This window comes from Bacillus rossius, chromosome 12 (genome assembly GCF_032445375.1).
Source record: "Bacillus rossius redtenbacheri isolate Brsri chromosome 12, Brsri_v3, whole genome shotgun sequence".
Taxonomy (NCBI): domain Eukaryota; kingdom Metazoa; phylum Arthropoda; class Insecta; order Phasmatodea; family Bacillidae; genus Bacillus; species Bacillus rossius.
Window position 1 is genome coordinate 46,729,524 of NC_086339.1, and position 144,179 is coordinate 46,873,702.

The window sequence follows — 144,179 nt, forward strand, 5'->3', positions numbered from 1 at the left end:
TAACGGCAAAGTTCATTTAATAAATTCTAAATCATCCAGATTTATGGAATAAATCAATGGAATAACATAGAAGGCAGGATATACAGCACAATGCATGGAATATATTTTAAGGGCATGCTATCAAACTGATTTGTATTTATTCTGAATTAATCCATAATTTTGGCTTCGTATCACACACAACTGCTTCACCAATTGATGAAATTTTTCAAATTATTTTTTTAAATAAATTTCATGAATTATATTTTTTAAACGTTTAGATACTGTTAGAGCCAGCAGAATATCATATTCTCGGAATCATAACCCAAATCCCAAGGCTTGCTCCTCTCCAACATCGCGAACTGGACTGATATGTCTGGCCACCTGGCGCAGCGAACATGGACCAGCTACCTGTGGCCTCAGCGCGGCAAGAGGTGTGTCAGAAGGACAGCTTGTGAAGCAGAGTGTCTGTCAAGCAACTGGCTAGGGTGCGCAGTTGCGAGCCGTCCAGACACATACACAGAGTGTGTTCTTTCTCTATCGTCACAGGATCACTAATTTTAACTTGAAGAGATGGAGCACGCAAAGCAACAGAGGCTCGTCTTCCTTCATCCTGTGACGTCAGGCTCGGAGGTAGCGCGGGTGTTCTTACACATTTAGTAGCACCGTCTGAACCCCCAACTCACTCCAGGACAGCGATAACTGAAGCCAGCGACTAGCATCACTCCCTACCCGGGCACACACACGGTGCACACAGCTCCAGGAAAAACAACGTGATTTCAAAATTACTCAAGATATCCGATGGGGTCTGCTTACGAAAAACATTTAAGAGTTCTCTGAGGGCCGAAAAGTACTTTTGATTTCGGATTAAGTTTTTTAAACTGTATTTTTTAGAAGAGTTAAAATGGCTAAAACGCATGTTTTCAGAGTAATTTATAGTTTGTAAAACAACCAGTACAGACTCTTGAAAGCTTTTGAGGGACTTGCATTACACCTTTTTCTTTATTTCCCCGCCATATAATGTTACGGTCACCGCTCAAATTTCACAGTTATCCTGCGACGACGAGAAGACTACGCGCCAGCGGTGAAAGTAAGCAACATTGGACTAGCCAATGATTGACATGCCCAGGCTGGCAGCACAATGTGTCGGACATACATGGTCGCAGCGGCTGGGGCAACCTGGGTGCTGCGGTCATATAATTATGTTCTTCCCATTAACTTGGCTGGCAGACAGCCTGGTGGGAAATGACGATAGTCGCCCCATAACAACCAGTTATGCCCAAAACCCCAATGCGGACAAAAATGTCCAAGGGCCCGCCCTTGCTTAGTAGATATTTTCTACTTTTCCAACTCTTCTTCCTGAGCCATCCTTCTATTCCCGTAGCCAACCCAAGTGTAATTAATGCATAAAATTTTGCATCCCGCATGTAAGTGCCTAGGGTTATCCCTGTGTCTATGCAGGTTTTACCTGGGCCCAAGGTATCTAGTTTTAGTCTAGAATAGTCATTGTGGGGAGTTGGTCATGGCGCCAATCGCTGCCATGGCTGGCCAATCCCCCTCCTAGCACATGATGCATGCACCCTCTCCCGCATGGCTAAACCCTGCATGATAAGAGCGTATAGGCTTCGGCCTGAGACGCACTTAGAGTCTTTTCCTAACCCAGATACCTCCCAAATACACTTAGTTTTAATTTAGGTTAGGAAAAAAAATTACTGCGCGCCAGTCCAGAGGCGACACCGCGCTAGAAGCACCAGCGAGCGTCGCGCATATCATTCCGCCTCACCAGCACACGTACATTCCTGACGAGGCGGCCAGCGAAGAAAATAACAAGGTTAGTGCAGCCACCACCGCGCGGTGTCCTGAGCGCGATTCGAGCCGCGGTGTCATCCTAGTGCGCTCTGCGCATGCGCGGTGCGCAGACCTCTGCGAGCGACAGCCTGTGTCGCCGGCACCACGTCTCTCTGCAGAACTGATACACGCACTCTGCTCTTCTTGAAGTTATACTTCTTCAGGCGCGCTATGGATACAAGAGATGAGAGTGAATATTAACGATGCACGCGCACCATGCAACGACATTTTAACTAGATAAAAAAATGGCTACTTACAAAAATGTCTACATAAAAATGAAAATTATATATGTGATTTTAAATCTTATTTTTGAATGATTGATATTGAATACTAGTCCATGTAATAAAAAAAATAATTATTGTTAATATTAATTATATAAAATGTGTTTGTAAACTTTTTAAAAGGTTATTTCTATTATATTTATATCAGTGAGTTTATGTTCCCGTATGTATAATTTATTTGCATTATAAGCTATTACATTATTATTTAATAAATAAAAATTCAAATTGCGATTAACATATTTATTGATTTTTATTATTAATTAAAATTTACCTCGATTTTTATACTAAAATAAATAATTAACTTTATCCACGTGTTTTATATAATAATTAAATACTGAGTATTCATTTGAATTTTTAATTTGATTGACTTTAAACTTTACCGACTGCATTTATAATATTACTCCAGTCCTTTTATTATTTTACTTGTTATACATTATTATTTGAATGCAAAATTAAAGTTGTTTTTTTACTACGCCAAATAAGTCTAACTTCTAACGTACTTACATAAGTACACGCTCCCATTTGTTGTAAATAGAACAGAACTATTAATATAAAGTTATAGATATTTGTAAATTTGTTCATTTACACGAAAACCACTGTATCACTAAACATAGTGTTTGACGTAACATGCTTTTGTGCTTTGTGTTGTCCCAGTACCTCCAATAGTTAAAGTTATTTGTAAATCGTTCCCTGAATAGCTTTCCAGTAATAACTGCGCACATTAAAAAAAATAATATAACACAATAAAGTGCGATTATTGATTATTCTTTTATGTTTTGCATGGTGTCAAAAATATATTTAAATTAAATCAAAATATAAAATTTTGCGCCAATTTCGGATAAGAAATATCTCCAACAACGTATTTAATGTATGCAGAGTTACAATATATTTCTTGTAGTACCTACTTATTACAAAATATTTCTTGGCAATTTTTCCAAAGTAATCTTTTGTAAAAGTACTATTTTTTTCTGTGTACATACTACGATGGCCACTGCTGTTCTGTCAACAGTGTTTGTGGATGAATCCGCAGAAAACTGTTATTTTTTATAAATTAATGTTCAGGCATTGTATTAAAGTTATTATATGTTACAAGTAATTACTTTGTAGTAAGCAATGGAAGTAAAACTAAATATTCCCGCCTACATATGTGAAATACCGAATGTACGAAATATTTCACTGGATGAACAGTGTTACAAAGTGACACTAAATAATAATCTACACTCCTTCAACGTTCTTATTTTGGTTCTCTTCTACACCTCATTAAATAGCAAATATTCTTAAGGTGATAATATTATAAGTTTCAAAAATGACGAACATTTTTTCTAGACTTATTTCCCTTAAGTTGTATGTATGAAATTTTTTGACGTGACAACGTCTAATAAATCTATGAACGCCGGCTGCACGCACGAAAAAGGATGACTCATTATCCTGTTACGCTCATTGTACGCTTGCGCCGCATCTATCTCTCTTCCACTCGATTGGAACAACCATCGATTTGACTTTTTTGAGAAACATTAAACTTGAAACACTCCCACTAGTTTCCTACTTTTCCTATCATCGTCCTATCCTTAAAAGAATAACACAGATTGGAAGAAGTTAAATAGCAAACATGTATAAAAGTTATAGTTGAATTAATCTCTTCGTTAAAGTAATAAACATATTTGAATTAATGAGTGTAAATAAAAGTAAATTTATCAATTAAATTGTAGATTTCATTTCACTCCTCCTTTTTATCCATACAAAATAGTGATAATTCAATAAAAATGATTCAATTTTATTCATAAAAGTATGTTTTGTTATGACGTTGTCACGTTAAACTATCGTCCGTAAACCGACTTTACAGACAACCAATTTGAGATGGTTTTTTTTAAAAAAATTTTGTGAAATCATGTACAACGCGTGAAAGCTGTTTTATTTACCTTTGCTATGGGAATTAAATATATACGTGTATATTATAGGTAAAATAAATAAAGAACAGATATGTAAATTCGAGCATTCACTTTGGCTCACAGCTAATGAAGAGGACTCTGGACCAATGGCAAACCGCCAACCAAAGAGCTCTCAAACCGCGAGTTACCCAGCCGAGACGTCTCACAAGTCAGCAGCCAATGAGCAGATTGCATTTGCCCGAGTATGCAGAGGATTGTAGAGTCCATCTTAGAGGTCACTGAACCCGCGAATGTTTCCGCACCCTAAAAATAAATTATGTTAAACATCATTACATGGAATTAATTTATTTGTTAATTATTCCCATTGATATTTAATGTTCGATATAAAAAAAATCTGAGAAATTAGTCAAATTGGCTCAGACGTAACGGTAGGATCACTCTTGTAAACAACTTCATAAGGATGTCAGTGTCGTAACCAAACTTCTCGGGTTGCTCTTCAAAAGACAGTTGGGCCATGGTACCGTTGGTACTAAGGTTGAGGAATGCTGAGCTAGATGAGACGAATCGCGCGAAGCAGACTATACGCAAGGCTCGCGAGTAGCCATTGGCAGACGCGGAAACTGGTTTTTACGACCAGCATAACCGGAATTATAAATTCGCTCCTGTAGTAAATGCGTGTACGCAAAGAGTTCGTTATTCGCTTTTTTCTTTCTCGTGTGACATTATGTTACTACGTATCCAATATGTATTTAATTTTAACTAAGCCAAACACTAAATATTAACTTCTTTAAATATTACAATACACTAAAGTAATTTAATTTTTTTAACTTTTAACAAACGTTTTTGAGACAACTACTGAAACAATGCTGTAAATTGTTTGTTTACATTCAGTTGCGTGGTTACACATATTTTGAACAGGCTATGGCTATATATGGGAATGAAGTATTTTACACGCATTATCTTAGCTCTTTGTACCTATTCGGCATTTGGTGGGAGGAATTTCGTGAATGGAATGGAAATCGCATGGAACGGAAATGTGTAACCACGGTGCTGCCATCTGTGGTGGATGGCGTGAAGCAAAACTCACAAAGGCAAAGGAAAACTTTATAGTATGATGAATATTAACAAGATGGGCAGTATTTTAATAAAATTCCTTGTCGCAAATTTGGTCCAAATCTGGGTTTAGTATTTTTTCTTTCTTTTATCAGAGACGTTTCATTATATAGTTTAATCTTTCGCTATGCAAACTGAAAAATTCAATAGTTGACGTAGTTGCTACGCAGTGAATTCTACTGGTAGGTGCGGAAGTTATGTGTGCAATTGTAAACAGCCATTCCACAAAAAGTGAAACCAAAGCATGAAATGTAAAATAATTTTGCTTATTATAATTTTATACCTGCTGTATATGGTAAAAGTGCAAAGTTGATGAAAGTAATAAAAAGTTTTTAAAACTTATTCCTCAAGGTTTTGTTATGTTGGCATGTTGTGCAACATACGAACTGGAAGAAACCTCTTTTATAATAACATATTTGAATAGCTTTAATGTCTATGGAGTGGTTAGCTGTGAAAGTTGAGGTTATGTTCCAGGTAGCTTGAATCGAGTAGTTTTCTGTGATACTAAATTCAAGCAGGAAAAGGTAAGTTTAATTAATTATTTTGACAGTCATTCGTAAACAACTTTATGTCACATCTGTTACCATAAAACTGTAAAAGTTTATTTTCTGGTTACTTCATTAAGTTTGCATTCATATAATTTGGAAATATAAATAATCATCTCAAAAACTTATAGGTTAAATTTATTAAAAATTTTAAAAGCGGTTTTTAATGTAAAAATGTTGGTAACGGACGTGACACATTTAATTTGGTAACAAATATGAAAAGTATTTATAAGCCAAAACTTGCCCAGAAAAAAAAATAAAACTTTCTCAAAAACCATTTTTAGGATTGGCACCTTGTTCTAGGTGGCTATGAGTTAATACAAACTCATTTGTTTTTGTTCAAAAGCTTTTCTTAGAAAAACATGAATGCTAATGTTGAAAATTACAATTTGTATTTCTGACAAGAGCTTGAATAAGGACCTTAAGTTTTTAGGAAGTTGAGTGTGTCATTGTTTTGCTTTCATCTTGAATTGTGGTATTACATTTGGTCAAAATATTTAGTTGCATGAATGATATACTTTTCAGTTTCATGTTAATCACTTTCTAGTGTTATAGCCAGGACAAAACCTTTGTCAGTAGAATTTTTCAAAAGTCACTAACTCGATTCTTATATTTAGCCAGCCAGCATCCTCTAATAATTTATTCCCTTTCTTATTTCAGGCAATGGGAAAACCAAAAGGCTTACTGATGGCAGAGTCTAGGAAGAGGAAAAAAGAAGATCCATAAAAGTGGGCCATGTACCTTCAGAAAGATCGTGAAAGGAAAAAGAAAGCCAGAAAAAAATGGTTGTCTGTAAAGTCGGTTTACTGACGATAGTTAACGAGACAACGTCATAACAAAACATTGATGAAATTATTGATCCAGAAGAAAAGGAAATATATTCGGCCTGAGACTGAGCCGTAATAGATTTTTGCAACCAAACCATTTAGGCATTAAAAATATTATATTCGTTGAGGAAGAAATGTTTTTTAAAATTTTTCTAACTTTTGTATGATAAAATCTACCTCTGCATACTTTTATGAATAAAATTGACTCATTTTTATTGAATTATCACTATTTTGTATGGATACTAAGAAGGAGTGAAATGAAATCTACAATTTAATTAATAAATTTACTTTTATTTGCATTCATTAATTCAAATATATTTATTACTTTTGAAGTGTCGTGGCGCCGTATTTATTTTTACAAGTACAAAAAACAAATTTCAGCAGCCGGAATTTGATCTGTCAACATATCGATTGGTAGTCAGCAATGCTAACCTCACAGCCACGAGGCCATATTGGAAACAATTGTTTCAGATGTTATAAATTAATAATATTCCACGCACGATATTTGTTTGAATTTCTTTTAACTAGCATATTCTCTGTTGGACTCGAAATATTTACACGCTCGTGGGCTCATAACTATAATACGGTGTGTGATTTAGTTGATCAAATAATAACTCATGACAAATAATTACCAATGTGAAACTAAAGAATGAAAAGTATCGTACCAGCAATACATATTTAGTTCAACAGCTAAAAAAATACTCATACAACACTGATCAAATATACTGATTTACACTAGTAATTAAAATAATACGTACTTCGTCTAGAGTTAAGATAGGGGAGTCAGCCATGGCGCCAATTGCAGCCATGGCTGGCCAATCCCCGAGCAAAGCACACGATGCATTCTCCCTTGTCTGCATGGCTTAAACCCAGCATGATTAGGCGTAAAGGCTTCGGCCTGGGACGCACCTAGAGTCTTCCCTAACCCAGACCCCTCCCAAACAAAATACACTTAGTTTTTGTTAGGTTAGGGAAAAAAATAATAAAATAACACATCCGTAGTGGGACATCCGTAGTGGGACATTCGTAGTGGGACAATTTTTCGTGCGTGCAGCCAGCGTTCATCAATTTATTAGACGTTGTCACGTCAAAAAGAAAACTTGTCAGGTCATACTTTTGACAAAAAATGAAATAGAAAAGAAGAGGGAAAAGGCTAGAGCTTGACAACAAAAGTGTAGATTACGAAAAAGATTAGCAGCCACTGAACGTGATTCCCCAATTTCCAATGTTTGTACATTGGAAGCGAGACGATTCAACCATGCGCTCATTAAGACGACAGACCAACGCAGATTCACTCCTCGGAACAGAATCTCGAGTGCCTTGATGTTTGTACCACCTTGACGTTCTCTGGAGTCATCACACTCGACATTTGGCAAAGTTTCATAATCAGGGTCGTCGTGTGTTACATCTTATATCCCGGTTCGCGGCATTTGGCAGGAGTGATTTAATGAATGGAATGGAAGTCACGTGAAACGGGAATGTGCAACCACGGTGCTGCCATCTGTAGCGGATGGGGTGAGATCAATGTTCATAAAGCCAAAGGTAAACTTTATTGTTTTAACAATTTTATGAATTTGAAGATGTGAGGTTGTGATGTCCTAAAGCAGGTCCAAAGTCGGGGTTTAATATATATATATATATATATATATATATATTTCAAATCTCTTTTGCTTTTATTGGAGCCATTTCATTATATTATATTTTATATATAATTTCGCTCGGATAATTGAATGAGTCGATAGTCGTAGTAGCTGCTCCGGCAGCGAATTCAAGCGTCGGGTGTACAAACATTGTGTGATTGCTTCAAGAAATGTAGTTGAAATCATAATTTGCGTATATTTATCACGCTTGTAATTATTTTTTAAAAATATACTTTCAATTTCCTGTCCATGTGTCGTATTAAAAGCGCATTTGCAACATACAAACACGTGAATTTAAGTTCGGCTAAGTCTAGTTCTATAGGTCAGGGGCTGTAATATTCAGTAATGAGCTACAAGTCGGTACTCAAAGCGACGGCTATAATAAGAGGGATTCCATTATCTGGTGACCTTGAGACGTCGTACTTTCACCCCGCGCCGGCGTTTAGGTCAGGGGCGCTCAGGGGAAAAAAAGACCATTCATTTCGCGATCATACCTTCTGCGCATTCTTGCTCTCCCAACACAAGTTGCTGGCAAGTCTGCACGAGAAACATCCTGTTCATTTGCCCCGAGTCAGACGCCAGAATTATACACGTTTTTGCGTTGCAGATTTTTGAAGTGAAACAATTATTGTGGGCGCGATGGGAGTAAAATTTATTTCAGGCCAAATTTTAATGCAACGGTTTAGTGATACATTGTTTTTTTTTTCAAACCTTACTAAAGCTAAGTGTATTTTGGAGGTCCAGGTTAGGAAGGGACCTAAGTGCGTCTCAGGCCGAAGCCTCTACACATGCAATATATTAGCCGTGCAGGAGGGGTATCATGCATCATGTTCTATCAGGGCATAGCTGGCCATGGCAGCGATTGTTGCCATGACTAACTCGCTTCACTGACTATTCTACTAAAACTAGATAAGTTGGGCCCAGGTAAAACCCTGGGCACAGTCATGTGGGGAGCTAATTTGCATGCATAGGATGGTCTAGATGAAGAGTTGCACAGAGTAGAAAAGAGTCTACCATGCGGGGGTTGGGAGCTTGGACTCGTGGTCCACTTTGGTTTATATACAGGACTGGACCCGATTAAATAGTGTTAGTCGTGGCCTATTTTATAGTGGTGGAAGGTGTTTCCGCATAAATACTATGGCTTAGGATTTGGTAGGATTCACTTTAATTCACCATTTTGTATACCACTTCTCTAGTGAATTCAACGCAGTTTGTAGTCTTCCTGTTGCAAGATTACTGAACAGCAGTAGCGGATCCAGAGGGGGGGCTAAGGGGCTCAAGCCCCCTCCAAAAGCATCTGGGTCCACTATTGTTTTAGTGTTTACCTTGATAAAGCCTAGCCTCAGCTGGGTCAAGCCCCTCCCAAACCAAAATCCTGGATCCGCCACTGCTGAAGTGTCGTATCATCTGCACACTATCCCAACTGTACTAAGCGATGAGCAGGTTTAGGCACGTCGTGGCTACATGCTTCCTTGCAGGACTCCTGCTTTATTATTACATCGGACTGTGCCCTTCTATCGTGACTCGAAATGAACGATTATCTAAAAACGAGCCTAACAATTATTTTATATAGCGATCAAGGAAGCTTGCTTGATATAAAGTAGCTTGGCTTCTGCGTTGTAGCCATGTCCTTGGCAAATAATTCACCAACGTTTCGGTAGACATTAGTAGTATGTTTTGGCCGGTCCGGGGACTGGGTCCTGGGTGTGGTGCCTGTGGTGCCGACCGCCATCTTGGATTGTAACGTCACGGCGGCCATCTTGGATGGATGTGACCTTGACCTTTGACCTTGACCTTGAACCCGACGGCCATTTTGGATATGCCATCTTGGATCCGCCATTTTGGATGATGTCATTTTGTTTTCTCGAACATTCCGGCATTTTGTTTTCCGCCATTTTGAATTATGATGTCACCGTTGCAAATTTAGCTATGGTCGCCATCTTTAAAATCTTTATTTATCATCTGATTTTAATGAAAAAAATTTAAAAATTTATAAAAAAATTCATTTAATAAAATTTTAATGAAAAATAATAAAAAAAATACTTTTACGACACAGAGCTCGGAGTCCTTGGTTCGAACCTGGTGAGGGCAAAAAAATAAAAATGGCGACCGATCCTTCCCCCGTGGTGGGTGCTGGCAGACTGACTCCCACCACTTTTTTTCAAAGTATATATATCGCCAGTTAGATGATGTCATGTCCGACATCTTGAAAATCCAGACTTTTTATGTTAGAAAATCGGGAAAAATCTTAAAAATCATTAAAAAATTAACTAATGAATTTAATAATAACAATTAAATAAAATATTACTTAAAAAACACTGTTGCACATATCGTTACGGTCACCATCGTTCCGTTTCCTGTGTGTAAGTTCTGTTTGCTGTGTGTACGTTCCGTTTTCTGTGTGTACTGTGTGTTCATTACGTTTATTGCGTGTAAATTGCGTGTATTGCGCGTACATTGCGTACATTGCGTGTTGGAGCTTTGGATCTGATGGCGCGAATTGTAGCTATGGGCGCATTTGGATCTGATGGCGCGAATTGTAGCTCTTGGAGCCTAGCGTATATTGGAGCCTAGCATATAATGGTTAGATCAAATTCATGAGACGAGAATGTATAACACCTCATAGAATTTTTTTCAATCATATGATCCTCTTTTTTAATTGTTGTTTTGACTCTAGTATTATAGTAAATGTTTCTTGATTTGACTAGCGTATTATTCCATCCGATGCATGTATATATAAGGGAGTCCTAGACAGCGGGTCGCTCAAATTGTTACTGACGACAACGGTGTAAGGATCACCTAGTTTGTTTCTTCTGGTGCATAAGTCGCGTAATTTCCTGTTCTTGAGACCTCGATGGCATCTTTACCGTCTTTAACATCGAACTCGATGGATGTTGAACCATCTACAACTGGAACCCTGACGTCATCGGTGATGGTTATGGAGCAGATCCCATTGGCAATGTCAACATTGGAGGAGACTTTAACAGACGTGGTACCGCCAGCAGAAGAGATTTTAATTCCTGTAGTGCTGGCTGCACAGGAAAACTCGTCGAACGCTGGTCCACCATCGATGGAGACTTCAATTTGTGATGATTCGTCAACAAACAACGAACATCGGTGCTGTTACTGCAACAAGATTTTCTCAAACAGCAATGCTCGACGACACGAGAATAGAGAATGTGCTAAGAACCTTTATCGCAAAATGATTGGTTGTGAGAAATGTTACAAGCAATTTGCAAGACAAGATAATATGAAAACGCACATGAAGATATGCAAAGGTCCTGCTGTTCGGCAGAAAGTAAAGGTTTCTATACAACAACGCTGCATTAATGTTCATAAGAGTATGCCTGGAGATGGTAAACTGCGGCAACGTCAGTATCTGGATCGGGTCTGAAAGGCTCGTCTTCATCACCCCGGTATCCTTGCAACTACTGTGATATGACATTCGCATTTGCTCATGATGTACGGAGACATGAGAGGAGTAACTGCAAGAAGAATCCTTCTCGCATGAAGTTTCGCTGTTATGAGTGTTATGAATGGTTTACTCGAATTGATAATTTGCATCGACATGCGAAAAACTATAAAGGTGAAGTCCGTGCGCCTACTGCTGAACTACTTGCAGAAATTTCGACTCCTCGCTTTAGATTGGAGACTCGTAAGCGTACAAGCAAGAAAACAGATGCGCAGCAACCGATTGGTATGGCGTCTGGACATGGAACTAAACCTAAGACTGTGTTCGGAGCATTACAAGTGAACGATAATGGCTTCTACTTGGCGCAGACTGCATTTCGTGGAACGTTGAAAGACTACTATTATCTAAATAAGTTTGGTGAGTCGAAATACATTTGTACTTTTCTTGATGATATCAGACATAACATAATCAATCAGCTTACTGATGACGTAGCAACAAACGGACCATTAAAATATAACTTGTGGTTGGACTGTATATATGGAAAGCCATATCCGTTAGATGACAAAGTGAATAAGTGTGCATTAAAGACTTCGGTTGCAGTAATTTACAGTTCTGACGATGTGAAGCAAACTGTTAAATATGGAATCAAGAAACTCTGCCAAGAAGAGGAGGACTATGTTAGCAAAGGTTCTGGTTGGTCTCTATCTAGTATAAACCGATTGGAGCTAAAAATTAGTCATTTCACACCGATGCGTAACTAAATGATTATAAGATTGTTGGCTTTCGTAAGTGATCCTGTAGTAGAATAGAAATTATGTAATAAATATTATGTTTGTAAAAGAACTTGTGGTGTTTAATTCCTCGAACCTGACACTTTTCTGGTATTTAAATTAAATTTATTTTTAGCTTCGTCCAGGATCGAACCAAGTAACTATTCAATAGGTAAATTAATGATTTATATTATATGAATTTAATACTATTATAAATTTATGGGTCAATAAATACAAATTTCCACGATGGTGGACACAATGGCTTACTGGAGGCTGGTAGTAGTTGATTTTAAGCCTCTTTTAGGACTATGGTCATGATTTAATTGAAGATATTATTTATTACTTAAAATTAAACATTCATGCATTGTTCGGGTATCGAACCAAGGACAGGAATCGATGGAATCAAAATGTAAATTAATGAGTGATTTATTTAATGAATTTTGGAATTTTTCCTGAATTTCTGATATTTAAATTACAGATTTTCAAGATGGCGGGCGTAACGGAACATGCAACATTAATATAATCCAAGATGGTGACCGTAACGATATGTACAACAGTGGTTTTTAAGTAATATTTTATTAAATTTTTATTATTAAATTCTATTAGTTAATTTTTTTTAATGATTTTTAAGATTTTTCCCGATTTTCTAACATAAAAAGTCTGGATTTTCAAGATGTCGGACATGACATCATCTAACTGGCGATATATATACTTTGAAAAAAAGTGGTGGGAGTCAGTCTGCCAGCACCCACCACGGGGGAAGGATCGGTCGCCATTTTTATTTTTTTGCCCTCACCGGGTTCGAACCGAGGACTCCGAGCTCTGTGTCGTAAAAGTATTTTTTTTATTATTTTTCATTAAAATTTTATTAAATGATTTTTTTTATAAATTTTTTAAAATTTTTTTCATTAAAATCGGATGATAAATAAAGATTTAAAGATGGCGACCATAACTAAATTTGCAACGGTGACGTCATAATTCAAAATGGCGGAAAACAAAATGCCGGAATGTTCGAGAAAACAAAATGACATCATCCAAAATGGCGGATCCAAGATGGCATATCCAAAATGGCCGTCGGGTTCAAGGTCAAGGTCAAAGGGCAAGGTCACATCCATCCAAGATGGCCGCCGTGACGTCACAATCCAAGATGGCGGTCGGCACCACAGGCACCACACCCAGGACCCAGTCCCCGGACTGGCCAAAACATACTACTGACATTGCAGTCGCCATCATCAAGGAGAAGTTAACTACCTGATGATGGCGACTGCAATGTCGACCGAAACGTTTGTGAAATATTTTTCAAGGACACGTCTACAACCCAGAAGCCAAGCTATTTCAGACAATGGCCGTGAAAGCCTGCGAACATTACCTGATTGATATCGTTCATAAATTATTCCTAGTGGAAAACTCTGTTGAATGATTTTTCTACATCAAGGAATGTTGCCTCATTATAACTGTTCCATATAAACGCAGTTACTATTTGCTCAGTCATTCGTACAAACTGAAACTGATTTGCAGTTGAATAATGCGCCCTGCGTAAACCGAACTGTCCATTTGGCAGGATGTTGTTTTCTTTAATGTTGGTACTGAGTCTTCGTAATATTACATACTCAGCTACTTGTGTTACTGTACTAAGCAAGCAGATCGGCCTTTAATTCTGCGGTATTGATTTGTCCTTACCAGGTTTTTGATATACAATTACGTTTGCCTCTTTCCATTGAGAAGGAAAATATTGTATTTTAAGCATAGCATTTATTAATTCAGCTAAATAGTGTAAGATCTCATCAGGCAGTTTCTTAAGGACAACTGCCTGTATTCCATCGTTTCCTGATTCCTTACGAGGCTGCAGGCTTTTAATAGCATGTTTAACTTCCTATGACTGAGTTAAGTAAGGCTCTGAGGTTAATGGTTGATTAAGTTTTCTTCTAAGTTCCCTCTAAATCATTGCATCAAATCGCGGGTCATAGGGCTCAATATTTGGTTTAAAGGAAGATTCTAATGTGCTCGCAAATGCCTGTGATTTATCTATCAGCGCAAAAGCGACATCAGTGGGGGTTTGCAGTGGAGGTATTTTATCTACCTTGTGGAGAAATCGCTTCGTCAATACTCCAGGTGCTGCCATCTTGCACCTGAAGCTGAGAGTTTCGCCTCCATTGGCTACTCCTCCATAGAGCTATCTCATCGGTAATAATTCTTTGTAATTCATTAATACGCGCTTTAATATCGCGCTGCCTACGTCTAGTGATTTCGCGCCTCAATCTATTTTTCTGAGTAATTAAATCTCCTATATACACCGGCAGTTCGTCCTGCTTAATATTAACCTCCTTTTCTAGAATGCAAGAGTTTATTGCAGTTTGTACATTAACTGTGAGATCGGTAACTGATGATTCTGCCAGTCAGCCTTTTTTTTATAGTATTTGACTTTCCTCAGTGGATTAGTGACGGTGTCCGCGTCATCAAATGTCAGGTGAACTGAGAAGTGATCAGGCGACACTTCATGAGCGACTCTGATTTCGAATCTCATGTGAACTATCTTATTTAAAACGATATAATATGTCAGGATTAGACCTTAGTGCGCCACTGTCATGTGTTGGCTCTGAGGGAGTATATGCATGGTAATTTTCGTTAGACTCATTTCTTTGCAGCAAGAAGCCATTGTCAGTGTTGCTCCGACAGTTCCAGTCTTCGTGTTTAGAATTTATATCGCCAACTGCTAAAAACACGGGAGCTGAACCATATAAAATGTCCAGCTCATTCTCAGTCAGTGGCGGTGCCATAGGAATGAGGAGTATTTGTTGACTATTGACTTTAATACTAATTGCCACCGCTTCCAATTTATCAAATTATGGTAGATAAAATTCTCCAAGTTTAATAATTTTGTGGACCACTATGACAACCCCTCCGCTTCTATTTTCGCGATCGCGCTTATAAATGTTGTAATTTAAGATCATTAGGAGCTCTGTTTGAATCAAATGGGTTTTCTTTTATGGCCGCGATTTTAATATTACATTTAAGTCAATTATCTGTGAATTCAATTATTTTATTTCTAATTCCTCGTGCATTCCAATAAAGGACAGTGCTTAATCTACAGTCAGCGGGGTTTATGTCGTTGACAGGACTTGAGATAAGGGTGCTGGCCATTGAAGCTGGCCGCTAAGGGGCGTGGCCGGACTGCACCAGAGGGCCTTCAGGCTCCAGGACTTGGGCCAGGCTCGGTCCTGTCCAGTTACCTTCATGGGCTCGTCGGGGCCGGAGTTGCTGTGCTGCTGGCACACCAGTGTCCGCGCGCATTGGCTGCTTGCGTGGCGGGTTAGCCGGGGCTCTCTTGCCCTGTCCATCTCTGTGCCCCGAGTGAAGCTTGTCCGGGGTCGCTGGGGCTGATAAACCACTGACCTTTCTTACCCGAACACTTTCCAGGGCTTCAATTAATTTTTTTAAGCATGACAAGAGGTAGTTTATTTAGGGAACAAATATATATTGACTATTGATTCTATATATGTTGTATCTATTGTGTATTAATTTAGCTATCCGGGCCAGGAAATCTCCATTCGGGTCCCTCGGGGGTGAGCCACCCAATAGGGAGGCGGTAACTAGCCACGGCATGGCGCGGGGCACAGCTCGGAGCTCCCTCCTACAGGCCTTGCAGCAGTGCGCGCACCTCGCCTTCCCCTCGTCGCCTCCCTGAGACCCGGGCCACACCAGCCTCACGCTGCTGCGGCCTCCGGAGCTCTCCAGCTCACGCATCCTCTCGGGATTCAACTACCAGCTTGTTGATGGGATGATGGTTAGCTACCAGAAGTTTTGCACCGGGAGTATGTGGAAACTCCTCCTGGATGAAGTCCCCGCGGGTGCTGCTGTGTGTCCGACAGAACACGCTGCGGTGGGACGGAGAGCCGAGCTCCCTGTGCTGCTCGTCGTGCTGCGTCCTGCGCTGCTTTGATGACCGGGCAGCTGCGGCCCGCGTCAACCAACACGCACATGGCAGGGGCACGTTCGCACTCCTGCGGCATCTGGTGCTCTTGTCCAGTCATGTTGAAACAGCCTACCACTGACCTACACCAGGTTTGCGGCTGGGCTGAAGGGGCAGCTACGCCTAGGGCACTTGATAACCTCTGCACCTGGTACCGCCTGGGCCTCACAGGCTGTCCTTCGCTGCGGAGCTCCTCTTCGCGATGCTACCGCGGCCACGGCTCAAGGCAGAATCGTGAAGCATTGTTGTGCAACGATTTCTGACGCTAGAAGGTTGCGGACGGTGCAGAGAACTCGTTCCCTCGAGCGGGCTCCACGTGGCGGCGTGCGGCTCAGGTTGAACCCCGCCATGCTGCAGGGATAGGCGGGTCGCCTGCGCCTGACGCCACCCGACTTGCTGGCATCTAGTAAGGGAGTCTTTGGGCAGAGGGCAACACAACCGGGTTTGAGCTTAATTTTGTGCACCGCGCCACTGGCCATATTCACAAGAAAATTGTGCTCTTTCAAGTACGTATTATTTTAATTACTTGCGTAAATCAGTATTGTTAAACAGTGTTATATAGTATGGTTTTATCTGTGTAACTAAATATTTTTTGCTGGTATAATGGTTTTCACGCTTTAGTTTGACAGGGTAATTATTAGTCACGCATTATTATTTGATTAAATAAATCACACACATTATTACAATTATGAGAACACAAGCGTGTAAATATGTTGAGTCCAACTAAGAATAAGCTAGTTAATAAATAAATAAAAAAATCCCGTGCGTAGAAATTTTTTTTTATATATTTTCACCTTTTGGCAATATGGTTATAATGTAAAGAATTACCGTGATGAAGGTTTGTGCCGTTTAGTTTTCGCTTCGCGGAGCGGCGGACATGTTACTCAGTTTTCATTCATTCGACGGCTGATTATTATCAATGCCTATGAATGCATTGCGGTATGTTTATGTAGCCTATTGGCATAATCTGTTGCACTATAACTCAATAATAAGGTGATATTTGCAGAACAAGAAAATTAGTCTATGAAAATGCTTGATCACATATTATCTATACATAATATAAAATTAAATTTAAAAAAAAAATATAATCAATCTTAGCTTTGATATTTACTGAAGAAATTTCTTTGTGGTTTAAGTATTTCAACAGTAAATAATATTTATGGTGTATTAATAATTTTTGATTGAACAATAATTATTGATATCCTAACCTATTGTTTTGAAGTGAGTAATAATTTGTTAATTCACGTTTATTTATTATTTCTATTTGAACCAAATTAATAATACTTAATTACAAAGAAGTTATGACTCTTAAATACTTGAAAAATAATTGAAAGCCAAAATTCCCGCGCTGTGTTATCTTGTTATTAAATTGTATAAACGGTTTTGCTGAGTAATAATAAGTAAAATTAAAAATGTGATTGAGAATAAAATTTAATGAGGTTGAGTTTTTATTTAAATGTGTAAATATTGTAGTTCGAATTTTTTTCGTGCTATAGTTGAAGTCCTAAAGATCTTAATAGTATAACATTTTATGACGTGATTATTTCAACAGTGATTAATATTTATTATTATTTAAACATTATGGTTTGATCAATAACTATTGATATCCTGAGCAGTTATTTTGAAATGAGTAATAGTTTTGTTAAAACATTCTTATTTAAAGAAGCTAACGTCGGCGACATTGTGCGGATCTCCAATAGAAAGGTGTCTTTGCGAATTAGTATCCAGAACTTTTCCGTGTGACCCATGTTCGTGAATCGGAGCCTAGAAATTACTACTTCGAAGATTTTGAACATAAGCGTATGTGTGGCGGTTTATATGCCGAAGAGATTCAGCCTACGATGTATGCCTACACAAACTTGGTGGAGAAGATTCTCAAACGTGAAAACTGACGATCCTATGTCAAGTGGTGGAGCAGCCCAACTCGCTTTAATTAGTGGGTAGCAGATTCAGAAATAGAGAAAAGCCAGTAATTTTTTTGTACTTTTGTTCTTGCAGTAGAGTATATATTAAGTAATATATATATTTTTAACTAAAATTAACTTTTTGTATTATTTTATGTATCAAAAAAAAGCACTGTAAACTATCGACTCAATCATTATTTTAACAAGTGAGTTTTTTGATAATTTTGGAATTTTTCCTGAATTTATAGCTGAATTATTACCTACATAATTTCAAGATGGCTGCTCAGACGGCCAATAAGATGGCTCTTGTCAATGTAATAAATAATTACTGCACTCTAGCAGGAATAAATTAAACTAATATGGTGACAGCATCCTCTAGCAAACGAAAACAACATGTCAAAACCAATATGGCGGCCTCCAGTAGACGACAACAATATGGCCGCCATGACATCATACTGGCTGATGTAATATATTTCTTGGATTTAGTAGTGGGATTTCAGTCTGCCGGATATTACACAATTACGGTTTTTACACAATTATGGATTTTATACAATTATAATATATATATAATTTTATGAAATAGTAAACAATTTTATATTTCAGTTTTATTTTATTTTTGATGAATACATTTTTAAGAGAATTATATTTCGTTTCGTTTCATCACATGCCTTGTATAAATTATCATGTGCTGGCCCTAGGATTAGTTTTATAAAACTTTTATCTGTCTCCGAAAATAAGTCGTCACTGGTGTGTACGATACAGATTCACTCGATGCCTCACCCGGAGGCCTGCTTGCACCTAACTGCGCTGCGCTGGTCGACCAGCCCACACCGCCGTCCCCTGAGCTCGCGGCTGCTGTCGCAACCTAGAAACACCTGACTTAGAAACACTTTTATAAAGCATTGCCGTTATACGTTTAGTTTGTCTAAGTTGCGTAGTTCAGCGTTTTGTGTTTTATATAGGGTTTTTAATTCATGACAATTCTGAGTTTGTGTTTTTAAGTTATGTTTCAAGGTTATGCGGGTTCATCGTTGTATGTTTCTAAGTTCTAATTTATGCACTTTCAAGTTACGTCGATTCTAGGTTGTATGTTTTTGGCATTTTGTGTTTCTAAGTTAACTGTTTTTTTTTTTTTTTTTTCATTATGATCGTTCTAACTGAAGTCAACTCTAAGCTACGTGTATGTCTTGGAGGATTGTAAGCTACGACTGTGATTGCTGAGGTCGTCGCTCTGGTCGGCCGAGGCCGGCGGGTTGCGCTACCCCCTCCAGCCGGACCTCGCTCGTCCGCCACGGAGACCCTCGCGTCCGCCTGATTGCAGCGCACAGATCCCCACTCACTGCCCTCTTCAGCGCGCGCGGACTCCAGCAGATCACGAGGCAGCAGCAGTCGCCCGCCACGCAGCGCCGCATGCGGCAGCAGGTGAGCAGCGAGCCGCAGGGGGTCGCTGAAGACATCCTGCACCTGAGCGCCTGGCTGGCCAGGCAGCCGCACCTGCCGCCCGTGGGTGAGTGTTGCCGTCCGCTCTCTCTCTCACTCTCACTCTCTCTCACTCTCACTCTCACTCTCTCACACTCTCTCACTCTCTCACTCACACACACTCTCTCCCCCTCTCTCACACACACTCTCTCCCCCTCTCTCACACACTCTCTCACACTCTATCACACTCTCACACTCTCTCTCACTATCTCTCACTCTCACACACACTCTCAATCTCACACACTCTCACACACACTCTCTCTCACTATCTCTCACTCTCACACACACTCTCTCAATCTTACACACTATCTCTCACTCTCACACTCTCACTCTCACACTCTCCCTCTCACACACTCTCTCACACTCTCTATAACTCTCACACTCTCACACTCTGTCACTCACACACTCTCTCCCCCTCTCTCACACACTCTCTCTCACTCTCTCACACACTCTATCACACTCTCACACTCTCTCTCACTATATCTCACTCTCACACACACACTCTCAATCTCACACACTCTCAATCTCACACAATCTCTCTCACTTTCACACTCTCACTCTCACACTCTCCCTCTCACACACTCTCACACACTCTCTCACACTCTCTCACCCTCTTTCACACTCACTCTCTCACACACTCTATCTCAATCTCTCACACTCTCTCTCACTCTCACACACACTCTCTCTCACTCTTACACTCTTTCACTCTCTATTTCTCACTATGTCTCACTCTCTCTCTCAGAAACCTCTTGGACACCTCATCGCGTCCTGGCAACGGCATCTGCCGCACACTGCACATTTTTTATTTTTTTATTCAGCAAATTGAACAGAATTATCCATGTAAAATTACAGATATTTGTTAATTTGTACAATTACTTGAGAACAACTGCATTGCTACAAAATAGTTTCCGCAATAAAACTGGGTTCGGAATCTTTCCCGAGCATTTATGCTTTGTGTTGTCCCAGTACCTACAATAGTTAAAGATATTTGCAAGCCGTTCTCTTAATATATTTCCAGTACTTACTGAGCACACAATAAGCATGGTACAACTTAATAAAGTCAAATAGTTGAATATTTGATTATCATGGTTCAAAAAAATCGTGTATTAATGAAACATCAATCAAAATATAAACTAATTCTGCAATTCTGGTTATAAATAATTACAGCTCGAAAAACGTATTCCATGCATGCAATAAACACCATAGTCATGTTTTGTACAAGATTTACAATATATTTCTAGTAGTAGTACTACAAACAATTTTCTTGGCAACTGGTCTCCAAACGATTTTTTTTTTGTAAAAGTACAGAAACATTTTTGTTTTCTGTGGCAGAGACACAAGCGTCTGACGAAATACCACATAATTATGAGAGACCTTGAAGCTCGCGGTGCCATTGGCCCACAGATATGTCGCCACGCCCCCAAGGACAAGAATCACGTGACATGCTGACCCGCCAGGAGGTAAGCTGTGGCTGCAGTTGAAGGATAATAGACATCGACTCTTCTGCACACAGAAAATAATTTCTTTTCTTTTACAAATGATTTCTATGTAAACTAGTTGCCAATAAGTAATTTGCGGTACTACAGAAAAAATATTACAACTTTGTACACCATATGACTATGGTTATTTGTTCATATGTGAAATAGTTTTATCGAGATAATACTGAGAATTTCTTACGAAAGTTGGAGCACTGTTTTATATTTTAACTGATATTTTATCAAACATTTTTTGAACCATGGGAAAGATAGCCGAATATTCAATAATTGTACTTTATTTTGCTGTATTAGGCTTATTACGTGCGCAGTTAATATTGGACAGGTATTCAGGGAACGGTTCACATATCACTTTAACTGTTGGAGATATTGGGACACCACAAAGCATAAATGCGTGGTTAAGAATCCCATCCCAGTATTATTGCAAACACTGTTTTGTTGTGATACAGTTACCTACAAGTAAATGCATAAACTGAACATGAATGTTTCTGTTACATTTACAAAAAAAAAAATAATATACAGTCTATATAAATGTTTGGTGTTTGCAACTTTCTAGTAATTAACTTATTTACATAACACAGAAAAACATTGCGTGCTTTCAATGATTATTGGAATGGGGAAGATTGATGCTTAACACTTTTATGGACATACTTCATTACTGGTTGTCACTGTATGACACATAGAGAACAGTCATCATCTGATTTTGTCTTTTTTTTCTGTTTTTTTTTTATAAATATTTATTCATCTTTCTTGTCCATTCTTGTGGTTTCTCTGTGACACACAGTGAAAACCAGCAATGACGTACAGTATGTCCATTATAATGTTCTTCAGAACAGAAAAAACAAGTCCTAATATTGTTTTTTATAATAATAAACTATTTTGATATTCAGCTCATTGTTAGCAAGAACATAATAAAATATCATATAAATTGGTTCATAAACTCACTCCGAATATTTCGGAGATGAAATTTTATGGGAAAATGCGTCCATGGAATGAGAAATAATCCCCTAAAATGTAGTTTGATTTTAAAAATCGTCCGATATTATTTGTCACTATCACATACATAAAACTGATTTTCAAAGATATAACCCACTTTCGGTAGTTCGTTTGAGCATGATGATGGAAGCAGATAGCAATTCCCAAACCGTCGCCACTGATTGGTCACAGACAGTCTACTGTGTTTATACGTGTTGCCGTCATGTCGCCCTGTCACGGTGTTCGTCTGTGCATCGCTGTGATGTGCGGAGTTGCTTTTCATTTACTGTTCTGGTTGCAACTGTCTCACCCTTGTGGTATTCATCTGTGCAGTCATTGTTGTAACTAAATTTATTCGACGTCTTTCTCTGTATTTTCCAAGCAGGTAATATTTGAAATAAGCTAATGTTTTTTTCCGTATTTTTATATATTCATATTGGTTGTCCATTCCTGAGGATTTTCTATGACAGCAATGACGAAAGTTTAAAGATATATGTCAAATATTGTGAAATTGATGTTATCCCGAAATATTTTTATTATTTTTATTCCATAAGAAATGACCATCCCGATGATCACTAGTATAGGATGTCTAGTGATGCGACAAATATTCTCATTCGCATTCGCAAACAGTCGAATATTTCTTGACATTCGCATTCGCAGAATTCATGCAAATAGTTTGCAAAAATAAATATAAGAATTTTTTATTGTGGAAATAATAGGTACTAAATTAGACAAAAAAATTCAAATTCTTACCATTTTATTAGAAACTTTTTTATGTTACTCCTTTATAAAAAAAACTTAAGTTTTTTATTAAGGTAACATTGAAATTATATATTTTATAAGCCTTTACTTACACGTTAGGTAATAGGTAAAAAAATAATTTGTAGTATAAATAACTTTCATTACAAACCAAAAAATATTAAATTCAAACAAACAAAACCTTATTCTTCTCTTAAACGTTTATCAGTCTTTACTTGCACTTTTTTTTTAATTTTAGTGTTTTAAATAATCAACTTCTCTAATAAAAATTAAAAACATTTATATTATAAACATTTTATATGGCTACCTATATGTTAAAATTATTAATTGATTATCTATTACAGTTATTATTAATAGAAATTTTAAGACAAATTATATCAAGCACCCTACGTTTTTAGTTATACGCAGTTGTGGTGCATTACTTGGCTGGTAGACAAAAAAAAACTTAAATTAAAATTTAACTATAAAATCGTTTTTTTTTTAGTTTTTTTTTAAACTGTAAATTTTTTAAATATGTTTGACCAATTTGCTGTTCTACGAATAGTTATGCATTTCCCGTCCTCTTGTGATTGGATCATCTGATGAGCGTGGGGAGGCCGTGAGCAAATGGCAATGACCACTAGCCATCGCTCGCTCTTTCCGCACGTGCGTGGTTGTAAGACGGAGGGGCTGTCTGCCACGAGAGGCAGTTTGTCATCCCTCGTGCAAGAGTGCACAGCAAATCATTTCCTGTAGCCTACTTATAGCCTACTTACAAAAGATTCCTATGGTAACCAGAAGCCACGAAAAATGTTATTTTTCCATACATGAAATATGTGTTTCGGTATATTACCAAGTATTTCTTACGAAAATTGGTGCAATTTTTTTTATTTTATTATTTCGTTCCGGCATAATTGTTTTAAACCATAGAAAATATATTCGAATATTTAATAATTGGTCTTTATTTGGTTTTATTATGCTTATTGATGTGCGCAGGTAATACAAGAAAGCTATTCAGGGAACGGTTTACAAATAACTTTAACAACTGGAGGTTCTGGAACAGCACAAAGCATAAATGCCCGGGTAAGAATTTGAACACTGTATAACTGCGAGCACATTATTTGTAGTGATACAGTTGTTTCCGTGAGAATGTACAAATTCAAGTTTATCTGTAATTTTACGTAAATATTTTTTTTCCATTTACAAAAAATATATATAGCGTGGGAGCGTGGAGTATAGCATGGTGATAAAAAAAATTACGGCAAATTAATGGAGTCTCCGTGAAGTATATGATGCAACTATCGTGGCAGCGCTGATCCTGTCTCACCAATGTTCTCGTACACTACTTTAACGTTATTTTGTAGAGAAAAGTCTGTTCCGAGAGTAAAGGCCAGCTAATGTATTGCTTTGCTACCGTTGCTACTCTTTAATATAACTGCAGCGTTGTAATCATCGTTCAACTCAACGCAATGTATTGGTTTTTCCGTCACAAGCTATCGTCTAATAGCTTATTCAAACCGAAATGAGTTTTTCTGCTGTGAACTCGGGGGCTGTCAGATTAAAAAAAGAATTTTTTAATGTCACTAAAAAAAGCAATTTAGTTATTGTGGAAAATCAGAATATAAACTTTTAGCAGGTAACCTTGAATGAATTGTTCAGGGAATATATAATTTACTGAAATTTTGTAAAAAAAAAAAAAAAAGCATGTAAGAAGTGGCATATGCCTGGCGATGAAATTTGCAACGGAGCACATAACTAACTGTTTATACCTTGTAGCATACATAGGAATAGCCCTGGACGAAAAGCAATGCCATGATAATGCAACTACCCATAATATTATATGCCTTTGAATTTGAAAGTGAAAAAACTTAGTGAAAATGATAAAGTATTTGACATCGAACACTGTGCGTCAGCAAAATGTTTTACTTAACAATATAGTTAAATATCTTGCAGTAGTAAAATGAGCACTGCTACTCATTTGGCGTAACGTGTTAACATTATGTTCACCAGGAGCTTCGCCTCATTGGCATGCCTCTTCCCGAGCAGAAGGTTTGCTGGTTTGTGTTTCCTGTAATCATACAATTCCAAACTCTGGGTGGTTATTGACTTCCTGTCTGAAGCAAGGCAGTGACAACGTGCAACACAGTGCTTTAGGAAAAACAGATTGTATATGGTCCGGGAACCACATGCGATAATGTTATGTTATTAAGTGTAAATGATGAAACAATGATTAAGGGCTTGTTAAAAGTTTTCTTGTGATTCGATTTAATAATTAAAGATAACTGTTAGCTAATTTTCTTGGTGTTCGAGGTTTAGCCGCACTCAGCAATATTTTTGTGCGAATGAAACTTAAATGTTCATGTAAAATTACAAATATTTGCATCACTACAAAAAGTGTTCGCAGTAAACCAGGGTTCATATTCTTCCACGAACAGTTATGCTTTGTTTTGTCCCAGTACCTTAAATAGTTAAAGTTATTTGTAAACCATTCCCTGAATAGCTGTTCAGTGTTAACTGCACAGGTTAATAAGCATAATAAAACAAAATAAAGAGCAATTATAGAATAATAGATTATATTTTTTCATTTATTTTTAAATTTGGCTTGAATTAAACAAAAGTTGAAATATAAAATCATGCGTCAATTTTCATAATAATTACTGAGTAATATCTCGAAACAATGCAAAAATAACCATAGCTCTGTGTTGCACAAAGTTACAACATCTGTCTTGTAGTATTAGTAACTATTTTGTGGCAACTGGTTTCTAAATTAATATCTTGTAAATGTACAAAAAAAATTATGTGTAGATTTTATAATGTAAGTACAATGTGTAAAGTAAACCCCCCTTTTGAACAACTCAGCTTCGAAAGTCTAAATAGTTTATTATATAACTATCTACCATACCCGGCTTCGTACGGGAAAAATAATGATTTATATATAGAGTACTGATAAAATACAATAGTGACAAAACGTAAAACTGCAACGTCCAGCGATTACAGAGTTTAAGTTTTGTTACCATCCCATGGGAAATATACATTTTTTCCGGGGTGATAAGTACCTTTTGTCTTATTCCACGACCTTAAGTAACTACTATATACCAGATTTCATGACAGTCCGTTCAGTCTTTAAGGAGCTGAATGGTAAATAATCATACACACACAAACTTTAGCATGTGTAATACCAGTAGGATGACTACGAAAAACCACCGCCTAATTTAAATAAATTGTTAAAGTATAAAAAAAATACTCATCAGTGATTCTGAAATGAAAATCCAGTTATGCTAAGCTTTCTTAACCAACATTGAGGATGTTTTTATCCATTCAATACTTATAAAGATACGTTTCTCAACCATTTAGCAGCAGGCGGTTGGCGGGTTTGGGGGGGGGGGGGGAATCCTGCAGCTCGCAATGTGCTCATGCATGATTATTTATCGCGTTGTGAAAGTTGACCACTAGATACTAGACTGAAGGGACCGCGCTAGCAGAAATGTGCTTCGTACATCGGACCTGGCACGCAAGACTAGAGTAAACTGACACCTTCCTGTACTTTACCAAAGATTCCTATGGAAACCAGTTGCCCAGAAACAGTTCGTAATGCCACAAGAAAGATATTGTAACTTTGTACAACACATAGCTATGGTTATTTTTGCATATATGAAATACTTTTTTCTATAATCTAGATAATACTGATTATTTCTTACTAAAATTGGCATATGATTTTATATTTTAATCAATGTTTCATTCAAGCATATTTTATTAATATTACGGAAAAGATAATCAAACTTTCAATTACAAAACTTTATTTTGTGCAATAATGCTTATTAATGTATGAAAAATATTCAGAGAACGGTTTACAAGTAACTTTAACTATTGTAGGTACTGCGAAAACTCAAAGCACAAATGCCTGGAAAATTTCCGAAACCAATATTACTGCGAACCCTATTTTGAATTATACAATTATTTTCATGCAATGTACATCTTTCCAATATCAATATCTCAAAATTTTACATGAATAGTTATGTTGCATTCAAAAAAAAAATACAGTGTAGGGTCTTGCGCACCCGTGTGTATGCCTTCATGTGAAACAAATGCCTTTTCTCAAACAGAACAAAATACTGCACGGGCCAAAAATGTGTAATAATTTATTTGACATTTTATTTGAGTGACAGGAATAAACGTTTGTAAATTTTCTTTAAAATTATTAAATATATTTAAACCTAAAAAAAAAAAATGCTATCAGATTTCCTAACACCTTCATGTGGGCGTCCTATTGTTGGAATCTCTGAGGCTCCATGCTCGTATCACCAGTGTCATCCGTCTGATTTCAGACTCCAGGATGGTGCAGTGCACACTATGGACACCCCGTTGTCTTAAGGGGAAGGGAAATTATTAAAAATAAGTAATTTTAAAATCAATGTATTTAAGCTAATAGCAGTTTTTTCACATTATTTTCAAAATTTTGCCTACGTCTAAGACTGAAGTAAGTAGTGGCTGGCTGTTACATTTAGTTTCTCCTGTGAAGTCAATGTAGTCTGGTATTGAAATAATTTTTGGGTCTGACTTTGTGACGTGTGTGTCACGTCACATTTGGTGGCGTTTGTTTTTGTGTACCGGTGCGGTGTTATTTACTGTTAGCCGTGTGGCGGCGCGAGCCGTAACCTCAGATTTGGTGTTTTGGCCGGTGTGGATCTAGGAGCGCGGGCACGTTTCCGATTGTCAGGATCTAGAGCCACTCGTGCGCTTGTCAGGCTCTGATCGGCAATTTTCGGTACGCAGTGTCTGCGTTTGTCTTTGTTTTCCTTTTTGGTGGGTTGAGGTTGGTACATGTGGCGCGCTGGGCTGTTGACGAGGTTCTCTGGGGAGTGTCTGTCTGCTACGAGCCATGGTCTGAGTGGCTTACAATTTTACGTGCCGATGGAGTGCCTGCGTAATAAAATCCATGGCTGTAACTTTGTGTGGAAGTTTGGTAAACCTTGGTGGAATATAATAACTTAAGTTACGGGAGGTTTTGCACCGTCGCTTACACAATGTTCGAGTGCAGCAGTGTTCTACGCAGTTATTACCAATGAGGATAAACATTTTCTTTTTAGTAAATTGAGAATTTTAATTTTTTGTCGTGTGAGCCTAGTCGCTAATGTCGTGGGTGTCAAATGGTGCCGTGCGTGCTGCTGATCTTCCTTCTTCAGCCCGGTTGAGGGTTGTCTGCGAGGAAGTGTAAATGCTTGGTTTTGAGGCTTCTTTATTTGATATCTCCCGAAACAGATGGCAACAGACAAACTGTAAGTGTTGAACTTTATTTTTTCGTCTAGATTACGTCAGACGGACCTTCTGTGATGCTGTACCTTATGGGGTACGCCACGCCTGTATTTTCACCTTCGAGATCTCATTTGGATATAACTGTAATATTTTTGAAGGAAGTTTTTTTTTGTTTTGGTTTAGACACAGCAGCAAGTAACTACGTCGTCAAGTCTCGTTATGAGTCGTTACCTATTTGGATAATTATAATTTGGTTTTTCCCAGCTTATTAATTATTGAGTGGTTTACTTTTGGACTCGAAAAGGAAAATATTTTGTTTTTTTCCGTTAAGTGTATGGAAAGCCGTGCCAACTTTAAGTAATTTTGAGAAACATTTTATAATAACTTTGAGGGAAATTGTTAATATTTTGTACCCTTCATGCGAGTTATGCGCACTGGGTATTTTTCTAATAAGATTTTATTGTAATGTTTTTTTGCATTTTTTATAATGTTATAAATTTTTATATAGGTATGTATATCAAGTCAATTTAGAAAGGTTTCTAGTCAGGTGCTCGATAGGGTATTTTGTGAGGCAGAAAATTGGTTGTGAACTTTTATAATAATTTATTGTAATTATATTTTCTCTTTACTGCCAGATGATCATGAACTTTCGAACTGAACTGGAAGAGTTTGAGGCAACAAGTAATTAATTTGCCAAAAACAATGAATGAGTAGATTAACTGAACCGAGCACCTAATTTATTGTGTGAAAGGTGGTAATATTATATATATATATATATATATATATATATATTAAGTGCAGTTTTAAGTGATATTGTCATTTAATTTTTTTTGTATTTAATATTTATAGTGGATGTTTTGATGTTAACCAAGTCAGTAAGGGAACAGTATCTAGTTCATGTGCGACACCCATGGTGCACCGGGGTGGTATAGGTATACTTATTATTTTATTGCGTTATGTACTTCTAGTCAAGAGGGGCGAAGCCTGCTATACCCAGTTGTTAATTGTTTAATTTAATATATAAACATATATATATTGTTTGGCATGTTCTGCTTATGATTTTTCTATGTTTATATAAAGGACCAAAGAATACATAACTAACTCACTATTTTGCTGTCAATTCTTTGTATCCTGCCTTCTGCAAGTTTTTGGTCAAAGCGGGTCCAACTTCAACAGAAATAATGCTATTAACTGACATTTGGTTATGGTCTCTCAAAATCTCTAAAACTTTAATGAATTTCCATGCCATGTAAAATGTTGTAATCAATATGTTGTTTATCAGTTTCATCGCTCCATCTTTAGCAATATCATGGCTAACCTTTCTAATTCTTGCATGTATTTATGCATTTTATTTTAAAGTATAAGTATCATGATGATAATATATTTGAAAGATTTTTGCAATGGGAGTGCATGACTTGATGTAAGCTTTTGGATATACGCCATTGCTAAGCACTTTTTCTGTAGAAAAGTTAGTTTTCTTCTACAGAAAAAGTGCTTAGCAATGGCGTATGTCCAAAAGCTTACATCAAGTAATGATGATAATATAGGCTACTTGATGTTTTATGCAATAATACACACAACTTATTTGTTTGCCTTGACACAGACGACTTGCTGCTGGACAGGTTCCTGTACAACTGCAAGTACAGCTTGTCCCGATGCAAGTCTGTGCTGGACATGTACTACACCGTGAGGACGGCCGTGCCGGAGTTCTTCAAGCACAGGGACGCCACGGAGGACTCCATCCGCCGCAGTTGCGAAGTGACGTGAGTTCGAGCATCAGCCCAGCTCCGAGCTGTTGAGGTTCACTTACAACACATCGGTCAACAAGTTCTCGCCTGTTTTGTTGTGACTGAGATCTTGCCTGTGTGCACAAAGTCAGGCAAACAAAAAGCACCGTAGCACCTGAATAATGTGTAAACAGGGAAGTTTTCTTCTATTTTGTCCATTTCTCGCCAAATATAAGAAGACATTTCATTACCGTTTAAATTTTTCTGTTTGTGTTATGTTTGGGGGTTATTTAACTTTCCCAACTAAATACACAAATATAAATCAGTAGAATAACGATCCTATTTACATTTTTCAACACAAAAGCTATAGATCAGAGGTTCCCAATCTTTTTGAGTTCACGGCGCACTTAAAAGATTTATTATTTTGACGCGGTGCCCTTCCTAGTCGAAATATATGAACAAAACTAGATTTTGGATCCAAGATGGCGTACTCGCATGTGATGTACTCGCGTTACCCTCCCACATATGCGCCCAATTAGGGTAGGGTGGGAGTATCTTCCCGTTCTCTTTGATTAAACATTCCAGATCATAATTTAAACAGAACTGTGAGGAATCGCTCCCTGTTGTTTATCGGGAGGGTGTTAGAGCTTCGGCAAAGACCAGCGGCTGGGGCCACCAACCCAGCATAGTCACCGCCTCAGCCCCTGTACCTCACTCAGCTGACCAGACGGTTGGCTGTGTCCTGAGCCCTACGACTTTATCAGCACTGCTGGTGCCTACCCCGATCTCCCACATCACCAAACTGTTTTCCGGCCCGAAAGCTGGCTCACCCGCCACCTCCCCTCCTGTGTCTGCGCCCTTTCAGGGTAGAATATGATTTGTCTTACAGATCTTACTAATCCAGAGCCCAACATCTGAACCAGACTTGTAAAACAGGTCCCCTCCGCTCTGTCCGACCAGCGGACCGCAAACTGCCTATGCAAGTCAGTGGACAGAGTTTCACAGGAAGTTAGCTATAGGTTTCCGCCGCCCAGCAGGCCAACGCCTAATATCAAAATTGACCACAACGCCGACAGCTAGAAAACTGCTGTGTATCACAATGCCGAAATAACAACTGAATGAATATGTGTGTGTTTCTTAAATGTACCTTAACGCCGAAATACCACAATCAAACCTAACCTTACCTAACCTAACCTAGTGTAATATAACCTAACCTAACTTAACCTAGCCTATCCTAGCCTAGCCTAACCTAGTCTAACCTAACGTAATATTTGTGGCAGTCCTGAAATGCCATTTTTCGGCGTTCGTGTACTTCGGTGTTGTGGTACACAGCAGTTTTCTAGCTATCGGTTTTGTGGTCAATTTGGCATTTCGGCGTTGTGGTGCGTCCCCGTCTGCCACCAGACAGGCTTGAGGCCGGGCCCCATCAGAGTCCCAACTCCCACTGCAAGCACAAAATCCCTGTTACTTCCCACAAGGTAAATACTTGCCCAGATGGGGCCTAACCTGCATATTAAAATTCAAAATCAAAGTGAGCATCAAAACCTATGCTGAAAAATGTAAGGTGGCAAAAACATTGACCGAACACATCAAATATATTTTCAAGGTTTATTGTTAATCTTAATATCTCACAAAATGTACAAAAATAGTTAGATCTCATAAATATATCACAAATGTTTTATAATTGACTAGAGATATCTCATAAATAATACAAGTATAGTTAGATCTCATAAATAACAAATATTTTATAATTTATACACAATAAATATTCCTGACTTTAATACTTTCTTTGGTTTCAAAACTCTAGGCTAGAAGAGTACATTTAAATGCTTAATGACTTTAAACCAAAAATAAACAAACCATTAATCAACTCGCAAGGAAAAGGTCTTTGGAGAGCTAAAAATCAATTAACTATTGAAAGCAATATGGCCGCCAACAACAGCAAAATGCACAGGAGGTGCAACAAAATTTACCAAGTGCCAATCCACATTATGAACACCTAAAGAAACACTAAGCTTAAACAGGTGCATCATTTTCGCACAAAACACAAGTCCAATGGTTACTACTCAAAGTTATTTTCATCATTATCAAAACTTTAAACTCTACTGGCCATATCATAACAAATAATTACAACACCCATACTTAGCTCTCCAAAACACCTTGCCTTCTGTCAATCTCTCTCTCTCTCTAATGCCTCATGATGATGTTGGTGATGGTCCTGCTGCTCCATGCCTAACTGATCAAAATCCCGGGCTTATATACCCATTTCTCACCCCCCCTTCCCTCCTATTGCCCCTCTTATTTCTCGGGATTAATAGAGATAATTTTCGAATGTTCTAGAAAGATCTTCATACCAGTTCACATAATCGATAAACAACCAATTTCCGGGATTTATTCTTCTTCTTGCTAAATTCGGAGTTGGTAACACTGAATTCGATGTTGTGTAGGAATGAAGTCTCCACTTTGTCTATGGTATTTTGTTGAAAGTGCACTGTCTTCTGCCGCACACAGCCGTAGCTTATCTATGAGTCGTGACGTCACAAGAGGTCAATTTATTCCCACATGTCAACATAGAAGGTAAGCTTCTTCATGTCCTTAAATGTTTGGTGGTGAAAATTTAATTTTAACGTCTTGTGACCAGACACGGTCACAGGCTTCAACCAACTAACTTGTCAATGCCGGGTAGGAAAACCAGAACCGTGCCCCAGAGATGAATGACACTACACGCCCCACCACAGTGACCATCACGCTTTGTCGGCAGGCTGGCGGCGGCGCTGCCGCGGCTGACCCCCGCCGGCCACCGGGTGTTCGTGCACCGCCTGCTCGACGCGGACTCGCGCCGCTTCGACCTGCTGGCGCACAGCCGCCGCGTCTTCATGCTGGTGGACGTGCTGCTGCACACTGAGCCCGTGCTGGGCGCCGTTGTGGTGCTGGACCTGCACGCGAGCACGTGGGCGCACGTGCTGCGCGCGCCGCCGCCGCTGCTCAGGCGGCTGGCCGTCTGCTTCCAGGTCAGTGCGCTACACTCTGCACCTCCTCTCGGGCATCGACAACACTGCCACTGGGCCTTCTCAGACAGCTGCTCGGTGCTACAACAGGCAGAAAACTGATTTCAATAAAATAACTGTAGGCCATTTTGGAATTATTACGTCTCATCCGCCATCTTGAAAATCCGTAGTTATTTACCTAGAAATTCAGGAAAAATAAATTAATAATGTTAACACAATTAAAATGAAATTTTAATTTAAAAAATTGCAATAAAATCATGCAGTCCGTCCTTAGTAGATGTATATAGTTCATATGAGGACAGGGGCTGAGGGCTGGGGATCGGGGATCCGATCCTGCCACCTTAAGGCTTCGCTTCATCACCCATGTTGGATTATGTCACTTCCTTCGACCATGCACACACGAAAAAGTGTCCCGTTACGTTCATCAGCCATGTACGCATAAAAAAATTTCCCGTTACAGTAGTAGGATATAGCCGTTTCTGGGACAGGCGCGGGATCCAGGATCCAACCTTGACCTTGAACCCTGAACTTTGACCTTGAACTTGAACCGAGTCCTTGACCTTTGACCTTGACCTTTAACCTTGAACCTTGACCTTTAACTTTGACCTTGACCATAAAATTTGACCCTGACCTTTAAATTTGACCCTGACATTGAAATTCCACCCTGACCTTTAGCCTTGCGACCATCGATGTTGCCAACCTGATGACGTCATCTAATTCGTATGCTAATCCATATGCTAACCTAACCTAACGTAACCTAACCTAACCTAATCCATATGCTAATCTATGCAAACATAACCTAACCAAACCTAACCTAATCCATATGCTAAACTATGCTAACCTAACCTAACCTAACCTAATCCATATGCTAATCTATGCTAACCTAACCTAACCTAACCTAACCTAACCTAATCCATATGCTAATCTATGCTAACCTAACCTAACCTAACCTAACCTAACCTAACCTAATCCATATGCTAATCTATGCTAACCTAACCTAACCTAATCCATATGCTAACCTATGCTAACCTAACCTAACCTAACCTAACCCACGATATATATATATATCTTCTTTAAATTTATTATCCGATTTTAATAAAAAAAATTTAAAATTCAATTAATAAAATTTTAATAAAAAATATTTAAAAAAAACATACATTTACGACACGGAGCTCGGAGTCCTCGGTTCGAACCCGGTGAGGGCCAAAAAAAAAATTGGTGACCGATCCTTCCTCCACGGAAGTCACCTACAGACTAACCTACCACCACCAATAACAAGGTCAACTAGTATGATGTCATGTCCGCCATCTTGTCTTCGTCTGCTGGAAGCCATCATCTTGTTATCATCTGCTAGAGTGCGCTGACGCCATGTTAGTTGAATTCTCACCCGCTAGAGTGCAGTAATCATTTATTATTTATGTGTCACCCGCCATCTTGGAATTGTGTAATTATTTAGCTAGAAATTCGGGAAAAATTCCAAAATTCATTAAATAAACCACTCATCAATTTACATATTGATTCGGTCAGTTGCTGTCCCTGGTTCGATACTTGATCGATTCAATATAGTTTAATTTTATGTAAAAAAATAATAATTTCAATAAACCATGTTCAAAATTCTTAAAGAGACTTTAAATCCTATAAACCATCATGTCCGCCGTCTTGGAAATTCGTAATTATTTAGCTATAACTCGTGAAAAAGTTCAAAATTAAGTAAATAAAATACAATCAATATACTGATTAATTAGATCGACTAAGGTCATTGGTACGATTTAGGATAATGCAAAAAAAATTAAATATAACAACAATTCAACATAATAGTGGCAGGTTCGAGGAATTAAACACCGCAAGTTCTTTTACAAACATAATATTTATTACATAATTTCTATTATACTACAGGATCGATCACTTACGAAAGCTAGCAAATTTATAATCAATCATTTAGTTCCGCATCGGTGTGAAATGACTAATTCTCAGCTCCAATCGGTTTGTACTAGATAGGGTCCAACCAGAACCTTTACAGACATAGTCCTCCTCTTCTTTACAGAGTTTCTGGATACCGTTTTTAACAGTTTGCTTCACATCGTCAGAATTGTAAATTACTGCAGCCGATGTCTTGAATGCACACTTCCTCACTTCGTCTTCGAATGGATACGGCTTTCCATATATACAGTCCAACCACAAGTTATATTTTGATGGACCGTTTGTTGCTACATCATCAGTAAGCTGATTGATTATGTCCTCTCTGATATCATCAAGAAAAGTACAATTATCCTTCAACTCACCGAACGTATTTAGATAATAGTAGTCTTTCAACGTTCCACGAAATGCAGACTGCGCCAAGTAGAACCCATTATCATTCACTTGTAATGCACCGAGCACAGTATTAGGTTTATTTTCATGTCCAGACGTCATAACAATCGGTTGCTGCACATAGGTTTTCTTGCTTGTACGCTTACGAGTCTCCAATCTAAAGCGAGGAGTCGAAATTTCTACAGGTAGTTCTTCAGTAGACACACGGACTTTACCGTTGCATTTTTTCACATGCCGTCGCAAACTGTCAATACGTGTAAACCATTCATGACACTCATCACAGCGGAACTTTATGCGAGATGGATTCTTCTTGCATTTACTCCTCTCATGTCTTCGTGCTACATGAGAAAAAGTGAACGACATATCGCAGTAGCTGCAAGGATACCTTGCTGATGAAGACAAGCCTTTCAGACCCGATCCAGATACTGACGTTGCCGCAGTTGCGCCATCTCCAGGCATACTCTTATGAACATCAATGCATCGTTGTTGAATAGAAACCTTTACTTTCTGCCGAACAGCAGGACCTTTGCATGTCTTCATGTACGTTTTCATATTATCTTTTCTGGCAAACTGCTTATGGCATTTCTCACAAACAATCATTTTACGATAAAGGTTCTTGACACATTCTCTCTTTTCGTGTCGTCGAGCATTGCTGTTGTTTGTGAAAATCTTGTCACAGTAACAACACCGATGTCCGTTAGTTGTTGAATCACCAGCCATTGAAGTCTCCATCGAGGCTGAAACGAAGTTCGTCGTGTTTTCCTGTGAAGCCAGCACCACCGGCATTAAATTCTCTTCTGCTGGTGGTACCACGACTGTTGAAGTCTCCTCCAGTGTTGTCAGAGGCGTTGCCGTCGGGATCTGCTCCAACATCGTCGGCGCTGACGTTAGCGTTCCTATAGACGATGGTACATCCTCCATCAAGTTCGACGTTAAAGTCGGTAAAGATGCCATCGAGTTCACAAGAACAGGTAATTACGCGACTTATGCACCAGAAGAAACAAACTAGGTGATCCTTACACCGTAAACGTCAGTAACAAACTGAGCATCCTGCTGTCAAGGACTCGCTTATATACATGCACAGGATGGAATAATACGCTAGTCAAATCAAGAACCATCAACAATAATACTCGAGTCAAAACTACTTTAAAAATAGAAGCCCACTCAACGAAAAAGGCAGCATATTTGGAAGCAAATTCGACATATGAAATGGACACGCAATGCACGCACCTGCAGATTTCATCACAAAGTTAACATTTAAATTTCATTCAAGCGAAATAGCAAGCCAATGTCACATCATCATATTAACATCCTATTGGTCATACTATCCTAAAAATTTCACAGTATTATAAATCACACCAGTTATAGACGGACTTATGGTTTCTAACACACAACAAATCAGTCATTTTTCTTTAATAAATTAATATTTTAAAATGCAAAATATACATGGTAAACGAAGAACCAGGTACGTAAATATTTTATATACTTTATGCACACTGTAGACGCCAAGAGCTTGAAAGTACATATGTAAGAAAGATATTTAATAAAACTCATATTAAATTGTATATTTATTCCCATTAATACACATCAGATCAAAAAAAGTAGGTTTTATTATATAAACCTCGCATTTCTTAGTTCATGTTTCATTGAGGACGTATAAATTTTCAGCATTTCGCGAACCAAGTAGAAGTTTTAACCTATTCTTCAATCATTTGGATTGTCTCTCGATGAACAATTGGTCTCATGTGCTACGGCTTCCATCTTCTTTACATATTTGTTATTATTAGTCTTAAAATCCACGCATCCGTGTCACTATCACAGACGCAAAGTTATCATCATCATCATCGTAGCTGTCATCAATATTATCATGAGCTGCATAAATATCACTCATTTTATGATGTCGTTTCCGCATTTCAGTTGTCAGAGATTTACCACAATCTATGATCTTGTGAGCTTTACATTATTCTCTATTGTTTTGTTGACATGGTTAGTTACATTCTCGTTTTCTTTAAAAGCCTGTGTGTCCAGTTTTATTATTTAATCCTTCATCCCATCATCCCAAACACAATTAAATCATCGTAGTATACAGAAAAAAAAATCAACAAAGTTCTTTTCATTTAATCTTTGGAACCACATCATCCTTTCCACCTATAGTATAGTTTCTTGAGCCCAAGAGTCTTTCAATAAATACCATGCAGTGTTATTCAAGAGATGTGGTATACTTCTAGTTCTACATACAAATCCATCCTATCATTGATTTGTTGACACATTAGAAAAAAACCTTAAAGTTAATTTTAACGTGTTTTATTAAATTATCACTTCGGCTAAAAATAATTACCACACATAGTGTGTTATTACATTTCCTTCTTCATCTGCAATGCTAAGTTCCTTGATAATAAATCCATACTGACTAGAGAAGCCTTGGAGGTTTACACATTTCGTCATGGTGGTCGAGACGAGACTAAGCCGGTAATGTACTGTCAGGTCTTAGATAATAGACGACACAATCTACCTTTTTGCAGGATGTCTCGATTATGTCAGGAGCCTCCTCGTCACAATCACTGGTCCAGTGATGACCGAAGTTGCAGACCTCTAGTTGGAAGTAACCATCCTCGGTGACGTAGTGCACACGGCGGAATCCGGGCGTTACTTCCGCGTACTTTGCAGACGGATCGAACGGCATTTGCTTGAATTTGTAGCAGCAGCACTATACCCACACGACTATGTGTTGACTGCTGTGTCTAGGATGTTGACCTCAATTTATTCCGCTAGGACCACCTTCCAGTCCAGTCACATGTACCGTTGCTTCCGTTGTTGTCCCCCGCCTTGCTGGCGACCTCCAACATTCCAACACGGTGATCAACCATCCAAGCCCTAAGCATGCTAGCATTGTGTCTTGAGATCGGACCTGGACATCCAAGTTACATAGAGTACAATATACTCTGAAATACATAATAAAGAGAAAATTGATATAAATAACATTATACTTTGCTTAATAGTTCCAGAAGTAATGAACGCACTGCTTGACCAGTGACCGGTGTAACTAAATATTAAATATATTTTATTTTCCATTACCTTTCGTGGAATTTATTACTAATTCACTCTACGAAAAACAACTCAAGACAATATACCTGACCAACGAATTAAATACAGTACCGCTATGCCTTACATGAAAGTCTAATTATTCGATAATCTAAATAACCTATAAATCGTTCATGTACAAAGCCACACATACAGATCAATTTTTTCTATGGACCATGAGACCGAGTCATGACAATATCAGAAATATAGGCTAGTCATTTCAGGACCGCAGGACCTTCTTCGTCTTTAGATAATTACAGTCATTTAGACCATCATGAAATTTTTATACATACTAAAGGACCAAGCGACCTTGAAAAATATTTTAGTAACACCAAGAGGTTTTGAACTAGTAAATATTTAGTCACTACATATTTTACTACGCGCAATCAACAAAACGGAAGCACCATCAACGAAAAGGCAGCACAATCAAAAAAGTCAGCACATTTGTAAACACCATCAACAAAAAGGAAGCACATTTTGGAAGCACCATCAACGTAAAGGCAGCACATTTTGGAAGCACAATCAATAAAGGCAGCACATTTGGAAGCACCATCAACAAAAAGGCAGCACATTTGGAAGCACCATCAACAAAAAGGAAGCACAATTTGGAAGCACCATCAATGTAAAGGCAGCACATTTGGAAGCACCATCAAAAAAGGAAGCACATTTTGGAAGCACCATCAAAAAGGCAGCACATTTGGAAGCACCATCAACAAAAAGGAAGCACATTTTGGAAGCACCATCAAAAAGGCAGCACATTTGGGAAGCACAATCAATAAAGGCAGCACATTTGGAAGCACCATCAACAAAAAGGAAGCACATTTTGGAAGCACCATCAAAAAGGCAGCACATTTGGTAACACAAGTTACGAGAACTAAGTCTTAGTTAGAAATCAGAATGCAAGAAATAAAAACATTTAATTTTTACTTTTAATATTTAATTTATTTCTTAAGAATATACAAATAGAAGGAAAATAAGCCATTATTGTATGTAGCCAGCTTTCCTCAGTTATTCGATTATGAAGGATATTTCTTTTATGCACGAATAGTTTCCTGCACAAAGCGAACCATGTAGAAGTCTTAGCCGGTCAACCAATAAGTTTGGATCTTTCCACGATGTGTAATCAATCTCTTCTACCACCATCTCGCTTGCTTGTTTATTATAATTACTTTTAATATCACAATCGTCCCAGTGATCATAATAAGCGTTATCAGATTTATTTATTATAACACGTCGTTTCCATCGTTTCGGTCTCAGGACACCATTACATTCTTCGATCTTGTCAGCTTTAGGTGCTTCATCACAGTTTATGCTTTTGTCAACAGCCTCAGAGTCACTGTTACAATCACTGTAGAAGACATCTTCTTCACCCAGATTACCATATGAATTCGATATCGATGATGTCGAAGTGCCATTATCGTCTTCATGCTTCCTTTTTAGGAGTCCATCATTTTTACAAAGTAAGAAAGATCTAATTGAATTCGGCTGGAATGTATTCTCACTTTTCACGTTAAGGATTCTTCCATTGTCTTCATTCTTCCATAAATCATCATCGTCCTTCAATTTAAGTTCTTCGTCGAGATCGGAAGAGCCACGAACATAATCTCTCTCATGACAAGGAAAATTATTGTCGTAATGCAGATCACTATTCCTTAGTCTAGTAGATCCATCGTTGTACTCTGGCTTGTACGCAGGCTTAACATTACAAGTTCTGTCATTTCTTTTTAAGCTCTCTCTCCGCGTAAACGACTTGTTACATCGAACGCAACTTATCATATTGCGTAGTGGATTTTAAACACAGTCATTCTTCTGGTGTTGTCTTCCATTCTTTCTGAAGATAAATTCTTTGCTGCAAAACTTACACCTGTGTCCTTTCGATACAGCGACAGACACCGAATCAGGATTCATATTAGTTACTGTGACTAATGTTAGATACAAACAGACAGTTTTCCAATTGGAACCATTACTTAAATATAATTTTTTTAAATATTTCTTAAGCGAGAGTTAAGTTATCTCATGCAAAGGTACTTGTTGTAAGTAGTTCTGCTTTTCAACAACAGATGACACCACGTATTGCTTGCAGGTAAATAATATTTCTTTCTTTCATGCGGGATGCAGGATTCTCACTAATGATCGCAATAGAGGGATGGCATCGCTAGACTCCAAGGAGAAGGTAGTTTGTTCTTCCAGTTAGTGTTTCTCAGATTTCTCAGGGTATATATTATTATTTGACTGAATAATGATTTTTTTCTTTTAAATTCCACCTAATAAAAATAAAATAGAAGCACTCAGAGAAAACCATCAGGGATGATGTCGTTTATAAACATCATAAATTTCCAATTTTTTTTTTCAAAAAGATCTCGACGAAGAACTTAAATTGAAGGACGATGATGATTTATGGAAGAATGAAGACAATGGAAGAATCCTTAACGTGAAAAGTGAGAATACATTCCAGCCGAATTCAATTAGATCTTTCTTACTTTGTAAAAATGATGGACTCCTAAAAAGGAAGCATGAAGACGATAATGGCACTTCGACATCATCGATATCGAATTCATATGGTAATCTGGGTGAAGAAGATGTCTTCTACAGTGATTGTAACAGTGACTCTGAGGCTGTTGACAAAAGCATAGACTGTGATGAAGCACCTAAAGCTGACAAGATCGAAGAATGTAATGGTGTCCTGAGACCGAAACGATGGAAACGACGTGTTATAATAAATAAATCTGATAACGCTTATTATGATCACTGGGACGATTGTGATATTAAAAGTATTTATAATAAACAAGCAAGCGAGATGGTGGTAGAAGAGATTGATTACACATCGTGGAAAGATCCAAACTTATTGGTTGACCGGCTAAGACTTCTACATGGTTCGCTTTGTGCAGGAAACTATTCGTGCATAAAAGAAATATCCTTCATAATCGAATAACTGAGGAAAGCTGGCTACATACAATAATGGCTTATTTTCCTTCTATTTGTATATTCTTAAGAAATAAATTAAATATTAAAAGTAAAAATTAAATGTTTTTATTTCTTGCATTCTGATTTCTAACTAAGACTTAGTTCTCGTAACTTGTGTTACCAAATGTGCTGCCTTTTTGATGGTGCTTCCAAAATGTGCTTCCTTTTTGTTGATGGTGCTTCCAAATGTGCTGCCTTTATTGATTGTGCTTCCCAAATGTGCTGCCTTTTTGATGGTGCTTCCAAAATGTGCTTCCTTTTTGTTGATGGTGCTTCCAAATGTGCTGCCTTTTTGATGGTGCTTCCAAAATGTGCTTCCTTTTTTGATGGTGCTTCCAAATGTGCTGCCTTTACGTTGATGGTGCTTCCAAATTGTGCTTCCTTTTCGTTGATGGTGCTTCCAAATGTGCTGCCTTTTTGTTGATGGTGCTTCCAAATGTGCTGCCTTTATTGATTGTGCTTCCAAAATGTGCTGCCTTTACGTTGATGGTGCTTCCAAAATGTGCTTCCTTTTTGTTGATGGTGTTTACAAATGTGCTGACTTTATTGATTGTGCTGCCTTTTCGTTGATGGTGCTTCCGTTTTGTTGATTGCGCGTAGTAAAATATGTAGTGACTGAATATTTACTAGTTCAAAACCTCTTGGTGTTACTAAAATATTTTTCAAGGTCGCTTGGTCCTTTAGTATGTATAAAAATTTCATGATGGTCTAAATGACTGTAATTATCTAAAGACGAAGAAGGTCCTGCGGTCCTGAAATGACTAGCCTATACTTCTGATATTGTCATGACTCGGTCTCATGGTCCATAGAAAAAATTGATCTGTATGTGTGGCTTTGTACATGAACGATTTATAGGTTATTTAGATTATCGAATAATTAGACTTTCATGTAAGGCATAGCGGTACTGTATTTAATTCGTTGGTCAGGTATATTGTCTTGAGTTGTTTTTCGTAGAGTGAATTATTAATAAATTCCACGAAAGGTAATGGAAAATAAAATATATTTAATATTTAGTTACACCGGTCACTGGTCAAGCAGTGCGTTCATTACTTCTGGAACTATTAAGCAAAGTATAATGTTATTTATATCAATTTTCTCTTTATTATGTATTTCAGAGTATATTGTACTCTATGTAACTTGGATGTCCAGGTCCGATCTCAAGACACAATGCTAGCATGCTTAGGGCTTGGATGGTTGATCACCGTGTTGGAATGTTGGAGGTCGCCAGCAAGGCGGGGGACAACAACGGAAGCAACGGTACATGTGACTGGACTGGAAGGTTGTCCTAGCGGAATAAATTGAGGTTAACACCCTAGACACAGCAGTCAACACATAGTCGTGTGGGTATAGTGCTGCTGCTACAAATTCAAGCAAATGCCGTTCGATCCGTCTGCAAAGTACGCGGAAGTAACGCCCGGATTCCGCCGTGTGCACTACGTCACCGAGGATGGTTACTTCCAACTAGAGGTCTGCAACTTCGGTCATCACTGGACCAGTGATTGTGACGAGGAGGCTCCTGACATAATAGAGACATCCTGCAAAAAGGTAGATTGTGTCGTCTATTATCTAAGACCTGACAGTACATTACCGGCTTAGTCTCGTCTCGACCACCATGACGAAATGTGTAAACCTCCAAGGCTTCTCTAGTCAGTATGGATTTATTATCAAGGAACTTAGCATTGCAGATGAAGAAGGAAATGTAATAACACACTATGTGTGGTAATTATTTTTAGCCGAAGTGATAATTTAATAAAACACGTTAAAATTAACTTTAAGGTTTTTTTCTAATGTGTCAACAAATCAATGATATGATGGATTTGTATGTAGAACTAGAAGTATACCACATCTCTTGAAGAACACTGCATGGTATTTATTGAAAGACTCTTGGGCTCAAGAAACTATACTATAGGTGGAAAGGATGATGTGGTTCCTAAGATTAAATGAAAAGAACTTTGTTGATTTTTTTTTCTGTATACTACGATGATTTAATTGTGTTTGGGATGATGGGATGAAGGATTAAATAATAAAACTGGACACACAGGCTTTTAAAGAAAACGAGAATGTAACTAACCATGTCTACAAAACAAAGAGAATAATGTGAAGCTCACAAGATCATAGATTGTGGTAAATCTCTGACAACTGAAATGCGGAAACGATATCATAAAATGAGTGATATTGATGCAGCTCATGATAATATTGATGACAGCTACGATGATGATGATGATAACTTTGCGTCTGTGATAGTGACACGGATGCGTGGATTTTAAGACTAATAATAACAAATATGTAAAGAAGATGGAAGCCGTAGCACATGAGACCAATTGTTCATCGAGAGACAATCCAAATGATTGAAGAATAGGTTAAAACTTCTACTTGGTTCGCGAAATGCTGAAAATTTATACGTCCTCAATGAAACATGAACTAAGAAATGCGAGGTTTCTATAATAAAACATACTTTTTTTGATCTGATGTGTATTAATGGGAATAAATATACAATTTAATATGAGTTTTATTAAATATCTTTCTTACATATGTACTTTCAAGCTCTTGGCGTCTACAGTGTGCATAAAGTATATAAAATATTTACGTACCTGGTTCTTCGTTTACCATGTATATTTTGCATTTTAAAATATTAATTTATTAAAGAAAAATGACTGATTTGTTGTGTGTTAGAAACCATAAGTCCGTCTATAACTGGTGTGATTTATAATACTGTGAAATTTTTAGGATAGTATGACCAATAGGATGTTAATATGATGATGTGACATTGGCTTGCTATTTCGCTTGAATGAAATTTAAATGTTAACTTTGTGATGAAATCTGCAGGTGCGTGCATTGCGTGTCCATTTCATATGTCGAATTTGCTTCCAAATATGCTGCCTTTTTCGTTGAGTGGGCTTCTATTTTTAAAGTAGTTTTGACTCGAGTATTATTGTTGATGGTTCTTGGTTTGACTAGCGTATTATTCCATCCTGTGCATGTATATAAGCGAGTCCTTGACAGCAGCATGCTCAGTTTGTTACTGACGTTATCGGTGTAAGGATCACCTAGTTTGTTTCTTCTGGTGCATAAGTCGCGTAATTACCTGTTCTTGTGAACTCGATGGCATCTTTACCGACTTTAACGTCGAACTTGATGGAGGATGTACCATCGTCTATAGGAACGCTAACGTCAGCGCCGACGATGTTGGAGCAGATCCCGACGGCAACGCCACTGACAACACTGGAGGAGACTTCAACAGTCGTGGTACCACCAGCAGAAGAGAATTTAATGCCGGTGGTGCTGGCTTCACAGGAAAACACGACGAACTTCGTTTCAGCCTCGATGGAGACTTCAATGGCTGGTGATTCAACAACTAACGGACATCGGTGTTGTTACTGTGACAAGATTTTCACAAACAACAGCAATGCTCGACGACACGAAAAGAGAGAATGTGTCAAGAACCTTTATCGTAAAATGATTGTTTGTGAGAAATGCCATAAGCAGTTTGCCAGAAAAGATAATATGAAAACGTACATGAAGACATGCAAAGGTCCTGCTGTTCGGCAGAAAGTAAAGGTTTCTATTCAACAACGATGCATTGATGTTCATAAGAGTATGCCTGGAGATGGCGCAACTGCGGCAACGTCAGTATCTGGATCGGGTCTGAAAGGCTTGTCTTCATCAGCAAGGTATCCTTGCAGCTACTGCGATATGTCGTTCACTTTTTCTCATGTAGCACGAAGACATGAGAGGAGTAAATGCAAGAAGAATCCATCTCGCATAAAGTTCCGCTGTGATGAGTGTCATGAATGGTTTACACGTATTGACAGTTTGCGACGGCATGTGAAAAAATGCAACGGTAAAGTCCGTGTGTCTACTGAAGAACTACCTGTAGAAATTTCGACTCCTCGCTTTAGATTGGAGACTCGTAAGCGTACAAGCAAGAAAACAGATGCCCAGCAACCGATTGTTATGACGTCTGAACATGGAACTAAACCTAAGACTGTGTTCGGAGCATTACAAGTGAATGATAATGGGTTCTACTTGGCGCAGTCTGCATTTCGTGGAACTTTGAAAGACTACTATTATCTAATACGTTCGGTGAGTCGAAGGATATTTGTAATTTTCTTGACGATATCAGACAGAAGATAATCAATCAGCTTACTGATGATGTAGCAACAAACGGACCTTTGAAATATAACTTGTGGTTGGACTGTATATATGGAAAGCCATATCCGTTCGATGACAAAGTGAAGAAGTGTGTATTCAAGACATCGGCTGCAGTAATTTACAGTTCTAACGATAAGCAAACTGTTAAAAACGGTATCCAGAAACTCTGTAAAGAAGAGGTGGACTATGTCTGTAAAGGTTCTGGCTGTTCTCTGTCTAGTATAAACCGATTGGAGCTAAGAATTAGTCATTTCACACCGCTGCGGAACTAAATGATTATAAGATTGCTGGCTTTCGTAAGTGATCCTGTAGTAGAATAGAAATTATGTAATAAATATTATGTTTGTAAAAGAACTTGCGGTGTTTAATTCCTCGAACCTTTTACTATTATGTTAAATTGATGTTATATTTAATTTTTTTTCATCATCCTAGATCGTACCAATGACCTTAGTCGATCTAATTAATCAGTATATTGATTGTATTTTATTTACTTAATTTTGAACTTTTTCACGAGTTATAGCTAAATAATTACGAATTTCCAAGACGGCGGACATGATGGTTTATAGGATTTAAAGTCTCTTTAAGAATTTTGAACATGGTTTATTGAAATTATTATTTTTTTACATAAAATTAAACTATATTGAATCGATCAAGTATCGAACCAGGGACAGCAACTGACCGAATCAATATGTAAATTGATGAGTGGTTTATTTAATGAATTTTGGAATTTTTCCCGAATTTCTAGCTAAATAATTACACAATTCCAAGATGGCGGGTGACACATAAATAATAAATGATTACTGCACTCTAGCGGGTGAGAATTCAACTAACATGGCGTCAGCGCACTCTAGCAGATGATAACAAGATGATGGCTTCCAGCAGACGAAGACAAGATGGCGGACATGACATCATACTAGTTGACCTTGTTATTGGTGGTGGTAGGTTAGTCTGTAGGTGACTTCCGTGGAGGAAGGATCGGTCACCAATTTTTTTTTTGGCCCTCACCGGGTTCGAACCGAGGACTCCGAGCTCCGTGTCGTAAATGTATGTTTTTTTTTAATATTTTTTATTAAAATTTTATTAATTGAATTTTAAATTTTTTTTATTAAAATCGGATAATAAATTTAAAGAAGATATATATATATCGTGGGTTAGGTTAGGTTAGGTTAGGTTAGCATAGGTTAGCATATGGATTAGGTTAGGTTAGGTTAGCATAGATTAGCATATGGATTAGGTTAGGTTAGGTTAGGTTAGGTTAGGTTAGGTTAGCATAGATTAGCATATGGATTAGGTTAGGTTAGGTTAGGTTAGCATAGATTAGCATATGGATTAGGTTAGGTTAGGTTAGGTTAGGTTAGGTTAGGTTAGGTTAGGTTAGCATAGTTTAGCATATGGATTAGGTTAGGTTAGGTTAGGTTAGGTTAGCATATGGATTAGCATACGAATTAGATGACGTCATCAGGTTGGCAACATCGATGGTCGCAAGGCTAAAGGTCAGGGTGGAATTTCAATGTCAGGGTCAAATTTCAAGGTCAAGGTCAAATTTTAAGGTCAAGGTTCAAGGTCAAAGGTCAAGGACTCGGTTCAAGGTCAAGGTCAAAGTTCAGGGTTCAAGGTCAAGGTTGGATCCTGTATCCTGCGCCTGTCCCAGAAACGGCTATATCCTACTACTGTAACGGGACATTTTTTCGTGCGTACATGGCTGATGAACGTAACGGGACACTTTTTCGTGTGTGCATGGTCGAAGGAAGTGACATAATCCAACATGGGTGATGAAGCGAAGCCTTAAGGTGGCTGGATCGGATCCCCGATCCCCAGCCCTCAGCCCCTGTCCTCATATGAACTATATACATCTACTGTCCTCCACAGAAGCCAATGACAGACTGACCTCACGTCACCAATACCAAGGTATGTAAATATATATCTCCAGCTAGTATGACGTCACGGTCGCCATCTTGTTTTCATCTGCTAGATGCCACCGTTTGGGATCTGACATGTGGTTTTCGTGTGCTAGAGGGCGCCACCATTATGTTAGTTTAATTTTTCACCCGCATAGAGAAGAGTATATATTAAGTGCCAACGTGCCCGCCATTATTGTCGGCTATCTTAGTTGCCATCTTGGAAAACTGTAGTTATAAAGTTACAAATTCAGGGGGGGAAAATCCAAAATTCCGCGATAAAATCAGCATATAATTAATTGATTGATTCGATATATTACAGTGCTTGGTTATATTCTTTCTTGATCCAAAAAGTTTAGTTATAAATAAACTATTATTTAAAAAATATGGTGAAAATTCCTTAAAGCATATTAAATTTATATTCTATCAGCCTCCAGTAAGCAGATTATGACATATTGGCCCTCATTTTGAAAATCCACAATAATTTACCTAGCAATTCAGAAAATATTCCAAAAAATTATCACGGAAATCTCTTATTAATTTACTCATTTATGCTATGTTATCCTTCCTCGGTTCAATACTTGGTCAATGCAAAAAATTAAACTAATAAAAATCGTATTAAAAATCACTTCAATTTGCAATAAAACGAACCTTTTCAAGAAACAAAACAAAAAATTACAAACATAAAATTAATTACATAAATCCTACACTACTACAGGAACACTAGCTAAAGTTAGCAAACAAAAAAAATAAAAAAACACTTGGTTCTGCATTGGCTTCAAGTGACTAATTCTTAGTTCCAATCGGTTTACTGAAGACAGAGACCAGCCAGATCCTTTACCTACATTGTTTTTTTTTTGGGACAGAGTTTCTCGATACTGATTTTACCAGACTGCTTCACCTCGTGGGAATATTAAATGGGAGTATTAACTGCCTTCAACGCACAATTTTTCACTTTTTCCTCGAACGGTCTTGGTTTTCCATATACACAGTCCAACCACAAATTTTATTTTTAAGATCCGTACATAGATACTTCATCTGTTTAGCTCTTTGATTATGTTCTGCTTGATATCATCAAGAAAAGTACAAATGTCTTTTGACTCAGTAAATGTATTTAGATAATAGTATCTAATAATATTTCAACCCATGCAGTCTCTTAAACAAAAAGCGGCTAAGTCTAAGACAACTGGAGCCAAAGACTGTTGGAGCCTAAGACTGTTGGAGTCAATGAATGTTGGTGCTAAAGAACATTTGGAGCCAAATACTTTTGAAGCCATTGAATTTCGTAGCGGAAGACTATTGGAGCAAAATACTTTTTGTTGCCAAAGACTTTTGGAGGCATTGATGCTATTGTAAATTGACTATGGCATCCTAGTGAGTTGAATGTTGGTGAAAATGTACATCCTTTTCGTTAAATGTACGTACTCAAGCCTGTATTATCGTTTCCTACTGATGAGATTGTATCCCTGCGACGAGTTTGTATCCTTGCAACGAGATGGAATCTCTCTGATGAAATCGTATTACACCAAGTTGGATTTGCGTCCAAATGTGCTTCCATTTAGTCAAATGCGTGTCCGGTGTGTGTATATTGTGTGTCCATTGCGTGTTTACTTGTGTCAATTGCTAGTCATGTGTGTGTGCTATGTGTATTGCGTTACTATTGCACGTCCTTTTCTTTTGTTTAATGTGTGCCGTTTTGTTTATTGTGCTTCTTTTTAATTTTATTTTGAATCGTGTATTAATTCAAATGGTTCGTGTTTTGACTTCCATTATTACGGCGGCAACGAGTATACAAGCTAGTCTCAGACGATGTGACTCTCAGAATTTAACTGGCTACGGCGGTGTAAGGATCACATAGTTTGTCTCTTGTGGTGCACAAATCGCATAATTACCTATTTTTTAAGATGTTGATGGAATCTTTACCATATTTTAAGTCGAACTCGATGAAAGGTGTATCATAGTCTATGGGAACCCTGACGACAGCGACGAAGACGGTGAAGCAGATCCCGTTGGCAATCTCGACGACAATCACGAAGATCTTGATGGAAGCTGTAGCATCTACTGAAAATATTTCGTCAGTGACGACGCAGAACCCGATGGAATGCGTATCATCATCACCAACAACACCAGAGAAGACTTCAACAGGCGTGGTACCACCAGCAGAAGAGAATTTAATTACTGCATCGCTGGCTGCAGATGAAACCTCGGTGATTGACGTTTTGTCATCGATGGTGACTTCAATGGTTGGTGATTCGTCAGCAAATAGTGAGCATCGATGCCCTTGCTGTAAAAAGATTTTCTCAAACAATATTAATGCTTGACGACACAAGAAGAGAGAATGTGCTAAGAAACAACCTCGCAAAATTTTGCTGTAAAAAAGGTCGCAAGCAATTTACAATAAGTGATAAGTTGAAAAGACACTTGAAGACACGCAAAGTTCCTGCTGCCCAGCAGAAAATATAGGTTTCGCTTAAGAGAACACCAGGAATTGGTACTCCATCAGTTATATCATCATCTGGTTTGATCCTGTAAAGTTCGTATTTATCAACTTGGCATCCTTGCAGCTATTATTATATGTCGTTCGCATTTTCCCATGATGCAGGAAGACATGAAAGGAACAAATGTGTGAAGAGTCCTTCTAGTATGAATTTTCGCTGCGATGAGTGCCATGTTTGGTTCACACGTATTGACAGTTTGACAGTTTGCGTCGAAATGCGAAAAAAAAATGTAAAGGTAAACTACCAGCAAACATTTTGACTCCTCGCTTTACATTGAAGACTCCTCTGGGTTCAAGCACAAAAACAGATATTCAGCAAACATTGCGTAAATGCCTGCAGATGAATCTAAACCTAACCCTGTGCTTAGTGCATTAAAGATAAATGCTATTTAATTCTAATTGCAAAAATCTACATTTCATGGAACGTTGTAAAATTATTATATACTATTATCTTAATACATTTTTTGAGTCCAAAGACATTTGTACTTTTCTTGATGAAATCAAGCAGAACATAATCAAACAGCTACCAGATGAAGTATCAACGTACGGATCTTAAAAATATAATTTGTGGTTGGACTGTGTATGTGTCAAACAATGACCATTCTAGGAAAAAGTGAAGAAGTGTGCGTTAAAGACAGTTAATACTCCAATTTAATATTCATACGATGTGAAGCACTCTGTTAAACTCAGTATCGAGAGACTCTGTCGCCAAAAAAAAAAAAATAGGTAGGTAAAGGATCTGGCTGGTCTCTGTCTTAGGTAAACCAATTGGAGCTAAGAATTAGTCACTCCAAGCTAATGCAGAACTAAATATTTTTTATTTTGCTAATTTTAGCTAGTGTTCCTGTAGTAGTGCAGGATTTATGTAATAAATTTTATGTTTGTAATTTGTTGTTTTCTTTCTTTAACATGTAACTTTGATTGTAAATTAAAGTGATATTTAATTCCATTTATATTTTTTGCATTGACCAAGGATTGAACCGAGGAAGAATAACATGGAATTAATTAGTAAATTAATGAGAGATATTTTTGATAATTTTGGGAATATTTTCCGAATTGCTAGGTCAATTATTATGGATTTCCAAGATGGCGGCCAATATATCATCATTTACTTACTGGAGACTGGTAGACTATAAATCTAAGCTGCTTTTAGGACTTTCCCTCATATTTTATTAAATAATATTTTTTTTACTTATAATTACCTTTGTGGATCGAGCAAGAATAGAACCAAGCACATCAATAGATCGAATCAATCAATTAATTATTTGCTGATCTTATTGATGATTTTTTTTTACTTTTACCTGAATTTTTAGCTTAATAACTACAGTTTTTCAAGATAGCCACTAAGATAGCCGACAATATGGCAGCCGCGTTGGCACTAAATATGTACCTACTTCACTCTATGCGGGTGAAAATTAAACTAACATACTGATAGCGCCCTCTAGCTCACGAAAACAATAGGTTAGATCCAAGATGGTGGCCTCTAGCAGATGAAAACAGGATGGCGGCCGTTGCGTCAAACTAGCTGGCGATATATAAACCTTGGCATTGGTGACGGGAGGTCAGTCTGCCAGTGGCTTCCGTGGAGGACGGATCTGTCGCCATTTTTTTTTTTGCTCTCTCCGATTTCGAATCGCGGACGCCCTGATTTGATAGCAATTTTTTAAATTAAAATTTTATTGTAATGGTTTTTGATTTGTTAATATTTTTTTTCTAACTAAATAACTACGGATTTACAAGATGGCGGATGAGACGACATAAATCAAAAATGGTATTAAATATTTTATTAAATTTTATGAAAATAATTTTTTATTACTTTTCCAGGAATTTCTAGCATAAAAAATACGGATTTTCAAGATGGCGGCCCTAAAGAAAAGTGCAACAGTAAAGTCATAATTCAAAATTGCGGCCATGACAATTAATGGTCGAGGTCAGTGCGGCTAGCTCATGTGGAATTTAAGCGACTTTGAGGAATTTTCAATCCTTTCCCATTTTTCGTGAATAAAACGGGAAATTTTCCCTCAAAACGGGAAGTTTTCCCTCGAAATGGTTAACCTTTGTTTAGTTTTATTGTGAAGATTTTTGGCAATTTTTTTCTTAAAACAATTGGGAATTTTGGCGGATTATGGCGGATTTTGAGCAAATTTTGAGGAATTTTGAATATGTTTGGAAAATTTGGGCAAATGTTGATGGTTATGTTCAAGATCAAGGTCATGAAGATGGACACCGTGACGTCAAATCCAAATTGGCGGTCGGCTCCTCGGCTCCTCCACCTGGCTCCTGTTGCCGGACCGGCTGTTATATACTACTGTAGAACCTCTCATCCACCACAGTGCCATGATGCCATCCGGGGGGGTTCGGCAAGGGAGGACAGAGTCCAGTAACATCAGACATCCTTCACGTGACCAGGAATGTCCTGAGGAGGAGGCCTGCAGACCCGCTCTGCTCTGCCGTGCTGATATACCCCGCCACGGGCCGACTGCAGCTGTCTGGCCCAGCCAGCCCCCCATAGGGGCCGAGTCCTTTATCCTGGAGGAGATGCGCTCCTTGCCATCGCGAGGAGGGGGCTTTCCCCCTCCGTCGTCCAGGGAGTTGAACCAGTTGGGGCCAGCAGGAAAGGGCGGAGGCTATCCCGAATCTACGGAAGCGCACCGTAACGAGTCATATTTACGGTCGGATGTCTCACCAACGTCTAACACGTGATTTGTTTTAATAAAAAAAAATAGTGAGTGAGATCTGTGAAACATCTAACCTCGGTAACGTTCAAATTCATGTTGTCTAATGTGGCAAATACTCACAATACGAAACTCACACATACAGTAAAATTAAACATAGAAACCTTTAAACTAATGCCGAGCGTGATAAATGTGCGCACATCATGTGTTGCCAACTAAATTTTTTGGACGCGAATCACATGTAGTATCCGCATCCGCCGCTAATTTTTCTTTTCTGCAGCGGCTACGTCAGATATCGGATCAGTCCATTTGCAAACTGAAATTTTAAACTATTTAATGAAAAGGCTTGCAATGAAAGTGAAAAAGACTTGAATAAATGCCAAAACCTGTCTTTGGACCTGATTTTCGACCAGGAATTTTATTAAAATACTGATTGTCTTGTTAAAACTCACAAAATAATTAATACTGGCTTTAGTATGTAAAGAAGTGTATTGTCTTCCGGGGTGAATTATTTTCTGACCACTCTTAACAGGAAAGGGAATACCGGGCAAAGAGAGATAATAGGTTCAAATTGGACTGCACATATTGAATGGCTTCTCTGAACCGAGGGTTTCGTTGTAGGCCTGCCTGGTCTAGGAACAGAGTTAGTTTCTTAAGTATCTGTTAAGGAGATATCGCTGAATCATTAGCCTTGGATGTCTCTGGTGTGTCATTTGTGTTAAGAGCTTCGTTTACCCCGCTGGAGGTAGTTTGTTGCATTTTATAAGAAATCCCATTCCCATTAGTAGGTATATAAAGTATGTATGAGGGCACCGGAGGACGGAGGGGGATTAATCTCTTCCTTCGACCATGCACACACGAAAAAGTGTCCCGTTACGTTCATCAGCCATGTACGCAAAAAGAAATTGTCCCGTTACAGTAGATGGAAATAGCCGGTTCTGGGACAGGCGCAGGATCCAGGATCCGACCTTGAAATTTAACTATGACCTTGAACTTAACTATGACCTTAAACATTGACTTTGACCTAGAACATTGACCTTGAACATTGACCTTGACCTTTGACCTTGAACATTGACCTTGAACATTTACCTTGACCTTTAACCTTTAACTATGACCTTGACCTTTAACTATGACCTTGAACATTGACTTTGACCTTGAACATTGACTTTGACCTTGAACATTGACTTTGACCTTTGACCTTGAACATTGACTTTGACCTTGAACATTGACCTTGACATTTGACCTTGAACATTGACCTTGACCTTTGACCTTGACCTTTAACCTTTAACTATGGCCTTGACCTTTAACTATGACCTTGAACATTGACTTTGACCTTGAACATTGTCCTTGACCTTGACCTTTGACCTTGATCTTAATATTTGACCTTGACCTTGACATTTGACCTTGACCTTGACATTTAACTTTGACCTTGACCTTAAAATTTGACCTTGAACATTGACCTTGACCTTGAAATTTGGCCCTGACATTGAAATTTGGCCCTGACATTGAAATTCGACCCTAACCTTTAGCCTTGCGACCCTCGATGTTGCCAACCTGATGACATCATCTAATCCATATGATATCCATATGCTAACCTAACCTAACCTAACCTAACCTAACCTAACCTAATCCATATGCCAATCTATGCTAACCTAACCTAACCTAACCCATGCCAATCTATGCTAATCCATGCTAATCCATGCTAATCCATCCGCCATTTTGTATTTCTAGAAATTTCCACCAACTTCGAATCGTGACGTCACCGTTGCACTTTTCGTCACGGCCGCCATCTTGGATTCGAATTTTTTTTGAACTTCAACTTTTCGAAATTTGATGTAAACATCAGCTGCCATCTTTTGCCTTCCTTAATGCATACCTAAGGCACCACATTTGAAATTAAAATTATTATACAGCCGTCATCTTTAATTCCAGCACAGACTACCAGATAGCACCAAATTCAAAAATTAGTTGTCAGAGACGCCGCCATCTTGGTTCTCAAGTTGGCTGGTAGATGTCGCTAGTATCGCGCGCCAAATTCAAAATTAGTTGCCAGAGGTGCCGCCATCTTGGTTCTCAATTTGGCTGGTAGATGACGCCACCACCGCCATAGTTTAGTTCATATAATCGATACCAGATGACGCCACCGTCACCATCTTTAATTCCTAGTGTTGCTACCAGAGTGTGCCACCGTCGCCATCTTTAATTCTTAAAGTTACCGCCGGAGCGCACCACCGTCGCCATCTTTAATTCTTAAATTTACTGTCGGATGGCGCCAAGTGTTATGTAGTCAGTCTAGACAGTCGAGACAAGTCGGAGGACAAGACGAGACAAGTCGGTAGCCTGCACTCACCAAGTTCACTGTTAACGTCACTGCCACCCGGGTATCTGACGAGTCCTAATTAATACACTCGTACACATCCTACCTCTATGATTTCTACAAACAGACTGATTGTCTGCATATAATTACATTTTACCATTCTCTAAGACATTTATAAGTATCTTTACCTTGGGGGGATATAAGTTATAACAATTAAAAAATAAGTAATATGTAGGTAAAATCTTATTTATTAAATTAAGAACATAAACTGAAACAGAAACTATACAACAAAAACAGAAACTATACAACGAAAAAGAAACTATACGACAAAAACGGAAACTATTAAACAAAACAAAACAGAAACTATACACCAAAAATGGAAACTATACACCAAAAATGGAAACTATACAACAAAATGAAAACCATAAAACAAAAAAATGGAAACTATACGACGAATGGAAACAGAAACCAAACTACCAAACTATTTACAACAAAAACTATTTTACAGAAAAAAAATTATTCGTCGCCTCCGATATAACCGTGGGGGACTGTGCGGATAACGTCTTCACAGATTAAACGTTTGTCATCTTCCCACGTTATGGCTAGCTTATTGCTGTATTCGCTATACAGCACATGCTTTCTCGACCTTATGGCTCTAACACCTGCCCTCCTTGTGCGGTGGTCTTGCAGGGCATCCAGGTAATCACCGAATGTGATGTGGTTTTTGACCACACAACGCTGGATGCCCTTAGCCTTCTTCTCAACCTTACCACCGCACATGTATGCATAGAGTTTGGCCCGCAGACTGACAAACTCGCTCATTACTTCTCCCCCACATTCATCTTTGAATTTGCCAACAACTTTCTTGTTGATGAGGGAGAAGCATGGGTGGTCAGGAGGGTAGCAGCTGGTGTCGAATTCAGACATGAACTTAGGGTCGGCTCTTAGATCATGGTAGAAGTCCTGTGTTTGAATCTCATACACAAAGCTGTCTGTATCCATATATACCAGATGAATATTTTCCTGATATTTTTGTTTCATAGTATTATAGTGGAAGTCGTACATGAGTGTTTTTGATAGATCAAGTACTGCGAGTCCGGCATAAATCGGCTTGTCGAAAATTATGGTCTCATGGTTCAGGTGGACAAGAGACAAGTTTGGCTCATACGTCGTGCGGTCCTTGAAGGACGGACGACACACCAACTTCTTAAATCTCTTCTCAGAACACACCAACTCCATTTTGAGCCTCCGCCTCTTGTTTTCCATCAGTTTACCAAATGTAGAGTTCACAGCGAGCTTGAAGAACTCCTTTTCATTCTCGTTGGCTGCTGCTTTGCACTTGTTGGTATTCAGCCGAATATAAGGCTCCAACCATGCTGACTGCTCAAACTGTAGGACTCGGTGTATCTTAGTCACTCTAAGCCAATTCGATACTGCTTGCTGTAGGTTTTTGTAGTGAACGATGTAATGCTCTTTATTTTCCAGCGTTGTCAAAAACTTTGATTGCTTTGAGCCGGACGGACACTGATTTACTGGAATAAATGGCAGGTCTTTGTGACTTTCGTGGAGTTCTTGAGGATACTCCACGTCACACTCAATAATGTAGCCTGTAGGAGAATCATCTGGGACAGACATGACATCAATGGATGTGTCTGCCCATTGGAAATGACGAATTGGAAGCGGCAGAGACATCGCCCACCCGTACAAGTTGTTTGCATCAATGTACTCCAGGAATGTGGACGGCTTGGATGCATCATATGTCTCAGGTATGTAGGAGTTATTGGCTACGCAATGACGTTTAATGCTTTGCGCTACTCCTCCCCTAATACCTGCTTCCACAAACATATACATGTCATAATCTGTGAGAAGCTCTAGCTGCACACCTGTGGTACGAAGCATCGCATCGAAAGCGAACCCAGGACAAGAAATGTAGTGAGACGGATCTAAACTATATGTCTCCAAACATATGGAACGGAAATTTTCAAATACGTCCGCCAAAATCAGGACATCCGTCTTTAGGTACAAGTCAGCGTACTCCCCCAAAGTAGCACACTGAAACTTATCCCAGACTTTCACTGCATGAGCGTACTCCGCCTCGGAAATACCGGAATCAGTAAGACTGTTGTAGAACTCAACGATAGGCGGTAGACTAGTATCATCTAGTCGAGCAAAAGAATCGACAAAATTATACGGGAAGACTCCCTTGCGAGTAACCAACTCCAACTCATCAGGCGCGAAAAACTCAGCAGTACTGACAAACTTGTCTGCAGGCAAGAACTCGGCGAGCGAAGCAAGACCCCGACTCATGAAACGGAACGTATCGACAAACTGAATGCTGAACTTATCATGCAACTTCTTGGAAAAAGTTATCAGCTTCTCCTCTGAATTCGGGATTATGAAGATGTCTTTACTGTCGTAACCCAACTTCCTGATAATAAAGTTCTGGTCGTATGCCAGGTTGTGGAAGAACACAATCATCTTTTTCGGTCTGCGCCTGAGAAGGTTGCAGTCATTACATGCAGGCCCCAGATATTCACCAGTAAAGTGATTATGATCACGTACTTTCTTTGCAGTTCCTCTGAACTTTCCTCCACAGTAGCAACACACACTTGCTTGCAGAAAAGCAGTGTTCTGTGCATGTGTGAGCGGAGTCATAGGAACAGATGTAGAAAAGATTTTCTGTACGTCATGCCCAATCTCCACAATGCGGGATATGAATTTATCTTCTGCATCACACCCCCTGTATACTTCAGGCTGTGAAGGAAGTGCAGAAGTGAGGTGTGCTGGAATGACTGTATTATCTGCTTTTACATAAATACAGTAGCTGTACGCTTTATGCTTTTGGTATTGCAGCGTGTATGACTCATCAGGATTCGGGTGACAGGTATGGATTTTCTCGAGAATAGCTTCAAAGTCACAATATACCACGATGGACATCTTATCAGCATGATGGAAGTTTTTTAACTGCAGAACAGGAGGCTGCCCATTTTCATCAAGCTGTGGCATTTCCATCCTAACAGCAGCATGCTGTTTGCAGAGCTCACAGTGTTTTGCCAAACACTGAAGACCAGTGAGCCTGCTCACCCTATCATGATCAACATAATGCTTGAAGCATCTTTTACAAACATGAATAGCCTCAGTGTGTGTAGTGAGTTGGGACCGAACCAGAGCAGAAAAATTTTTAATGAATGTGAAATGGGACAAATTGTCATTGACCAAGAGCAGCAGATCGAAATGATGTTCTTTCTCTTCAGGAGCGACTCGTGCAGGAACAACATTCAGATTCTCGTCGATACTATAAATGTTGATGGAGACTCCGGGGTTCTGTTTTTCAAACAGAGGTATTTGCTTGATTGGAGTAAGGAAGTCAATGTTGTTGAAGTTGAATTTATCTTCCAAGTCGTGGTAGCGCTGGTTGACACATTCAGGATTCCATCCTTCCACGTACTTGACAAGAATTGACCACTTAAAGCACATGTGATCATCCAGGTTTTGCGGATTGATCACTGCGAATTAGTCTTTGATGGAAGTAGGTAATTCGATGTAGGAGCTGGCACGGAGTGGATCGAGCTTGTTTATTCGTAGTTGAAGTCGCTTAACGGCCGACAAAGTCCATCCGGACCCCTTCCCCATGTAGTCTTCCTCCTCCTTGCAGATTTTAGAGATGGACTCGGTAACTGCCTCCTCCACCTCATGAACTGCGTAGAGGGGAACATTCATGGTTTTGAAGGCCCTCTTGTCTTCGCTGGCATCCGTAGGTTTATCGTAGTCGCACTCGAGCACGATATTGAATTTGAGAGGTCCGTTCTCTTCAACCTCCTCTATGAGCTGGCTTATTATATTTGCCTTGATGGAGTTCAGGTATGAGCAGATATCCTTGGCAGTACTTGATTTGTTTTCTGCCACGTATGTCTTCAAGTTGCCCTTGAAACCTACTTCAACAGTGATGAAGCCGTGTGTATTGACCAAACCCATGCCGGTCACCACCTTTGTTCGGCTGGTCGAAGGCTTGGGCGTAACTGCAGGCTTAACTGCTGCCATCCTCTGCTTCTTTGTCGGAGGCGGAGCAGGACCCTTACATACCTTGATGTGGGCTTTCAAATTATCTGCTCTGGCGAACTCCTTAGCGCAGTTGTCGCAGGAATGTGCTATGCAGTTTGGGTTGAGGCCACAAGCAGACTTCTCATGACGTCTAGCAAAATCAGCGCGCGCGAAGACCTTATAGCAGAAACTGCACCGCATGCCTGATGTCGTGGCGACAGCTCCAGCACATGTTGACAGGTGCTGCTGCATCTTGTCGCTGCGTGCGACCATCATGCCACATAGGTGACACTGCTGGAAGTCACGCTGCTGGTTCTCGGCACACAGGCGCTCATGTCGGTAGCGGTTGTGGGCCAGCGAAAACACGGCAGGACAGAAACAGCATTTCTGCACGGTAGATGCCATCACAGCAATCTGCAGACTGGTCTTGATGTACAGAACAGGCGAAGGAAGCTCGACGTACGGAGAACTATAACAAACGAATAAAGAAAACAATATAGCTAGATGTTACACGAAAAAGTTGCAAACATAACCTCAAAACTCTAACCCTCAATCTTATTAACCCAAACTGTTAGCAATGTTACTAAATAAAAAATTTGCAAACATAACCTCAAAACTCTAGCCCTCAAGCTTACTAGCCTAAACTGTTAGCAATGTAACTAAATAAAAAAGTTGCAAACATAACCTCATAGCTGCTCCTTCATGTACAATCCAAAAAATGGTATAATATTTAAAGTACTGGTAAAAGTTAAAGCTGAAAAAGTATTCAATGTTAACTAAAAATGATTGATTACATAACCTCAAAACTACTCTAATGCACACCCCAAAAATGCTAGAATATTTAAAGTACTGTTAAAAGTTTAAGCTAAACAATTCCTGTTTACCCGCACATAAGTGTACAGAGAAAAAACTAGCTATCTTATAACCTACAAAAAAGCTGAAAAAACATAAAAATATTAACGAAACATGTAGCATACCTCAAAAAACAATGAAGTAGAGCTGCAGAAGATGATGTAGCGTTGGCGGTAGGAATCGTGGTAGCAGCGAAACTCACGCACGAACTAACTTACTCAAACTCTAAGAACACACTGAATCTCCGACAGCTAATCCAGGCCTTTTATAAGCAGTTCTGCTTTTCAACAACAGATGACACCAGGTGTTGTGTTGAGTCATAATTTATTTAGTTCTTTTATGTGGTATGCGGGATGCTCACTAACGTTCGCAAAACAAGGATGGCTTCGCTAGACATCAAGGAGAAGGAAGTTTGTCTTTCATGTTAATGCTTCTCAGCTGTCTCAAAGCATATTATTTGTCTGAGTAAAGTTATTATTTTTTAAATCCACCTGATAAAAATATTGTATGTTCTGATTTATTGACAGAATTTCACTGATTAAATGTAACTCTGAATAAAAATGACATGACTCAGTAAGTAAAAAATTCTTCATGTAGAGATAGATCTCTAACAAATAATCAGGAGCACTCGGTGAAAACCATCAGATGTATAGCCAGGAATAATCAGAAACACTTGGAGAAAGCCATCAATATAATATCAAGATTAATCAGAAGCACTCGGAGAAATCCATCAGATGTCTAGTTAGGTATAATAAGAAGCACACGGAGTAAACCGCCATCATATTGTCAAGAATAATCGCAAGCTCACGGAGTAAACCGCCATAATATTGTCAAGAATAATCAGGAGCACACGGAGAAAACCACCATAATATTAACAATAATAATCGGAAGCACACGGAGAAAATCATCATAATATTGACAAGAATAATCGGAAGCACACGGAGAAAACCACCACAAGTTTTCTTTGATATCATAAAAATACAGAAAAAAATATTTAATAAATAACAAAAAAATTAATAAAAAATTTTAAATGACAAAATAAAATACAAAAATACATAAACAGATTCTGCTAGCTTGTGAACTTCTCATTGTTGAGCAAAGATATAGTTCTAGTAAAAGCCAGAATTTTATGTATTTTTGTATTTTATTTTGTCATTTAAAATTTTTTATTAATTTTTTTTGTTATTTATTAAATATTTTTTTCTGTATTTTTATGATATCAAAGAAAACTTGTGGTGGTTTTCTCCGTGTGCTTCCGATTATTCTTGTCAATATTATGATGATTTTCTCCGTGTGCTTCCGATTATTATTGTTAATATTATGGTGGTTTTCTCCGTGTGCTCCTGATTATTCTTGACAATATTATGGCGGTTTACTCCGTGAGCTTGCGATTATTCTTGACAATATTATGGCGGTTTACTCCGTGTGCTTCTGATTATACCTAACTAGACATCTGATGGATTTCTCCGAGTGCTTCTGATTAATCTTGATATTATATTGATGGCTTTCTCCAAGTGTTTCTGATTATTCCTGGCTATACATCTGATGGTTTTCACCGAGTGCTCCTGATTATTTGTTAGAGATCTATCTCTACATGAAGAATTTTTTACTTACTGAGTCATGTCATTTTTATTCAGAGTTACATTTAATCAGTGAAATTCTGTCAATAAATCAGAACATACAATATTTTTATCAGGTGGATTTAAAAAATAATAACTTTACTCAGACAAATAATATGCTTTGAGACAGCTGAGAAGCATTAACATGAAAGACAAACTTCCTTCTCCTTGATGTCTAGCGAAGCCATCCTTGTTTTGCAAACGTTAGTGAGCATCCCGCATACCACATAAAAGAACTAAATAAATTATGACTCAACACAACACCTGGTGTCATCTGTTGTTGAAAAGCAGAACTGCTTATAAAAGGCCTGGATTAGCTGTCGGAGCTTCAGTGTGTTCTTAGAGTTTGAGTAAGTTAGTTCGTGCGTGAGTTTCGCTGCTACCACGATTCCTACCGCCAACGCTACATCATCTTCTGCAGCTCCACTTCATTGTTTTTTGAGGTATGCTACATGTTTCGTTAATATTTTTATGTTTCTCAGCTTTTTTGTAGGTTATAAGATAGCTAGTTTTTTCTCTGTACACTTATGTGCGGGTAAACAGGAATTGTTTAGCTTAAACTTTTAACAGTACTTTAAATATTCTAGCATTTTTGGGGTGTGCATTAGAGTAGTTTTGAGGTTATGTAATCAATCATTTTTAGTTAACATTGAATACTTTTTCAGCTTTAACTTTTACCAGTACTTTAAATATTATACCATTTTTTGGATTGTACATGAAGGAGCAGCTATGAGGTTATGTTTGCAACTATTTTATTTAGTTACATTGCTAACAGTTTAGGCTAGTAAGCTTGAGGGCTAGAGTTTTGAGGTTATGTTTGCAAATTTTTTATTTAGTAACATTGCTAACAGTTTGGGTTAATAAGATTGAGGGTTAGAGTTTTGAGGTTATGTTTGCAACTTTTTCGTGTAACATCTAGCTATATTGTTTTATTTATTCGTTTGTTATAGTTCTCCGTACGTCGAGCTTCCTTCGCCTGTTCCGTACATCAAGACCAGTCTGCAGATTGCTGTGATGGCATCTACCGTGCAGAAATGCTGTTTCTGTCCTGCCGTGTTTTCGCTGGCCCACAACCGCTACCGACATGAGCGCCTGTGTGCCGAGAACCAGCAGCGTGACTTTCAGCAGTGTCACCTATGTGGCATGATGGTCGCACGCAGCGACAAGATGCAGCAGCACCTGTCAACATGTGCTGGAGCTGTCGCCACGACATCAGGCATGCGGTGCAGTTTCTGCTATAAGGTCTTCGCGCGCGCTGATTTTGCTAGACGTCATGAGAAGTCTGCTTGTGGCCTCAACCCAAACTGCATAGCACATTCCTGCGACAACTGCGCTAAGGAGTTCGCCAGAGCAGATAATTTGAAAGCCCACATCAAGGTATGTAAGGGTCCTGCTCCGCCTCCGACAAAGAAGCAGAGGATGGCAGCAGTTAAGCCTGCAGTTACGCCCAAGCCTTCGACCAGCCGAACAAAGGTGGTGACCGGCATGGGTTTGGTCAATACCCACGGCTTCATCACTGCTGAAATAGGTTTCAAGGGCAACTTGAAGACATACGTGGCAGAAAACACATCAAGTACTGCCAAGGATATCTGCTCATACCTGAACTCCATCAAGGCAAATATAATAAGCCAGCTCATAGAGGAGGTTGAAGAGAACGGACCTCTCAAATTCAATATCGTGCTCGAGTGCGACTACGAAAAACCTACGGATGCCAGTGAAGACAAGAGGGCCTTCAAACCATGAATGTTCCCCTCTACGCAGTTCATGAGGTGGAGGAGGCAGTTACCGAGTCCATCTCTAAGATCTGCAAGGAGGAGGAAGACTACATGGGGAAGGGGTCCGGATGGACTTTGTCGGCCGTTAAGCGACTTCAACTACGAATAAACAAGCTCGATCCACTCCGTGCCAGCTCCTACATCGAATTACCTACTTCCATCAAAGACTAATTCGCAGTGATCAATCCGCAAAACCTGGATGATCACATGTGCTTTAAGTGGTCAATTCTTGTCAAGTACGTGGAAGGATGGAATCCTGAACGTGTCAACCAGCGCTACCACGACTTGGAAGATAAATTCAACTTCAACAACATTGACTTCCCTACTCCAATCAAGCAAATACCTCTGTTTGAAAAACAGAACCCCGGAGTCTCCATCAACATTTATAGTATCGACGAGAATCTGAATGTTGTTCCTGCACGAGTCGCTCCTGAAGAGAAAGAACATCATTTCGATCTGCTGCTCTTGGTCAATGACAATTCGTCCCATTTCACATTCATTAAAAAATTTTCTGCTCTGGTTCGGTCCCAACTCACTACACACACTGAGGCTATTCATGTTTGTAAAAGATGCTTCAAGCATTATGATGATCATGATAGGGTTAGCGGGCTCACTGGTCTTCAGTGTTTGGCAAAACACTGTGAGCTCTGCAAACAGCATGCTGCTGTTAGGATGGAAATGCCACAGCTTGATGAACATGGGCAGCCTCCTGTTCTGCAGTTAAAAAACTTCCATCATGCTGATAAGATGTCCATCGTGGTATATTGTAACTTTGAAGCTATTCTAGAGAAAATCCATACCTGTCACCCGAATCCTGATGAGTCATACACGCTGCAATACCAAAAGCATAAAGCGTACAGCTACTGTATTTATGTAAAAGCAGATAATACAGTCATTCCAGCACACCTCACTTCTGCACTTCCTTCACAGCCTGAAGTATACAGGGGGTGTGATGCAGAAGATAAATTCATATCCCGCATTGTGGAGATTGGGCATGACGTACAGAAAATCTTTTCTACATCTGTTCCTATGACTCCGCTCACACATGCACAGAACACTGCTTTTCTGCAAGCAAGTGTGTGTTGCTACTGTGGAGGAAAGTTCAGAGGAACTGCAAAGAAAGTACGTGATCATAATCACTTTACTGGTGAATATCTGGGGCCTGCATGTAATGACTGCAACCTTCTCAGGCGCAGACCGAAAAAGATGATTGTGTTCTTCCACAACCTGGCATACGACCAGAACTTCATTATCAGGAAGTTGTGTTACGACAGTAAAGAAATTTTCATAATCCCGAATTCAGAGAAGCTGATAAATTTTTCCAAGAAGTTGCATGATAAGTTCAGCATTCAGTTTGTCGATACGTTCCGTTTCATGAGTCGGGGTCTTGCTTCGCTCGCTGAGTTCTTGCCTGCAGACAAGTTTGTCAGTACTGCTGAGTTTTTCGCGCCTGATGAGTTGGAGTTGGTTACTCGCAAGGGAGTCTTCCCGTATAATTTTGTCGATTCTTTTGCTCGACTAGATGATACTAGTCTACCGCCTATCGTTGAGTTCTACAACAGTCTTACTGATTCCGGTATTTCCGAGGCGGAGTACGCTCATGCAGTGAAATTCTGGGATAAGTTTCAGTGTGCTACTTTGGGGGAGTACGCTGACTTGTACCTAAAGACGGATGTCCTGATTTTGGCGGACGTATTTGAAAATTTCCGTTCCATATGTTTGGAGACATATAGTTTAGATCCGTCTCACTACATTTCTTGTCCTGGGTTCGCTTTCGATGCGATGCTTCGTACCACAGGTGTGCAGCTAGAGCTTCTCACAGATTATGACATGTATATGTTTGTGGAAGCAGGTATTAGGGGAGGAGTAGCGCAAAGCATTAAACGTCATTGCGTAGCCAATAACTCCTACATACCTGAGACATATGATGCATCCAAGCCGTCCACATTCCTGGAGTACATTGATGCAAACAACTTGTACGGGTGGGCGATGTCTCTGCCGCTTCCAATTCGTCATTTCCAATGGGCAGACACATCCATTGATGTCATGTCTGTCCCAGATGATTCTCCTACAGGCTACATTATTGAGTGTGACGTGGAGTATCCTCACGAACTCCACGAAAGTCACAAAGACCTGCGATTTATTCCAGTAAATCAGTGTCCGTCCGGCTCAAAGCAATCAAAGATTTTGACAACGCTGGAAAATAAAGAGAATTACATCGTTCACTACAAAAACCTACAGCAAGCAGTATCGAATTGGCTTAGAGTGACTAAGATACACCGAGTCCTACAGTTTGAGCAGTCAGCATGGTTGGAGCCTTATATTCGGCTGAATACCGACAAGCGCAAAGCAGCAGCCAACGAGTTCGAGAAGGAGTTCTTCAAGCTCGCTGTGAACTCTACATTTGGTAAACTGATGGAAAACAAGAGGCGGAGGCTCAAAATGGAGTTGGTGTGTTCTGAGAAGAGATTTAAGAAGTTGGTGTGTCGTCCGTCCTTCAAGGACCGCACGATGTATGAGCCAAACTTGTCTCTTGTCCACCTGAACCATGAGACCATAATTTTCGACAAGCCGATTTATGCCGGACTCTCAGTACTTGATCTATCAAAAACACTCATGTACGACTTCCACTATAATACTATGAAACAAAAATATCAGGAAAATATTCATCTGGTATATATGGATACAGACAGCTTTGTGTATGAGATTCAAACACAGGACTTCTACCATGATCTAAGAGCCGACCCTAAGTTCATGTCTGAATTCGACACCAGCTGCTACCCTCCTGACCACCCATGCTTCTCCCTCATCAACAAGAAAATTGTTGGCAAATTCAAAGATGAATGTGGGGGAGAAGTAATGAGCGAGTTTGTCAGTCTGCGGGCCAAACTCTATGCATACATGTGCGGTGGTAAGGTTGAGAAGAAGGCTAAGGGCATCCAGCGTTGTGTGGTCAAAAACCACATCACATTCGGTGATTACCTGGATGCCCTGCAAGACCACCGCACAAGGAGGGCAGGTGTTAGAGCCATACGGTCGAGAAAGCATGTGCTGTATAGCGAATACAGCAATAAGCTAGCCATAACGTGGGAAGATGACAAACGTTTAATCTGTGAAGACGTTATCCGCACAGTCCCCCACGGTTATATCGGAGGCGACGAATAATTTTTTTTCTGTAAAATGGTTTTTGTTGTAAATAGTTTGGTAGTTTGGTTTCTGTTTCCATTCGTCGTATAGTTTCCATTTTTTTTGTTTTATGGTTTTCATTTTGTTGTATAGTTTCCATTTTTGGTGTATAGTTTCCATTTTTGGTGTATAGTTTCTGTTTTGTTTTGTTTAATAGTTTCCGTTTTTGTCGTATAGTTTCTTTTTCGTTGTTTAGTTTCTGTTTTTGTTGTATAGTTTCTGTTTCAGTTTATGTTCTTAATTTAATAAATAAGATTTTACCTACATATTACTTATTTTTTAATTGTTATAACTTATATCCCCCCAAGGTAAAGATACTTATAAATGTCTTAGAGAATGGTAAAATGTAATTATATGCAGACAATCAGTCTGTTTGTAGAAATCATAGAGGTAGGATGTGTACGAGTGTATTAATTAGGACTCGTCAGATACCCGGGTGGCAGTGACGTTAACAGTGAACTTGGTGAGTGCAGGCTACCGACTTGTCTCGTCTTGTCCTCCGACTTGTCTCGACTGTCTAGACTGACTACATAACACTTGGCGCCATCCGACAGTAAATTTAAGAATTAAAGATGGCGACGGTGGTGCGCTCCGGCGGTAACTTTAAGAATTAAAGATGGCGACGGTGGCACACTCTGGTAGCAACACTAGGAACTAAAAATGGTGACGGTGGCGTCATCTGGTATCGATTATATGAACTAAACTATGGCGGTGGTGGCGTCATCTACCAGCCAACTTGAGAACCAAGATGGCGGCACCTCTGGCAACTAATTTTGAATTTGGCGCGCGATACTAGCGACATCTACCAGCCAACTTGAGAACCAAGATGGCGGCGTCTCTGACAACTAATTTTTGAATTTGGTGCTATCTGGTAGTCTGTGCTGGAATTAAAGATGACGGCTGTATAATAATTTTAATTTCAAATGTGGTGCCTTAGGTATGCATTAAGGAAGGCAAAAGATGGCGGCTGATGTTTACATCAAATTTCGAAAAGTTGAAGTTCAAAAAAAAATTCGAATCCAAGATGGCGGCCGTGACGAAAAGTGCAACGGTGACGTCACGATTCGAAGTTGGTGGAAATTTCTAGAAATACAAAATGGCGGATCGATTAGCATGGATTAGCATGGATTAGCATAGATTGGCATGGGTTAGGTTAGGTTAGGTTAGGTTAGCATAGATTAGCATATGGATTAGGTTAGGTTAGGTTAGGTTAGGTTAGGTTAGGTTAGGTTAGGTTAGGTTAGGTTAGCATATGGATATCATACGGATTAGATGATGTCATCAGGTTGGCAACATCGAGGGTCGCAAGGCTAAAGGTTAGGGTCGAATTTCAATGTCAGGGCCAAATTTCAATGTCAGGGCCAAATTTCAAGGTCAAGGTCAAATTTTAAGGTCAAGGTCAAAGTTAAAGGTCAAGGTCAAATGTCAAGATCAAGGTCAAAGGTCAAGGTCAATGTTCAAGGTCAAAGTCAATGTTCAAGGTTAAAGTCAATGTTCAAGGCCATAGTTAAAGGTCAAGGTCATAGTTAAAGGTTAAAGGTCAAGGTCAATGTTCAAGGTCAAAGGTCATGGTCAATGTTCAAGGTCAAAGTCAATGTTCAAGGTTAAAGTCAATGTTGAAGGTTAAAGTCAATGTTCAAGGCCATAGTTAAAGGTCAAGGTCATAGTTAAAGGTCAAAGGTCAAAGTCAATGTTCAAGGTCAAAGTCAATGTTCAAGGTCAAAGTCAATGTTCAAGGTCAAAGTCAATGTTCAAGGTCATAGTTAAAGGTCAAGGTCATAGTTAAAGGTCAAGGTCGGATCCTGGATCCTGCGCCTGTCCCAGAACCGGCTATTTCCATCTACTGTAACGGGACAATTTTTCGTGCGTACATGGCTGATGAACGTAACGGGACACTTTTTTGTGTGTGCATGGTGGAAGGAAGAGATTAATCCCCCTCCGTCCTCCAGTGCCCTCATACATACTTTATATACCTACTCTTATTGGTCGAAATTGTGAATAGTAGATTGCAGTGGGTGAAAAGTGGTGCGTGTCTTGCCCTTTTGATTGTGGTTGAGTATAGTTGAATGTCTTTTTGCCTTTTTTACGTACTTCAGAGGGAGATGGTAAATGCTGCGAAAGTGGACGTTTCTGTGTCTTGGCGGATGGACCAAACAAATTTCTCAAAGCCACAGGTGGCAGCACCGTTGTTACACATTTCCGTTTCATGAGACTTCCGTTACAATTTACGAAATCACTCCCACCAAATGCCGGATACCGAGAGCTAAGATGTTACACAAAAATTACAACTTAAGCTAGTCAATTTATGTGTTCCTGTGTATTGTTCACGTGTGTATTGTTTAGATAGGTTTGTTGTAAATGAGTGCAATGTTATTATGTGTGATTAAAGTGTGTATATATGAGTCAACAAATCCTTATTTTTCTTTATAATGCACAACACTGTTCAAGTCCAATCCAAATAAACAAATGTTTTAGCATGACTACGTTACATTAAAAATTCGTTCATTGCAACCGAGTACCCGAATTAACAAATTATATGGAAAAATATCATCAGGAATAGTAAATTTAATTACGCGTTGTAAGATAAATTCGTCCAGTAACAAAATATTCAATATTTTCTACTGTAAACTATTTTGTGAAATTAAGCTACTTAAAAAGAAACTTAAATTTATAATTATGGAGCTGGCTGTTGTATCAAACTTATATGGAAATTAATTTTGGTATTTAATTGCATAAAAACTTTGAAATACATGACCTTAGGTAAATCATCCTTTTACATATGTTATAATTCCAGCTGCCTAATCCTTGCAAAAACTGATGTAATTTTTGATGGACTATTTAAAAAATACCTGAAGCGTTACTAACTTAATCATTCTGAAGCTTTATATATCTTTGTAAGAATGAATTTGTGGATCTGCAAAAGAGTGGTGGGAAATTTGACTCTTTATACTTCTATGTTTATTGAAAGAAGGTTGTCTAGGCGATGGAGTTCTGAAACATATGTGATGCGCGATTATCGCGTACTTTGCACATGGACTACCCACCAGGCGTTAGAAGCAGGCATTACAATAAATCGACAGTATAATGCATAATATGCATATAATGCATAATATCACTAGTTTAATCTAGATCCAACCATTTTGAAACATATAATGGAGTTTCGGTAAACCTTATTTCTAAAACTCATCAACAGTTACGCCTTTGCTCTTGAGAAGCTGCGTTTGAGCTATCGAATCACTCGCCTCCATCAAAGCGATCCATAATCGATCCACAGTGGAGTAAAACCCAGAATATTTACTAGTGGGAAACTTAACTGACGTTGCCGTGAACTGAAAGGTTTCTTGGCATACTTCTCCCCCCACCCCAACACACCTTGCTACCATTCATCTGTGTACAACGACCTCAATTATCATGCTGCCTCATTTCAAGCAGTATGTGCAAACACACTAGAATTTTGAGTGATAAACATGTCGTTTCTGTCACACCAGTCGAATAGATGTCATACGTTTTGTGCAGTATTAATATCGAGCGTGTTTAAATTTTACGATACCAACATTCTGATAGAAAAAATTACTTTAATTTCTCTGAGCAGAACTTCGTCTTTTATTTTTATACAACTTTTCGTCAAAATAAACCTCCACTGTTTCAAATTTCGTAAAAAAAAAAAAAAAAAAAAGTAGAAAATATCCGTTGCCACATAGTAAAATAAATAATGATGTAAACACTAACTAGTAAGAAAATTATTTAAGAATAATGTCATAACAAAAGGTTATTTGTCATACGTTCAGTCGTGTTGGTAGCATAAAACTGTCCGATATTGTTTTATAGTGTATTTGGTAAACGCTAGGTTTTGTTTTAAAAATGTTTATATTCATTACAAGTTGGTTTTGTGCAAGAAAAAAATATTTTACAAAATAATTCATTATTTTTTAATTTCAGATATGTCTATAAAATTAACTTCTGTGTTACTAAATTTTTAAGGTACAAAGAACCTCGTAGAACAAATAACACACTATTTCTTATACTGCATGAGGCCTGCAACTAATAACTGAAAGGTTTACTGTTACAGGATTCGTGTCCAATCGCAATCAAAGAGATACATTTTGTAAACGCTCCAGGGTTTATTCGCAAGTTCCTGGATATCATTAGACCACTGCTTAAGAAGAAACTCAATGAACGGGTGAGTTTTAAACATACTCTACAACGGTAAAATATGAAATGTAGCAACAGCTCTGATCTGTTAGCATTAAGGCCCTTCTTGGTAGAGGATACAACAAGTACAATTACAGGTTACATAAGTAGATAAGGCGCGGTGGTAGAGAGGATACTCCGCCTCCGTAGCGCTGTCGACTACGCACTACTACGCACCGGGCTACGGTGCGGGGGCTCTGGGTTCGAATCCCGTGTAAGACACGGATGTACATTGTGTTGTCTTAATACACCAACAACCATACCAACAATTTTAGTTCATGCACACTTAGTAAAGTCTACTGAATTACATAGAATTTTGAGATAAGAACTTTGTAGTCGACGTGTCCCACTTAAATTCTGGACCGTATTAAGATTATTTGTATGCATACCAGATGTTTCTAGTAGTAATAATGTATGTGCAACCTTGTTTTGTAAATATTATTAAAATGAAAATTGATGAACTAAATGATGTTTAAAGTGTTGTAAATGAAAATAGCACAACTATCTATACAATTAAGTTATAAAAAAATTATGTAAAATATTTTCGTTGATTTTCTTAACTGAGACATATTATTATTGTACCGATCTGAAACCAGTGATAAATTTATTTTACTCAGTAATTAAATAATTAACTGTTTAATCTTAATTAATTCACAAGTAAACAAAAGGGTGAGTGCCATGTATATATTTACACATACTACTAGTCTAGACTAAGTATCACAAGAGTGTCGTTTATATATATCTTATCATAACACATCTAACAAAAAATAACTACGAGATGTATTCAAAAATTGTAAGCTACTAAAATTAAAAAAATATTTTATTATATTTATGTGTCTAATAAGTAGATAAACAAAAATGTAATTTTTATGCTTGTCATAATAAAGGGGATTCCATTATTTAAGGTTCATGTGCACACTGGTGGGCTAGAAACGGTTGGAAAATCTTTACCGTTACATATGCTTCCTAAAGAATATGGAGGAGAAGAAAAAAGTCTCAAGGAATTGAGTGGTAAGTGAAATGATTACAAAGAAAATCTATTAGTATCATATATTATGAATAACTGTCCTTCACTCTGCAAAATAAACTCAATCGTTTATAAATGAATTTTATAATTATAATGTTTATTGAAGGTTTTGTATACATCTCATATAACCTACTTGTAGCAAACGTCCATGAATTTCCGTGTAGTTTGTTTTATTAAAGTTAAATAAATGTCATACTGGAAAACATTAAATAAACATTTTGTAGATAAATAATAACCGAAAATCAAATACATATTTGGTTGGTTTTGTTGAGTTCTTCAAGTAATGCGCAAGTAAATACAATAGAAAGTTTACGTAAAAATAAAGTGGTAATCTTATTTTATAAAAAAAAATCCAATATTTTTTAGTATAATTTCTAAACATACTTTACATAATTCGCTTGATTTGTCTTTGTTTCTTAGTGTCACTGTTATTACTTTAGCGCCACTCGTGGAGATTTATCTCTAAGTGCATTTACTTAATTTTTATTTAATTTGGTCTATACGCCTTGCCAGTAACGAGGTCACAAGAGATGGTAACACTCAACGATAAGAAACCACAAAAACAGGAATCTAGAGAAAGCAGCCGGCCGAGACCCACGCAGTAAGGACCGCCCCAGGGTTCGCCAGGAGCGATGTAGGGTGATCAGGGTCACCACCCTAACAGCATCTGGACACAGGATTCAAGCCCCAGTACTCTGGAATTTAAATTAACGATTTTTTTAAGGATGAAAAGCTCTTATGGCTGAATAACCCCTTTCGCAATAACAATTAAACTCCTGGTTTCGCTCGTGGATTTAAATTGATTACATGATGTAACTCTGGCAATTGTTTACAAAAGTATTTTTTTTAATTTAATGAGTTTGTGTTTTATTTTTTGGAGTAAATAAAAAAATAAATTATTATTGGATCTTAGCATTTACAAATAACATGTAATCGTGGTAGACATTTTTGTAACTTTTTTCCGTAAAACTCGGTTTTTTTTTTAATATTACTTAAACCAAACCAAAAATCTTATAAACCTGAGATTTTCAATGTTATGGGTAAGCTAAATATTTTTTCTTTATTAAATTATGACTGATATCCATAAAATAACAAATTTAAAATGATAATCAATACAAACGGTTATTTAAAAAAAATTGATACGTTAACAAATTAATTTTCTGATTTCAAGTTGTGATTAATGAACAGGTTTTGAAATGTTTCAGAGGCATGAAACAGCAGGTGGGTAGTGATGCAGATGCAAACACACGGATGTGGTTGCAGACGCCTGGCAGCTGGCCTTGGAGCGCCGCCGCGACTGGTTCAAGGCCGAGGAGTTGAAGCGAGTGGACGAGTCCCTGCGGCCCGGGGCGGCCCCGGAGCGAGCACAGCTGTTCGGCGTCGAGGGCTCTTTCCAGAGGCTGGCCGTCGACTAGCGCGCCTTCTGCTCGCTGGCCAGTGGTCCCCCACTGCCACTGCTTCACCTACCACACGGCTCAGATCAAACACTAAGAGATTCTCCAAAGCCATAAAATAGGAACATACTACCTATTACTCGTGGTTTGTTTCTCAAAAGTGAAACTCAAAGCAAAAGAATTCTAACCTCATACTATAACGAAGCCAAATTTACCGAAATTAAATTTTTAACAATAGTTTAAGACCAAATGTTATTGAAACCAAGTTGGCGTATTTCGGTTTTTATCTGTCCCCGTCAATGATAACTAGACCGCACTTTAACAGGTTTTCAAAAACTTGTTGAAAGTCGAATTAATTATAATTAATAATTAATTATTAAAGAAAAGTATTTTAATTGTATTTTTTGGCTTTAACAGTGCATGGATTAAGGCCTGAATACACCGTGATCAAATAACTGTTTCACGCGGCAATTATAACTATCAAAATTAATTCCAACACTCCACGAAAGTTTACATGAATAATAGCCCAAATCTTGAGAGGCTATGACGAATCATAAAACATAAAACGAAATCTCTTCTGCAAATTGTGTCTTTGTATGAAATATATATGTCTGCCTTAATCCCCTTTGTATTGGAGGCTGTTATTTAATTATGTTCATAGACTCTGAGCAAGGACGTGGAAGGTCTTATTTCTGTTTGTAATTGTTGATGTTGTCAATATGCTTCGGTCTGGCAAGAATCAGGAAATTTGTTGAAACATGCTTAAGATATTTCCAAAATAAAGAGCGAGCTCCTGTCCTATTTTGGCAATAATAACTAGAAAAGCTATCAGAAGAGCTCAAAGTTACCTGTTATAAAATTCTACAGTGAATGAAGGCCTCATGCTGGGGTCACAAACTTCGCCAGAAACTCATGAAAATCACAGTAGTTTATTAAATTTGCAGATCACAAGACAACAACAACCCTACAACCTTTAAACATTAGGTTCCAGAAAAAAAATGTTCTTTATTGGATTACCTTTCATAAAAATGTTTCCCAATACAATATATTGAATTACTATTAATTTATTTAAAAAAGAGTAATTTGCTTACACTAATATATATTTTAGCAAGTGCTAACGCAAACCAATGCAAGAGGTTGATATATGAATAAGTATTTAAAAATGTCATTATTTACAATTTTTCGTCTTGCTTTTCTTACGTTATTCCGTTTCTTGCGACATTTGTACACCCTGGTCGTAATATTTATGAAGTTGCTAAAGATATATGCATTTTTTTATAGTGGCAGTAATTTCGATTCCGAAATTAAGCATCGCTAAATAAAATATTTTATAGATTAATATTTATCTTTTTTGTATACTAAACAAAGTATTTTTTAACCATTATATAATTTTTGAGTGTTATTTTTACTTCTCACATCGTTACAATTTTTTCTGCCAAAATTTTAAGAATATTTATTATAAGCTCATTCCTTTATTGAAAAATATTGATGTGTTTAAATGATAGTTTTATTGAATTTCCAAGTTAATAACTTCGAAGTAAATAATTTTTAATAATGGTTACTCATAAGTTTTTGTTTTGTTATACGTATGTTAAATATGGCCTTTTTTTATGTATTTAAAAAGCTTTAGAAATCTTATAGCCTCCAGGTAAAAAATGTTTTACATTAAATACACAAATTTTAAAATAATTGTTAGTTTTTCAATGGTTTCTTTTTATCTTACTTAAAATATTTCTAATCCCATATTTAGTTAATAAAGAAAAAAAATATATACTTATGTGCCACGCAGAATTATGATTTAAGTGTGACAAATAAATTTTTTAACTATTTACCTGTTGTTACCTGAACTATCTCCTGTATGGTTTATTAGGTCTGACTAGCTCTGAACGGGTTCCTGGCCATGTGGCGGGAGACAGTGGCGACGAAATGAAGAGTTTATGGGCTAACTTTGTTGTGATTTAATTACACCTTCCCCTTAGTACATGGCGCTATGACAATCCTAGCCCTTTCCGTCTGCGAGTGCATGGGCACGGCTCTAACACATTAGTGGTCGTTTTCTGGTTGATTCCGAACGCACAGATGTTTGCAGTCCGGCCTACACAACACGAGTCACACAGTACATTTCCTGACCAATCGGTGATCCGGTATACAGCGATAGTATTACCGGTGCGGGGCGCCTGGTTTACATGAGCACGAACTTAAAGGTGTTTACAGACTAGCCTACACAACGCGTATCACACAGTACAATTACTGACCAATCAGTGGTCAACACGGATTACGCATAGAGATACACTAAGACACTGAATATTTACAGTTTCGCTCCCTCGCACCGATCTCGCGGACGCGGTGAACTCTTTCACTACTCCGTTACACGGCAGACTTGGTATCACCGAAATTCGGGGCGGCTTCAACGACAATGCGACCGAGTTCGAATGGACCTGTAGTTAATGACGGATCCCCAATGGTTGAGGGATGAGGCGCGTCCAGCCCCGAGACCCTCGTCGCGAGAACTGCCTCTCCCCGCCGGAACTTCGCGCGCGGCAGACGGTCTGGGCTCGAACTGCGGCCTTGTCGCGCGGTCAACAAGAACTAAACAAAATGACTTATCAAACATTACAGGAAGGATGGTTTATAAAATGTAAATATAATATAATTAATGGTTTCACGTAACTAATTGGTCCCAGGAGGGGAAAATACACTGATTCCATAACTCTCACAGAATAGCCGCGCGGGCGGCTTTTGCACTTCCGGCTCGCGGCCGATCGTCGCGTTGCAACTTGCACTGACACTGCACTTTGTTCGCACTACACTACACGCCTCTGCCACGGGCAGGAGAAGGCGTTGGCACAACATTACGGACTGCGGAAATTAGGGCGACACTTGGGTCGACGTCATACCCTTGTCGCAAAACATACCTTCTAAGATTACAGAAGAATTCAGTACCATGCTGAATGATTTTTAATTACTTATATTCGAACACTTTTGCTACAAAAATTAATAATGTGGATTAAAATTTTTACTATAACATTTTAATATTCGGCACACCATATCCCGTGCTCAATGTTCTCACATGAACGTAGATAGACCAATATACCGTATTTCCTACCATAATAAATCCACGAACAGTTTTGGTTAAAGATCTTAATAGCTAACCGCTGTTTTGACGTTTATAAAATAATTTTGTGTTTAAAAATATATTTTACTTTGTCCGAAAAAAAATCGTGATTCATTTGAATTTTTCTTTTCGCACGCGGTTAATGTCTCATCAATGGCGTGGTCACTGGATTCGGGTAAAGTCACACAACGGGAGGCCTACAGTTCAAAAAAAGGTTTTTAGAATTTTATTTTTCCAAACCTAACTAAAACTAAGTGTATTTTGGAGGGGTCCGGGTTAGGGAGGGACCTAGGTGCGTCTCAGGCCGAAGCCTATACGCCTAGTCATGCTGGGATTAGCCATGCAGGGAGAGGGTCGCATGCATCATGTGCTAGGAGGGGATTGGCCAGCCATGGCAGCAATTGATGCTATGACTAACTCCCCTCACTCATAAATCTAGACTATAACTAGAGATAGGTTGGGCCCAGGTAAAACCTGCATAGACACAGGGAAAACCCTGGGCACTGTCATGCGGGATGCAAGTGTAGGGGAATACAGGAGACAGAGGATGGTCTGGATGAAGAGTTGGACAGAGCAGAAAAGAGTCTACCATGCGGGGGTTGGGCACTTGGACGCCTACAGTTCAGAGATTTGAACCACACCCGAACAGTTCCGAAGTTCTCCGAAGTGTGCCGATCGCTTGTGAAACAATACCATATTTTACGATCGCAGAATTTTTTAAATAGCACTAGCAAAATTAACCTTTCGTTTTAGTAACGATAACCTTACCTAACCTAACCTATCCACCCGTAAAAAAATTAAATAATTAATATTTACTACACTGAACAAACCTAACATAACCTAAGATTTTACTTCGGCAAACGGTGGCTCTTTTCGTATTCTGGGTGTAGCTTTCATCCTCTTGAACTGTACACAGGGAAAAATGTTCTATACTTTAACAAACGATTCATTTGGTAAAGAGTTAACAAGAAATAATTTGTAATACTACAAGGAATATATTGTAGCTTTCCACAATACGTGGCTAGGGTTATTTTTGCATATATGAAATATGTTTTAGCTAAAAAACTAACTACATATTTCTTATGAAAATTGATGCATAATTTTATATTTTACTTGATTTTTCATTCAAGCATAATTATTTTTTTAAAAGCATGGGAATGATAATCGGTTATTTAATACATGTGGCGTATTTATTTTTATTAATCTACGAAGTCATTAACGGAAAGCTACTCCGGGAACGGTTTACAAATAATTTTATCCACTGAAGGTACTGGGACAACACAAAGCATAAATACCAGGAAAATAATTAGAACCCAGTATTACTGCAAACACTATTTTGTAGCGATAGAGTTGTTTTCATATAAATTTACAAATTTACAAATGTACAAATGTAATTGGTTTCTTGTCCTTGGGGGCGTGTCAAAAATATCATAATTACAGTGAAAAATTTCTTCATGTTTGTAATGATATGGTATCCAGCGTCTCTACAAATTATATAACGGGTATTTTGCAGGTGCTCTAACCATCAGGCAAATCTGTAGCTGAAAAAAAATGTTACGGCAAAGAAAAAGACATCGAGGAGATCGGAAGTATGCCAATAAGACACGGCCTTCTATGGTGACACGGGCTTAATTACTCGGCATTGCTGGGGATGAATCACCCTTGAGAGCTGATTTTCGAAAACCCATGAACTCATTTAATGTTTATGTAATATAGAACATTCCTGCCAAGTTTTAAGTCTGTAGGACACGTGCTTGAAAGACCGGAAATTTTTAATCTTTAACTCGCGATGGTTTGTCATTGCCTTTCGCCCGCATGGAGACTTAGGACGAGACACAACACTCGCGAAGGAAACTTTACACTAAATATAAATCCCTGAATCGGCCGGCTATCCAACCAGAAGTCGTGACTGCGGCTGGATTTCTACACGACTACACTACTACACGAATTCGTTACATGCATTTTAAGTTAATTTGACTTGCGTCAGTGCCTAATGCTTTATTTCTGAATCCTGCAGAAAGTCGTCGGCTGACTGTTGTTGGAAGGATCTCCCCTCCCCCTGCGCTAGGTCTGAGCTCGCTCGGATCCCCCGCCCCTCCCTGCCCCAAGAGGCTGCGGCAACTGGATCGCACCTGTGGCCTGCCCCGACCTCGAGCCTCTTCCGTAACGGAAACTAGCATTGTGCGCGGCCACACAATGGCTGCCTCGCGCAGGCATGCCTGTCGCATTGTCATTCTCTCACACCGGCACACCACCTCCTCTCCTGCTCAAGCGATTTTTTTTACGTCTGCATATTGTCGTTACAATTCCTTAAGAAATTATATATATCCCCGGCTTGTATTTGCATTGAACAAGTCTGCCGGGTTTTTAAAACTCGAAGCTTATAACTTAGTTTTACTTAATAACGTACATGTATAAAACAAAATCATTTCTTAAAGCACTTTACAATTGTTCCAAAATTTAATACCCTAATTGAACTTCAGGAGCTAAAAATTGAAGGAAAAAAAATGGTTGTCTGTAAAGTCGGTTTACGGACGATAGTTTAACGTGACAACGTCATAACAAAACATTGATGAAATGATTGATCCAGAAGAAAATGAAATATCATATTCGGCCTGAGACTGAGCCGTAATAGGTTTTAGCAACCAAACCATTTAGGCATTACAAATATTATATTCTTTGAGGAAGAAATTTTTTTAAGTTTTTCTATCTTTTTGTATGATAAAATCTACCTCTCCATACTTTTATGAATAAAATTGAATCATTTTTATTGAATTATCACTATTTTGTATGGATACAAAGAAGGAGAGAAATGAAATCTACAATTTAATTGATAAATTTACTTTTATTTGCATTCATTAATTAAAATATATTTTAGTCAGCGATGCTAAACGCACGGCCACGAGGCCATATTGGAAACAATTGTTTCAGACGGTATATATGTTTATAACAATTTTGTTTTGTGTTGTGGAAGTTTTAAAAACGTATGTAGTCCACCATGTTTATTTCTTATAGTGGTAGGCGGGAAATTAATAACCGTACCGATTATGCTGAAAATCGGTGAACGATCGTTAAATTACATAATATTAATAATTCAAACGACAAAAATATGATTGAAAAGTCATATCGATGGTTGTTCCAATCGAGTGGAAGAGAGATGCCACGCATGTGTACAATGAGCATAACAACACATCCGTAGTGGGACAATGTGCGTTACGGGACACTTTTTCGTACGTGCAGCCGGCGTTCGTCGATTTATTAGACGTCACGTCAAAAAATAAGTGGTTTTCTCTCTTAAAAAGCTTTGGGTCTGGCAGTAATAAGAAACACGGAAGAAAAAATGGAAAATGGGTTGTGAAATGTATTTACAAAAATAAAAAATAATGACGCGATCGCAAATACCCGACTACGCCAATGTTTCGCCACTTTGATTGTTTGCTCATAAAGCCTCGACAGATTCCGTCACCGTCGGGTTAGCAGCTATCGGCAGTACCAATACGGCAATTCATTTAGATTTGTGGGCTTTATGATGTGTGACCTCTTAGTTCTCGGTTCGTGGCATTTTGTGGGAGTGATTGCGTGAATGAGACGGAAATGTGAACGACGGTGCTGCCCTCTATGCAGGATAGTGCGAACCAAAGTTCACAAAGACAAAGGGAAACGTTATAGTTTAAAAGACGGGCAGTATTTGAATACAATTCCTTTGTCGAAAATCAAGTCCACGGACGGGTCTTTGAAGTCTTTTTCGCTTTTATTGGAGCCGTTTAATAATAGTTTAAAATTTCGGTCTTCTGATAAAATTATTCAATATGTGACGTAGCTTCTCCTACAGTGAATTCTAGCGGTGGGTGCGGAAACCTTGAGCGATTTTCAAACAGAAATGTAGTGGTAAACAGATTTTGCATATATTTATCACGCTCGGCATTATTTTAAAGAGTTCAACGTTAAATTTTGGGTCCACGTTTCGTATTATATGGTCCGATCGAAATAGACAATTCAAATAACAAAAATTCCGACAGAGCTGAATTTTGGTAGAGACCTTGGGTACACCAGTACAAATAAAGTGACAAAAGTCCCCAAATATCCCATGTGTGCTAAAAAAAAGTTATTCAAGGTCAAAGGTCTATATTTTCGTTTTTTTATTTTTCTCAAAAACGGTAAGTGTTATCAAAAATATTTCCCAGACAAAAATTGTAGACTTTAAAATTATCTACAAAAAAGACCTTAAAACATGTTTGCCTAAGAATCACCATTCTTAAGATATCGCCATTCTAAAAGTTCAAAGAGTTATATTCTACACTATATGCACACATTTCCACGCCACCTGTGAGGTAGTGTACTTGGTGCGTTTTTTTAACGTGGTTTCCCCTGTAGGCCTACTCCACGATCTGTTATGACGGAGTTTTATTGTAAAATACTGTATTTACTGCATGATGATTACTGATTTTGATATTGATATAGGTGATTGATTTAAATAGGAGTTCTGATTACTGTTAATATTGTAATCTGTCTTGAGGACAACCCTTGCTATCCCCAATATTAGGTCTCAGGAAAGATTTGTAACAATTGTCACGATACTTAGCCTCAGCAGCAACTACCTAAATCATATTCAAAATTAATACGTGCAGTAACAGCTTTTTATACGTCATCAGACCGATTTTGAGCTACTTTCAAAACGGACTCTTTGAATGAAAGTGTCGTAACATTAAAAATTTTTCTTCGGCGATGCTGCGATTTATTTCTCTCAGCCTCTTCATCCGATTCATCCCAGGAAACAAGCAATATTTTTTAAAACAAATGTCGGATTCACTTACACGTGCTCTAGTACGAGGTGGACTTATTTTTTTTGGACCGGCTTGTTCATCCTCATGTTGTCTTTTAATAGCAGCAATTGAACTTTTCCGGGTATATGATTTTCGGCAATCCACGTGGATTGTTACAGACTTTTTACTTCTGAGATAATAAACAAACTCATCACCTCTTTCGATACTTGCATCAATCAAAGTTTTCATCCCACGACTAACTGTAACAGTTTCACCTTCAGTCAAAATTTTATTACAAATAAAGCACAATTGTGACATTTTTCAAAATATTAATTGGTACAAACTGTAATAGTAGACGTTAGCAATAAACACGTGTATTCACTCGAAAGAAATATTAAACACTAAAAGTATTTCACTTTAGCCACTTGAAGAAGCAGGTATATGACCGTTGCCACGTGGACAATAGAGTAAGCAGATGTTACTCAAGGTTGTGCGGGGAGAAGGGACTGGCTAAGGGACAGTTTGTATTGAGTGTATATTCTCAGAATAGTATATATTTTATACATATAAGAGACACAAACAGGCATTTTTACTTATATGAAGTACCTACCTACGTATTTACGTGGCATTTGTGTGCATATCATGTTGAATTTAACTCCTTCAAACTTTAGAATGGCGATATCTTAGGAATGGTGATTCTTAGGATAAAAATGTATTAGGATCTTTTTCGTACAATTTTTGTCTGGGCAATATGTTTGATAAAAATTACCGTTTTTGAGAAAAATAAAAAAACAGAACATTTTGACCTTTGACCTTGAATAACCTTTTTAGCACACGTGGGATCTATGGGTACTTTTGGCACTTTATTTATACTGGTGTACCCAAGGTATCTACCAAAATTCAGCTCTATCGGAATTTTTGTTATTTGATCACTATTTTTATGTCTATTTTGACCGGAATAGTAAGTGTATTTACAAAAAGAGAACACATGAATTCGCTCACAAAAGAGGTTAGACATTTCAAATCACCCATAACGGCTTAAAAATTACCAAATATATATATATATATATATATATATATATATATATATATATATATATATTTCAGTCAATATATATATATATATTGACTGAAAATTTTATCCCAAAAACCATTGAACTTAATATTATTGAAAAGTAAAGGAAAAATTGCCTTTCATAAATTTGCTAACCCAAAATCGTACTAATCTAATATATAAGTGTAAAGGTTGGGATAGTTATATTTTTGTTACACCATCATGTATTTACTACTGAACAGATTTCTCTAGAATTTGAAACAGAGGAAGACCGTAAAATGTATGAAGGTTAGTTATCATTACATAATTATATTTTTAAGGGGATATAAATGGGATTATTACAATTTTTCAGTAAAGTTTACATAATGCCAGTTTTTAGGTTCGAATTTTAAACATACTAGGGCCCAGCCCAGATTCGCATGGATGTGATTTACCCAATGGAACGTCATTTAGATTAAATAAGTATGTGCTTATAAGTATCAAGTTCTCGTAAGTGTCCTGTTTTCAAAAATTATAAAGCTAATAAAAAGTACTGCTAATACATAAAAACAATTTCTTTGTAAACAACGTTCAAAGCTTTTTTTCTCATGAGACAACAAAATTAGATTTGGTTTAGCAGTCAAACATAGCTATCCATGTGAAATTAAAGCTTCACAAATAACTCCTTTTTTTTTTTTTTTTTTTTTTTTTTTTTAGCAATTTTAGGAATAAAAAATGATTACATGGGTCATCCTTAGAAGATAGACTTATTACATCGTGGAATTCCTGCAGGCCTTTTTAAGACCTATATTCTGTAGTGCATTAATTTGATGTATCAGTCATGTTTAAGTCAGTACAAGCCATTTAAGCGCCCTAAAAGCGTTATTTTATAATTTGATTTCCAAACATCGAGATTTTTCTAATACTTTAAATTAATATGAATGTATTGCACACAAAACTTTAGAAAGAAATTATTTAAATGATGGTGAAAATGGTATCAAGATCCATTGTATTATTTAGAAGTAATCTAACATACGGACGTGGATAGCGACTTTGTTTGATACTATTTAGAAAAACACAGTGTTGTTCTGTGCCAAATTTATTTATTTTCATGGCACTAATATATTTTTTTTTTTAATTCATTGAAATAATATTTTGGGTGTATTTTAATTGTAAGGGAATTTAGTTTTATTTGTTGATCAAATGTTAATACTTAAGTAATTAAGAGTGCAAACCATCGTACAGGCTTAACCAAAGGCTCTAATAGCAACGAATATGTGATTTTCCATGGACTCTGTCACCAAATTAATTTTTTAAACCCACTATGAGAACTTTCTCCAATATACCAGACACGTAGCGAGCTTCATACATGTCTGTACTATCAATAACAATTAAATTTTAGTGCGCAACCATCGCACAGGTTTTAACAAGGGCTCTAATAGCCTCAAATGTGTGATTTTCATGGTTTCTGTCACAAAATATATTTTTTTAACCCACTTTAAGAACTTTCTCGGGTCGTTACCACAACGCCGAAATACCATAACGCCGAATGTCAAAACTGACCACAACGCCGACAGCTAGAAAACTGCTGTGTACCACAACGCCGAAATAACAACTGAATTAATTTGTGTGTGTTTCTTAAATGTACCTTAACACCGAAATACCACAATCAAACCTAACCTTAGCTAACCTAACCTAGCCTAACCTAACCTAGTCTAACCTAACCTTTCTGGCAGTTCTTCAATGACATTTTTCGCCGTTAGTGTATTTCGGCGTTGTGGTAATTCGGCGTTGTGGTACACAGCAGTTTTCTAGCTGTCGGCGTTGTGGTCAATTTGGCATTTCGGCGTTGTGGCATTTCGGCGTTGTGGTGCGTCCCCCAAGTCACTGCTCTGGTTCCTCTGCACGTCGGCAGAGCGCCTACTGCCAGCAGCAGTCTCACACCCGGGATGTGGTCGCGCGGTTCCACCAGCAGATATCACTTCAGCTCCTCTCCGCTATTGCCATGATCTGACTTCATACAACCACGTTAAGTAGACGCCATTTTCACGACATTTCATCCTGAATTCCGTTCTTTTTTTTGTGATTAGTCTTTAACTTTTTTTTTGCGTGATAACGTCTTGTGAATCGATGAACGCCGGCTGCACGCACGAAAAAGCATGACTCGTCACGTTGGCCGCCTGAGCCGAGCGTTCAAGAACCGGCCAACCACCGTTAAAAAGTATGCAATTTTCATCGATGTTTTCTTATGACGTTAACGCGTAAAATTATAGTTCGTAAACCGACTTTACAGACAAACCCCCCCCCTCCCCTTTTCCACACTGTATGGTTTCTTGGCGCAGTGGGTCGAGCCGCGCCGCTACGGACGGTAGCTGTCCACCCGCACGGCGGGCTTCAGAGTTCTCAGCGCTGCTGCCCTTTTGGGCAGCTTCCCTGCGTAGCTTTGAGAATAGAAGCGTTTCCCACTTCACTGTTGGAGGGAGACCCACAATAGAATGTGTTTTATATTATCTTTGAAAGATTTGTGCAATGGGAGTGCATGACTTGATGTAAGCTTTTGGATATAAGCCATTGCTAAGCACATGTATGTCTGTAGAAGAAAACTACAAAAAACACAAATGACAAAAAACACAAATTAAGCAAAAAAAATTGCTGTTTAAACACCGCAAAATACTCCACAACAGGAATATGGCCAATAAACAAATAAAAACAAAGAAAAATGGACTAACAGAACGAAAAAAAAAAACACAAATGATGACAGCACAAAAATACCGAACCCAAAACCTCAGTCGCACCTGTGGTTTCGTACCATGTGCGTCTCTGCCTGAAGACGGAAGCAGATAGCAGTTCTCGAAACGTTGCTTTTTTTCTGTTTTAGAAAACTGTTGTGTTTGTTTTGTCTTTTCGTTTTGTCTCGTTTTGACTGTTGTGCTGAATTTTTTTAGGGTTAAATATTTTTGTGCTGTCATCATTTGTGGAGTTTTTTTTTCTTTTCTGTTTTTGGAAAACTATTGCGTTTGTTTCGTCTTTTCGTTTTGCTGTGTTTTAGTATCGTTTCAACTGTTGTGCTGTATTTTTCGGGTTCGGTATTTTTGTGCTGTCGTCATTTGTGGGGGGTTTTTCGTTCAGTTAGTCCATTTTTCTTTGTTTTTATTTGTTTATTGACCACATTCCTGTTAGGGAGTATTGTGTGGTGTTTATATCCTGACAACAGCAATTTTTTGCTTAATTTGTGTTTTTTGTCATTTGTGTTTTTTGTAGTTTTCTTCTACAGACATACATGTGCTTAACAATGGCGTATGTCTAAAAGCTTACATCAAGTCGAGTTTTATATTATTATTTTGTAATGTCAACATAAAATGTCAAGTCTTCATACTTAAATTTTATATTGTAATTGATTATATCGATACTTTAGGTCTGACAGCTCGAAGACTTTGTCTTGATTGGATGACATATGTTATACTAGCTATCAACGGAGATGGAAATGAGATGCATAAATGTTTGGTCTATACGACTGACATTATTCATGACCTGGTCTCGTGTTCTGAAGACACCTGGCCTATACGTATAGCATTTTACATGAACTGATCGGAATGTATTCTAAGTATCGAACAATTAGACTTCCATGTTAGGCATATCGACAACGTATTTAATTCTTTGGACAGGTATTTTGTCTATAGTTGTATTTCTTAGAGGGAATGATTAATAAACTCCACGAAAGGTAATAGGAAACAGAATATAACATTTATTTTAAGCTTTAGTTATTCTTATCACTGAACAAGAATCAAACCAAGGACGGAAATCTATCAAGCCAATCATTATTTTAATAAGTGTTTTTGACGTGACAACGTCTAATAAATCGATGACCGCCGGCTGCACGCACGAAAAAGTGTCCCGTAACGCACATTGTCCCACTACGGATGTCCCACTACGGATGTGTCCATTTATGCTCATTGTACGCATGCGTGGCATCTCTCTTCCACTCGATTGGAATAACCATCGATTTGACTTTTAAATCATATTTTCGTCGTTTGAATTATTAATATTATGTAATTTAACGATCGTCCACCGATTTTCAGCACAATCGTTATGGTTATTTAAAAGTAATGTTGAATATTCAAATACGTTTTTAACTAACAATGGTGTTTTACAGTTACACATAATAATTCAAATTACACCCGGGATATTTTTCACAATGTTTTAAAAAATATTTAAACACATTATAAATAAGTTTGGTGTTTTTGGGATGCGTATTTGTTATTAAATCGTATTATAAAACCGAAATAATATTATTTCCTTACGGTGCTTCTGTCTACGGTGACGGAAGCGAACCTAACGTGTTCTATATTAGCTGGCGCGGGAACCAGGCACTCGTTAACACATATTTTCCTTTGTTTATCGCGAGGGGCGTTATTATTAATGAATTATAAATAAAATTTCGTGCCCGGGGCCACAATTGCATATCATTTTGAGCACAGGAAGACATAAAAACATAAAATATTCTCGACGAATTTTAATCTGTGGTTTTCATAGCTTATTACAACAACAATTTCGGCAATACAGGTTAATATTATTCTTGCATTTTAAAAATCTGATTACTAGTATAATTTCAAGTATTTATTTTTTATTATTAAAAAAGTAGCCTCTGTCGGCGAGGACAGTAATAATAGGTTATGTTTGATATTTGATTACAGTTTATTTATATGAAAACTTGTTCATAATTATATTTAAACTTTATAGCTAAATGCCAGTTTTTAAAATTAATTACAAGTCGTCTACACGTGAACTGTTTCGTCCACTGTTTATAAAGTGAAGTGAAAAGTTAATGTGGTTTTCATTACTTATTACAACAACAATTTCGTCAATAAAGGTTAATTATTCTTGCATTTTAAAAATCTGATTACTAGTATAATTTCAAGTATTTATTCTTTTATTATTAAAATCAAAATGATTCAATTTCATTCATAAAAGTATGCAATCATTTCACCAATGTTTTGTTATGACGTCACGTTAAACTATCGTCCGTAAACCGACTTTACAGACAACCAATTTTTTTATGGACTTTGAACTTTTACCCGAATTTCAAGTTTATTACGAATTTTCTAGATGGCGGATTATCGACTTACTGGATGCTGGTTGGCTAGGAAACTAAGCTTCTTTCGGACTTTCCACCATATTTTATTGATATTATTATTTTTACATAAATTAAATTGTTTCAATCGCTCAGTGATCGAAACGACAGAAATTAATGCAATAATTCATTTTATATTAATTGCAACTTTATTTAATGACTTTTGGAATTTTTCACGAATTTATATATAAATAATTACGAATTTCAAAGATGGCACCAAAATTTTAAGATGGTGGGTGCTACAGTAATAATAAACAATTATTACTGATCTAGTAAATGGCATGCGTACAACATGGTACTAGCACTCCTTGTACCAATTACTGAAAACGAGATGGTGACGGCGCTCTCTAGCAGACACCATGTGTGTTAACTAGCGCTCCTGGTAGCAAGTATTGAAAATAAATCTGGAGTCTCAGTCTCGAACAGACGGTGCTATTATTCCTCCAAATCAAAAAAAATACAAGTTCAAATATGTGTTTTATTTTTATAAACCTTATTTAATTCTCAGTCTGGTAAATGTTTCGATGGCCGTGCGGTTGAAGGCGAATGTTTTCCAACCTAGAGATCAGAGCTGCGATGGTTTGAATCACAGCCCTTGCAATGTATTTTCCATTTTAAAAAAAAATTTAATTTAATATGTCGATAAGGACCATAATAGCTCTGGTAGGTAATGGAACATCGACCTAATGTGTTGAGACAGAGTGGCATTGGCGCTCTTTTGGAGTAAACACAGGAAACAAAAATTTTGGTATACATGATAGTGGCCTCCAGCAGAACAGAAAAAACCAAGATTGTGGACATATCATCCAAGATGGCGGCCTCTAGCAGACGAAAAAAATTGTGGAAATGATATCAGAATCGAAAAAAAAATGGCTTTGAAATCAAATCCAAGATGGCGGAAATGATATTAGAATTCAATATGGTGACCATAACGAATATTGCAACGTTCTATATTCCAAGTTGGTGTCCATAACTAAAAGTGCAATGGTGACATCATACATGTCCAAGATGGTGGGCGTAACGAAAGGTGCAGCATTAGTGAGTGGGGCACTTGATTTAAAAATGGTAACCAAACCAAAACCAACTTACTACAAACAAGAATTACACTAACAGCAAATATCAAAACCTGTACATTACCTTGCTTTGGACCTCAATCATTTAAAAGCCTCAAGTCTTGTTTGTGAGCACCTACTGTTTGATAATTTCCACTTAGAAAATTTATTATTTACTATGAATTATCTTTTAACCTGTTGTTCACATGAACTATGTCATTATCTTTATCCACCAGACTACAAAATATTGTATTTAATAAACATCTTTATTATTCAACTTAATTTTGAATCAAACTTTCCATGATAGTGCAGACTTAAATATTAGAGCCAGCAGGCATTCAGAGTTGTTTGATTTTTTTTTCCAAACAAAATGGGATCATTTCTTTTCTTCATTGTTAAACTCGATGTACTAACCACCAAGACAGTTTTGTGAGACCCTCATAAACACTTGGGTAAGTAAACTTAACAGTTTGAATAGCTGGATGAAGAATCTCGCGTGAAACAAAATCATGCCTACTTGATTATTCATCAGATGTAGCTAATGAACATGAAATGGCGGACACTGCTGCTTGTCAATCCATTCCAGCACAAACATGGCCATCTGTTGCACACGACAATGCAACATTCCCTTTTAATGAAAAATTTTAAAATGTCAGTGTAGATTCAAAGCAAAAACAAAAATAATCAGTGGACGATATTAATACAGAATGTAGCTATCACCGTCGTTGAAACACGAACATCGTTGCCACGTCCAACTTCGCTTGATATACTACACGACACTCCTTTGAACAGCGTAAGCATGTCACGCACAATTTCTAGTAACGTTGCAATACGATAATATTGTTTTGTGGGGACACATCCTCACTCAGGGAGTCAGCCATCCAATCTCTGCGCCGAAGCAAAGCACTTACTCTGAAACTCACTCCAAGACAAAACACTTCACACTCCCCGCAGCTGGCCACGTCAAAGCACATCAGCCGCACGCCAAGGCACGGAGAGCGCTCTAGCGACTGACAGGAATACTACTTGAAAACCATACGCACCATCACGTGGCTCACCGCGTGGCAGTCGGCTCAACTACCAGGCCTGCGCGAGATCAGGCGCGTTCCGAAAATTAATCCACACAAGGTCCGTGTAAAGCGAAGCACCTCAGGACATGAAACGATGAAACAATTGTGGCAATCACCACACGATCGTCACAATCGTTTTACAAAATACTTCTCACCAAATTCTAGACTCTTTCCTTACCAACGCCTATTGCAGATATCTCTAGCACTTTTTATGTTTCTTCTTCTATGTGTGAAATCACAATACAAAATTTAATATTTAATCATTTTATGTATGCAGATATAGTTATGAAAAGACACTACAGTTCGTAAGTTAAAAGCAAACCCTAAAACTACCTATCTTACCCATTTCAAAATGTATTTCCCTGTGTAAAAATCTATAATATTCCAGATAGATAGTCCTATAGACTATACTGTATTTTTTAATTAGGTATGTTTTTTTTTCAAGATACATTAACTTTTTTACTTAAATTAATTAAAAACCCCGCAGTGACTGCGGACATAACCTCGCAGACATAACCTATAACAAGTGTCACCGGCAGCACCGCGTGGTGCAAGCATGCTCTCTTATAAACCTATAAATACCGAATGTTCTAGAACTCAATGTAAAGTCAAGAGCAATAACGGTTTTTAAACAAAATAGTACATAACAGAGGTATTGTGGTTTTAATGCTATAGGCCAGGGGTCGCTAAATGGCGGCCCGCGGTCCGCATCCGGACCGTCGACCCATTTTGTGCGTACCGCGAGAACACAGCAACTTGCACTACCTACAGAGTATGTAATTGAATAAAAATGTATCCCCCGCATTATCTTTGTTGACGTTAATTCGAAAACGGCCCGGCGAAGTAACGAGCTTACAAGCAAGAAAGAGTTCGCGGATTGCGAAAGCGTTGATCGTCGCGAGGGCGGGGGTAATCACGCAATCGCGCTGCCGGCCGCCGGCCACCAGGGGGTCAGTCATGGGCGTATATAAGGGGGGGGGGGGGTTCAGGGGGTCCGGACCCCCCCTTAGCAAACGACATAATTAAAATTAGCAGAATATTGATGACGGATAATATAATCTGTGCCACAAAATATGAGCACGCGTCACAACAATGCACTACCTATATATGCTACGTGGACACTGCGCCTTGCACATTCCCCCTCCCGACTTCTACGCACCATTTATATTGCGCATGCGCTGCCCCCGCCTCCCGCGCGACGCGCTTACTGCGCATGCGCACAACAGTCTATAACAGTATCGCGACCTTGATAGAACCACGCGCCATCGCTAGCCAACATGTTTTTTCAAGCCATCTTTTGTTGCTATTAAATGTCTTTTGTTGAATAAAAATTTATTATGAAACGGTCATCAAACCAAGTATCACTTTTGGATTTTTTTGCAAAAAAGTAGAGAGTGAAATCCCACATTGAAGAAGTAGATGGAGCGGACGCGGGCCCGTCTACATACATTAACGATGAAGCGAAGAAAGGTAAGTCTTAGGCCCTCCTCACACGGGGATACTGAAGTTGCTTAGATACCGCGAGACTCGGCGACCGAGCGACTCGTCATGTAGATAGGCATGGCGTCACTCAGACGGCGATACTGGAGTGGCGGAGACTGGAAGTCGTAAGCAACGTAAATCCCGGCGACTCAGCATGCTGGTCTCCACGCTACTCCAGTAGCCTACGCGGCGCGATACTGTATTGTAGCGAACAATGGGCGAGCAGGCGTTTAATATCAAATTTGTAAACGAAGTTGAGAAACACCCAGAACTCTATAACTACAAGTTGAAAGGGTATTCAAAAAAGGATGTGACTGACAAAGCATGGAATGATGTCGCAAAAGAAGTGCAACTCACAGGTAAGTTGACAATATCTTAAACAACAATAATTAGATATAAAATATCTATCATAATAAACTAACTTGTGAAAAACCAAAATGTATATGTAAACAGCATGTTTTATATTTAGTATCTCACAAATACATTATTAGTAAAAGAAATATAGTTTTTATACAATGGTTATTCGTCCTTCGAAGAAATACCTTATTCTAAAACGTTTGTAACGTATAAAAATTACTTTCTATTGATATCTTTTCTTGGTTCCCAAGGGAATTACGCATGGTTTTTACGAACTTCGATAAAACTTACCACATGTTCAAAGTTGTTGTCATACTCACAGTAACCTACAAAAACACATGAAATACTTTAATACCTAATTAGTTATTGTAACAGTATTTCCACTGCCATGGAACAGAAGCCCGGGGTGTTAGAAAATAGTTTGCCAAGTAATTCCGCACTTCATGAGCAGTAGACCGATCATGTAACGTTAGGTCTTCTAGTGGCTGTGGATTGATGTTGGGCGTTTCTGAGTTGCCAAATGGTTCACCAGCAAAATATTTAATACCTTCACTTTTCCGAATGAAGTTGTGAAGAATGCAGACAGATTTTATTACATCAACCACTCTTTCCGTAGTTCGGCAGCGAATAGCAGTGTTCAACACTTGGAACTTTTCTGCCATCATTCCGAAAGCGCACTCCACTGTTTTCCGTCCTCTGCTCAATCTGTAATTGAATATTCTTTTAACATCATCAAGTGTTCTCTGAGGGTAAGGACGCAGCAAATATTGTGACAATGGAAAGGCCTCATCTCCAACAAAGTAAAAAGGAAAGTCAATCTCATTGTCGTCATCTGGTAATCGTGAAGGCGGTGGTATGTCTAGTCCTCCATTTGCAATCCAGTGTTTGACAGCTGATGCGCGAAACACTCCTCCATCGCTGTTTCTACCTGCATAGCCAGTTTCAATAAGAGTGAAGAAACCATCTGCATCACTGCTAGCCAGCAGCACTATTGAGTGATACATTTTGTAATTAAAGTTACTTGAGCCAGTTCCAGGTAATTTTTCTATTCGAATATGCTTACCGTCCAATGAACCCAAGCAATTGGGTAAATTCCACAGTGAATAGAAACGCTGTGCTATCATTCTCCACTTTTCTTCTCCTGGGACAGGCATGTAGGACTCTTTCAACGATTCCCAAATTAATTTGGTAGTTTCTCGTATGATGTTGATAACTGTGCTTTCTCCTCTAGCAAAGTACATCGACAGCGATACAAATGTACCTCCTGTTGCCAAATACCTGCAACAAAGTTAAATTAAATTTTACTTCATAATACATTCCCCATGTACCATTTATATATTTTTTCTTCAAATAATAAACATATGTTGTATATATCTGGATTATACTTAATACTACTTCACTTTTGTATTTGTTTTTTGTTTACTGTAAATTAGTTAGGAATTCATCCATTGCAACGATTTATATTTATGTGAACAATGTTGTTTGTTTTCAGTTAACGAATGCAAAGAAAAATGGAAAAATCTCCGTTCAGTTTTTGTCCGTCACATAAAGCCACCTCCAAGTGGTTCAAGTTCCAAAAATAAGAAACCATATTATCTATCGGAGGCAATGAAATTTACCCTACCATTCATAAAAACGCTTGGTACACCATCGGGGAATTTGCCAGAAGTCATCAATGAACAAAACCTGGAACACAGTTCATCTGACCCAACACAAAATACGGAAGACGTTGCGGCTGAAGAGGAGGAATATATCTCAGATAACGCAATACTAACTACAACACCACAACTTTCCCTTCCTTCACCTATGCTGCCAAATACTGACTTCTCGCAAGAACATGCTCATCATTCCCAACAAATGACTCATGATCCCTTTTCCAACCCAAAAGATAATTTATCAAAGCGTAAAAAGCAAACAGTGACGGAAGTGGACAAGTCCTTTATGGAATACATGAATGCAAAGAAAAGGAAACTTGAATCGAATTCAAACGATGATAGGCAAGTAAAAAAGTCGTTTCTTCTAAGCCTTTTACCAGAAATCGAACCTTTGACAGATGCACAAATGAAATCATTCCGACGTAGGGTTCTGCAGCTTATTGATGACATCACGAATCCAAAAGACATGCACCAACACGTACCAGCTTACCAACAGACCCCAACTTACTCCTACAGTGTTTCCACGCATTCATCGTTGGCTACAGATAATGCTTCAATTTGTTCGTCGCCTGGAAATCAAACTATTCCACAGAAAGTACAAGATACTGAAACGCAACAGTATTTTGAAGTCATCCAAGAGACTTTACAATATGATCAGGAACATAATGTGATGTGATGTTTTGTTGGGTGTGTAAACATATAACTTTGGTGTACGTGTTTTTATCTCTATTATGTTGTTTATTTTTGTGTTTACAGTCATGATTTGAATGTTTGTGTAATGGGTATTCTTTAAATAGTTTATATATATACATTTTTTCTTTTGCAGTACATTATTTGAATGTGTATTTCTTAGGTATATTTGAAATAAACATTGGAATGAATTTATGCATAAGATATGTTTATACTTTCACCTTTCAGTTGACTGGAATACTTGGGTATAAATAACTTTAGATTATTTAACCTGTTAACGTTAAAGTGCACATTCTTAAGATCCATACAACAGCCATTTTCCACAGATAAAATAAGTAATTGCGGCCTCAAGTTAAAATGCATACATTGTTTTTATTCGCCAAGCATCAGTATATACGTTAAAATACTTGGAAAGAAATAGATTTGTGTTGAAGGGAAACATTTAGAAGTGCCTTAACAAAAATTCGTAATAATTTGTATTTCTTAACTTACTTACCTCAAAGTTATCAGCAATCGTTCACCGGGGCTCACGCATTCCCTCATAGTGGTATCCCTATAATACATCGCAGGTGTAACAATTTCCGTTAACATTTGGTAAGTCTCCTTCGTCATTCTGTAGAAAGCGATGAATTTTGAGTCTGTCTCTTGCAATTCTTTGGCCGCGACAAATAATCTACAGTTAATGTTCCTTTCTATATATGGATGAACCCACAATCTTTTCCTACTTCGTTTTCTATAATGTTGATAATATTGGATAACAATATCACTATCGTCACTGCTGTTATCACTGGACATTACATACAATATATAGGCACTTCACGGTTCCACAAGATACTCGGGCTGTACTCACGATGCATTTTTTCCTCCCAGTCTCTGATATTTTAGTAGCGTCGTGTGAAGATAACGGGCGACTAGAGTCACCCAGTCACACAGTTGCCTAGTCTCCAGGCTACCAGCGATCGTTTTGTAGGCAACTTCAGTATCCCCGTGTGAGGAGGGCCTTACCGTTGTAGCTATGTACTATTTATCTGTAATTAATAACAGTTAACACCTACAGTGAAACATAATTTTTATGTTCCTGGGATTAACGAATTCTCGTAATTAACTTTTTTTTACTAGCATCGTAATTTTCCCTATATTATTAATGCATTATTTTCCCGTTTTATGCGAAAGCATTTCTAGCAAATTACGTCGCAACAGGCTGCATTTAATAGCAAACCACCAGAAAAGTTTATACTAAACATAAACAATAAATTTGAAAGTGAATAGTGTGAAGTTAATGTATCAAACGTTTCTGTGTTTGGTCAAATGCTACTTTGTTCGTTGTTTGTAAACAACCATCTTTTCTTTTTGTCCACGGTAAACCATACAGCCATGAACCAAAACTTTGGTGCCGTGACAACAAAATTAAGTTCAGTTTTATACCTCTCTTTAACTTCAATGTATTATGCATGTAATAAATGGTAAATACTGTTTTAACATAAACAGTGGATTACTGGGCCATTTTTGAAATAATTTTGTGCAATTTACCATATTCCTGAAAATAAGCGTCTTCGTGCATTTTCAGCAATTATCGTTTACATTTGTAATATTATTGAAATGGCAGTTTGCAGCACTGAATTTCCAAACATTTCAATGGAAACCACTGACCTTTTTACTTCTAGATGTAAACAATCTTTTGAAAGACTTTTTTTTGTTAAATAGAATTGTTTCCAATAAACATCTGAAATAAATTAAATGTTCAATACGTGAATACACACACACACACACACACACAACGTTCCCCCCCACCCCCCCCCCCCCTAAAAAGAGGGAGAAAATATCAAAATAATAAGAAGACATTTTGGGTAGCTTCAAAATGCAGATCTCTTACTCAAGAACTGGAAATTTCATGTTCAGCTTTTAATAGGCCTAATCTTGAATAATTGGAAGATTGGATGGATTAAATTTTTTACTGTGTGAATTATTTTTTTTTAAATATATAAATAACGTAAGCAGTAGTATATAATAGGGCATCCGGAAACTGGGTTCTGGGTGTGGTGCCGGTGCCGGCTCCGCCATCTTGGATTGTGACGTCACGGCGACCATCTTGGATGGTTGTGACCTTGACCTTTGACCTTGACCTTGAATTTGATCCTCAAAATCCGCCAAAATTGGGCAAAATTTGCCCAAAATTCCTCAAAAATCGCCAAAATTTCCATTTCTGTGGAAAAAAGTTCCGCCAAAAAATTTCAAAAAATTCCACAAATTAAAAATTTCTCTTTTCGAGGGAAAAATTTCCCGTTTCGAGGGAAAAATTCCCGTTTTTAGTCCTTAAAAATCCCAGCGGCTGAAAATTTCTAAAACTGGCTTAAGCATCCTTAACTCAAGCCTCAGTTAAGCCATTTCTAGGAATAAGGATACCATGACCGCCATCTTGGATTATGTCGCCACCGTTGCAATTTCCGTTACGCCCGCCATCTTTAAAATCTTCATTTACTATCCGATTTTAATGAATTTTTTTTTTAAATTTATAAAAAAATTCAATTAATAAAATTTTAATAAAAAATATTTAAAAAACATACGTTAACGACACGGAGCTCGCAGTCCTCGGTTCGAACCCGGTGAGGGCGAAAAAAAAATAAAAATGACGACAGATCCTTCCACCACGGAAGTCACCTACAGACTAACCTACCACCACCAATAACAAGGTCAACTAGTATGATGTCATGTCCGCCATCTTGTCTTCGTCTGCTGGTAGCCATCATCATCTTGTTATCGTCGGCGAGAGTGCGCTGACGCCATGTTAGTTTAATTCTTATCCGCTAGAGTGCAGTAATCATTTATTATTGCTGTGTCACCCGCCATCTTGTCATTTGGCCGCCATCTTGAAAATCCATAATTATTTAGCTAGAAATTCGGGAAAAATTCCAAAATTCATTAAATAAATCACTCATTAATTTACAGATTGATTCGATCAGTTTCAGTCCTTGGTTCGATACCCGATCGATGCAATAATGTTTAATTTGATGTAAAAAAATAATAATTTCATTATTCCATGTTCAACATTCTTAAAGAGACATTAAAACCTTTACTGTCATCATCATCCTATAAGCCACCAACACCAACATATTGGTAATTCATAATTTTAATGCTAGAGATTCGGGAAAAAGTTCAGATATCATTAAATAAATTTCCAATCAATGTACTGATTAATTAGATCAACTTAGGTCCTTGGTACGATTCTGGACGATGAAAAAAATATCAATTTAACATAATAACATAATAGTAACAGGTTCGAGGAATTAAACACCACAAGTTCTTTTACAAACATAATATTTATTACATAATGTCTATTCTACTACAGGATCATTTGCGAAAGCCAGCAATCTTATAATCATTTAGTTCCGCAGCGGTGTGAAATGACTAATTCTTAGCTCCAATCGGTTTATACTAGACAGAGTCCAGCCAGAATCTTTACAGACATAGTCCACCTCTTCTTGACAGAGTTTCTGGATACCGTTTTTAACAGTTTGCTTCACATCGTTAGAACTGTAAATTACTGCAGCAGATGTCTTGAATGCACACTTCTTCACTTCGTCATCGAACGGATATGGCTTTCCATATATACAGTCCAACCACAAGTTATATTTCAAAGGTCCGTTTGTTGCTACATCATCAGTAAGCTGATTATGTCCTCTCTGATATCATCAAGAAAATTACAAATGTCTTTCGACTCACCTAACGTATTTAAATAATAGTAGTCCTTCAATGTTCCACGAAATGCAGACTGCGCCAAGTAGAAGCCATTATCGTTCACTTGTAATGCGCCGAACACAGTCTTAGGTTTATTTTCCTGTTCAGACGTCATACCAATCGGTTGCTGCACATCGGTTTTCTTGCTTGTACGCTCACGAGCCTTCAACCTAAACCGAGGAGTCGAAATTTCTGCAGGTAGTTCAGCAGTAGGCACACGGACTTCACCTTTACAGTTTTTCGCATGTCGTCGCAAATTATCAATTCGAGTAAACCATTCATGACACTCATCACATCGAAACTTCATGCGAGATGGATTCTTCGTGCATTTGCTCCGCTCATGTCTTCGTGCATCATGAGCAAATGCGAACGACGTATCACAGTAGCTGCAAGGATACCGTGGTAATGAACACGAACCTTTCAGACCCGATCCAGATACTGACGTTGCCGCAGTTGCACCATTTCCAGGCATTCTCTTATGAACATCAATGCATCGTTGTTGCGCCGAAACCTTTACTTTCTGCCGCACAGCAGGACCTTTGCATGCCTTCATGTGCGTTTTCATATTATCTTTTCTGGCAAACTGCTTATGACATTTCTCACAAACAAACATTTTACGATATAGGTTCTTGGCACATTCGCTCCTCTCGTGCCGCCGAGCATTGCTGTTGTTTGAGAAAATCTTGTCGCAGTAACAGCACCGATGTTCGTTAGTTGTTGTCGATTCGGCATCCATTGAAGTCTTCATTGAGGTCGTATCGTCGATCGTCGTGGTTTCCTGCACATCCAGCTCAGTAGTCATTAAGCTATCTTCTGCTGGCGGTACCACGTCTGTTGAAGTCTCCTCCAGTGTTGACATCGACGTTGCCAACGGGATCTGCTCCACCATCGTCGACGCTGACGTCATGGTTCCCGTAGACGATGGTACAACCTCCATCGAGTTCGGCGTTAAAGTCGGTAAAGATGCCATCGAGTTCGCAAGAACAGGTAATTACGCGACTTATGCACCAGAAGAAACAAACTAGGCGATCCTTACAACACCGACGTCAGTAACAAACTAAGCATCCTGCTGTCTAGGACTCGCTTATATACATGCACCGTATGGAATAATACGATAGTCAAATCAAGATCAATTTACTAAAATACTAGAGTCAAAACAACATTAAAAAATAGAAGCACCATCAACAAAAAAAGGAAGCACCGACAACGAAAAGGCAGCACCTTCAAAAAAGGAAAAACAAAAGGAAGCACCGACAACGAAAAGGAAGCACCATCAACAAAAAGGAAGCACATTTGGAAGCACCGACAACGAAAAGGCAGCACCGGCATCGAAAAGGAAGCACATTTGGAAGCACCGACAACGAAAAGGCAGCACCGGCATCGAAAAGGAAGCACATTTGGAAGCACCGACAACGAAAAGACAGCACCGGCATCGAAAAGGCAGCACATTTAGAAGCACCGACAACGAAAAGGCAGCACATTTGGAAGCACCAACAAAGAAAAGGCAGCACCGCCAACGAAAAGGCAGCACATTTGGAAGCACCGACAAAGAAAAGGCAGCACCGCCAACGAAAAGGCAGCACATTTGGAAGCACCGACAAAGAAAAGGCAGCACCGCCAACGAAAAGGAAGCACATTCGGAAGCACCGACAAAGAAAAGGCAGCACCGCCAACGAAAAGGAAGCACATTCGGAAGCACCGACAAAGAAAAGGCAGCACCGGCATCGAAAAGGAAGCACATTTGGAAGCACCGACAACGAAAAGGCAGCACATTTGGAAGTACCGACAACGAAAAGGCAGCACATTTGGAAGCACATACAACGAAAAGGCAGTACCGGCATCGAAAAGGAAGCACATTTGGAAGCACCGACAACGAAAAGGCAGCATCGACAACGAAAAGGAAGCACATTTGGAAGCACCGACAACGAAAAGGCAGCACATTTCGAAGCACCGACAACGAAAAGGCAGCACATTTGGAAGTACCGACAACGAAAAGGCAGCACATTTGGAAGCACCGACAACGTAAAGGCAGCACATTTGGAAGCACCGACAACGTAAAGGCAGCACATTTGGAAGTACCGACAACGTAAAGGCAGCACATTTGGAAGCACCGACAACGAAAAGGCAGCACATTTGGAAGCACCGACAACGAAAAGGCAGCACATTTGGAAGCACCGACAACGAAAAGGCAGCACATTTGGAAGCACCGTCAACGTAAAGGCAACACATTTGGAAGCACCGACAACGAAAAGGCAGCACATTTGGAAGCACCGACAACGAAAAGGCAGCACATTTGGAAGCACCGACAACGAAAAGGCAGCACATTTGGAAGCACCGCCAACGAAAAGGCAGCACATTTTGGATGCATCATCGAATAAGGAAGCACATTTGGAAGCTCCATCAACTAAAAAAGGCAAAAAGGAAGCACAAGTTACGAGATCTAAGTCTTAGTAAGAAATCATAATACAAGAATTAAAAACATTACATTCTTATAATTTAAATTATTTTATTGTTTTACATTATACAAATGCAAGTAAAACAAGTCATTATTGTATGTAGCCAGCATTCCTCAGTTCCTTGAGTATGAAGGATATTTCTTTGATGCACGAATAGTTTCCTGCACAAAGCGAACCATGTAGAAGTCTTAGCCGGTCAACCAATATGTTTGGATCTTTCCATGATGTGTAATCATTATCTTCTACAACCATCTTCCTTGCACCTTTATAATAAATATTATGATCTCTGGTGTCTTCCGTTTTACCACCAACCGCAGGGTAACTTTCATGTTTGAGACGGTGATCATCACAAGCTTGATCAGATTTATTTAATATATCACGTCGTTTCCATCGTTTCGGTCTCAGGACACCACCACATTCTTCGATCTTGGCAGCTTTAGGTGCTTCATCATAGTCTATGTCTTTGTCAACAGCCTCAGAATCACTGTTACAATCACCGTAGAAGGAATCGTCTTCACCCAATTTACCGTAATAATTCGATGTTGATGATGTTGAAGTGTCTTCATCGTCTTCATGCTTCCTTTTTAGGAGTCCATCATTTTTACAAAGTAGGAAAGATCTACTTGAATTCGGCTGGAATATATTCTCACTTTTCACGTTAAGGATTCTTCCATTGTCTTCATTCTTCCGTAAATCATCAACCTTCTTCAATTTAAGTTCTTTGTCGAGATCGGAAGAACCAAGAAAATTATTGTCGTAATGCAGATCACTCTTCCTTAGGCTAGTAGATTCATCGTTGTCCTCTAGCTTGTACGCAGGCTTGGCGCTACAAGTTCTGCCATGTCATTTTAGGCTCTCTCTCCGCGTAAACGACATGCTACATCGAACACAACTTATCATATTGCGCAGGGGATTTTTAACACAGTCATTCTTCTCGTGTTGTCTTTTATTCTTTCTCAAGATAAACTCTTTACTGCAAAACTTACACCTATGTTCTTTCGATACAGCGTCAGATCCCAAATCAGAATTCATATTAGTTACTGAGACTAATACCAGATACCAATTGAGTGTTTTAAATTAGATTCAATACTTAAATAGAAATTTTTTCATATTTCATCAGCGAGAATTAATATATCTCATGCAAAAGTACTTTATGCATGTAGTTCTGCTTTTCAACAACAGATGTCGCCACATGTTGCTTGCAGGTAAATAATATTTAGTTCTTTTATGCGGGATGCGGGATGCTCACTAACGATCGCAAAAGAAGGATGGCTTCGCTAGACTCCAAGGAAAAGGAAGTTCGTCTTGCATGTTGGTGCTCCACAGATGTCTCATGGCGTAATATTAATTTGACTAAGTAATGATATTTGTTAATTCCACCTGATAAAAATATTGCAAGTTTTGATTTAGTAGCAGAAATTATCGAATTAAATGTAACTCCAAATAAAATGACATGTCTCATTAGACCAAAAAAAATCCATGCAGAGAGCGGTTTCTCAGAATAGTCAGAAACACTTGAAGAAACCTCAGGAATGATTGCAAGAACACGGGAAAAACCATCAAAATATTGTCAAGAATAATCAGGAGCACACTGAGAAAACCACCATAATATTAACAATAATAATCGGAAGCACACGGAGAAAACCATCATAATATTGACCAGATTAATCGGAAGCACACAGAGAAAACCACCACATGTTTTCTTTGATATCATAAAATTACAAGAAAAAATATTTAAAAATAAAAATAAAATTAATAAAAAAATAAAAAATAAAAATGCATAAACAGTTTCTGCTAGCTTGTAAACTTATCATTGTTGAGCAAAGATAGAGTTCTTGTACAAGCCAGAAATTTATGCATTTTTATTTTTTATTTTTTTATTAATTTATTTTTATTTTTAAATATTTTTTCTTGTAATTTTATGATATCAAAGAAAACATGTGGTGGTTTTCTCTGTGTGCTTCCGATTAATCTGGTCAATATTATGATGGTTTTCTCCGTGTGCTTCCGATTATTATTGTTAATATTATGGTGGTTTTCTCAGTGTGCTCCTGATTATTCTTGACAATATTTTGATGGTTTTTCCCGTGTTCTTGCAATCATTCCTGTGGTTTCTTCAAGTGTTTCTGACTATTCTGAGAAACCGCTCTCTGCATGGATTTTTTTTGGTCTAATGAGACATGTCATTTTATTTGGAGTTACATTTAATTCGATAATTTCTGCTACTAAATCAAAACTTGCAATATTTTTATCAGGTGGAATTAACAAATATCATTACTCAGTCAAATTAATATTACGCCATGAGACATCTGTGGAGCACCAACATGCAAGACGAACTTCCTTTTCCTTGGAGTCTAGCGAAGCCATCCTTCTTTTGCGATCGTTAGTGAGCATCCCGCATCCCGCATAAAAGAACTAAATTTTATTTACCTGCAAGCAACATGTGGCGACATCTGTTGTTGAAAAGCAGAACTACATGCATAAAGTACTTTTGCATGAGATATATTAATTCTCGCTGATGAAATATGAAAAAATTTCTATTTAAGTATTGAATCTAATTTAAAACACTCAATTGGTATCTGGTATTAGTCTCAGTAACTAATATGAATTCTGATTTGGGATCTGACGCTGTATCGAAAGAACATAGGTGTAAGTTTTGCAGTAAAGAGTTTATCTTGAGAAAGAATAAAAGACAACACGAGAAGAATGACTGTGTTAAAAATCCCCTGCGCAATATGATAAGTTGTGTTCGATGTAGCAAGTCGTTTACGCGGAAAGAGAGCCTAAAAAGACATGGCAGAACTTGTAGCGCCAAGCCTGCGTACAAGCTAGAGGACAACGATGAATCTACTAGCCTAAGGAAGAGTGATCTGCATTACGACAATAATTTTCTTGGTTCTTCCGATCTCGACAAAGAACTTAAATTGAAGAAGGTTGATGATTTACGGAAGAATGAAGACAATGGAAGAATCCTTAACGTGAAAAGTGAGAATATATTCCAGCCGAATTCAAGTAGATCTTTCCTACTTTGTAAAAATGATGGACTCCTAAAAAGGAAGCATGAAGACGATGAAGACACTTCAACATCATCAACATCGAATTATTACGGTAAATTGGGTGAAGACGATTCTTTCTACGGTGATTGTAACAGTGATTCTGAGGCTGCTGACAAAGACATAGACTATGATGAAGCACCTAAAGCTGCCAAGATCGAAGAATGTGGTGGTGTCCTGAGACCGAAACGATGGAAACGACGTGATATATTAAATAAATCTGATCAAGCTTGTGATGATCACCGTCTCAAACATGAAAGTTACCCTGCGGTTGGTGGTAAAACGGAAGACACCAGAGATCATAATATTTATTATAAAGGTGCAAGGAAGATGGTTGTAGAAGATAATGATTACACATCATGGAAAGATCCAAACATATTGGTTGACCGGCTAAGACTTCTACATGGTTCGCTTTGTGCAGGAAACTATTCGTGCATCAAAGAAATATCCTTCATACTCAAGGAACTGAGGAATGCTGGCTACATACAATAATGACTTGTTTTACTTGCATTTGTATAATGTAAAGCAATAAAATAATTTAAATTATAAGAATGTAATGTTTTTATTTCTTGTATTATGATTTCTTACTAAGACTTAGATCTCGTAACTTGTGCTTCCTTTTTGCCTTTTTTAGTTAAAGGAGCTTCCAAATGTGCTTCCTTATTCGATGATGCATCCAAAATGTGCTGCCTTTTCGTTGGCGGTGCTTCCAAATGTGCTGCCTTTTCGTTGTCGGTGCTTCCAAATGTGCTGCCTTTTCGTTGTCGGTGCTTCCAAATGTGCTGCCTTTTCGTTGTCGGTGCTTCCAAATGTGTTGCCTTTACGTTGACGGTGCTTCCAAATGTGCTGCCTTTTCGTTGTCGGTGCTTCCAAATGTGCTGCCTTTTCGTTGTCGGTGCTTCCAAATGTGCTGCCTTTTCGTTGTCGGTGCTTCCAAATGTGCTGCCTTTACGTTGTCGGTACTTCCAAATGTGCTGCCTTTACGTTGTCGGTGCTTCCAAATGTGCTGCCTTTACGTTGTCGGTGCTTCCAAATGTGCTGCCTTTTCGTTGTCGGTACTTCCAAATGTGCTGCCTTTTCGTTGTCGGTGCTTCGAAATGTGCTGCCTTTTCGTTGTCGGTGCTTCCAAATGTGCTTCCTTTTCGTTGTCGATGCTGCCTTTTCGTTGTCGGTGCTTCCAAATGTGCTTCCTTTTCGATGCCGGTGCTGCCTTTTCGTTGTAGGTGCTTCCAAATGTGCTTTCTTTTCTTTGTCGGTACTTCCAAATGTGCTGCCTTTTCATTGTCGGTGCTTCCAAATGTGCTTCCTTTTCGATGCCGGTGCTGCCTTTTCTTTGTCGGTGCTTCCGAATGTGCTTCCTTTTCGTTGGCGGTGCTGCCTTTTCTTTGTCGGTGCTTCAGAATGTGCTTCCTTTTCGTTGGCGGTGCTGCCTTTTCTTTGTCGGTGCTTCCAAATGTGCTGCCTTTTCGTTGGCGGTGCTGCCTTTTTTTTGTCGGTGCTTCCAAATGTGCTGCCTTTTCGTTGGCGGTGCTGCCTTTTCTTTGTCGGTGCTTCCAAATGTGCTGCCTTTTCGTTGTCGGTGCTTCTAAATGTGCTGCCTTTTCGATGCCGGTGCTGTCTTTTCGTTGTCGGTGCTTCCAATAGTGCTTCCTTTTCGATGCCGGTGCTGCCTTTTCGTTGTCGGTGCTTCCAAATGTGCTTCCTTTTCGATGCCGGTGCTGCCTTTTCGTTGTCGGTGCTTCCAAATGTGCTTCCTTTTTGTTGATGGTGCTTCCTTTTCGTTGTCGGTGCTTCCTTTTTTTGTTGATGGTGCTTCTATTTTTTAATGTTGTTTTGACTCTAGTATTTTAGTAAATTGATCTTGATTTGACTATCGTATTATTCCATACGGTGCATGTATATAAGCGAGTCCTAGACAGCAGGATGCTTAGTTTGTTACTGACGTCGGTGTTGTAAGGATCGCCTAGTTTGTTTCTTCTGGTGCATAAGTCGCGTAATTACCTGTTCTTGCGAACTCGATGGCATCTTTACCGACTTTAACGCCGAACTCGATGGAGGTTGTACCATCGTCTACGGGAACCATGACGTCAGCGTCGACGATGGTGGAGCAGATCCCGTTGGCAACGTCGATGTCAACACTGGAGGAGACTTCAACAGACGTGGTACCGCCAGCAGAAGATAGCTTAATGACTACTGAGCTGGATGTGCAGGAAACCACGACGATCGACGATACGACCTCAATGAAGACTTCAATGGATGCCGAATCGACAACAACTAACGAACATCGGTGCTGTTACTGCGACAAGATTTTCTCAAACAACAGCAATGCTCGGCGGCACGAGAGGAGCGAATGTGCCAAGAACCTATATCGTAAAATGTTTGTTTGTGAGAAATGTCATAAGCAGTTTGCCAGAAAAGATAATATGAAAACGCACATGAAGGCATGCAAAGGTCCTGCTGTGCGGCAGAAAGTAAAGGTTTCGGCGCAACAACGATGCATTGATGTTCATAAGAGAATGCCTGGAAATGGTGCAACTGCGGCAACGTCAGTATCTGGATCGGGTCTGAAAGGTTCGTGTTCATTACCACGGTATCCTTGCAGCTACTGTGATACGTCGTTCGCATTTGCTCATGATGCACGAAGACATGAGCGGAGCAAATGCACGAAGAATCCATCTCGCATGAAGTTTCGATGTGATGAGTGTCATGAATGGTTTACTCGAATTGATAATTTGCGACGACATGCGAAAAACTGTAAAGGTGAAGTCCGTGTGCCTACTGCTGAACTACCTGCAGAAATTTCGACTCCTCGGTTTAGGTTGAAGGCTCGTGAGCGTACAAGCAAGAAAACCGATGTGCAGCAACCGATTGGTATGACGTCTGAACAGGAAAATAGACCTAAGACTGTGTTCGGCGCATTACAAGTGAACGATAATGGCTTCTACTTGGCGCAGTCTGCATTTCGTGGAACATTGAAGGACTACTATTATTTAAATACGTTAGGTGAGTCGAAAGACATTTGTAATTTTCTTGATGATATCAGAGAGGACATAATCAGCTTACTGATGATGTAGCAACAAACGGACCTTTGAAATATAACTTGTGGTTGGACTGTATATATGGAAAGCCATATCCGTTCGATGACAAAGTGAAGAAGTGTGCATTCAAGACATCGGCTGCAGTAATTTACAGTTCTAACGATGTGAAGCAAACTGTTAAAAACGGTATCCAGAAACTCTGTCAAGAAGAGGTGGACTATGTCTGTAAAGGTTCTGGCTGGACTCTGTCTAGTATAAACCGATTGGAGCTAAGAATTAGTCATTTCACACCGCTGCGGAACTAAATGATTATAAGATTGCTGGCTTTCGCAAATGATCCTGTAGTAGAATAGACATTATGTAATAAATATTATGTTTGTAAAAGAACTTGTGGTGTTTAATTCCTCGAACCTGTTACTATTATGTTATTATGTTAAATTGATATTTTTTTCATCGTCCAGAATCGTACCAAGGACCTAAGTTGATCTAATTAATCAGTACATTGATTGGAAATTTATTTAATGATATCTGAACTTTTTCCCGAATCTCTAGCATTAAAATTATGAATTACCAATATGTTGGTGTTGGTGGCTTATAGGATGATGATGACAGTATAGGTTTTAATGTCTCTTTAAGAATGTTGAACATGGAATAATGAAATTATTATTTTTTTACATCAAATTAAACATTATTGCATCGATCGGGTATCGAACCAAGGACTGAAACTGATCGAATCAATCTGTAAATTAATGAGTGATTTATTTAATGAATTTTGGAATTTTTCCCGAATTTCTAGCTAAATAATTATGGATTTTCAAGATGGCGGCCAAATGACAAGATGGCGGGTGACACAGCAATAATAAATGATTACTGCACTCTAGCGGATAAGAATTAAACTAACATGGCGTCAGCGCACTCTCGCCGACGATAACAAGATGATGATGGCTACCAGCAGACGAAGACAAGATGGCGGACATGACATCATACTAGTTGACCTTGTTATTGGTGGTGGTAGGTTAGTCTGTAGGTGACTTCCGTGGTGGAAGGATCTGTCGTCATTTTTATTTTTTTTTCGCCCTCACCGGGTTCGAACCGAGGACTCCGAGCTCCGTGTCGTTAACGTATGTTTTTTAAATATTTTTTATTAAAATTTTATAATTGAATTTTTTTATAAATTTTAAAAAAAATTCATTAAAATTGGATAGTAAATGAAGATTTTAAAGATGGCGGGCGTAACGGAAATTGCAACGGTGGTGACATAATCCAAGATGGCGGTCATGGTATCCTTATTCCTAGAAATGGCTTAACTGAGGCTTGAGTTAAGGATGCTTAAGCCAGTTTTAGGAATTTTCAGCCGCTGGGATTTTTAAGGACTAAAAACGGGAATTTTTCCCTCGAAACGGGAAATTTTTCCCTCGAAAAGAGAAATTTTTAATTTGTGGAATTTTTTGAAATTTTTTGGCGGAACTTTTTTCCACAGAAATGGAAATTTTGGCGATTTTTGAGGAATTTTGGGCAAATTTTGCCCAATTTTGGCGGATTTTGAGGATCAAATTCAAGGTCAAGGTCAAAGGTCAAGGTCACAACCATCCAAGATGGTCGCCGTGACGTCACAATCCAAGATGGCGGAGCCGGCACCGGCACCACACCCAGAACCCAGTTTCCGGATGCCCTATTATATACTACTGTAAGCATTCCTGACATTTTATTTAGTGTGATATATTTGCTTCTTATTATTTCTATCATAGTGAGATAATAAAACAAAGTTTTTTTAAAAATTCCCTTTTTTATGTTTTTTCCGATTTTTTTATATTTTTTTCCCGGCCCCTTGAAATATGTAAAAACGAGGTTCCACTGTATCAGTAATGTAAGTAAGAAAACATTGTCTCTGGCTTGCCGGTGCCGGATATCCAAGTTTGGTAAGATCGGGTTTTTGAGCGAAGGTTATTATGATATTTTAAATATCGCACGGCCTGGAATTTGTTAATTAATTTTATTTTCAGTAAACCATTTATTTAATCATTCAAATTAGTTCCATAAAAATGACATTATTTCTATTTATGATAAATTATTTTATTAACAAAAACCACAGCCAATCTCCATCCCACGAACTTCACATGAATGACACTTATTCAACACGCAAACGTGAAGTGTTGATTTTTTAGTCAATTAATTTCACTATATATGTACTTACTCAAATATTGAAAATTTATGCATGTCTAATATTTATGTAAAAAGTGTTGTGTTTTGTGTCATTTAGTTTTTTTTTTTTTCCTTTTACAGCAAAGGTAGATTTGTCTCCGGATATATCCATGAATTATGATGTTGGGAGATATGTATGTCATCCTCCAAACAATGATGAGGAAAAACTAAGAGCATTAAAAGAACCTTGGATTCCACCGGATACATTCAAGTTTCCAGTCACTGGTAAAAAGAATCTGTCCTTTCAACGTCATTGGATTGCCAAATATTCGTGGCTTGTTTATTCAAATGTCATGCAGGGAGCACTTTGCAAAGTATGTGTTTTACTTGGAAAAATGCAAGGCGGTCGTGGTCACCAAGAACTTGGAGCCTTTGTTAGTAAGCCATTTACTAACTGGAAGAAAGCTTTAGAGAGCTTTGATCACCATGCAGATACGAAGTATCATAAGTTCGCTATCGAACAAGCAGCAAATTATATGAAGATTACGGAAGGCAAGGCGCTTGATGTTAGTGAGTGTATTAATGTAGAAAATAACAAGATTGCTGCAGAAAATAGAAAAAGATTGAAAGCTATTATAGAAACAATTCTTCTTTGTGGGCGGCAGGAAATGGCGTTAAGAGGAAGTCGAGATTCTGGAGAAATTTGAATAAACGAACCCATGCATAATAACGGAAATTTCCGCGCGCTTCTTCGTTTTCGTGCACTATCTGGCGATGAAGCACTTAAAAATCATTTAATTACACAAAACCAACACAACAGAGCCATGTATACCTCATCAGTTATACAAAATGAACTGATTGCAATATGTGGTAAAACTATTCAAATGCAAGTGCTTAAAAGGGTTCGACAAGCAGGTTTCTTTACTGTATTAGCAGATGAAACTCAGGACATATCACGAAGAGAGCAATTAGCGCTGTGTTTACGATATGTTGACTGCTCGACTGGAAAATCTGTCATCCGAGAAGATTTTCTAGAATTTATCAATGTAGAAGATGTTTCAGCTCAAGTGTTAGCGAAGACTATTATAACGCATCTCTTAAGCTATAATTTGGACATGGATAAATTTATTGGGCAAGGGTTTGATGGTGCTGCAGTGATGAGTGGTCGCTTACGAGGCGTGAGAACAATTATCGCAGAACAATACCCAAAAGCGCAATTCGTACACTGTGTGGCTCACGTTCTGAATTTGGTTCTAGCGCATTCAACTGAGGTACCTATGATAAGAAACTGTATCGGAACCATAAAAAGTATAGTAAACTTTTTTCGTCAATTTCCACTTAGAGACAGTCTTATGAAGAAAATTGCGGATCAAAATAACTCATCTCATTCAATGCTTATCTCTCTTTGTGAGACGCGATGGACTGAAAAACATGTGGCTGTTGAGAGATTCGCAGAAATGCTTCCAGTAGTACGTACAGCACTTGAAACACTTCAGGATTCTGCTAATAGAAATGTCAGCACTGAAGCATACCAACTGCAAACAGCTATGGAAAACAGCCAATTCATCGTGTCATTAGTTGTACTGAGAAAAGTATTCTCATATACAGTAAATCTTAATAAGGCAATGCAAAAGATCAATGTCGATTTGACAAATATTTGCAGTTATGTAAAAACAATAAAAAATACATTACAAAATATTCGAAATGAAAACGAGTTCGCGATGCTTTTCGAGCAAGCAAAGAATATCAGTTTAAACGACATAAATGTTCCAAGAACGACTGGAAGGCAAACTCAGCGCAGTGATGTTCCAGGAGAAACTGCTGGGATATATTATTGTCGAAATGTATTTTACCCTTTCATTGACCATGTGATTACAGAACTTGATGCACGCTTTAAACCACATGAAGAAACAATAGAAGGTATTCAAATGCTTCTGCCTGAGAAGATCAATAAGGACTCCAGGATAAGCGGAAGGCTTAAAAAAATAGCACTATTATTTTTGGGAGAAACTGAGGCAAATAATTTTTCAAGTGAGTATGAAATATGGCAGAATCATTGGGAACATATGGCGAAAAAACCATCCACCGCACTAGAAAGTCTAGATCAGTGCGAGAATCAATTTTTTCCTGCTATAAAGAAGCTGCTCACTATTTTGGCCACACTTTCAGTGTCCACAGCAACCCCAGAGAGATTTTTTTCAACCCTAAAAAGGTTAAAAAACTACTTGAGAAACAGCATGGGAGATGAACGACTAACTGGGCTTGCGTTGATGAGCGTTCATCGTGACATAGTTTCTGAACTGGATTCAGATGAAATCATAAATATGTTGGCCATAAGACGTAAAAGGCTTAATTTAATACTTTGAAGTTTTTAATTTTTTAACTTTTTACCTTTAATTTATTATTTTATTTTGAAGGCTTTTTTCATGCCAAATGTTTTAATTGATTGTAGTATTTTTTATGTCAAAATGTTTTATTTTGATTGTGCAATATGGAAATAAATAAAAGCCGAATCATCACAAACAAAGATAGAATAAAAATACCTATGTAGTTTCAAAAAAAAAAATATTGATATACAATATTATGTTTATGTTATCTAACTTCTGCTTTGTTACTTTTATTATAGTTAAATAAATTATTTACGAACATTGCTTACAAATTTTATTTTAATGTACTTAAAGTATCTATTTTGTGTGTGAAGCTTAATTGTATGTAGCTGAACTAGTGTGTACCCATTTCATGTTTAAGTAATTGCTAAATGACTATGATTTGAGCGTTTAGATTTTTAGCTTTTACCCGTGGACCCCTCCCATGTGAAAGCTATTGCTACGGCCGTGGGGTCAGTGTTTTGTTTTAATTTTGAGTGACGGACGCCGCGACGATCCACGTGCTTGAAATATTACGTTTGCTTGTTTACTTTACGAGTTTAAGTACCTACCTGTTTACATTAGCGAGTTTTATTACTATGGAACCGAAAAAAAAAAGTTGAAGATGAAAATAGACTGTTTTTCCCAGAATGGACCGATTTATTTTGTTTTACGCTGCCAAATCGTGCTGGAGCAGTACCAATGTGCTTGATTTGTAACCAAACAGTGGTGCTAATTAAAAGCTCGAATATAAAACGACATTATTATACCAAACACAAATCATTTGCTGAAAACTTTCCACTTGGTAGTGATCTGCGTTAAAATTGCAAGTTTACTATCAAGTTACTCATCTTCGACCAAGATCATAAGTCACTCAATGACTGAGCAGGAAAAATGTGGTGAGGCTTCTTCAAGTATTTCTTGGACTCTTGCTAAGCATATGCAACCATTTACTGATGCTGACGTAGTTAAAGAATGTTTTCTCGAGGTGGGTAATGCATTATTTGAGAACAAAAAGGATGTTGTTGAGACGATACGCCGGATTCCGTTATCTGCTTCTACCAGCACCAGAAATACACACGTTTTGGCAGAAATAAATCATTGTGATGTGAAGCGGCAGTTAAATAATGCAAACTATTACGCCTTGGCTATGGATGAATCATGCGATATCACTGATCCGGCACAGTTAATTATTTTTGTACGCTACCTGGACCAAACGAGAGAAACGTTTGTTGAGGAGATATTGGCTCTTAGGCCGCTATTAGGAAGAACCCGAGGAGAAGACATGATCAAAGCGGTGATGGATTATTTTGATAAAGATGAGTTAGACTTGAAAAAGCTTTTATCGGTAACTACTGACGGTGCGCCAGCAATGGTTGGGAGTAAAAAAGGACTAGTTCACCTGTTGAGTAGCAATGCAAGATGTAATGAAAATTTAATTTCCTACTACTGTATTATTCACCTAAATGTGCTTTGCTGCAAACTCAATCATGATTTTGAGCATATTATGCAAGAAGTGACGAAAATAGTAAATTTTCTTTGTGCGAAATCATCACTGCAACATCGTGAATTTAAATCATTTCTTGAAGAAGTTGATGCACAATATGACGATCTACTGTTGCATAATAATGTGAGATGGTTACGCAAAGGCTGCGTTTCAGAAAGATTCTTCAGCATTTTAGAACACTTGAAGACATATTTTTTCAACAGTGATCAGACTTCAGCAAACGCCTACTTAAGTTTTCTAAACGAAAAAGAAAATGTAGCTGCCATTGCTTTTTTGACGGATATTTTTTAACACATCAATGACCTCAACCTTAAACTTCAAGGCAAGGGAAAGCTTGTATGAGAGCTCATGTCAGAAGTAAAAGGTTTTTCGCGAAAACTCGATCTCTTTATTAATGACCTTGGTAATTAATGCTTACACTTCCCCAATTTAAATAATATAATCAGCAGTGACAACGAGATTGACATCGGCCAATACAAGACGTTCATTACGGGTCTTAAATCGGAATCTAAAAACATGTTCGCAGATTTTAAGAAAATTGATAATGTTGTAGAAATCCTCAGCAGCATTTATTCTCTGCATCCTGATGGTGAATGGAGCAACGAAGCTGCAATTGTTTTTGGGAGTAATAAAGCTACTCTGCAGATGGAAATGATCGATTTTCAAGAAAACACAGTTTTAAAACACAAACATGCGGAAGTTTCCAATGAAGAGTTCTGGACAAAATTTGTGTGTGGTAATAAATATCCAGAATTACAAAAATTAGCTTTGAAACTTCTTACTTAGTTTGGGTCAACATATATTTCTGAAGCAGTATTTTCTAAGATGAACTTCATTAAGAATAAATAAATTTTGATCTTGACTTACTGATAAACAGCTCCAGGATTTAATGTCAATAGCTTGCACCAAACTTACTCCAAACTTCACAAATAGTCCGCCACAAAAAATGTCATTTTTCTTATTGATATGTAAAAAATACCTTTGTTATTTCCGTAATTACATTTGTTTAATAATTTTTTTCTATAAAATGTTGTGCGACCGCGATGGTCATTTCATTTCTTAGAACGGCCCCCAAGCGAACGGTGACCCCTGCTATAGGCATTTCTAAACACAACATTATTATATTCTGAAACTTAAAGTGGCACGTGTGCATTATGTATAATGACCGATGCCGAACAGATTAAACATTTATTTTTACTTAATAATTTAGTTCCAATGAATTCTTAAATTAATTTCGAATTTCACTATATAACTCATGTTAAATGGCTTTACACGCTGCTTTCGATCTGTGAGCTATTAAATTATTAGATATGTACATAATCAGTCTTTTTAAATATCTGGCCGATTAGTTAAGCACGTCAGCAACGTGACGTCACCAAGGAGCGATAGGATAAGGGGTGGGGAGTGAGATTGGTGTGCGCCTGACGTCTTGAAACTCATTATTTTCTACAGATTGAAAAATCAGCTTTTTATAGTGATGATAAAAAAAATCTGTAACATCTTACCTCGGTAATGAGCGAATTCATGTGTTCTCAGGTTGCAAATTCACATAAAATACGAAATTCGGACACGAAATTTAAAGAATAATTATTTAAAATAATACTGAACGCGAAAAAGATACACAAATTCTGTTTTTAACAAAATTTCTGGACGCGAATAACATGTAGTTTCTGCACCCAACATTATAATTCGCTATCAGAGCAGCTATGTCGTTTATTGATTCATTTGATCAGCAGACCGAAATTACAAACTATATAATGAAACGACTCCCGATAAAAGTGAAAAGATTGGAAAAAATACTTAATGCTCTCTTTGGACCAGATTTTCAGAAAGGAATTTTATTAAAATTTTACTCACTTTGTTAAAATTCTATAACAATTAATAATATAATGTTTCACGCTGTCTTTGTTAAATTTGGTGCGCAGAAATCAATAATGTGTAGTTTCTGCATCCGCAGCTACAATTCGCCGCCGAAGCAGCTATGACGACTACCAAACCATTCGATTAAAAGAGCGAAATTTAACCTTTTTGATGGAACAGCTCTGATAAAACGAAAAATATTTGAAAAATACTTAACCCCCACTTTGGATCGGATTTTCGATAAGGAACTTTATTAAGATACTGTGAATCTTGTTAAACTTCACTAAACAGTTATTACTTTAGTCTTTCACTTTGTCTTTGTGAACTTTGGTTCGCGATTATTGCCACAGATGGCAGCACCACGGTTGTTACACATCTCCATTTCTTGCCTTCATTACAATCAAGAATATCAAAGAACCAATTAATTACGCCAGTGCAAAAGTGATGTAAGTACTTAATTTTAACAACTAATAGTGCCATCCTGTTGAACAGAAATATAGTTTGATTTCAAAATACTTTAGAAGATGAGAGCACTTAAAGGTTTTAGTGGTGTTTCGAATATGTTCACTTTACCTATAGATAAGTACAGCAATAGCGTAATATAAATATTGATGGTTTTATAAGGAACAACTATGCACGGTAGTGTGTTGTGTATATATAAATATATATGTATGTATATATAAACTTAAATAGGGCTATTTAACACTCCACAAGAAGAAAAAAACATTTTTATCCTGTGCTCAAGTAAGGAGCTTGTCTTTGCACTTGTAGAGTGGTAAGGAGTGTTTTATAGTTATGTTAGTGTTTTTTATGTGTATGCGGCATTTAGTGGAAGCAACTTGGTGAATGCGACGGAAGTGTGTGACAGGAAGCAGGGAAGGCGCGCGATGCGGCTACAGCGAGTCAGCGAGCGCTAACATTTCCATGGCGTTTGAACAGAGAGAGAAGACACAGCTGTTTACGTTTGTTCCGCCAACAGCAGTCTTACAGCGTGATGCAATGCCATGCGGCTTTTCTAATACGGATAAAACACGTTGTGAAATAATAATGTATAATCTATAAAGTAAATTCAATAAATTTTATGTGCTGTATTAAAATATGTATTGTGTTAATATATAGTTTTTTATACGATAGACTAGATGTTACACTAGATGAGGCGAGTACCTACTGAAGGACTCGCTCAAATATGTCATAAAGTTCAAAATAAAAATTAATAAAATTTATTAATTTATAAAACATATTAATTTAATACATAATCATACTTGCAGTGTCTTAGGTATTTAATTCATGTTGTTCTTTTCATTTTTTTTTACAAAGAATCATAGTGTAAAAATACCGAAAAGTAGTATGTAAATGACGGACCGGGCGCAGGCGCCAGGCGCTGGTGCTTGGTGCCGATCCACATCTCTGACGTCACGTCCATCTCTGACGTCACGACGGCCATCTTGGATGGTTGTGACCTTGACCTTTGACCTTGACCTTGAATTTGATCCTCAAAAATCGCCAAAATCCGCCAAAATTGGGCAAAATTTGCCCAAAATTCCTCAAAAATCGCCAAAATTTCCATTTCTGTGGAAAAAAGTTCCGCCAAAAAATCTCAAAAAATTCCACAAATTAAAAATTTCTCATTTCGAAGGAAAAATTTCCCGTTTCGAGGGAAAAATTCCCGTTTTTAGTCCTTAAAAATCCCAGCGGCTGAAAATTCCTAAAACTGGCTTAAGCATCCTTAACTCAAGCCTCAGTTAAGCCATTTCTAGGAATAAGGATACCATGACCGCCATCTTGAATTATGACGTCATCGTTGCAATTTCCGTTACGGCCGCCATCTTTAAATTTATTATCCGATTTTAATGAAAAAAAATTTAAAATTCATAAAACAAATTAAATAATAAAATTTTTAATAAAATATTTAAAAAACAAACATTTACGGCACGGAGCTCGGAGTCCTCGGTTCGAACCCGACGAGTGCAAAAAAAATAAAAATGGCGACCGATCCTTCCCCCGAGGTGGCTGCAGGCATACTGACTCCCACCACTTTTTATCATCATCTAGTATGACGTCATGGCCGCCATCTTGTCTTCGATGCTGGAAGCCATCATCATTGTATCGTCGGCTAGAGTGCGCCGATGACATGTTAGTTTAATTCGTATCCGCAAGAGTGCAGTAATCATTTATTACTGTGACATCCGCCATCTTGTCATTTGGCCGCCATCTTGAAAATCCGTAATTATTTAGTTAGAAATTCGGGAAAAGTTCCAAAATTCATTAAATAAATCACTCATTAATTTACATATTGATTCGATCGATTCCCGTCCTCGGTTCGATACCCGATCGTTGCAATAATGTTTAATCTTATGTAAAAAAAAATAATTTAAATAAACCATGTTCAACATTCTTAAAGAGACTTTAAATCCTCTACTACCACCATCCTATCAGACATCAAGACCACCATATTGGAAATGTGTAATTTTAATGCCAGAGATCCGGGAAAAAGTTCAGAAATCATTAAATAAATTTCCGATCAATATACTGATTAATTAGATCGACTAAGATCCTTGGTACGATCTAGGATGATGCAAAAAAAATTAAATATATCATCAATTTAACATAATAGTAACAGGTTCGAGAAATTAAACACCGCAAGTTCTTTTACAAACATAATATTTATTACATAATTTCTATTCTACTACAGGATCACTTACGAAAGCCAACAATCTTATAATCATTTAGTTCCGCAGCGGTGTGAAATGACTAATTCTTAGCTCCAATCGGTTTATACTAGACAGAGTCCAGCCAGAATCTTTACAGACATAGTCCACCTCTTCTTGACAGAGTTTCTGGATACCGTTTTTAACAGTTTGCTTCACATCGTTAGAACTGTAAATTACTGCAGCAGATGTCTTGAATGCACACTTCTTCACTTCGTCATCGAACGGATATGGCTTTCCATATATACAGTCCAACCACAAGTTATATTTCAAAGGTCCGTTTGTTGCTACATCATCAGTAAGCTGATTGATTATCTTCTGTCTGATATCGTCAAGAAAATTACAAATGTCCTTCGACTCACCGAACGTATTTAGATAATAGTAGTCTTTCAACGTTCCACGAAATGCAGACTGCGCCAAGTAGAAGCCATTATCGTTCACTTGTAATGCTACGAACACAGTCTTAGGTTTAGTTCCATGTTCAGACGTCATAACAATCGGTTGCTGGGCATCTGTTTTTTTGGTTGTATGCTTTCGTGTCTCCAATCTAAAGCGAGGAGTCGAAATGTCGGCAGGTAGTTCAGCAGTAGGAGCACAGACTCCACCTTTACATTTTTTCGCATGATGTCGCAAACTGTCAATTCGAGTAAACCATTTAAGGCACTCATCACATCGAAACTTCATGCGAGAAGGATTCTTCGCGCATTTGCTCCGCTCATGTCTTCGTGCATCATGGTAAAATGCGAACGACGTATCACAGTAGCTGCAAGGATACCGTGGTGATGAAGACGATCCTTTCAGACCCGATCCAGATACAGGCGTTGCAACAGTAGTACCATTTCCAGGCATTCTCTTATGCACATCGATGCATCGTTGTTGCGCCGAAACCTTTACTTTCTGCCGCACAGCAGGACCTTTGCATGCCTTCATGTGCGTTTTCATATTATCTTTTCTGGCAAACTGCTTATGACATTTCTCACAAACAAACATTTTACGATATAGGTTCTTGGCATATTCGCTCCTCTCGTGTCGCCGAGCATTGCTGTTGTTTGAGAAAATCTTGTCACAGTAACAGCACCGATGTTCGCTAGTTGTCAAATCAGCATCCATTGAAGTCTCCATCGAGGTCGTATCGTCGATCGTCGTGGTTTCCTGCACATCCAGCTCAGTAGTCATTAAGCTATCTTCTGCTGGTGGTATCACATCTGTTGAAATCTCCTCCAATGTTGACATCGTCGTCGTTGCCAACGGGATCTGCTCCACCATTGTCGTCGCTGTCGTCAAGGTTCCCGTAGACGATGATACAACGTCCATCGAGTACGACGTTAAAGTCGGTAAATATGCCATCGAGTTCTCAAGAACAGGTAATTACGCGACTTATTCACCAGATGAAATAATCTAGGTGATCCTTACACCGTCGACGACAGTAACAAACTGAGCGACCTGCTGTCTAGGACTCGCTTATATACATGCACCGGATGGAATAATACGCAAGTCAAATCAAGAACCACTTACTATAATACCAGAGTCAAAACAACATTAAAAATAGAAGGACCATCAACGAAAAGGCAGCACATTTGGAAGCACCGACAACGAAAAGGCAGCACCGACAACGAAAAGGCAGCACATTTGGAAGCACCGACAACGAAAAGGAAGCACATTTGGAAGCACCGACAACGAAAAGGCAGCACCGACAACGAAAAGGCAGCACATTTGGAAGCACCGACAACGAAAAGGAAGCACATTTGGAAGCACCGGCAAAGAAAAGGCAGCACCGCCCACGAAAAGGAAGCACATTTGGAAGCACCGACAACGAAAAGGCAGCACCGACAACGAAAAGGCAGCACATTTGGAAGCACCGACAACGAAAAGGCAGCACCGACAACGAAAAGGCAGCACATTTGGAAGCACCGACAAAGAAAAGGCAGCACCGCCAACGAAAAGGAAGCACATTTGGAAGCACCGACAAAGAAAAGGCAGCACCGCCAACGAAAAGGAAGCACATTTGGAAGCACCGACAACGAAAAGGCAGCACCGACAACGAAAAGGCAGCACATTTGGAAGCACCGACAACGAAAAGGAAGCACTATCAACGAAAAGGCCGCACCGCCAACGAAAAGGAAGCACATTTGGAAGCACCGGCAAAGAAAAGGCAGCACCGCCCACGAAAAGGAAGCACATTTGGAAGCACCGACAAAGAAAAGGCAGCACCGACAACGAAGAGGCAGCACCGACAACGAAAAGGCAGCACATTTGGAAGCACCGACAACGAAAAGGCAGCACCGACAACGAAAAGGCAGCACATTTGGAAGCACCGACAAAGAAAAGGCAGCACCGCCAACGAAAAGGAAGCACATTTGGAAGCACCGACAAAGAAAAGGCAGCACCGCCAACGAAAAGGAAGCACATTTGGAAGCACCGACAACGAAAAGGCAGCACCGCCAAAGAAAAGACAGCACATTTGGAAGCACCGACAACGAAAAGGAAGCACATTTGGAAGCACCGGAAAAGAAAAGGCAGCACCGCCCACGAAAAGGAAGCACATTTGGAAGCACCGACAAAGAAAAGGCAGCACCGCCAACGAAAAGGAAGCACATTTGGAAGCACCGACAACGAAAAGGCAGCACCATCGACGAAAAGGAAGCACATTAATTTGTCATTGACTGCAATATTCATTGGTTCCAATATTCATTGGCTCCAATATTCATTGGCTCCAATATTCAATGGCTCCAATATTCATTGACTCCAATATTCATTGGCTCCATCAGTCATTGACACCTACAGTCTTTTGGTCCCAAAAGTCTTTTGGCTCCAAATATATTAGGCCAGAATTCTTCGAGTCTAAGAGACTATGAGACCACATGGTTACAGAACTACGTGACTACGAATCTTCAATTTTACGAGACTGCGAGGCTACAGAGCTACGAAGCCTCTAGTACACAGGTTTACGTGACTGCGAGGATACAGGACTACCAGTCTGCATGAGTACTTGACTACGAAGCTACTCGTCTACAAGGCTACAATTACAGCATCTGTTTTCGTCAGAATTTTCTCTTTTGCTCCAACTGCACCACCAGCATTATGTTATAAGATTACAAGGCCGCCTGCTTACGTAGCTTCAAGTCTACGAGGATACTTGGATACGTAGCTTCAATTCTACGAGGTCCTAAGACTTCATGACTACGAGACTACGAACCATGAGGTTACGAGACTATGCGATTGCAAGTCTTCAAGGTTACGTCATCGCGAGGCTATAGGACTACGAAGCTTCCAGAACGCATGGTTACGAGAATGCATGACTAATTGGCCGCATGGCTACGAAACTTTATGTCTCTGACTGACTACAATAGCACTATTCAGTGGTGAGAGTTAATTTATTTCATGCAAAGGTACTTGCTGCAAGCAGTTCCGCTTTTCAACATCAGATGACGTCACGTTTTGCTTGCAGGTAAAATAATATTTATTTATTTTATGCGGGATGCAGGTTGTTCACTATCGGTCGCATAAGAAGAATGGCATCGATAGTCTTCAAGGAGAAGGAAGTTCGTCCTTCCTGCTAGTGCTTCTCAGATTTCTCACAGTCCGCCATCTTGGATTGCGACGTCACGGCTGCTATCTTGGATGGGTGTGACTTTGACCTTTGACCGAAACCGCAGGAATGATCGCAAGCACACGGATTAACCATCATAATATTGATAAGAATAATCAGGAGCACACGGAGAAAACCATCATAATATTGGCAAGAATAATCAGGAGCACACGGAGAAAAACGACACATGTTTTCTTTGATATCATAAAATTACAGAAAAAAAATATTTAAAAATAAAAATAAATTAATAAAAAAATTTAAAATAAAAACAAAAAATACATAAACTGATTCTGCTAGCTTGTAAACTTATCATTGTTTAGCAAAGATAGAGTTCTAGTACAAGCCAGAATTTTATGTATTTTTTGTTTTTATTTTAAATTTTTTTATTAATTTATTTTTATTTTTAAATATTTTTTTTCTGTAATTTTATGATATCAAAGAAAACATGTGTGGTTTTTCTCCGTGTGCTCCTGATTATTCTTGCCAATATTATGATGGTTTTCTCCGTGTGCTCCTGATTATTCTTATCAATATTATGATGGTTAATCCGTGTGCTTGCGATCATTCCTGCGGTTTCGGTCAAAGGTCAAAGTCACACCCATCCAAGATAGCAGCCATGACGTCGCAATCCAAGATGGCGGACTGTGAGAAATCTGAGAAGCACTAGCAGGAAGGACGAACTTCCTTCTCCTTGAAGACTATCGATGCCATTCTTCTTATGCGACCGATAGTGAACAACCCGCATCCCGCATAAAATAAATAAATATTATTTTACCTGCAAGCAAAACGTGACGTCATCTGATGTTGAAAAGCGGAACTGCTTGCAGCAAGTACCTTTGCATGAAATAAATTAACTCTCACCACTGAATAGTGCTATTGTAGTCAGTCAGAGACATAAAGTTTCGTAGCCATGCGGCCAATTAGTCATGCATTCTCGTAACCATGCGTTCTGGAAGCTTCGTAGTCCTATAGCCTCGCGATGACGTAACCTTGAAGACTTGCAATCGCATAGTCTCGTAACCTCATGGTTCGTAGTCTCGTAGTCATGAAGTCTTAGGACCTCATAGAATTGAAGCTACGTATCCAAGTATCCTCGTAGACTTGAAGCTACGTAAGCAGGCGGCCTTGTAATCTTATAACATAATGCTGGTGGTGCAGTTGGATCAAAAGAGAAAATTCTGACGAAAACAGATGCTGTAATTGTAGCCTTGTAGACGAGTAGCTTCGTAGTCAAGTACTCATGCAGACTGGTAGTCCTGTATCCTCACAGTCACGTAAACCTGTGTACTAGAGGCTTCGTAGCTCTGTAGCCTCGCAGTCTCGTAAACTTGAAGATTCGTAGTCACGTAGTTCTGTAACCATGTGGTCTCATAGTCTCTTAGACTTGAAGAATTCTAGCCTAATATATTTGGAGCCAAAAGACTTTTGGGACCAAAAGACTGTAGGTGTCAATGACTGATGGAGCCAATGAATATTGGAGTCAATGAATATTGGAGCCATTGAATATTGGAGCCAATGAATATTGGAGCCAATGAATATTGGAACCAATGAATATTGCAGTCAATGACAAATTAATGTGCTTCCTTTTCGTCGATGGTGCTGCCTTTTCGTTGTCGGTGCTTCCAAATGTGCTTCCTTTTCGTTGGCGGTGCTGCCTTTTCTTTGTCGGTGCTTCCAAATGTGCTTCCTTTTCGTGGGCGGTGCTGCCTTTTCTTTGCCGGTGCTTCCAAATGTGCTTCCTTTTCGTTGGCGGTGCGGCCTTTTCGTTGATGGTGCTTCCTTTTCGTTGTCGGTGCTTCCAAATGTGCTGTCTTTTCTTTGGCGGTGCTGCCTTTTCGTTGTCGGTGCTTCCAAATGTGCTTCCTTTTCGTTGCCGGTGCTGCCTTTTCTTTGTCGGTGCTTCCAAATGTGCTTCCTTTTCGTTGGCGGTGCTACCTTTTCTTTGTCGGTGCTTCCAAATGTGCTGCCTTTTCGTTGTCGGTGCTGCCTTTTCGTTGTCGGTGCTTCCAAATGTGCTGCCTTTTCGTTGTCGGTGCTGCCTTTTCGTTGTCGGTGCTGCCTTTTCTTTGTCGGTGCTTCCAAATGTGCTTCCTTTTCGTTGGCGGTGCGGCCTTTTCGTTGATGGTGCTTCCTTTTCGTTGTCGGTGCTTCCAAATGTGCTGTCTTTTCTTTGGCGGTGCTGACTTTTCTTTGTCGGTGCTTCCAAATGTGCTTCCTTTTCGTTGGCGGTGCTGCCATTTCTTTGTCGGTGCTTCCAAATGTGCTGCCTTTTCGTTGTCGGTGCTGCCTTTTCGTTGTCGGTGCTGCCAATTTGTTGTCGGTGCTGCCTTTTCTTTGTCGGTGCTTCCAAATGTGCTTCCTTTTCGTGGGCGGTGCTGCCTTTTCTTTGCCGGTGCTTCCAAATGTGCTTCCTTTTCGTTGGCGGTGCGGCCTTTTCGTTGATGTTGCTTCCTTTTCGTTGTCGGTGCTTCCAAATGTGCTGTCTTTTCTTTGGCGGTGCTGCCTTTTCGTTGTCGGTGCTTCCAAATGTGCTTCCTTTTCGTTGGCGGTGCTGCCTTTTCTTTGTCGGTGCTTCCAAATGTGCTTCCTTTTCGTTGGCGGTGCTGCCTTTTCTTTGTCGGTGCTTCCAAATGTGCTGCCTTTTCGTTGTCGGTGCTGCCTTTTCGTTGTCGGTGCTGCCTTTTCGTTGTCGGTGCTTCCAAATGTGCTGCCTTTTCGTTGTCGGTGCTGCCTTTTCGTTGTCGGTGCTTCCAAATGTGCTTCCTTTTCGTGGGCGGTGCTGCCTTTTCTTTGCCGGTGCTTCCAAATGTGCTTCCTTTTCGTTGTCGGTGCTTCCAAATGTGCTGTCTTTTCTTTGGCGGTGCTGCCTTTTCGTTGTCGGTGCTTCCAAATGTGCTTCCTTTTCGTTGGCGGTGCTGCCATTTCTTTGTCGGTGCTTCCAAATGTGCTTCCTTTTCGTTGGCGGTGCTGCCTTTTCTTTGTCGGTGCTTCCAAATGTGCTGCCTTTTCGTTGTCGGTGCTTCCAAATGTGCTGCCTTTTCGTTGTCGGTGCTGCCTCTTCGTTGTCGGTGCTGCCTTTTCTTTGTCGGTGCTTCCAAATGTGCTTCCTTTTCGTGGGCGGTGCTGCCTTTTCTTTGCCGGTGCTTCCAAATGTGCTTCCTTTTCGTTGGCGGTGCGGCCTTTTCGTTGATGGTGCTTCCTTTTCGTTGTCGGTGCTTCCAAATGTGCTGTCTTTTCTTTGGCGGTGCTGCCTTTTCGTTGTCGTTGCTTCCAAATGTGCTTCCTTTTCGTTGGCGGTGCTGCCTTTTCTTTGTCGGTGCTTCCAAATGTGCTTCCTTTTCGTTGGCGGTGCTGCCTTTTCTTTGTCGGTGCTTCCAAATGTGCTGCCTTTTCGTTGTCGGTGCTGCCTTTTCGTTGTCGGTGCTTCCAAATGTGCTGCCTTTTCGTTGTCGGTGCTGCCTTTTCGTTGTCGGTGCTTCCAAATGTGCTGCCTTTTCGTTGTCGCTGCTGCCTTTTCGTTGTCGGTGCTTCCAAATGTGCTGCCTTTTCGTTGTCGGTGCTGCCTTTTCGTTGTTGGTGCTTCCAAATGTGCTGCCTTTTCGTTGTCGGTGCTGCCTTTTCGTTGTCGGTGCTTCCAAATGTGCTGCCTTTTCGTTGTCGGTGCTGCCTTTTCGTTGTCGGTGCTTCCAAATGTGCTGCCTTTTCGTTGATGGTCCTTCTATTTTTAATGTTGTTTTGACTCTGGTATTATAGTAAGTGGTTCTTGATTTGACTTGCGTATTATTCCATCCGGTGCATGTATATAAGCGAGTCCTAGACAGCAGGTCGCTCAGTTTGTTACTGTCGTCGACGGTGTAAGGATCACCTAGATTATTTCATCTGGTGAATAAGTCGCGTAATTACCTTTTCTTGAGAACTCGATGGCATATTTACCGACTTTAACGTCGTACTCGATGGACGTTGTATCATCGTCTACGGGAACCTTGACGACAGCGACGACAATGGTGGAGCAGATCCCGTTGGCAACGACGACGATGTCAACATTGGAGGAGATTTCAACAGATGTGATACCACCAGCAGAAGATAGCTTAATGACTACTGAGCTGGATGTGCAGGAAACCACGACGATCGACGATACGACCTCGATGGAGACTTCAATGTGGTTGGACTGTATATATGGAAAGCCATATCCGTTCGATGACGAAGTGAAGAAGTGTGCATTCAAGACATCTGCTGCAGTAATTTACAGTTCTAACGATGTGAAGCAAACTGTTAAAAACGGTATCCAGAAACTCTGTCAAGAAGAGGTGGACTATGTCTGTAAAGGTTCTGGCTGGACTCTGTCTAGTATAAACCGATTGGAGCTAAGAATTAGTCATTTCACACCGCTGCGGATCTAAATGATTATAAGATTGCTGGCTTTCGTAAGTGATCCTGTAGTAGAATAGAAATTATGTAATAAATATTATGTTTGTAAAAGAACTTGTGGTGTTTAATTCCTCGAACCTGTTACTATTATGTTAAATTGATGATATATTTAATTTTTTTTGCATCATCCTAGATCGTACCAAGGATCTTAGTCGATCTAATTAATCAGTATATTGATCGGAAATTTATTTAATGATTTCTGAACTTTTTCCCGGATCTCTGGCATTAAAATTACACATTTCCAATATGGTGGTCTTGATGTCTGATAGGATGGTGGTAGTAGAGGATTTAAAGTCTCTTTAAGAATGTTGAACATGGTTTATTTAAATTATTTTTTTTTACATAAGATTAAACATTATTGCAACGATCGGGTATCGAACCGAGGACGGGAATCGATCGAATCAATATGTAAATTAATGAGTGATTTATTTAATGAATTTTGGAACTTTTCCCGAATTTCTAACTAAATAATTACGGATTTTCAAGATGGCGGCCAAATGACAAGATGGCGGATGTCACAGTAATAAATGATTACTGCACTCTTGCGGATACGAATTAAACTAACATGTCATCGGCGCACTCTAGCCGACGATACAATGATGATGGCTTCCAGCATCGAAGACAAGATGGCGGCCATGACGTCATACTAGATGATGATAAAAAGTGGTGGGAGTCAGTATGCCTGCAGCCACCTCGGGGGAAGGATCGGTCGCCATTTTTATTTTTTTTGCACTCGTCGGGTTCGAACCGAGGACTCCGAGCTCCGTGTCGTAAATGTTTGTTTTTTAAATATTTTATTAAAAATTTTATTATTTAGTTTGTTTTATGAATTTTAAATTTTTTTTTCATTAAAATCGGATAATAAATTTAAAGATGGCGGCCGTAACGGAAATTGCAACGATGACGTCATAATTCAAGATGGCGGTCATGGTATCCTTATTCCTAGAAATGGCTTAACTGAGGCTTGAGTTAAGGATGCTTAAGCCAGTTTTAGGAATTTTCAGCCGCTGGGATTTTTAAGGACTAAAAACGGGAATTTTTCCCTCGAAACGGGAAATTTTTCCCTCGAAATGAGAAATTTTTAATTTGTGGAATTTTTTGAGATTTTTTGGCGGAACTTTTTTCCACAGAAATGGAAATTTTGGCGATTTTTGAGGAATTTTGGGCAAATTTTGCCCAATTTTGGCGGATTTTGGCGATTTTTGAGGATCAAATTCAAGGTCAAGGTCAAAGGTCAAGGTCACAACCATCCAAGATGGCCGTCGTGACGTCAGAGATGGACGTGACGTCAGAGATGTGGATCGGCACCAAGCACCAGCGCCTGGCGCCTGCGCCCGGTCCGTCATTTACATACTACACCGAAAGTAGACAAATAGTAGACAATAAATAGTATTCACACACAATCCGACTATCATGATTGTGTAGCAGCTAACCACGGTCTGATTACCATTTTTGTACTGGGTGGATCTTTTAGGTTTCACAATGTTATTATAAATGAACAAAAACAAGGTGTGATTCCGTCTGAAATATAATTACTCCATACTGAGTAAACTTATAACAGATACAAGAGAATATTAACGTACAATATTAATTACATTCTTAAACAGCTCTCAGGTATATTCAGAAAGAAAGAAAAAAATTGTGGGTCGACCCTACATTCAATTATAAAAAGTTTAATTTACTAAAAATACATAAACCAATAAAAATTTACAAATATGTTTAAACTATCCCAGTATATATACTTAAAGTCCAGAAATTATGTTTTTCTAATGAACTGCATCTGACGACGTAATTTAAAGAAAGTTCAGAAAAGGGTCAAAAGATACAGAAGCACCGGTGGTCGGGGCTTTGTTTCCCGGAGATCACGCGGGAACATGATGCTAGGGGGCTTGTGTCCTGTTGTGGAAGGGAGATGAAAATGCCAATTCGGCGTCCGGCTCTCGGACCCTGTCTGGAACAGTCCGAATCAAAACTGATCAGAACTTGAACACAGACAGTATACGGGACAGAAAATGCCCGGAAAAGTTAAGGGGAGGTTGAGGAAAGTCGCGGATCGTCACTCACCAGACAGGGAAGTTGGCTTCTATTTACCGATGCGTCGCCCGCCAGGAACTGGATCCCGCGAATGCGCGGATGGACGCGGATGTTTTCTTCATTTCAAAAGAAATAATTTAAAAGAAAAATAACTTTTACTCTTGTACTAAGCAGACGTACTAAACTACTTGAAAAAGATTATAGGGATAGCATCCCTTATTTAGGCGACTACATAGTCGGTTGCGGCCGGATGGAAGTCTTGCAGTGTCTCGTCGACTCGCCGAGATAATCGCAAAATGGTCCGTCTGCAGTCGCGACGCGAAGTGTCTCTCGAAGAACCGCGTCTCGTAATTAAAAGTAACTGTTCTACCAAAAGTGGTTGGGGTTGGAGGGGGGGGGGGGGACTGGGAGTCCGGACCGAAAGGTTCAGAAGTTCCCCGAGTGGGCGTCATAAAAAAACTCTGACTGATGTCTCGAAGTTGGTAGCACTGGCCGACCTTAGTGCTACCTGTTGAGGGGTGTCTGAAATAAAAAAAATCGACTCGCCCAAGGCGTCTGCTTAAACCAAGGGTTAAAGGGGCAGTCAGGTGCTACACTCTGGCGGCCAAGATAATAAGTTACTGTTTTACTGTTTCTGCCGCTAGATGTCGTGGGGTGGTCCATCTTAGCACACACATTTTTTTTGCCCGTCGCCCTTGGAGACGGTCGCTGTCTGCTGGGGTTTATGACCGGTCATTGGTCTTAGGCGAATTCTTAGAACTGAAGGGGGGGTGGAGTAATGGGAGGCAGAAAACGCAACGACGCTGGGAACTAGCGTCCATAAGGTGACTCCAGGGTAGTGAACCTAATACATATTCGTGACGGTAAAGGCTATGGTCAGCTCGTCTCTGGGAAATGGTAACAACTCGTCCAGAGCTGCTGTATGCAGTTTTAGTCATGAAGTGAAGTAACGTTACAGACCTGGGACGTACCTGTAAGCGAGGGAAATTTTAAGCGAGCTGCCAACAAAGTATTAGATCTGCAAAAGATCCTATAGGTCTCTGGGAAAAGTGCTTCAGACTACTGGCACAAAGTTTAACTTAGGGAAGTACACCAGCCTAACAAAGAGTAAATCACCCAAAGAAACCAATTATAAAGAAAAATAAAATTTCCAAAAATAATTTAAATTATATAAAATTAGAAAAAAAACGTGTCGAAATTCCTAATTTCCGGCACAATTGTTATATTTCGTTTCAATAATATTTTTTTTGTTAAAAAATGCAAATAAAAAGATGAATGAACATGTAATAATACACGCAGAACTGTTGTATCTCTCGGGCCTTCATCTGCCGCCAGCGAGGAAGCAGTGCGGAGCGAGCAGGCGTGATTGGCCGAGACAGTTTTGTCGCACCATTTCTCTCGCCTGCGCCCTGGCGGCGGGCCGCGGAAATAACCCGCCCCCTCCCCACCCCCAGCACTGCTCGGCCGGCGACACGCCACGTATATTTTGTCAGTGGCGGGCAGCGAGGTCGTTAATTCCCAGACTCGCCCCGACTAGATGCCGTCTGCTGTTGGCAGGGCGCTGTAGTTCCTCGCCCTCCGCCAGGGGCGCTGCAACTGCATGTGGGCATCTCCTGTACGTCTCCTGCCGGGCGAGCATGGTTCTCTTTTTCGCCCGTCATAGGGATGACGCGTCATCGGTATGACGCTTCGCAACTAAAAGCGAGCATGGATCTTTTTTCGCCTTCTGTAAGACGCCTTAGCTACGACATGCCTGTCATAGGTAAGGCGGGATGGTTTGCCCGTCGTAAGGCCGTCATAGCCGTCATAACCCCGTCATAATGCCGACTACGTGCGTAACTTTCATTTAATACTGGGAAATAATTCTTTCGAATGAGTTAAATAATATATTTTCGTGAAACTTAAGGTTTTGTCTCAATTCTATTTACTCATAAATTACGTAGGCCTATGTGAGATATACGACGTATCTCAAAAAAGGTTATGTTTTTCTCTGAACAAACTTCGAAACAACTTGTTTCCGATAATAATCACGCCGCATAAATAAATAGTTTCTATGTTTCGTGTGAATAAGACACATTGATTCTTTTTTTCTCGATATTTTTAACTGCACAATACTCAGTTTACCAAAATATATCATACTAAAAAAACTGCCAATCTGCCTACTTTTGTCATATCACATAGTAAAAAAAATAAAGGTCAAGACAAAATAACGTAATATTTCAACAAGATAGAAGAAAACATCACATTAGTTAATTATTCTGTATAAAAGTTAAGTGCAAAACACCTATAAGCGTGTGGCTTATTAAACTTCTAAAAACAACTAATTTTCCCTTCAGCTTCCTTATGTGTAATAAAAAAATCACTTGTAAAAATAAAATACATGCATTGATAAGGTTGAAAATACACAAGAATGCCGCTAATAAATACATATACATAGTAGTCTGATGGTTATTTTAAACCTTTGTTTTATCGCATTTTAAACAGAAAGCATTTCCTCACATGATTTAGTGACTTTTAGGTTAGGCCTACTCCCCACCCTCGTTGGTGGCTAGGTTTGCTCCTGCTGTATCGCATATTGAAACGTATTTTATTCACCTAAGATTCGCTCAAGTACTTTCAGTATGATAAAATGGTAACAATGTAGGAATAATAGTGTTTCATGTAGAATTGAGGGGTTTCGTGTTTATAGCTAATACGAAAATCGTAATTTGTGAGAGGAGCGGCTTGTGTGAAAAGTAAATAATTCCGTTAAAGGGTATTTTTAGTTCCTCTACTCTTCTGGTTGTTATAAAATGCACACACAATACTGTCAACTACAATTTACTTAATAAATTATATTCAGGCATTTAATTTACAACACCGATTTCGTGTTATATTGTTTCAAGCTTGAAATATGCTAAATAAATAATATTATCAGCGAATTCATCCAGTACATATGCTACGGTACAAAATAGTGTGAATAAAACTTGCAGTGTACTAGAAAATATGCTATAAACAAATCTAAGAATAATGTAATTAAATATATAACAGTAGTATTTTTTGAACAGTCTTTAAGGGACGTATAGCACACCGAGTTGTTTCGGTACCTTCAAATCGGCAAATTAACTTGAACGGTGACGAAAATTACCAAATAATGATTAAATCAGGTCTAGTATTGTAATGTTTCACGTCGAGTCACAAAAGTGTTTTTAAATATTTTCATCATATGATTTTAAGTAATAACAACTTAACAACTGACAATTGAAAACAATATTAATAATAACGGGCAACACGTTTCACAAGATCGCTAAATAATAATTTCATATTAAAAACTACAAACTTTCACAGTTTTTTATGCACTCCTTAACCTTCTTATATACTTTTTAATAATCATAAACGACTTTGCTATGTAAAATGATTTTATTATATTTTGGGACTGAGACATGACGGGTGTTTTACTGAGAAAAAAATAGTTTGTAAAACTTATATTTACGGAAAACCAACAGGCGTACAATGAAAAATGATATAAATATTGAATATAGTTGTGGAAAATATATAATTCGATAGACACATCATGCCTAAGTTTTACGAATGTCCACAATCTTGTTTTCGTGTAGGTAGTTTTCTATTGGCTGTAAATTGCTAGCAGATACACCAACTGCCAAATAAAACACATCCTTTCTGTAAATTCACTGCCAACCTCTGCATATTATCGATTGCCAAGCCGTCGTGGTAAGGCGCCTTAGCGATGACGGGAGAGATATGACGATGGGATCCGTGCTCGCATTTTCCCGCGGCCGGGCCGTCATAACTCCGCCGTCATACCGGCGACGCGTCCTCGCTATGACGGTGGCGAGGAAAAGAACCATGCTCGACCCACTGGGCCCTGGGCAACACCCACGTGACATCGTCAACAGTAGGCCTTCGCTCCGCTCAGCAGCGCTGCAGGAAATTTTTGCTATGCTTTACAATCATTTCGTATTCCGAAAACTGCCTTAACGTTTCCTTTATTGACATATTGACATATGTGCTTGATCGATTTCACTGAATTTCAATACTCTACATTTATATGTGCTTTTGTATGTTTTCGAGAGTAACAATGAATACGGTACACTCAACCGATAAAGTGATGGGTTTCCCACCATCCTCAGTTGATCGTCGACGATAGAGAGGATATCCGTCATTGCCTGTGATAGTCCTGGTATGAAAGTCTCTCGGGTATCAGTTCGTGCATTTACCATCAGATATGCACGATGAGTTGTTCTTGAGTAAGTCACATGGGCCACGAATCATGTTTTTGATAACTATTTCAAATAAGTTTGGATCAATGTCGCCATCTGGTATTTCTGTTGAAATTACTTGATCAATTTGTTCTGGTGAAAATTTTTCGATCAACCAAATCAATATGTGTGCAGGTGGCAGTCCTCTTTTTCTTGCCATTAAATAGAATAGATCCAACACTGCACCTCTCCAAAAACATCACACTTGACACTGAAATCCATAAAAAGATTTAAATTTTTGTTTGAACACTCCATGCTCAAATATCAGAACGATCCGATGGTGATTGTCCAGGTAGTAAAATTTGTTTTGTTTCGGCCCACATACGCGAACATATATCATCACATCTTGTGCATATTCATGCATGTACTGTGGACTTCATGTGAATATAGCCGGTAGTATGATCATTTTCTCCAATTCAATGGTAATCACATAATCATCATTAACAGCTGCATCACGTAAATTGATGTTCTCTTTGGAATGCAGTATTTTTTTAAATTTAATCTAATGTAAAAGATTAATTTGGTTTCAATGTTTGCATACATAACGACAATGTACTGAAGGAATAACTGTTGATATTTCAAGATATGATTTTCACTGTTTTCACGAATCATCAATTGATACGAGTAGTAATTCATAGCACTGTTCTTATATGTTTCCTCACCTGTTTGTATATTTCTCAATTTTATATTAAAATTATATCCATCGTCTCCTTGAAAAAATAAAATAGGATATTGCAATAAGTCGTATGAGTGGTTATTTTCGGAGACTCGTACATCATCACCATTTCTGCGATGAGAAATAATATCACACGAGTTAAATTATTCTCAAATTATTATAACTATCGCTAATTCAATAATTGTTGGTGCGTTGAATTGTCTTTCGTGTTGACCGACAGGTGTTTTATCTGCTCTAATTACAACTTTGTAGTCATCAGTTGGCATTTGTTCAGTGGCAGTTTTTAACAATCGAATTAATTTGTTATGTTAATAGAATAATCTTTGTAAATCAGAGATAATGTAACATTGAGTTCCCGTATTAAATCTACAACGTTGATCTATTTGTTTATAAGAGTTTCCCATTATATCAATTAAAGAAATTCGTAATCTTTTTTTGGCATTGGTAATAGCAGTGGCGTAGCGTGGGTGGGGCGGAGGGGGCGGCCCGCCCCGGGCGGCAGCCCGGGGGGGCGGGTCGCCGGTGAAGCGGGTTGAGATATGATCTATGATTCATTCATTACATGTGTCAGACACTCAATAATGTTCCATTTTTATCTAAAATTTTGGGCACCAACTATTTTTTAATATTTATTTAAAAGAAAAACTGCGAAATCACTGACAAAGCTCTTTATAACGTTTGTTTGTTTACATACGAACGGCAACATCGCATCACGCCTCGCCGCCCGGCGCGCGCGAGCCGAGTTGAGCGGCACTCCTTATTATGTTAATTACTCATACAAAATCTTTTGTTTCACGCGTCGGCCCGTGTCGAAGCCTCTCTTTCGCACTCATTGAATTTAGTACTACGCATTGTACTGTAAAGTTTGACCTTAACCCAGGGCAAACCAAACAACTTCCGCAAACCGGGACACAGTAAAACTCCTATATTGCCCCGTACCGCGAGCGCAGGTAAACCCAAAAAAAATATTAAAACCCAAACTAATAGCAGTCTTAAAAAATACCAATAAGGTTGCGAACAGTGAGAGGAGGCAGCAAGTTAAAAATACGCAAAATTTATATGACAACATTTAATAAATATATATATATATCATAAAATCGTTTCATCACAAATCGGCGCATCCATCATAAAATAAATACCCTATTACTACTTATAAAAAAATAGCTATATAATAATACTTAAAAAATACTTTAACAATTCCCCCAAAAATTATAATTTGATCATATACTTCGGAGCTCCGAAAATTAAATATAATTACCAAAAAGGCATTAAAAATATATAAGAACATATTAATACAAATACAAATATAGATACGCACCGGGCGTATCACCGCTGTAAATACCAATTAACATAGACGAAATCTAGCAAAAAATTGACACACGTTAACATACAAATAAATATACCAAACATTTAGCAAATTACAAATTATGGGTTTACAAGCCCTTCTCAGTTAAGTCATTTTCTAACGGTCGACGCCTTTTTTCTTCTAGGTCTGGCAGGGATTGGGTGAAACACGCTGAACGTAAAATCCCAGTTTCAGTTTTATTAATCCGTTAATTTAAATCCCAAAAATCCACAAATTATAGTTTCGCACCAGGGGTCAAAGGGGTCAACGGGGCAGTAGCACGGCTGGCACTTACTTGCTTTTTGACGTCTTGATGTCCGATCACCAAATACACTCGTTTGCTCACGAGTGTTTTTAATGGCAAACCCTTGCCATTATACGTTACCGTAGCTGCAGGTAATTGTACGGATATGACGAATCCTTCGCCATACCGTCTTGGAGTTTATTTCGGCGCACATAATTCATCCTTGGAAAATCCTCGCGATATTCACACACGCCTCACCAACCACTCGCGTTCATCGTACCAAAGCGTTCTAAATTATATAATGAACCCCGTTCATATTCAAAAAGGAACACTCGTATACAGTTACTTCGATGTGGAACCATCACCATGGCCAACCCTCGTTTTACTTCACGTGCGCGCCCGCCTGGGCCTACCAGGCGACTCCGCTCGCCCGTCTCACCTGACGTCACACAATCAGCTGTTCTGCTCGCGCGCCGTCTAGCGCAGCGATTACCAACATATTCGGTAGTGTCCTCGAACTTTCCAGACCAATTTAATAACTTAAAATCTTAAACTTAAAAATAATAAGACTAAACAAGAATTACAAATTTCTTTTCTAAAACAACATATAACAAACTTAAATCCAAAATAACTCGTATTACCAGGGCATCCGAAAGATTAATAAAATACGTTAACCATTTCTGCCAACATAAACATTATCAAAGGTAGCAGCTGTAGCACACATGCTACATTACTGATCTTTGTTTGTTTTAGTGCATCGTGAAGTACCGTTACGCAATCACGCTTTACTCGTATGTTTGTTTTGCGAGAGTTTAGGATACGGAACGAAAGTCATTTTGATTGTGTTTCGATCTTTTAAATACTGTTGAATCTTCTAAAACTAAACATTTAGAACTTTACCCAATCTTTGAACTAGTTTTTTAAAATGAAAAGAGTCAAAGAAAGCGGTGCGGAATTCCGAAAAAAAAAAAAAAAAAAGGCTAAGAAAGAAGCAGATGCGAAGAAGTCTCAAGGTGCATTACTGAAATATTTTAGTTCCAGTTCTGGTTCGAAAGCCACGTTAACGTCTTCGGTGGCATCCTGCAGCAGCGGAAGTGATTCCAGTGTAAGTAGGTATATGATTCCTCCATCTAGAATCATGCATAGCCTAGAATTACTCCAGTTATTTATTATTATTATTTATTTATTTATTGTTTAGAAAAGTTACAATATTTCTTACATTAGTCTCGCAAAACCTATTCACCTAGGTTTGTCTGCGAGTACGGAATCACACTCGTTCATTAAATCTTATTTTATAATACACTTAAAATTGCTCTAATAGCTGTTTGAACATTGATTATTGTTTAAAAAGTATGGAGTATATTAACATAAATTATATTGAGTTAAGGTACATCTTTTTAAGTTTACGACTGAATTTTGTCCTGCTACTTGAATTTAAAACTTCAAACTTTTGTAAATCTAGTAGTAGTCTAGGAATATTTTTTTTTTGGTTTTTGGATAACTTGATTATTTATGCTACCTGTCATACAAAGAAAACATAATTTTTCATTTAGCTCAAAAATGGCGCCAACAATTTTTCTCAAATTTCTCGTCATTTTATCTTTTAATAACATCTATAACATGGCTTACTCAGTCAGTTTTTACCGGGAAACTCTAAAAAAGGTAGCTTCCATACAAAATCAATTTTGTTTGTAAATTTTCCTATAAGCCCGGCAAACCGCGCCGTCACCAAAACCACTTTTGTTTTGTGATAGATAAAATACTTATTTGAAATTCGAACGTGTCCTCCGGCCAATATTCATGGGAATACATAACTTATTTTACAGGTACAAGAAGAAGACGTACCTGCCATCGCAGTTGGAAGTAGTTCTGGTCCCACCACAGAGCAGGGTCAAGACGAAGTCGACTCATCAAAAGTACCTCAAGCATCTAGTCATAAGCCTGCAGAAAAAGTGAATGTTGCCAAAGAAGACATAATTGAAATCGTGCCTTCTGCTCCTGCCGAAATCAAAGATGTGAATCTCGACGATGTAGGTTGCTGGCCTTCTCCTATGACCGACGAAGTAAGAACGCTTCTAGTACGTCGCGGATCTGACTCAGTACAGCACATCGATTCCAAATTTGCCGATGTTGTTCGCTCAGGGACTTCAACGAAAGGCGGTACCCGAAAACTAACCAAAGAGTGGTTCTACAAACCATTATCTAACGGCAAAAAGGTTCTCCGAACATGGATGGCGTACTTGCCTTTGAAGCAATCCTTGTATTGTTTTTCTTACAAGCTGTTTGGCAATTCCGGCTCTAACTTCGCATCTGAAGAAGGATTCAACAAATGGTGGAAGCTAAATCCAAGAATAGGAGACCATGAAAATAGCCTGGGCCATGAACAGAGCTTCTTGAAATGGAAGGAGTTGGAAGCGCCTGAACTGTAAAGCAACCATCGATCAGAAACAACAAGAAGTTTTCGAAAGTGAGGAAAAGAAGTGGAGGGATGTACTGTACAGGTTGCTGAATATTATCCAGTTCTTAGCCAAACAGAATCTGGCCTTCAGAGGACATCGAGAAGACATTCGAGGAGATGATAGTGGCAATCGCGGGAACTTTCTGGAGTTAGTGCACCTCCTAGCTAAATACGACCCTCTTCTAATAGAACACCTGACAAAGATATAGCTGGGAGAAAGAGTCTCAGTTTCGTATCTACCTCCAGAAACCCAGAATGAATTTATAAACTTACTGGGACAGCAAGTTCGATCCACCATCATTCGTCGTATTCAAGAAGCTAAATATTATTGCGTAATCTTCGACAGTACACCAGACATCTCCCACAATGACCAAATGAGCCAAGTTCTGCGATACGTACATATCGAAGGAGAAAAAGTCGCCGTGGTAGAATCTTTCATTGACTTCTTCGAACCAAAAGGAAAAAATGCAGAAGATCTCAGCAACGATATAATCGCGAAGATAACATCAGACGGACTGGACATACAGAATCTGAGAGGACAGGCTTATGACAATGCTGCCACAATGTCAGGGATCCACAATGGAGTTCAAGCCCGGATTAAAGCACTGAATCCGAAAGCTATATTCGGTGCATGCACAAACCACTCACTAAACTTGGCTGGGGTACACGCTGCTTCTGAATCAGTGGATTCCGTGACGTTTTTTGGAACTCTGGAGAAGCTGTTTGCCTTCTTTTCCGCATCAACTGTTCGATGGAACGCTTTGGTTGCCATCACAGGTCAAGCAGTAAAACGAGTCACTGAAACGCGCTGGAGCGTTAGACATGTAGCTGTCAAGATGCTTAAAAATAAGTTTGAGGTAGTTCTTGAGGTACTGGAACAATTAACAGATTCATCTCAAACTTCCGAAACAAGATCGGGAGCCAGTCTTCTCCTGACAGCCATGCAGTCATTTAACTTCCTAACTTTTCTTGGCTTTTGGGCTGCAGTGCTACCTGAAGTAGATGACGCACAGATTTACCTGCAGCAACGAGGACTAAGTGTGGATAAGTGTGCTCAGAAACTCTGCGCTTTGAAAACCCTCTTAGTGGAAAGTAGAGACCGTTTCGTGCAAGAAGCAATTGACTTTGCTAAGACTCTCTGCGAAAAACTCGGAATCGAACTCAAAACGAGAAGAATTCGCAGGGAAAAACGCATGCATGGCGATGAATCTTCTGAAGATGCAGCTTTGTCTCACGAACAGGAAATCCGTCGAGAGATTATCGCATCATTCGACAAGATCATTCAAGAAATGACGATTCGATTCCAGAAAATTCAAGAAATATCGGACAAGTTCGGATTTTTTATGCCAGCGAAACTTTTGGACAGCAAGTTCGAGTGTGATCTTTCCCATGTATTAGAAGACATCGACAAGGACGAGTTTCAGATGGAGCGGAAGCGTCTTCAGCAGTTTGTTGTTGTTGCCTGTTCTGAATCAGAGGAAGATATAAGTGGTAAAGGACCACTGGAGCTCCTCCAGTTCATTCAAAAACTGAATCTCGGAATTTCGGTTCCAAATATAGTCATCTTGATTCGTATATATTTGACTTTGGCGATTAGTGTTGCAAGTTGTGAGTGAAGTTTTTCGAAGTTGAAGCTAATAAAAAATTACCTCAGATCTACTATGAGCTCCGCTAGACTATCAAACTTGGCTATATTGTCGATTGAACAAGAATTGGCTGATAATATTGATTTTGACAAAGTTATTTCTGACTTCGCTGCTCATAAGGCCCGTAGAATCCGCTTGTAAAACCGCTCATCCTATTTTAACTTCAATAAAAGGTACCTCATTGCATGTGAAATTTAATTTTAATTAAGCACCTATAGAATGGGGGCGGCAAAATGGGTCTCCCGCCCCAGGCGCCGAGATGGCACGCTACGCCACTGGGTAATAGACACCCAGAACGATGACTTGTATTGTGAATGTTGGCATGTGATTATCGCGTGCAATATTTGCTGCACCGAACGATGTCATTTGGAAACATTAATTGTAATTATGTATTTTCTCCAAAAACATGTTTCGATTGGGTTGTAACACCTGATACCAACTTCGATGTTGGTTAGACAGGTGAATGTAATTATTCTGGCAATTTCACCTTTACACTCACGCAGCACATTCCTGGTGATTCATTCATAAATTTAAGCGCACTGCAATACATGCATCCTTTTTTTTATTTTTTACAATACCTAAATACCCTTTATATACTATAATCATTATTAGAATCGTAATTGAACGCACTAATATTTAAATCAAGGTGCAGTATTTGTCTAAATCGAGAAGTACGTTCTCGAGCTGTTTCCAGTATCAGGGGGGAGGGGGTGCTACTTGAGAACTTTTTAAAAACTCAGAACAGGGAAATTTTGAAGTGTTTTATTCGTGGAAAAAAAGGAATTTCAAGGTCAAGATCAGGGCCTTTCTAATTGGCCGCTGAATCACTGAGTCCCCAACCACAACACCGTTTCCTCATATGAACTATATACACCTACTAGGATGTTTTGTTCATTAAATTTTTTAAATGGTATAGAAGTTTACAGAAAGTTACAAAATTAATAGGAACATTGAAATCTATCTGCGCCTGTATGCTTCGCCGACAGGGATTTTTTCTATTGTGTAGAATAACTGAGGATTTATGCCTGGAAGATGGAGACACCAAAACCCAGAAATTTAGGAAAAATCATGAATCAATAATTGTTTATTACTACTTATAAGGAACCATCTCAACATTCTTCTGAAGTTATTTCACTAAACCACGTAATTTTACATCAGGATATTTTAATTGTTAATTAAAACCAGATCCACTGAATGAGAGCAATATGCCACCTGGATCTATTGACGTTTTTATTTTTATCAGCAACTCCTAACTACAGGAGGTCTCTTCTAAACGCACTAATAATGAAATTTTTGTTTTTGATTCACCTATTAGTGTCATTGCCTTCGCTTTGACAGCAAATTGAGTAAAAACCTGCAGAATTTACATATAAATACGAAACAGACTGAAGGTATATTATTTCATACACAACCACGCATTTTCTGTTGGGATTAAATGGCAAGTATAATTAATATGGTAATTTTTTAATCAAATTGTTTCATTAAGTGCAAAAATGGTACAGTTTGGCGTAGATATATATTCAGTGTAAAGAATATAAATTTCATCGCCATAGCTATGACCCAGTGGGTATTTGGTATTACTTTTTCAAGGTAAAAATCTTAGGAAACGTTTTCTATTTGAACGAACTAAATTAACAGACAAACAACAATATGGGACATTTGGATTGTGAATACATAGCATGTGAATGAAGATAAATGGACTATAGCACGGTTACATTTTAAGTTCAAATGCAATACTACTAGCTACTTAATTATATAGTTTAAATGTCTTTCAGAAAAGTTTTGTTAAATTTGCCTAACTTTTAAAGTAACACTCAAATAAGATTTTTATAAATTAATAAAAGTAGATACATAAGTTATTCTGAAAGAAATTAAAAATATTATAATAAAGTAACCGGTAGCATCTGTAATTAATTCGTAAACTTTTTTTGTAATGTAGTTCGTTTGAATTTTTTATAAGTACGTCACAGAAAGTTAAAACATTTATTTTTAATAGAAAATGTTACAACAATATTGCTTTATATATTCCTTTTAATTTCGTAAACTTTAACCACTGAAAGGCTTGCGAAAGATGAAGATAAAGACGCGAAACGGGATAGGATACTTGAGGACGTAATTAAAAGAATAATTGCCGAGGTGTTGGCTAGTGCAGTGTCTGAGCAGACGTGGGTAGGGGTGAAGGGTTGTGACGGGGAGGGTGGGCAAGGGCAGTAAATCAGCCCGCACCTGCGGACAGCCGCCATTAGTCGGTGTCGTCACATCCTTCAGGCGCCGGGCGCGGCTGCAAGCAGTCAGCGACGCGGAAGGGCTTCCGGCCGGAGACGAAGGGCGGCCGCTGATTGGCGGAATTAGCGGATGTGAACACGCCCAGGGTGGTGTCGCCGATGTCGCAATAAACCACCCGCCGCGCCGACTGCTGCAGGCGCCAGGCGCCCATCTCCGCCGCCGCCAGACCAGAACTCACGCCTCGTTACGTTTCCGCTCATTAGCGCCGCGGCCCGGGGCAGCCTGCGGGCCACCCACTCTCTCATTGTGGGGGGTGACGTCATCCACCGCACACCCCGGCAACCATGTCGCCAGCACTGACTCCCCGGGCTTCCTTCTTCACACGTGCAAGATTCGCGGGTTCATTTCGTGTTATGCTAACATTCAAATAGTTATACCTTAGTGCTGCTTCTGTCCTTGGTTCACTGTTAATTTGGAGGACTGAGGGCCAATTAGAGACCCTCACTCATAGAAGTGTCGTATCACAGGCCACCCAGTCGAGACGACTCACAAGTCAGCAGCCAATGAACAGTTGGCATTTGCCCCGAGTGTGTAGAGTATTTTGGAGTCTATCCTGGAGGTCATTGACCCCGCGAATTTTTCCGGTCTCTAGTAATATCCTTTCTATGTCGTTTTATATTTGAACTCTCTTAATTTTTTATATCTTACTTTTGTTTATGTTCTTGAAATGTTTATAATATTTTGACGTGATAACGTCTTATAAATAGATGAAAGCCGGCTGCATACGCACGAAAAATTGTCAAATTCCGTCTGACCCGAGCGTGCAAGAACCGGCCAACCACCGTGCGAGAAAATCTTCTATAATATCAAACAGATTAAGGCGGGCTTTTTAACTAATTGTTCGTGATTATATTCAAACAAAATATTTAAATTAAATTTGCAAAAAAACTGTAAATAATATTTGAAAATTAAAAAGTATGCAATTTTTCATCAATATTTTATTATGACGTTATCAGGTAAAATTATCGTCCGTAAACAGACTTTACAGAAACCCCCCTTTTTTATTATAGTTTTTAAAGTTTTGTTTTATTTAGATTAAATAGATTAAGTTTAATTTTATTGTAAAAATTTTTAAAAGCCTATACTTTCCCACAAAAATGATAATAAAATAAAAATTCTAGTATTTGTCTGAGATACAGGAAATTGTGTTGGCCCTAACTTATAAGTTATACACCTCAGTAATTCCGGTAGTTATACACCTGAAGTGATAAACCTAGCTTTGGTGTATTCAGTTTAAGCCGAACGATTTTGTATCTTTGTTAATTCATTATTTTAATTAAAGTAACCAACAAAATTTATAAAACACTACACCTTCTAAATAACAGTAAAAAAGGGTGTTAATAACGATATTTTTTATGAATTTTGCGCAGTTCGTGACATATTTCAGGACTGATGTCGATTCCTAAATGTTAAGGTCTGCTAGAATGCACTTTATGTGGTTTACGTTGTAATAAAAAAAACAATTAATAACTGACAGTTTGTTGAAATATGTGCTATGGGAGCATAATTTCAAATTGAACTATTCAACTAGGCTCTACCACTTTAATTACATTATGAACATAGTTATTTTTCTTTAAATGGCTCATTTGTTTTCAATAATAATGATATAACATTTTGACGACCATTTAAAATTAATGTGCGATAAGTAGAATAATTAGATTCGTCAGAATTGCAGGCTTACCAACATTTCGAGCCAGTTTACCACTGAGACTCGTCTTTGTCCACGTGTTGGATATTTGGTTGGTTCCTAACTTCAGGTTTGACAAAGAAAGTCGTTATAAAGTTGGAACTGTGCGCATTACCAAGCTGCGGTGAAACAGAAAATAAAGTTCTAAAGATTGTCCAGGGGCTCGATACTGAAACATATTAGCTTCGTCTTGCCATGACTCTTGCATCAGTATTCTCAAATGTTAAAGAATCTCGGGTAGACGACATCAAGACTCCCGCCTATTTGTCATAACTAGATACCCGTGAATTTCGCGGATTCATTTCGTGTTATGCTAAAATGCAAATAATTATACCTTAGTGCTGCTTCTGCCGTTGGTTCTCTGTTAATCTGGAGGACTGAGGGCCAATTAGAGACCCTCACTCATAGAAGTGTCGAATCACAGGCCACCCATTCGAGACGACTCACAAGTCAACAGCCAATGAACAGTAGGCATTTTCCCGAGTGTGTAGAGGAAATTGGAGTCTATCCTGGAGGTCATTGAACCCGCGAAATTCACAGGTCTCTAGTCATAACTTCCGAGCGATGCACAAAGATTTTTTTTTACTATATAAGGCTCTGTTACCAATCTTATGAAAATTAATTTATTTTTATATTTAAAAAAATTGATTTCTCATTAAAAAAAATAATAATTACTCTAAAATTTCAGAATTTTTTAATTGTGAACTAAAGGTGCTAATTTTGCTAATCTGGTAGGGAAGGCATAATGATGTTTGCTAAATAAACTGAAAAAAATCGCATGTTGATAGGACCAGTAGATTTAGAAATAACTGTACCTAAATTAAAGCACTTTTTTTCATTTAAAATAGACGTGAACCAAAAAAAGGTGTTCGCTCACTGGCCCAGCGGTGCGAACCGAGGCGAAGAGAAGAGGAGCGATCTTCCCGCGGGGATGAGCTCCATGTTAACAGATGCGATATCGCCCCCTGCAGGCGCGCAGCAAGCCTCGACACCCTTCGGCCACTGTAGCTGTTCGGCCCTTGCGCTCGGAGCAGGCTCCAAGAGTTCCCTAGCCCGTTGTGGAGTCGACGTGGTGAGCGACGACACAGCTCCGGTACTAGCCTGGACAGCTAGGCATCCACCAGACCACGGGTTCACTGGGTGTTTTGAGGAGTCTGAGTGTGATGTGGGCGCCAGCAGTGCTGATACAGTCTTAGGGCTCAGGACACAGCCAACTGTCTGGTCAGCTGAGTGCGGTACAGGGCTGAGGCGGTGACTATGCTGGGTTGGTGGCCCCAGCCGCTGGTCATTGCCGAAGCTCTAACTACAGGGAGTGATCCTTAACAGTTCCGTTTAAAATATGCTCTGGAATGTAAATAAATCGAACTGTAATGCGCACATGTGGGAAGGGACCGTGAGAATGGCGGCCGTAGGTCGGAACGATCTATTCGACCCTTGGCCTTGACGCTATGCGCCCCATATGTCCTATTCTCATACGGAATAATTTAGTATGTGTCATTCAAACTTTATACATTGTGTATAGAAACATTGGGATCCGGAAACTATCAACCAGGAGAAAAAATGAAAATGGTGAAACAAAGTGAAGATAGTTGATCTTTCAGGACAAACCGTGAATTCTGTGAAAATATACAAGTGAGGTTTTTATTTAGAGCAGTGGAAATATTTTAATTTTAACAAGTAACCACTTTGATGCAATGACCTTCTCCAGCTGTTCTCATCTAGTGCAGCTTTTTGACGAAGACAGTGGCAGTTCAGTAGCACCAATGCTTCCGAATCTCTCTAGACAAATGCAACGTCACGCAGCTTTTTTTTAGACCCCATTATTAAAAATTATATTTTTCATCAGCACTAAAATATGAAATTTGTACTAGAAAAGATTCTAAAGGAAGAAAACATAGATCTCAGATTATAATAACAACGCATAACAAGGCGAGGAAATACAAAAATAAGACAGCAAAGGGCTACATGTAGTCAGAAATAATATTTAACAAAAAACGAAATGTTAAATTTAGGAAAATTGTAAAACAAATTGATACCACATATCAAAGCCCAATAGAATACTTGACATTTATTAAAACCCTAATACAAAATATAAATCAAATTAAATCAGTATGTATACATATATATATTTATTTATTTATTTATTTATTTATTTATATATATATATATGCATGGTTTATGATTTTAAAATAAAAGTGTCTACTTACGTACTCGCGTTTGAATTTATAATTATTTGGTATGATTAAGAAACTTAGAGGTAACTGACGGGAACAGATGTCAGTTACCGAAACGTCGCAACTGTTCTCATTGAAAATCTTCTGTGTGTCAGTGCTATCGTCGTTATCTTGTCCACAGTTCTTGCTTATCTTCATCGCTTATTTTATATGTTTGCTGCCTGCATTTAATCTGTCTCGTCGTTGTTAGCTCACTGTGTTTGTCTGTGTTATACATTTTTTTCCATGACTAAGTTCCTTCAACGGAATTCGTGTGCTGTATGATATTTACATGTTGACATATTTTCCTTACTGTCGTCATTGTGTTGGCCATAATAATTGTTTAGATTTGTCGTTTATTCCGTTTGTCCGACATCAGCTGATTCAGTCTTGTTTTCTGTAAATTCTTTATGTTTGTCTTTTGATTTATATTTGATTTTCAAATTTTTTTCCACGACAAACAGTGCAAAAATGCAATGGCGTATGTCCAAAAAACTACATTAGATTTAATCTTGGTCGGAAATCAGATTTCGAGAAATAAGACATTTTATTTTAAATTCCAAATAATTGATTAATTTTTCAAATTTATACACAGGCAGTTAAAATACATAATATTATATAGCCTACAATCTTAGATCACGGAGTAAGGGGACTACTTCATTACGGTGCGAGTAGTTTCGTCCAATAATCGATGTCATCTGAAGTCTCAGGCGATCGACCAGTATATTAGGATCTTCCCATGATTTATAATCTACCACTTCTGCTAGCGTCACCTTCTGGATTGTCTGATATTAATATTTTTTTGTATCACTATCGTCCCATTTTTCATTGTAAGCTTGATAATAATAATAATTTATTTTATCACATTATTTCCATTGTTTTGGTCTCAGGGCTTCATCACAGTGTTTGGTCTTGCCAACCACTGTCACTGTCGTCATCATCGTACAAGTCAGCGTCTTCACCTGCATTACTGTAACAATTCTAAATCGTTGAAGACGAAGCTTCTTCATCGTCTTCAAGCATCCTTTTTGATAGTCCAAGCTTTTTATGATCTATGGAGAATCTATTTGAATTCATTTTTAATGTATTGCTAATTTTTAAGGTGATGATATTTCCATTGGCTCCAGTCTTCCTTTAACAGTCAGCATCTTTCAATTTAGGTTATTTGTTGAGATCAGGAGAACTATTTGTTCAAGACAAGGAATACTATTTACATCAGGCAATTCACTCTTTCTTAGTGTAGTGGCCTTATCGATGTCCTCTATCTCGTATGT

The 144,179-nt window shown here is 38.5% G+C and overlaps 2 protein-coding genes across 2 annotated transcripts; both read left to right on the plus strand.

Moving 5' to 3' along the window:
* Positions 1–16,134: 16,134 nt before the first annotated feature.
* Positions 16,135–73,447, plus strand: LOC134537976 (alpha-tocopherol transfer protein-like). The gene is made up of 7 exons (XM_063378995.1): positions 16,135–16,292; positions 19,447–19,682; positions 29,717–29,876; positions 32,602–32,851; positions 70,285–70,395; positions 71,312–71,417; positions 72,697–73,447. The coding sequence occupies exons 1-7, from the start codon at positions 16,135–16,137 to the stop codon at positions 72,846–72,848; spliced, it is 1,173 nt and encodes a 390-aa protein (XP_063235065.1). The 3' UTR covers positions 72,849–73,447.
* A 17,030-nt stretch (positions 73,448–90,477) lies between these two features.
* LOC134537914 (uncharacterized) lies at positions 90,478–93,846 on the plus strand. Its single transcript, XM_063378868.1, has 2 exons — positions 90,478–90,832; positions 92,323–93,846. The coding sequence occupies exons 1-2, from the start codon at positions 90,688–90,690 to the stop codon at positions 93,159–93,161; spliced, it is 984 nt and encodes a 327-aa protein (XP_063234938.1). The 5' UTR covers positions 90,478–90,687; the 3' UTR covers positions 93,162–93,846.
* The last annotated feature ends 50,333 nt before the right edge of the window (positions 93,847–144,179 follow it).

What these genes read in the sequence shown, in the direction of transcription:
- LOC134537976 (XM_063378995.1), top strand. Translation starts at nt 16,135, where the DNA reads ATGAAGTCCCCGCGGGTGCTGCTGTGTGTCCGACAGAACACGCTGCGG. An exon ending in CGCCGCAGTTGCGAAGTGAC is followed by an intron (nt 29,877 to 32,601) that starts GTGAGTTCGAGC and finishes CTTTGTCGGCAG; the next exon opens with GCTGGCGGCGGCGCTGCCGC. An exon ending in AGAAGAAACTCAATGAACGG is followed by an intron (nt 70,396 to 71,311) that starts GTGAGTTTTAAA and finishes CCATTATTTAAG; the next exon opens with GTTCATGTGCACACTGGTGG.
- LOC134537914 (XM_063378868.1), top strand. Translation starts at nt 90,688, where the DNA reads ATGGGCGAGCAGGCGTTTAATATCAAATTTGTAAACGAAGTTGAGAAA. An exon ending in AAAAGAAGTGCAACTCACAG is followed by an intron (nt 90,833 to 92,322) that starts GTAAGTTGACAA and finishes GTTTGTTTTCAG; the next exon opens with TTAACGAATGCAAAGAAAAA.